This window comes from Dendrobates tinctorius, unplaced genomic scaffold, assembly GCF_039654945.1.
Source record: "Dendrobates tinctorius isolate UK_male_01 unplaced genomic scaffold, ASM3965494v1 ptg000093l, whole genome shotgun sequence".
NCBI classification, from domain to species: Eukaryota; Metazoa; Chordata; class Amphibia; order Anura; family Dendrobatidae; genus Dendrobates; species Dendrobates tinctorius.
In genome coordinates, this window is record NW_027361761.1 from 3568806 (window position 1) to 3712984 (window position 144179).

General features: G+C 47.8%; 2 protein-coding genes and 1 long non-coding RNA gene across 5 annotated transcripts; 2 read left to right on the forward strand and 1 right to left on the reverse strand.

The window, feature by feature from the left end:
- Positions 1-34386: 34386 nt before the first annotated feature.
- MTMR9 (myotubularin related protein 9) lies at positions 34387-77041 on the forward strand. Of its 2 annotated transcripts, XM_073586375.1 has the most exons (10): positions 34387-34753; positions 38556-38664; positions 38913-39038; positions 43908-44081; positions 57958-58175; positions 61387-61548; positions 71233-71374; positions 72686-72906; positions 73135-73286; positions 75854-77041. In XM_073586375.1, the coding sequence occupies exons 1-10, from the start codon at positions 34572-34574 to the stop codon at positions 76015-76017; spliced, it is 1650 nt and encodes a 549-aa protein (XP_073442476.1). In that variant the 5' UTR covers positions 34387-34571; the 3' UTR covers positions 76018-77041. The 2 variants fall into 2 exon arrangements, with proteins under 2 accessions (XP_073442476.1, XP_073442477.1); XM_073586376.1 differs by lacking the exon at positions 38913-39038.
- A 7182-nt stretch (positions 77042-84223) lies between these two features.
- On the reverse strand, positions 84224-86107 carry LOC141098517 (uncharacterized). Its single transcript, XR_012234269.1, has 3 exons — positions 85900-86107; positions 84954-85172; positions 84224-84839 (listed from the first exon to the last, which is right to left on the reverse strand). It is a non-coding gene; the product is annotated as an uncharacterized lncRNA (long non-coding RNA).
- Positions 86108-86229: 122 nt separating this feature from the next.
- LOC141098518 (L-threonine 3-dehydrogenase, mitochondrial-like) lies at positions 86230-105336 on the forward strand. 2 transcript variants are annotated; one of them, XM_073586380.1, is made up of 9 exons: positions 86230-86385; positions 98473-98655; positions 99834-99876; positions 100139-100209; positions 100865-101014; positions 101103-101275; positions 102393-102483; positions 103104-103373; positions 103534-105336. In XM_073586380.1, exons 2-9 carry the CDS (start codon positions 98475-98477, stop codon positions 103671-103673), a joined length of 1119 nt encoding a protein of 372 aa, XP_073442481.1. In that variant the 5' UTR covers positions 86230-86385; positions 98473-98474; the 3' UTR covers positions 103674-105336. The 2 variants fall into 2 exon arrangements, with proteins under 2 accessions (XP_073442481.1, XP_073442480.1); XM_073586379.1 differs by lacking the exon at positions 86230-86385 and adding an exon at positions 86478-86889.
- Positions 105337-144179: the final 38843 nt, after the last annotated feature.

Consider the following 144179-nt stretch of genomic DNA (forward strand, 5'->3'; position numbering starts at 1 on the left):
TAGACCGGCTGGCGGGGCAACGTATTTGACCACCATCGATCTATGCAAAGGCTACTGGCAGATTCCCCTTAGTCCTGATGCTATTCCCAAGTCGGCATTTGTCACCCCGTTTGGCTTATTCCAGTTTCGAGTTATGCCATTCCGGATGAAGAATGCCCCGGCGACCTTCCAAAGGCTGGCTGACCGGCTTCTGGATGGTCTCCAGGACTATGCTTGTGCCTACCTGGACGACATCGCCATCTACAGTGCGACATGGGAAGAGCATCTAAATCACCTAGAGACAGTATAGGACAGGATCCACCAGGCCAGAATCACCCTGAACCCAAACAAGTGTCACGTGGGCAAAGCAGAGCTTCAGTATTTAGAGCATTGGGTGGGAAGTGGGAAACAGCGACCAGAACCAGCCAAGATTGAGGCCATAGCCAAGTGGCCCATCCCACGCACTAAAACCAAGGTCATGGCGTTTCTAGGGACAGCGGGGTATTACAGGAAATTCGTTCCCAATTACAGCAGCGTAGCCAAGCCCCTCACTGATCTGACCCGTAAGAACCAACCCCGCCAGGTAACCTGGACCTCAGAGTGTGAGGAAGCCTTCCGCCAACTAAAGGATGCCCTCACCAATACCCCTGTATTGGCTGCACCCAATCCAACTAAACGTTTCCTGGTTCACACAGACGCTTCTATGTTTGGATTGGGGGCAGTACTGAGCCAAGTCGGGCCGGACGGCCAAGAACACCCGGTAGCTTACCTGAGTCGGAAACTACTGCCCCGTGAAGTAAGCTATGCGGCCATCGAAAAGGAGTGTCTGGCGGTAGTATGGGCACTCAAGAAGTTGCAACCATATTTGTATGGACGACAGTTTTCCCTCCTAACGGACCATAATCCCCTAGTCTGGCTTAATCGGGTCTCCGGAGACAACGCCAGATTGCTGCGGTGGAGTTTAGCCCTACAACCTCTGGACTTCACCATCCACCACAGACCCGGCAAACAAAACGGTAACGCCGATGGACTAAGTCGACAAACGGAACTTGTACCAACCCCATAAACTTCGGTCATCCCCAAACCGATCCGTTGAGGATCAGACTGTGTATGCCGATCGCGTCGCTGAAAAGGGGAGCCGTGTTACGTGTTACAGAACCACTCAGCACCCATAATATGTTGTGCAGTTATATGTATCTATAATAGGTTCCATGTGAGATGCATGTCCCTAATGCATCAGCCCACAGGCTGCGCCCCTGGGCAGAGGGGACACGATATTCTCCTTTTGTCCGCCCTCCCCCCCACCTTTGTAATTCCCACAGTAAACATCGGCAGGCTCCGGCCACCTGCGGCTTTTGTAATGTATGTCTGGCCTGCCGCTTTTCTATTGGCCGGCCCTCTGTATCTGTGTGATATATTCTGTGTCCTGTGAGTAAAGTATTGTCAGACTGGAAATACGTGGAGAAGCAGTGATCTTTTATATGCGCCCATGTAACCAAGGAATTCCAGCCAGCGTCATTCATTCAGACTCCAGCCAACGCAGAGCGGACCTCCGAAAACACGGGGTGGTACTGAAAGAGGTACCGCAGCTTGGTAGACCCCGTTACACTCGTCCTCTCACCGGATCTCTCGTCCCATAGAAAGAGTGTCCGCTTGGTGTTACAGCGTCTTCGGGAGAACCGCCTGTATGCGAAGATAGAGAAATGTCTCTTCGAACAGGCCTCTCTGCCGTTTCTGGGATACATTATCTCCGACGCGGGACTGAGGATGGACCCCGAGAAGATGTCTGCCATTCTCAAATGGCCTCGCCCCGTCGGAGTAAGGGCGATACGATTTCTCGGATTTGCCAATTATTACCGGCAATTCATCTCTCACTTTTCCGCAATCACAAGACCTATTTCTGCTCTCACCCATAAAGGGACTACTCCCAAGTATTGGCCTCCGGAGGCTGAAGAGGCCTTTCTGACCCTAAAACGGGCTTTCTCCACGACTCTGGTCCTGCATCACCCGGAGAGCAACCGACCTTTTGTACTCGAGGTGGATGCTTCCTCGACAGGTGCCGGGGCAGTATTGTCCCAGAGATCTGCCTCCGGTCATCTGCACCCTTGTGGCTGTCAGGAACACCGCACTGCACTTGCTCACTGAGCCAGTGCACGTGTCCTGAGTACAAAAACAGTGCTCAAAGATACCTGTGGAGCGGGCAGCAGCGGTGATGATGCATGCTCCAGGACCTGAAGCACGTGACTGCTGGGGGCGTGGCCTAAGCTCCACAGAGCTAGGAGCTGCAGAGAAACTCCTAGAAAGGTAACTACAGGACAATGTTACCAAGGGGCATAGACAGAGACAGAAACCAGATCAAGCCGGGTCAAAGCACGAGATAGCAGGACAGTACCAAAGGGTTAGACAGAGCGAATAGTCAGGACGTAGCAATAGATCAGAAAACCAGAACGGGCAATGGACGGTGCAATAGGGACAAACTGCAACGGAGTAACAATAGCCAAGCCAGGAGGTCAGAACCGGAGAAGACAATAGTACCAAAACGAGAGACGGAGTACAGAGTGAGGGAACAGGCCGGGTCATACACGGGAATCAAACAAGCAATGCAGTATACACGCACACCAGGGGGGGTCGGTCAGACACACAGCCAGAAAGACAGTATAGCTGACAGAGAATGCTAGTCTGGAGTGAGTATAAATACCCCTCCCAGATCCAAAGAGAGGCCGACAAAAGTTAACCCTGTGAGAACAGGACATTAACCATGTCCTAACCATGACAGTACCCCCCTTTTTAATGTGGGGCCACTGGACCCCCAGGTTTCTCAGGGTATCTGGCATGAAAAGCCCGCACCAGTCGATCAGCGTGCACCGAACTGGCCGGAACCCATGACCGATCCTCCACGGAATATCCCTTCCAATGAATAAGGTACTGAAGTCTCCGGCGCACCCACCGTGAATCAATGATGCGCCCTACCTCGTACTCCAGTTGACCCTCTACCAACACTGGTGGAGCCACAGATGAGGGATCTTCTCTAACTGTTCCCACAGGTTTTAATAGGGACCTGTGGAAGACGTTAGATATTTTGAAGGAGGTGGGCAACTGTAATTTGTATGCCACCGGGTAGATCACCTCTACAATCTTGTATGGGCCAATAAATTTTGGGCCCAATTTCGTAGAGGGTATTTTAAGTTTGATGTTACGGGTGGACAACTAGACTTTTTCCCCCACTGTTAATGCAGGACCCAACCCCCTCCTCCTGTCCGCAAAATGTTTATACTTCTTCTGGGCTTTGGAGATGTTCCCCTGCACCTCCCTCCAGAGGGTTTTTAACTGTTGTACCATCCCCTCGGCACCAGGGCAATCCGAATCCATACGGGAAAATTCCCCAAACTGCGGAACGAACCCATAATTGACCTGAAAGGGAGACTTTCCGGTAGACTGATTAATACGACAGTTGAATGCAAATTCTGCCATGGGCAATACCTCACACCAGTCTTCCGGTCTGGAGGAGGCCAGGCAACTCAGAATCTACTCCAACGACTGGTTGGTGCGTTCAGTCTGTCCATTGGATTCCGGGTGATAGGCAGAGGAGAATGACAAGGTGACCCCCAACTTCATACAAAACGCTCTCCAAAACCTGGCCACAAACTGCACACCCCAGTCCGACACCATGTTCACGGGCACTCCATGCAATCGAACAATGTGCTGTATAAACAAGCGGGCCAAGGTTTCATCAGATAGTAACGCAGGTAATGGCACAAAGTGAGCTTGCTTAGAAAATATATCAACCACTATCCATACCACTGAGTTGCCCTTGGAAGATGGAAGATTAGTGATAAAGTCCATGGACAGGTGTGTCCATGGTTTATCCGGAATTGGCAAAGGCACCAATTCCCCGGCCGGCCGGACCTGGGAGCTTTTAGAGCACGCGCACACCCCATAAGAATTTACAAACCTTTTTATATCAGTACCCATAGAGGGCCACCAAAAACCCCTAGCTACTGCCCCCCGGGTAGCTGCAATACCAGGGTGTGCATTTAACACAGAATCATGAAATTCTTGAAGGAGTGTGAGACGGAATTGTTCGGGTACAAACAATTTACCTGGGGGTTTATTCCTGGGAGCTTGTGCTTGTGCTTCCAGAATCTCTCTCTGTAACTCAGGAGATTTCGGCTACAACCACTCCCGGTTGAAGAATGGAGGAAGGAGGTTCTGGAGGGGACACAGAATCAAAACTTCGGGATAAGGCATCTGCCTTTACATTTTTAGACCCTGGTCGGAACGTGATGGTAAAATGAAATCGAGAAAAAAAAAGTGCCCACCGAGCCTGTCTGGGGGTCAATCTCTTAGCAGACTCGATATAGGCCAGGTTTCTATGATCAGTGATGACCGTAATGGGATGAGCGGCCCCCTCCAAAAAATGCCTCCATTCTTCGAAGGCCAATTTAACCGCTAACAATTCCCTGTTACCGACATCATAGTTTCTCTTGGCCGAAGAGAACTTCTTAGAGAAAAAGGCACAGCTTTTGAGGTTAGTCAGGGTAGAGGGGCCCTGTGACAATATTGCCCCCACCTCCGAAGCGTCGACCTCGACAATAAAAGGTCTTGATTAATCGGGTTATACCAACACAGGGGCTGTGGTAAAACAATTCTTTAGTGTAAGGAAGGAATTTTTTGCGGCCACAGACCCATTTTTTACATCTGCCCCTTTAAGAGCGAGGTCCGTCAAGGGTTTCACCACCCGTGAAAACCCTTTAATGAACTTCCTATAATAATTAGCGAAGCCCAGAAATCGCTGCAACCCCTTCAGGTCATGAGGCTGCACCCAATCGGTAATGACCTGAACCTTCCCTGGATCCATGCGGAATCCCTCCCCGAATACAATTACACCCAGAAAAGACAGTTCTTGCATAAAAAATGAGCACTTCTCCAGCTTAGCATACAAATGGTTCTCCCAGAGTCTCATAAGAACCGTACGTAAATGGTGTGTGACTGACTGTCCTCAGAGTATATCAAGATGTCATCCAAGTAGATGACTACATAACGCCCAATCAAGTCAGTAAAAATAACATTAAAGAAGTTCTGAAAAACCGCAGGAGCGTTAGTGAGGCCGAAGGGCATAACCAGGTTTTCAAACAGCCCCTCAGTTGTCAGGAACGCAGTTTTCCATTCGTCCCCCTCCCCGGATCATTATAAGGTTATAAGCCCCTCGTAGATCGAGCTTAGAAAACCATTTGGCCCCCGTGAGTTGGTTGCATAGATCAGGAATCAATGGGAGAGGGTACGTGTTCTTAACAGTAATTTTGTTCAGTTCCCGAAAGTCGTGGCACGGTCGCAACCCACCATCTTTTGTCTTTACAAAGAAAAACCCCGCTGCCACGGGTGAGACCGAGGGCCGAATATGCCCCTTGCGAAGGCTCTCTTTGATGTACTCTTTTATAGCTTGGCGCTCAGGCCCGGACAAATTAAACAAACTAGCCTTGAGTAATTTGGCTCCAGGTACTAAATCGATAGCACAATCAAATGGTCTATGTGGTGGGAGCGTCTCAGCCTCGCTTTCGGAAAATACGTCTTCAAAGTCTCTCAGGTACTCCGGAATACCCTACAGACCGACAGACGACACAGATACAGATCTTATCAGATTGACAAAAGGAACCGGGTTACAACACAGACCATTATCATTACATTCCCATCGGATGATCTCCCCCATCACCCAATCAATGAGAGGATTGTGGCGTTGTAACCAGGGCATCCTCAATACCAGTCCTGCAGGCAGATTATTCATAATAAAACAACTTAACTTCTCCACATGAGTGGAATCCATTTTCATTGAAAAAACTTCAGACATAAAGCAAATTCCATCCCGGGTAAGGGGATGAATCAACAGCCACAATTTTAACAGGGTCTTGGTCTTTTAACCTGACTGTCCCTATCTTATTAAGAGTTACAACTTGGGCATCAATGAGATTAATGGAGGAACCACAGTCAACAAAGGCGGTAGTCATAACAGGACCGCCAGCAAGTTCCAATTCAACCTGGAGCACCATCTTTGTACATGAGAAAAAATGTACCTGGGAGTCTGGACCACCTCCTCGATTGTTGCCCAGACTCAGTCGTTTCTCTGATGGTTTCTCTGAAGAAGGGCAGGAGGGGCAATTCCTTTTCCAATGTCCAGAGGCTCCACAGTAAAAGCATAGTAGGTTGTCTCTACGGTGCCTTCTCTCTTTCTCCTTAACGGAGACTGACCCAACCTCCATGGGCTCAGATACAGGTGCAATGTCGCACAATTTAGGGTACAAGGGAGACTCTTGTTGCATCATTCCTCTAGCACGGAGTCTCCGGTCCATACGGATTGCCTGCATCATGGCATCCTCCAGGGTATCAGGGGGAGGATGTAATGCCAGAGCGTCCTGCAGACGGCAAGACAGACCCCTGCCGAACAACCCCCTCAGGGCGGCGTCATTCCAGGATACTTCGGCGGTCCAACGTCTAATCTCTGAGCAGACAATATAGAGTTACTGCACATGCTGGTTATGCTTAATGTGAAATAAATTTATTGCTTGACGGTGAGGAAGCGACATCTATTGATGTTTCGGCCACATCGGCCTTTATCACAAAAGTCGCTGTAATAAAATACATAAAAATATCAAAAAATGTACACTTTATAAAATATATACATACAGTATCGAGAGAGAATGGAATACATGCATTAGAATCACTTAGGAGGATATAGAGACATTAAAAACTTAAGAGTGAGAGATAATGCGGTAGATAAGACAATGTATGAAACAACATGGAGGAACGCGGTCATACCCCTTTGAATTGAATGTAGGGTCTGTTTTCACCAAATCGATAATGTCACTGCTAGGCATAAATGAATTGATAGCATATTCTGTAAGTAAGGATAAACGGACATATCGTTAGGGTGACATATAATAAACAGAGTACTGAACTGGGTGTCTGGAGGCACAATGAATAGATCAGATTTACCAGCGTAAGTGATGTAGCCATAGAGCTAGTTATGCACACAAAGGACTACAAAGGTCTGCCTAGGCATATAGCCGGGGTATGTCCAGGAAAATGGTATAATGTATATTGGGGAAAAAAAAGGGGGGAAAAAAGTATATACCAAAGTTGCCGATAATCCTGATTCTTGAGGAGGTGGTGGACTGGTAAATATGCCAGAGCTAACTGGAGAAGAAGGGGTACATTAGGTATATAACAGGGTTGGTAGTATAGCGGTGGTCCTGAATTGGGACCATATTCAAGTTGGTGGTACAGCGGTGGTCCCTATATGGGACGGTACTTACAGTTATTGGTGGCGCAGTGGGTGAAGTACGCACAGTGGTGCCAAAGCAGTGAGTGGATGCTGAGTAACAAGTCGCGCTATTTACTCTGTCCGGTGATATTTTTATGTATGTATTTTATTACAGCGACTTTTGTGATAAAGGCCGATGTGGCCGAATCGTCGATAGATTTCGCTTCCTCACCGTCAAGCAATAAATTTATTTCACATTAAGCATAACCAGCGTGTGCAGTGACTCTATATTGTCTATGCAATTTGGGGACTATCCGTTCCTTTTCACTGGCACCGTGAACTCAAACCCTTAGGCCGAGTGCTAACCATCTACATTATCCAGTCTAATCTCTGAGCAGAACCATTCAGCAGAGTGCCTCCTCTGTGTCACACTCATCACCAATTCCTCAACCAGACGCACTCTATCAGGCTAATCATAAATGTGCCCCAGAGCCTCTGAGAACAAATTCACAGACATACGTTCAGGAGCAGAGGAAGAGAGAGAGAAAGCCCATGCCTGTGGAGCCCCCCGAAGTAGAGAAATGATGACCCCCACCCTCTGGAACTCATCCCCGGAGGAGCGGGGCCTCAGAGAAAAAAAAGCTTGCATCCTTCTCTGAACGACCTGAACTCCCTTTTATCCCCTGAGAAAGGGTCTGGCAATTTGACCGGAGATTCGGGGGACGCTAATGACACATCTCTATCCCCAGCACTAGAAGCCCCTGCAGTGACAGCCCCCTGCACAGTATCCACCAATTGTTGCTGGGTATGAACCATCGTGCGCTGTTCCACATTAAGTTTGTGGAACATTTGGGTCAGGTGCTTGACTTGATCAGCCAAAGCTTGTATGGGATCCATGAGGATAACACACTTTTTTTTTTCTCTTCAGAGAAAAAAAAAACTGAAATGGTCAGCTATAATGTCAGGAACAACACACTGCACTTGCTCACTGAGCCAGTGTGCATGTCCTGAGTACAAAAACAGTGCTCAAAGATACCTGTGGAGTGGGCAGCAGTGGTGACAATGCATGCTCCGGGACCTGAAGCACGTGACTGCTGGGGGCATGGCCTAAGCTCCATAGAGCTAGCAGCTGCAGGGAAACTCCTAGAAGGGTAAATACGGGACAATGTTACCAAGGGGCATAGACAGAAACAGAAACCAGATCAAGCCAGGTCAAAGCACGAGATAGCAGGACAGTACCAAAGGGTTAGACAGAGCTAATAGTCAGGATGTAGCAATAGATCAGAAAACCAGAACGGGCAATGGACGGTACAATAGGGACGAACTGCAACGGAGTAACAATAGCCAAGCCAGGAGGTCAGAACCGGAGAAGACAATAGTACCAAAACGAGAGACGGAGTACAGAGTGAGGGAACAGGCCGGGTCATACACGGGAATCAAACAAGCAATGCAGTATACACGCACACCAGGGGGGTCGGTCAGACACACAGCCAGAAAAACAGTATAACTGACAGAGAATGCTAGTCTGGAGTGAGTATAAATACCCCTCCCAGATCCAAAGAGAGGCCGGCAAAAGTTAACCCTGTGAGAACAGGACATTAACCATGTCCTAACCATGACAGTGGCTTCTTCTCAAAGGCCTTTTCTCCATCCGAGTGTAACTACTTGATCGGCGACCGGGAACTTCTGGCCATCAAGTTGGCCTTGGAGGAGTGGCATCACCTCCTGGAAGGAGCTGTCATCCCTTTGTCATCTTCTCGGATCACAAGAATCTGGCCTATCTCCAGTCTGCCCAGAGACTCAACCCTCGTCAGGCCAGATGGTCCTTGTTTTTCGCCCGATTTGACTTCGAGCTCTGTTTCCGTCCCGGCAACATAAATACCAAAGCCAATGCTCTGTCCAGGGTCTTCCAGCCACACGAAGCCATGGAGGAACCCTCGCATATCATTGACCCCACTAGAATCATCACAGTGGCTCCTGTTGTGAGTTCATTTTCCCCTTCGTCACTGGGGTCTGGTGAACTCCCTATTCTGGTAAAGGAAGGTAATGAGCCTGATTATCAGGCACCTGAGTCTAATGAGGATGACTGGCTGAGTGGAGTCACGGACTGGATATAAGGCTGCCGACGCCCTTCTGCCCTGCGGGTGATTTCTCTGTGGACTTCTAGGACACCAGTCTGATTCCTGCTCCTCTAAAGCTAAGTTTTCTGCTTTGCCTGTTAGCTTTTTGTTTTGTTTTTTGTTTTCCTTGCTTTTCAGTATTCTGCCATTCCTGCTGGGGTGAGCTGAATCTCCTTTTGCCTGTATCTCTGTCTTCAGTATATTCCTGAGTACTGACATAGCTTTTTTGAAGCCTAGCGTCTTCAGGGCCTTTTTCACTGTCTGTCTGTTGGCTCTTATTTTCATAGGGTTTTTCACGGATTGCAGACAGCAGCCTTCCTGTCCTTTTCTATCTAGTTAGCTTGGGCTCCTCTTTGCTCAGTCTATCTTTCTGTCTGTGTTAGTATTTTCATCTTGCTTCACCGTCATTATATGTTGGGGGCTGCCTATTGCTTTGGGGTCTGCTCTGGGGCAGTTTAGATTTCCCCTTTCTTTCTTTAGGCCTATTTAATTCTCCGGCTGTGATCGAGGGGTCTAGGGCAAGGAACCCCCCACGGCTACTGCTAGTTGTGTTGATAGGTTCAGGGGTCTGCAATCCGATAGCTGCCAACTTCTCTGGTTTTCTGGACTTAGCTAGCATTTCTGTTTTTGCCTCCTATGGTGACTCAATCATAACAGAATTACCCGCCATACCGCAGATCCTAGGGTACTCAATTGCAGGAAAGAATTGTGTTAAAAAAAAAAAAAAAAAAAGTGTGTGTATATTCTTTCCTCTATATCTCTGAGGCCGTAGGGGGAATTTTTTTTTTTTTCTCAATGGAGATAAAGCAATTGTCTGATCGTGTGGAGCAGCTCGCTGCGGAAGTGCGGGGAATTTCCGCCTACCTTGCTCGTTCGCATGCTGTTGAACCAAAGATCCCTACACCTGATGTATTTTTTGGGGATCGATCTAAATTTTTCAATTTCAAAAATAATTGTAAATTATTTTTTGCCTTGAAGCCTAACTCGTCAGGGAGCTCCGCGCAGCAGGTTAAAATTGTCATCTCTTTGCTGCGTGGCGATCCCCAGGATTGGGCGTTTTCTTTGAAACCAGATGATCCTATTCTGACTAATGTGAACGCATTCTTTCAAGCTTTGGGGTTGTTGTATGACGAACCTAATGCTATTGATCAGGCTGAAAAGACCCTGTTGGCATTGAACCAGGGTCGAGATTCTGCAGAGTTGTACTGTCAAAAGTTCCGAAAGTGGGCGGTCCTTACTACCTGGAATGATAATGCCTTGGCTGCTCTCTTTCGGAAGGGTTTGTCAGAAGCCGTAAAAGATAATATGGTGGGATTTCCTGTTCCCTCTGGTCTGGACGATTCTATGTCATTAGCCATTCAGGTTGATCGGCGTTTACGTGAACGCAGGACTGCACGAGAGGTGTTGCCACCGGTTGAACAGACGTCTGAACCTATGCAATTTGATAGAGTTTTGTCTAAGGCGCAACGTCAGGAGTTCAGAAGGCGTAATAAGCTGTGTTTTTTCTGTGGAGATGCCTCGCATATTATTTCTGTTTGCCCTAAACGAGAGAAACGCTTTGCACACACGTTTTCTGTTGGTGGTGTTCAACCTAAGTTTCTTCTGGCAATTACTCTGATCTGCTCCCTGTCCACATTTTCCACCAAGGCTTTTGTGGATTCGGGAGCAGCGATAAACCTAATGGACTTGGATTTTGCTAAACGTTGTGGATTTCCTATGACACCTCTGCAGACACCTATCCCTTTGAGGGGGATTGATGCTACTCCTTTGGCTAAAAATAAACCTCAGTTTTGGACCCAGGTGGTCATGCGGGTCGCCCCAGACCATCAAGAAAATTGCAGATTTTTGGTATTGCATGGTCTGCATGATGCCGTTGTTCTGGGGTTTCCCTGGTTGCAAATTCATAATCCAGGTTTGGATTGGAAATCTGTGTCTGTGGTGAGTTGGGGTTGTCGGTGTGCCTTTAGTGAGGCTCCGGTTTTTTCCACCTCTCCTCAGTCGCATGATGTTCCTGACTATTTGGCGGACTTTTATGATGTATTTAGTGAGAATGAGTCTGCGTCCTTGCCTCCTCATAGGAGTTATGACTGTGCAATTGAACTAAGCCCGGGGTGTAAATTTCCCAAGGGTCGGCTCTTCAATTTATCTGTACCCGAGCACGAGGCTATGCGGTCCTATATTAAGGAGGCGTTGGAGAAGGGTCATATTAGACCATCCTCTTCACCCTTAGGTGCCGTTTTTTTTTTGTGGCCAAAAAGGATGGTTCTTTAAGGCCTTGTATTGATTATCGTGCCCTCAATAAAATTACTATTAAATATCAGTATCCGTTACCCCTGATTTCGGATCTATTCTCTAGAGTTAGAGGTGCTTGCTGGTTTACCAAGCTTGACCTCAGGGGGGCGTATAATCTTATCCGCATTAAGCAGGGGGATGAATGGAAGACGGCGTTTAATACTCCGGAGGGACATTTTGAGTACCTGGTGATGCCTTTTGGGCTCACTAATGCCCCTTCTGTCTTCCAGTGCTTCATGAACGATATTTTCCGAGACTTTGTTGATAAATTTTTGATTATCTATCTGGATGATATTTTGATCTTCTCCAAGGATTGGGATTCTCATGTGGAACATATTCGGACTGTGTTCCGGATCTTGAGGGAGAATTCCCTGTATGTCAAAGGATCGAAATGCCTTTTTGGAGTACAGAGGATTTCATTTTTGGGATTTATTTTGTCTCCGTCAACTATTGAAATGGACCTGGCCAAGGTACAGGCCATTTATGATTGGGTTCAGCCCACTTCTTTGAAGGCCCTCCAGAAGTTTTTGGGTTTTGCTAATTTTTATCGGAAATTTATAGCAAAATTTTCTAGTATTGCCAAGCCATTGACTGATCTGACTAAGAAGGGTGCTGATGTGTTGAATTGGTCTCCTGAGGCTGTTGCTTCCTTTCAGGAGCTGAAGCGAAGATTTACCGCCGCCCCGGTTTTGCGGCAACCTGATGTCTCACTCCCGTTCCAGGTAGAGGTGGATGCTTCTGAGATTGGTGCAGGAGCTGTTTTGTCCCAAAAGGATCCTGTAACATCTAAAATGAATCCCTGTGCTTTCTTTTCCCGAAAGTTCTCTCCATCTGAACGTAACTATGATGTGGGGAATCGGGAACTGTTGGCCATGAAATGGGCATTTGAGGAGTGGAGACATTGGTTGGAGGGAGCTAAACATCAAGTTGTGGTCCTCACTGACCACAAGAATTTGATTTACAGAGAGTCGGCTAAACGTTTGAACCCTAGACAGGCTAGGTGGGCCTTGTTTTTTACACGTTTTGATTTTGTGGTCTCTTTTCTTCCTGGAACTAAGAATGTCAAGGCAGACGCCCTCTCTAGGAGTTTCTTTGCTGATTCTCCTGTGGTGACCAAGCCTGCTACCATCTTAGGCGAAGGGGTAGTTCTTTCTGCCATCTCGCCCGATTTGAGACTTGCTCTGCAAGAGTTCCAGGAGGACAAACCTGAGCGTTGTCCCAGTGGAAAGTTGTATGTTCCTGACCAGTGGAAGAAGAGAGTGATGTCTGAAGTTCATTGCTCTGCATTGGCTGGTCATCCAGGTATTTTTGGTACTAGAGATCTGGTGAGTCGCTCTTTTTGGTGGCCCACCTTGTCTCATGATGTCAGGAATTTTGTGCAGTCCTGTGGGACTTGCTCCCGGTCTAAATCTTGTTCTCGCTCTAGTGGGTTGTTGATGCCTTTGCCGGTCCCCAGGAGGCCTTGGACCCATATTTCAATGGATTTCATCTCTGATATGCCGGTCTCTCAAAGAATGACTGTTATTTGGGTGATTTGTGATAGGTTCTCTAGGATGGTTCATCTTGTGCCACTCCCTAAGTTGCCATCTTCCTCTGAGTTGGTGCCCCTGTTTTTGCAACAGGTGGTTCGCTTACACGGGATTCCTGAGAACATTGTATCTGACAGAGGAGTTCAGTTTGTGTCTAGATTTTGGAGGACTTTCTGTTCCAAGCTGGGAATTCAGTTGTCCTTCTCCTCTGCTTTTCACCCTCAGACTAATGGGCAGACAGAGAGAACAAACCAGACCTTGGAGTCGTATTTGAGATGTTTTATTTCCGCTGATCAGGATGATTGGGCTTCATTTTTGCCCTTGGCCGAATTTGCTTTAAATAACAGAGCTAGTTCTGCCACTTTGATGTCACCTTTTTTTTGTAACTTTGGGTTTCATCCTCGATTTTCTTCAGGGCAGGTGGAGCCTTCTGCCTGCCCAGGTGTTGACACTGTGGTGGAGAGAATGCACCAGATCTGGGACCAAGTGGTGGATAAGTTATCTCTCTCCCAGGAAAAGGCCCAGCGGTTTTCCAATCGACATAGGACCATTGGTCCCCAGTTTAAGATTGGTGATATGGTGTGGTTATCATCAAAAAATATTGCTATGAAGGTGGCTTCTCCTAAGTTTAAGCCTAGATTTATTGGACCTTACAAGATTTTGGAGATTATTAATCCGGTCTCTTTTCGTTTGGCTCTTCCTGTCACATTTAAAATCCATAATGTGTTCCATAAGTCCTTGTTGAAGAGGTTTGTTGAACCAGTTGTTCCTGGGGTGGCACCTCCAGACCCTGTATTGGTTGAAGGTAACATGGAATATGAGGTAGAGAAAATACTGGATTCCCATCTGGCTAGACGGAGACTCCAGTATTTGGTTAAGTGGAAGGGTTATGGTCAGGAGGATAATTCCTGGGTCTCTGCCTCTGATATTCATGCCAAAAGATTGGTGCGTGCATTTCATCGGGCTCACCCTGTTCACCCTGGTGGCGTGGTTGAGGGTTCGGTGACCCCTCCTCAAGGGGGAGGTACTGTTGTGAGTTCATTTTCCCCTTTGTCACTGGGGTCTGGTGAACTCCCTATTCTGGTAAAGGAAGGTAATGAGCCTGATTATCAGGCACCTGAGTCTAATGAGGATGACTGGCTGAGTGGAGTCACGGACTGGATATAAGGCTACCGACGCCCTTCTGCCCTGCGGGTGATTTCTCTGTGGACTTCTAGGACACCAGTCTGATTCCTGCTCCTCTAAAGCTGTTTTCTGTTTTGCCTGTTAGCTTTTTGTCTTGTTTTTTGTTTTCCTTGCTTTTCAGTATTCTGCCATTCCCTGCTGGGGTGAGCTGAATCTCCTTTTGCCTGTATCTCTGTCTTCAGTATATTCCTGAGTACTGACATAGCTTTTTTGAAGCCTAGCGTCTTCAGTGCCTTTTTCACTGTCAGTCTGTTGGCTCTTATTTTCATAGGGTTTTACACGGATTGCAGACAGCAGCCTTCCTGTCCTTTTCTATCTAGTTAGCTTGGGCCCCTCTTTGCTCAGTCTATCTTTCTGTCTGTGTTAGTATTTTCATCTTGCTTCACCGTCATTATATGTTGGGGGCTGCCTATTGCTTTGGGGTCTGCTCTGGGGCAGTTTAGATTTCCCCTTTCTTTCTTTAGGCCTATTTAATTCTCCGGCTGTGATCGAGGGGTCTAGGGCATCGTAGGAACCCCCCACGGCTACTGCTAATTGTGTTGATAGGTTCAGGGGTCTGCAATCCGATAGCTGCCAACTTCTCTGGTTTTCTGGACTTAGCTAGCATTTCTGTTTTTGCCTCCTACGGTGACTCAATCATAACAGGCTCCAGTGAACTGGCTTGCTCCTCCTCCTGGCAAAACGCTTGTGCCTGAGAACCTCAAGCGAAAAGTCCTCCTATGGGGGCACTCCTCCAAACTGGCCGGCCATGCTGGGACTAAGAAGATCCTGGATCTTATCGCGCGTCACTACTGGTGGCCCACGCTTCGCCAAGATGTACTCGATTTTGTGGCTTCTTGTCCATCCTGTGCAAAAAACAAAGTGCCACGAAGACCTACGTCTGGCTTGTTGCTGCCGTTGCCCGTCCCTGTGGTTCCTTGGGAAAACATCGCCATGGATTTCATCACCGACCTACCCTGTTCTTCTGGCTGCACAGGCAACTTGGTAGTGGTGGATCATTTTTCCAAGATGGCCCACTTCGTCCCTCTGCCCGGTCTCCCCTCGGCTCCGAAGCTGGCCAAAGTCTTCATCCACCAAATCTTCAGACTCCATGGACTACCTCAACGCATTGTGTCGGACCGAAGGGTTCAGTTCACCTCCAAGTTCTGGCGATCACTTTGTAAGCTCATGAACGTTTCCCTTGACTTCTCCTCGGCCTACCATCCACAGTCCAATGGGCAGGTGGAGCGTATCAACCAGACGTTGACTGGGTACCTACGTCATTTCTCCAACGCCCACCAGAACGATTGGGTTGTCTTACTTCCCTGGGCAGAGGTCGCTTACAGCAATCATGCTGGCGAGTCCTCGGCCAAGTCTCCGTTTTTCATTGTGTTCGGCAGACATCCTGGGGTTCCCCTTCCGATAACCCCTGCCTCCGAGGTACCTGCGGCCAACGCTTTGTCCTCCGAATTTTCCAAGATTTGGGCCGAGACCAACCCGTCTCTCAAGAAGTCCGCTGATCGGATGAAGAATTTTGCCGACAAGAAGAGATTGGATCCTCCACACTATCGTGTTGGGGACAAGGTCTGGCTCTCATCCAAATTCATCCGGTTGAAACTGCCCTCCTACAAGTTGGGACCATGCTACATCGGTCCGTTTGAAATTCATGGACGTATCAACGAAGTCACCTACAAATTGAGGTTGCCTGCTTCGCTCCGGGTCCCGAACACCTTCCATGTCTCTCTCCTGAAACCAGTGGTGCTGAATCGCTTCCATTCCTTGCCTGATTCCGGTCCTCAGCCGGTGGGTGCAGATGATGTCTTTGAAGTGGAGGACATTATCACCATGAAGAAGGTTAGAGGTAGGACATTTTTCCTTGTTGACTGGAAGGGCTTTGGTCCTGAGGAGAGATCCTGGGAGCCTCGGGAGAATATCAATGCTCCCCGTATCCTCAAGAGATTTCTTGCTAATCTCAAGGGAGGGTGGCTTAGGGGAGGGGGTACTGTTATGCCGTTTCTGTATACTCACCCGCCCACCGCTCCCACGCCGCAGCCTCCCGCCGCCCGACATCCACGGAGGTCGCCTCTGGCAGGTGCGCGGCCGGCGGCGTCCCTGCATGCAATGCGCATGCGCCATAGGCCGGGCCTCCCTCCTGCTTCTTGTGCTCCGGCTATGCCTTGACCCGGAAGCACCTCCCTGACCAATGGCAGACCAGACAGGAGCATATCAGGCCGCTTCCCCCTGAGGGAGGTGCCTGATTGTTGTGTTTCCTAGCACACTGGGCCTCACTTCATCGTGTGCTCTCTGCTCCTGCAGTTCCGTTCTCGTCTGCTCCCCACAGCAGCCTCTGAGTCCTGCTACCTCTGTTCCTGCCGTCCTACTCCAGTCCTGCCTCAAGTTTTCCTGTTCCATCCTGCTCCAGTCCTGCCATCTTCCTCCAGTCCTGCCTCCAGTGTTCCTGTTCCATCCTACTCCAGTCCTGCCGTCCTACTCCAGTCCTGCCTCCGGTGTTCCTGTTCCATTGTGCTCCAGTCCTTCCGTCCTACTCCAGTCCTGCCTCCGGTGTTCCAGTTCCATCCAGCTTTTGGGAGAACCGCCTGTATACGAAGATTGAGAAATGTCTCTTTGAACAGACCTCCCTGCCGTTTCTGGGATACATTATCTCTGACGCTGGACTGAGGATGGATCCCGAGAAGCTTTCTGCCATTCTCAAATGGCCTCGCCCCGTTGGAGTAAGGGCGATTCAACCATTTCTCGGATTCGCCAATTATTACCGGCAATTCATCTCTCACTTTTCCGCCATCACAAGACCTATTTCTGCTCTCACCTGTAAAGGGGCTACTCCCAAGGATTGGCCTCCGGAGGCTGAAGAGGCCTTTCTGACCCTAAAATGGGCCTTCTCCACAGCTCCGGTTCTGCATCGCCCCGAGAGCAACCAACCTTTTGTACTCGAGGTGGACGCTTCCTCGACATGTGCCGGGGCAGTATTGTCCCAGAGATCCGCCTTCGGTCGTCTGCACCTTTGTGGCTTCTTCTCGAAGACCTTTTCTCCATCTGAGTGTAACTACTCGATCGGCGACCGGGAACTCCTGGCCATCAAGTTGGCCCTGGAGGAATGGCGTCATCTCCTGGAAGGAGCTGTCCATCCCTTTGTCATCTTCTCGGAACACAAGAATCTGGCCTATCTCCAGTCTGCCCAGAGACTTAACCCTCATCAGGCCAGATGGTCCTTGTTTTTCGCCCGATTTGACTTCGAGCTCCGTTTCTGTCCCGGCAACAAAATTACCAAAGCCGACGCTCTGTCCAGGGTCTTTTAGCCACACGAAACCACGGAGGAACCCTCGCATATCATTGACCCCACTAGAATCATCACAGTGGCTCCAGTGAACTGGCTTGCTCCTCCTCCTGGCAAAACGCTTGTGCCTGAGAACCTCAAGAGAAAAGTCCTCCTATGGGGGCACTCCTCCAAACTGGCCGGCCATGCCGGGATCAAGAAAACCCTGGATCTTATCTCGCGTCACTATTGGTGGCCCACGCTTCGCCAAGATGTACTCGATTTTGTGGCCTCTTGTCCATCCTGTGCAAAAAACAAAGTGCCACGAAGACCTCCGTCCGGCTTGTTGCTGCCGTTGCCCGTTCCTGCGGTCCCTTGGGAAAACATCGCCATGGATTTCATCACCGACCTGCCCTGTTCTTCTGGCTGCACAGTCATCTTGGTGGTGGTAGATTGTTTTTCCAAGATGGCCCACTTCGTCCCTCTGCCTGGTCTCCCCTCAGCTCCGGAGCTGGCCAAAGTCTTTGTCCTCTGAGTTTTCCAAGATCTGGGCCGAGACCAACACTTCACTCAAGAGGTCCGCTGATCGGATGAAGAATTTTGCCGACAAGAAGAGATTGGATCCTCCACCCTATCATGTCAGGGACAAGGTCTGGCTCTCATCCAAATTCATCCGGTTGAATCTGCCCTCCTACAAGTTGGGGCCACGCTACATCGGTCCGTTTGAAATTCTTGGACGTATCAACAAAGTCGCCTACAAATTGAGGTTGCCTGCTTCGCTCCGGGTCCCGAACACCTTCCATGTCTCTCTCCTGAAACCTGTGGTGCTGAATCGCTTTCATTCCTTGCCTGATTCCGGTCCTCAGCTGGTGGGTGCCGATGATGTCTTTGACATTATCGCCATGAAGAAGGTTAGAGGTAGGACATTTTTCCTTGTTGACTGGAAGGGCTTTGGTCCTGAGGAGAAATCCTGGGAGCCTCGGGAGAATATCAATGCTCCCCGTATCCTCAAAAGATTTGCTAATCTCCGGGGAGGGCGGCTTAGGGGAGGGGGTACTGTTACGTCGTCTCTGTGTACTCACCCGGCCACCGCTCCCATGCCGCAACCTCCCGCCGCCCGACATCCACGGAGGTCGCCTCTGGCAGGTGCGCGGCTGGCGGCGTCCCTGCATGCACTGCGCATGCGCCATAGGCCGCGGCTGCGCCTCCCTCCTGCTTCTTGTGCTCCGGCTATGCCCTGACCCGGAAGCACCTCCCTGACCAATGGCAGACCAGACAGGAGCATATCAGGCCGCTTCCCCCTGAGGGAGGTGCCTGATTGTTGTGTTTCCTAGCACACTGGGCCTCGCTTCATCGTGTGCTCTCTGCTCCTGCGGTTCCGTTCTCATCTGCTTCCCACAGCAGCCTCTCAGTCCTGCTACCCGTGTTCCTGCCGTCCTACTCCAGTCCTGCCTCCAATGTTCCTGTTCCATCCTGCTCCAGTCCTGCCGTCCTACTCCAGTCCTGCCTCCGGTGTTCCTGTTCCATCCTGCTCCAGTCCTTCCGTCCTACTCCAGTCCTGCCTCCGGTGTTCCAGTTCCATCCAGCTTCAGTCCCGTCCTCCTCTAATCCTTTCTCCTGTGTTCCTACTCCTGTCATCCCTCCTCGTCCCAGTCTACTGTCTTACTCCATTCCTGCCTCCTGGTTCCAGCTCTGTTCTGTCATCTATACTTCAGTCCCACAGTCCTACTCCGGTCCATCCTGAGCCGCCGCTCTTGGTACCGGCTACGGTGGTACTCGAACCCCTGAACCTGCTCCTAACGGTCCCTGTATAGGGGTCGGTTTCACCTGGCAGCTCACCCGGGGCCCCTTGGTGCCACGGTCCAGAGGGTCCACTCCTGGAGTTTCCGGCTCCAGACTACCCACGCTAACACTTGGTTTTAATGTAACTTTATTCTTTCATGAGTTATTTACAAGTTTCTCTTTGTTTACAGCCATTGACATGTCGCGAGGTTATCACGTGAGGAGCGGATAGAAATTGTGTTGATGTCTGGTGAACGCAGTACCTGGGTACTGGGTAACTGTCACCATTCCCATTTTATTTAGGTGTATCCATATAAATGGCCCACCCTGTATATTGCCTCCTTTGTGCGTTTTAAATGGTAAAATTGCCCCCTAGACTATATTAATGCCCTGTGCGAATGCCCTAGATAACGGTGTCCACGTTTTGCCCCTAGAAAGTAATATTGCCCCCTGTGCACCATTGATGGTCACCTCTGAGCGCTCCTATAACAATAATGCTTCGTAACCCCTTAATGACCGCCAATACGCCTTTTAACGTGGTCATTAAGGGGCTTTATTCCTCAGCGCCACTCTTTAACGGCGCTAAGGAATAAATGAATAGCGCTGCCCGGCCGGCGTAATTCCCGCGCGTGATAGCTTTATATGATACTGTACCTGCGGTATCGGCCCCGGACAGTTTTGAGGCCAATTAATCACTTAAATACTGTCAATCCTGACAGCAACTCCTAAGTGGTTAAAAGGGAGTTAAAAGACCCCCCATTGGCTGAAACGTCCCCTCCACAATCGTGATCCCTGTTGTCAATCATTGCCATAGTACCATTTACCACTAAAATTTCCACGCCTCAATGTTATTAAATTCAGTGATGCACTTTTGGGTTCAAAATACTCACTACACCCCTTAAGCAGAGACGTTTTCAATATGGGGTCACCTAGGGGGGTTGGCAGTTCTGGCACCTCAGGGGCTCAGCTAATGGCACCGACAATCTATTGAAAAGCCAAGTAGCGCTCCTTCCCATCCGATACCTGCCGTGTATACTCAAACAGTAGCTTACAACCACATATGGGGTACTGTCACTTCGATAAAAATTGCAGAACAAATTTTGGGGTCCATTTTTACCTATTACCACTCATGTTAATTATAAATTTGGTGCTAAAACCGTGTTTCAGTGGAAAAAATGTAACGTTTGGTTTTCACATCTACGAGTAAATATTATAAAGTTTCCTGAATCACCTGTAGTTTAAAAATACTCAGCATACCCCTAAATAAATTCCTTGAGCGGTCTTGTGTCCAAAGTGGGGCCACTGGTCTAGGGTTCCTGCTGATTTTGGCATATCAGGGACTCTACTGACATGCGGCACACTTTGGGGTATGCCTCAGTTCACACTGCCCGCGTTCCCCAACCATATATAGGGCAGCAGGGTTGTGCAATGTGACAAAGAGGCAGTGATCCTAGGAAAGTTCACAGCAACATGTGTTTAATGTCCAAACTCACACAGTGCTCAGCACGTGGTATCCTTCGGATCGCAGGAAGGAAAACAAGGACAGTCTGTGAGAAGTTACCGTGGGCAACTGCACCGCCATGTACGCTGAGGGTGCCAGACCTTTTGGCTCCGCTTGGCCCTGTGTTGCCTCACACAGGTTGATGTTATGAATGGGTCACCGAGGAGGAAAACAAAAACAAGCTAAGCCACAGAAAAACCAGAAAGGTTGGTAACTATGCGGATTGCAGACCCCTGATCCTAACCACACAACTAACAGCCACCGTGGAGCATACCTACGATGAATCTAGACGCCTCGTCACAGCCGGAGGACTAAATGAGCCTAAAGCAAGAAAAGGGGAAAACTAAACTGCCCCAGAGCAGACCCCAAAGGAAAAGATAGCCCCCACACATGTATTGACGGTGAAACAAGATGAAAACACAGACACAGGCAGGAAAATGGGCTGAGCAAACGATGGGGCCCACACTAACTAGAAAGGACAGGAAAGGAAAGATACTGTCTGCAATCACGCCAAAAAAACCTGCAAATAATGTCCAACACTACTGATTAGAGTTGAGCGATACCGTCCGATACTTCAAAGTATCGTATCGGATGGTATCGGCCGATCTTTAAAAAAAGTATCGGTATCGCCGATTCCGATACCGGAAGTCCCATTCAAGTCTATGGGACTTCCGGTATCGGAATAAGAAAAACCCTTTCCTGCCCTTGTACAGCCTCTCTGGGGTCTGTACGGGCCTTTCGGGGGGCTGTGCCGGCCTGCCAGGGGGTCTGTGCAGGCTCCGGTGGTCTGTGCCGGCCTGCCGGTGGTCTGTGCAGGCTCCGGGGGGCTGTGCCGGCCTGCCGGGGGGCTGTGCCGGCCTGCCGGGGGGCTGTGCAGGCTCCGGGGGGCTGTGCCGGCCTGCCGGGGGGCTGTGCCGGCCTGCCGGTGGTCTGTGCAGGCTCCGGGGGTCTGTACAGGCATCGTCCGATGGGACTACAAGTCCCATCGGGCGATGCCTGCTACCATGACAGTGATTGACACATTAGCCAATGATGGGACAGTAGTAGTCCCATCATCCGGCTAATGTGTTAAATGTAAAAAAAAAAAAAAAAAAAAAAAAAATACTACATACATACTACATGCATGCTACATACATACTACATGCATGCTACATACATACTACATGCTACATACATACTACATATATACTACATACATACTGCATACTACATACATACTACATACATACTACATACATACTACATACATACTACATGCATGCTACATACATACTACATGCATGCTACATACATACTACATGCATGCTACATGCATGCTACATACATACTACATGCTACATACATACCACATACATACTACATACTACATACTACATATATACTACATGCATGCTACATACATACTACATGCTACATACATACCACATACATACTACATACATACTACATGCTACATACATACTACATATATACTACATGCATGCTACATACATACTACATGCTACATACATACCACATACATACTACATACATGCTACATATATACTACATGCATGCTACATACATACTACATATATACTACATGCATGCTACATACATACTACATGCTACATGCATGCTACATACATACTACATACATACTACATGCTACATACATACCACATATATACTACATACATACAATACATTCATACAATACATACATAGACATACAGTACATATAACATAGAGTAACATACTTACCAATACTTGTCACATTGTTCCCCGAAGCCATTGTCTTTTCCGGAATAAATATTAACATAACAAACCACAAAAATACTCACCCACGATCCGAAGCAGTCCACAAGTGTGTCCCACGACGATCTTGGGTAGAGAACGACAGCATCAGATGATGCTGCCGTTCTCTACGGGCTGCAGGAATCCAATGACGGAAGGTAGGTATCCTTCCGCACTGTATTCCTCCGCCACTTAAAAAAAAAAAAGTCCCTAGTCTCACTTTATGCCATTGCTGTGTGGGAAATTCCCACGCAGCAATGGCATAAAGTGAGACTAGGGACTTTTTTTTTTTAAGTGGCGGAGGAATACAGTGCGGAAGGATACCTACCTTCCATCATTGGATTCCTGCAGCCCGTAGAGAACGGCAGCATCATCTGATGCTGCAGTTCTCTACCCAAGATTGTCGTGGGACACACTCGTGGACTGCTTCGGATCGTGGGTGAGTATTTTTGTGGTTTGTTATGTTAATATTTATTCCGGAAAAGACAATGGCTTCGGGGAACAATGTGACAAGTATTGGTAAGTATGTTACTCTATGTTATATGTACTGTATGTCTATGTATGTATTGTATGAATGTATTGTATGTATGTAGTATATATGTGGTATGTATGTAGCATGTAGTATGTATGTAGTATGTATGTAGCATGCATGTAGCATGTAGTATGTATGTAGCATGCATGTAGTATATATGTAGTATGTATGTAGCATGCATGTAGTATATATGTAGCATGTATGTAGTATGTATGTGGTATGTATGTAGCATGTAGTATGTATGTAGCATGCATGTAGTATATATGTAGTATGTATGTAGCATGTAGTATGTATGTAGTATGTATGTGGTATGTATGTAGCATGTAGTATGTATGTAGCATGCATGTAGTATATATGTAGTATGTAGTATGTATGTGGTATGTACAGTATGTAGCATGTAGTATGTATGTAGCATGCATGTAGTATATATGTAGTATGTGGTATGTATGTAGCATGTAGTATGTATGTAGCATGCATGTAGCATGCATGTAGTATGTATGTAGCATGCATGTAGTATGTATGTAGTATGTATGTAGTATGTATGTAGTATGCAGTATGTATGTAGCATGTATGTAGTATGTATGTAGTATATATGTAGTATGTATGTAGCATGTAGTATGTATGTAGCATGCATGTAGTATGTATGTAGCATGCATGTAGTATGTATGTAGCATGTATGTAGTATGTATGTAGTATATATGTAGTATGTATGTAGCATGTAGTATGTATGTAGCATGCATGTAGTATGTATGTAGCATGCATGTAGTATGTATGTAGTATTTTTTTTTTTTTTTTTTAACATTTAACACATTAGCCGGATGATGGGACTACTACTGTCCCATCATTGGCTAATGTGTCAATCACTGTCATGGTAGCAGGCATCGCCCGATGGGACTTGTAGTCCCATCGGACGATGCTTGCACAGACCCCCGGACATCAGCACAGCCCCCCGGCAGGCCGGCACAGCCCCCCGGCAGGCCGGTACAGACCCCCACAGGGTGCACAGCCCCCTGGCAGGCCGGCACAGCCCCCCGGCAGGCCGGTACAGACCCCCACAGGGTGCACAGACCACCGGCAGGCCGGCACAGCCCCCCGGCAGGCCGGTACAGACCCCGGGCAGTCCACACAGCCCCCCGGCAGGCCGGCACAGCCCCCCGGCAGGAAGGCCCGAAATGACGGCGCATCATGATGCGCACACACCGCGCATCATGATGACGTCAAGCCGTCAATCAACTTTGAACTTCCGATTCCGATGCCGAATTCCGATATTGAAAAAATATCGGAAGTCGGTATCGGAATTCCGATACAGCAAGTATCGGCCGATACCCGATACTTGCGGTATCGGAATGCTCAACACTACTACTGATAGCAAAAAAACCCTGAAGTCACTAGACTTCACCCACTATATCAGTACTCTGGCATATTCTGAAAACAGAGCAAAAAAGAGGCAAATCTAATAAGGGACAAAAGCAAACTGGCACATACAGTAACATAAGAGTGGAAATTCACCACACAGAAACTGAAAAGACAAAACCAAATCAAATGTGGACATTAGCAGACAAAACTTAGCTTGAGATAACAGGAACTGAGCTGGAAACCAAGACCTCAAGAGGCAGAAAAAATCACCAGCGTGGGAATAGGGTGTCGGCTGTGTGAGAATCATGTGGGAATAGTGGATGAGGGCAGGTATATCTCGCCCAGATTCCTTTCCTATGTGGCCTAGTCTGGTCAGTATCGCACCTGCTTGCTAATGAATAATGGGAGGTGGATATAAAAGGATGCAAGGTGGTTGTGTGAGTGTCTCAGCCTGGGAACACAGAGAGCCTGTCTGTGTGAGAGACACACACGTTAGTGGAAGCAGTGCCCACTGCAACTGTGGTTTGGCTGGACGGGAGAAGCCCGCCAGTTGGTAGTTAGGTTGTGCATTGTTTAGTTAGTGCCGGACAGGCAAGGATTTGTTTTATATTTTATTTCCTTTTGCATTGCTTTCACCGTTAATAAACCTGACCCAGGGTCAGTTATACACGAATCCCAGCTCTGCGCCTGAGTTTCATGCTGAATGCACGTGACCTTTGACCCCAGCAAAGGCGATCCCGGAGTGTTTTATCACATTGTGGTGGAGAACGCGGGCATCACGTTGCAAGCATGAGCATGGAGGACGTGGTGAAAGCGCTGGTACAGTCCACCGCCGTCCAGCAAGAAGCTAATCGGGTGATGATGGCCCAGATGAAGGAGTTGGTGAACATGACAGTTACCGATCGTTCGCTTCTCCAGCAGGTGGCGCAGCGCTTGGCAAGCTTACCTGAGCTTAACCTGGAAGCCGAGTCGAGAGTGATTCACGTGAGTCGGTACTGGCAGAAAATGACGACCGAAGATGACGTCGAGGCATACCTGACCACGTTTGAACGGACGGCGGTGCGAGAAAAATGGCCGAAGGCACGATGGGCCGGCCTGATTGCCCCGTTTCTTTCCGGTGAGGCCCAAAAGGTGTATTATGACTTGGAACCTGAAGCTGCGCAGGACTTTGACAAATTGAAAGCCGAGATCTTGGCCTGGCTGGGAGTGACGACCGCTGTCCGTGCACAGAGAGTGCATCAATGGACTTATCAGCCGGATAAACCACCGCGGTCCCAGATGTTCGACCTGATCCACGTGACGAAGAAGTGGCTACAACCCGAGGTGTTGACCACGCCAGAGATAATCCAGAGAGTCGTCATGGACAAGTACCTGAGAGCTCTACCGCCAGCCCTGAGGAAGTGGGTAAGCCATGGAAATCCTACGACGGCAGATCAACTGGTGGATCTGGTTGAACGTTACTCCGTGGCGGAAGGACTCCGAGACGACGCTACCCCACCTCGTTCTTCATCATCTCCACGTGGAACCGGTAAGACTGTTCCAGGGAATAGGGGAGATGGAAAAATCCCTAAGACAGTGGGGGAGGAAAACGGGACTGCCCGCACTGCGAGGCCGAGAGTAACGAACTATGGTCTAAGCAAGGGGCCCGTTAGGTGTTTCCGCTGCCAAGAGATGGGACATATTGCTGCGAACTGTCCGGTCACTACTGAACCCATGCAGTGCGACGTCACAGACTCTAAAAACCACATGTCTATGGTTGCACGGGTAGTGAGTGTGAATGCCGGTCAAAAGGATGTGGAAAAACACTTGTGTGATTTAACTGTTGATGGCAAAAATGTGGTGGCATTGTTAGACTCGGGAAGTGTGGTGACTCTGGTGAAGGCCAGTCTGGTGTCAGCCCCGACTGGACCATCAGACAAATTTTCTGTAACGTGTGTGCATGGAGACACCTGTTTGTACCTCACCACGGTCATATGCATTACTACTTCCTATGGGTCTGTGAAACATAAAGTGGGACTCGTCCCGGCGTTATTGCATGATGTTATCCTGGGCCGGGATTTTCCCCACTTCTGGCAATTGTGGGAGAATCAGTTGATGCCCTCGGGTAATAGTGTACATGATTCTTCTCCCAGGGAGCGTGTGGGTCCCGAACCCCTGGAAGAGGTCTCCCCGGAAGACTCTGGGGAAGAGTCTGCGGGAAATGACCTGCAGTTCCCGTTTTCAGTCATGGCGGGTGATAATGAGGAGACCGGGGAAGAGGAGGAGGCCGACAGCCATCCACCTCCCCGTTTGCCGGATTTAGAAGTTCAGAAAGATGACTTCCAAAGCGAGCAAATAAAGGATCCTACCCTTTCTCAGGCTAGGACAAATGTAAAAGTGATAAATGGGGTACCCGTAGAACCTGGCTCTAGGCTGGCATATCCTTACATGGTTCTGGAGAATGATTTACTCTATCAGATAGAGAAAAAGGGGGAAGATACGGTGCAACTATTAGTCGTGCCAAAACCCTACCGGCGGCAGGTGCTGGACCTGGCCCACGGACATGTGATGGGAGGTCACCTGGTAGTCCAGAAAACCACCGAAAGGATATTACACTGTTTTGTTTGGCCAGGCATGCATCACGATATTCGTGTATATTGCGAGTCTTGTCCTGACTGCCAAGCCTCTGCACCTAAGCCCCGGTTCTGTAGCCCTTTGGTACCCCTACCTATTATTGAAGTCCCGTTTGAGAGGATTGGGATGGATTTAGTTGGGCCCCTTCCACGGTCTGCACGTGGACACCAACATATCCTGGTCATCTTGGATTATGCCACTCGTTACCCGGAGGCCATCCCTTTGCGTAACACGGCCACCAAGACGATTGCCAAGGAACTGGTGCATGTGTTTAGTCGGGTCGGTATACCAAAACAGATACTCACCGACCAGGGGACCCCCTTTATGTCCAGGGTAATGAAGGAGCTCTGCCGATTGTTACAAATCGAACCGTTACGCACATCCGTGTATCACCCTCAAACAGACGGGTTGGTCGAACGGTTCAATAAAACTCTGAAGCAGATGCTGAGAAAGGTGATAGACAAGGATGGGAAGAATTGGGACTATTTACTTCCGTATTTGCTTTTTGCCATCAGGGAAGTACCCCAGTCTTCCACGGGATTCTCGCCTTTCGAGTTATTGAACGCCCGTCGTCCTCGCGGACTGTTAGACGTTGCAAAAGAAACCTGGGAGGGTCAGGTCACTCCGTTTAAAACAGTGATAGATCACGTATCCCAAATGCAGGACCGTATTGCGGCTGTTATGCCTATCGTCAAAGAACACATGATACAGGCTCAAGGAGCCCAAAAAAGAATCTATGATAGGGGCGCCAAGATCCGTACGTTTGCACCCGGAGATAGGGTGTTGATCCTGGTCCCCACGGTGGACAGTAAGTTCCTGGCAAAGTGGCAGGGCCCCTTTGAGATCAAGGAAAGAGTTGGTGAAGTAAACTACAAAGTATACCAGGCAGGTAAACGGAAACCTGAACAGATTTATCATGTAAATCTGATAAAACCCTGGAAAGATCGGTCTGCCTTGTCAGCGGAGCTGGCCCGTCCTGTCTGCTCGCATACCGTACCGGAGGTACGGGTTGCAGAGACTCTCTCGGAGCGGCAAAAGACTGAGGTCAGGCAGTTTCTACTTCACAACCAAAAGTTTTTCTCAGAAAAACCCGGGCAGACTATGCTAATGAAACATGACATCGTAACGGAACCTGGTGTCACAGTTCACGTAAAGCCCTACCGAATCCCGGAAGCGCGCCGTGAAGCCGTTTCCCGAGAAATGAAGGCAATGTTAGAGTTAGGAGTCATTGAGGAATCGCACAGTGCGTGGTCCAGCCCGATTGTGCTAATTCCTAAACCGGACGGCACCATCCGGTTCTGCAATGACTTCAGGAAACTGAATGCGGTCTCAAAATTTGATGCCTATCCTATGCCCCGGGTCGACGAGTTAATAGATCGGTTAGGAAAAGCCCGGTATATTACGACCCTAGATCTAACCAAGGGGTATTGGCAGATCCCTCTGGCTGAGGCTGCCAGAGAAAAGACGGCATTTGCTACGCCGGAAGGTTTATTTCAGTATGTGTATATGCCGTTTGGACTGCACGGGGCACCGGCGACCTTCCAGAGACTGATGGATCGAGTCCTGAGGCCACATAGGCAGTACGCTTCGGCCTATTTGAATGACATTGTCATTTACAGCTTGGACTGGGAGACTCATCTCCAGAAAGTACAAGCTGTGACTGACGACCTGTGGGAGGCAGGTCTAACCGCGAACCCCAAGAAATGTCACATCGGGCTAGAAGAAGCCAGGTATTTGGGGTATGTAATTGGGAGGGGTGTTGTTAAACCCCAGGTTGATAAGATTCAGGCGGTTCAGGACTGGCCACAACCTGTCAACAAGAAGCAGGTGCAAGCCTTCCTGGGGATCGCCGGCTATTATCGCCGGTTCATACCCAATTTTGCAGCCATCGATACCCCCCTGACGGATCTTACAAAAGGGAAAGACTCCGTCATGATTAAATGGAATTTAGCGGCTGAAGAAGCCTTCCATAGCCTAAAACGGGCACTTTGCTCTCAGCCCGTACTGGTGACTCCGGACTTCCGCAGCGAGTTTGTGGTACAAACGGATGCCTCTGATACCGGTATCGGGGCCGTACTCTCACAAGTGAGGGACGGAGTGGAACACCCAGTCCTCTATCTCAGCAGGAAGCTGAATAAACACGAGCAAAGGTATGCAGTCTTAGAAAAAGAGTGCCTCGCCATTAAGTGGGCTCTAGAGGCCCTCAAATATTACCTGGTGGGCCGAAAGTTCAGGCTGATCACTGACCATGCCCCTCTCAAGTGGATGCACTTGAACAAGGAACGGAATAGCCGGGTGACCCGGTGGTTCCTTGCCCTGCAGGCCTACACTTTTACGGTGGAGCACCACCCAGGGGTACAGATGGGGAATGCAGATGCCCTGTCCCGAGTGCACTGTTTGGCGGGTGTCATTGCTCGACCAGAGTGGTCTGAGCAGAGGGGGGGAATATGTGAGAATCATGTGGGAATAGTGGATGAGGGCAGGTATATCTCGCCCAGATTCCTTGCCTATGTGGCCTAGTTTGGTCAGTATCGCACCTGCTTGCTAATGAATAATGGGAGGTGGATATAAAAGGATGCAATGTGGTTGTGTGAGTGTCTTAGCCTGGGAACACAGAGAGCCTGTCTGTGTGAGAGACACACGTGAGTGGAAGCAGTGCCCACTGCAACTGTGGTTTGGCTGGACGGGAGAAGCCCGCCAGTTGGTAGTTAGGTTGTCCATTGTTTAGTTAGTGCCGGACAGGCAAGGATTTGTTTTATATTTTATTTCCTTTTGCATTGCTTTCACCGTTAATAAACCTGACCCAGGGTCAGTTATACACGAATCCCAGCTCTGCGCCTGAGTTTCATGCTGAATGCACGTGACCTTTGACCCCAGCAAAGGCGATCCCGAAGTGTTTTATCACAGCTGTCTTAAATCCAGTCTGAGACTCCAGATGTCCAATCCTTGTCCTCATTATCAGGTGTCAGGTCTCTGCTAATTAAATCAGCTTCACTACCTCCTGCCACCACCAGAGGGAGCCCGGAAAGAGAACTCATGACTGGCAGACCAGAAAATGAATTCACAACAGGTTGAGCTCTGTAAGCCTACTGCTCTGCCTGCTTGCAAGATCAAAACTGACACACCCCACCCCTTTACTGCAGGGTTTTTACAACAGAACCTGTGGCCATAGACCACATGTAAAACCTAGGGCTGGGGAAGGAAATGGACCACCCCACTACCTTACTGTAGTCCATTTGAAAAATACAAGCCCATGGCAGGTTTTCTTAAATCTGCCTTGGACAAATAGCTTGCACAAGATCAACACTTACTTCTATTCTGCCTTGGAACCACAACTATGCCTGTGACTGCAACGCACTGCCCCGGCCTCCATATGCTGTGTGCATAGAGAAGTGAGTATTCATTGCTCTTCAGTAGCAAGCAGTGTCAGCCACTGGCTTCCTGCTGCTGCTGGCGGTCACGTGTGCCGCTACTTAAGAGAAATGAATATTCATGAATACCAGGACTGGAGGGATGGGGTGTACCAGAATAGGGATGGGGAAATGAATACTAGGATGAGATGGGGGCCCTGCATACCAGGATAGGGATGAGGGGACCATACATACCAGGATGGGGGATCTTAAGTACAGAATTGACCACATTTTTTGCTTCAAATTTTTTTCCTAATTTCCTCCTCTAAAACCTAGGTGCGTCTTATAGTCTGAAAAATACAGTAATTTTTATTTTCTTTCTCTGCTCCCACAACGTGCGAAATCCTCTTCTATAGCCAGCAGCTGACTTCGGCATGCCAGCCATGGGTGTCTGTTGTGAATTCTCTTACTTCTGAGTCAGGGCTCCCTCTGGTGGTTACTGTGGGTTGTGGAGCTGGCCGGATTGACATTGGTCTGCCACCTGATGATGATGACTGGAGATCTGGGGTTAATGATTGGAGTATTTAAGTCAGCAGGCTTCCTTCAATCCCTGCTGGTGATTAGTTCTTCCTGTGAAACTTGAGGTCTGCTGTCTCCTGCCTGATCCTGCATTTTTCAGTTAAGTTGTCTATTTGCTAATTCTTTGCATCTGATCTGTTTTTTCCTCTTTCTGCTTTGCTGTGAGGGTTCAGCGTGCTCCCTGCTGGGGCTGTGCTGGACCCCGCTCCATATGTTACAGCTTGTGTCAGTTTGTTCAGTCCCCTGTTATGTTAGTCTCTTTTGCTTTGCTGCCAGTTCATACCAGAATGCTGATATAGTGGGGGAGAGGTCGTGTGACTTCAGTGTTTTTTTGTACATCAGACGTGTTGGACTTTTTAGGTTTTTTTGCATGATTGCAGTGTCTTTCCTTTCCTATCTAGACAGTTTGGGCCCCATCATTTGCTCAATCTATTTTCTGCCTGCGTTTGTGTTTCATCTTGTCTCACCGACAATATATGTTTGGGGGCTGTCTATTTCTTTGGGGTTCTACTCCGGGGCAGTTTAGATTTCACCTTTCTTGCTTTAGGCCTAGTCAGTTCTCCGGCTGTGCCGAGGCGTCTAGGGCATCGTAGGCACGCTCCATGGCTACTGCTAGTTGTGTTGTTAGGATTAGGGGTCTGCAATCCGCTAAGTGACCAACCTTTCTGGTTTCCTGGTGGCCTAGCTTATTCCTGCCATCCTCCTCGGTGACCTGTTCATAACAGTCGTCACTGCCATGCTGCTTGTGGTGGGCACGCAGACTTCAGCCGTGGGACTCTGATTGGCCGGTGGTAAGTATTGCAGTGCAGGGAGCAGGTGGGTCTCTGCGTTGCAATACACTTACTGCACCCAGTAAACCAAGTGACACATCAATCACTGGAATCAGGGTCTCTTTTCCTACATTATGCTTCTCCCAGATTATTATTATTTATTTATATAGCGCTATTGATTCCGTGGTGCTGTACATAAGAAGGGGTTGCATACAAATTACAGATATCACTTACAATAGACAAACTATCAATCACAGACTGATACAGAGGGGAGAGTACCCTGCCCTTTCGGGCTTACGTTCTACAGGATGGAGGGGAAGGAGACAGTAGGTTGGTGGGTTGCGGCAGCTCCAGTGATGGTGAGGCGCTAGCTCCAGTAGGGGTGAGGAGGCAGCAGGGATCATTACAGTACCATTTAAGGCAATCCAAAATGAAAACCGCAGTGCCCACGGTGCGGAATTTTCTGTGCGGATGTGTTGAGGTTTTAAATCCGCAGCATGCCACTTCTTTGTGCGGATTCCGCAGCTACTCCATGACAGGTGTCAAACCTCAGGGGAAAACCACAGGCTAATCCGCACACTATACTCCCTGTGTTCAATGTAATCCCATTAAGGCCAGGGTCAGACTTGCGAGAAACTTGCATGAGTCTCGCATCTCAGTACCCGGCACTCGAACTGGAGCACTCAGCTGCATAGAAATACATGCAGCCGCACACTCCGGTCCGAGTGCCGGCGGCAGTGCCGGGTACTGAGATGCGAGACTCATGCAAGTTTCTCGCAAGTATGACCCCGGCCTAATAACGATTGTCCCACGACGATCTCTCGTGGAGAGCTGATGCGACCGCTCTCCAGGGGCTCTGGTGATACAATGACAGAGATAATCCTCCACATTGTATCACTCTGCCGCCGACAGATCACCTGAGTTCACCTGTCACTTTGTGGCACTACAGCATGAGAATTTTCTCACGCTGTAGTGCCGTAAAGCGAGAGGCTTTTCTCCGATGACACACTGCGGGAGGGTTATCTCCGGTCAGTGTGTCATCGGAGACCTATAGAGCGATCACATCTGCTGAAGTGACCGCTCTATAGGGGAGATTGTCATGGGACAATCGTTTTTAAAGATGGACTGTGTCGGAACAGGGAGTATTTGTGTTGTTTTTTTTTTTTTTTTACAGGAGACGATGGCTTAGCTTGGCTTTAGGCTTTTAATAAAAAGAATGAAAAAATGTGTCGTGTTTTATGTCATTAAAATACTTTATTCTTATGTATGTGGTTATTTTTAACCCTTTATTACACCTCTCCATTACTAACCGGGCTTAATGTCACCTTACAATAGCAAGGTGACATTAACCCCTTATTACCCCATATCCCACTGCTACACGGGAGTGGGAAGAGAGGGGCTAAGTGCCAGAGTTATAGATGCGCCATTTCTGGGGTGGCTGGGAGCTGGTATTTGTAGCTTGGGGGGGCAATATCCATGGCCCCTTCCTAGGCTATGAATATCAGCCCACAGCTGTCTGCGTAGCCTTTCTGGCTATAAAATATAAGGGGACCCCACGTCATTTTTTGGGGGGTCCCGCTATTTTAATAGCCAGTAAAGGCTACGCAGACAGCTGTGGGCTGATATTCATAGCCTGGGAAGCTCCATGGGTATTACCCCCTTCCCAGGCTACAAATATTGGCCCCCGGCCGTCAGCTTTCCCCCTCTGGCGCAGAAAATTGCGCGGATTTTTAAATGCGTTTTCTGCCAAGAGGTGGAGATTCTCTGCAGAAAATTCTGCAGGAAAATCTGCAATGTGTGCACATACCCTTAGCATTTAGTGAACATGCTAAAAAAAAGAAACGCAAAAAAAACAACACTAGGATCGCACTTTTTTTTTTGCAATTTCACCGCACCTGGAATTTTTTTCCCCATTTTCAGGTAAACAATACAGTAAAACCAATGGTGTCAATCAAAAGTACAACTGGTCCCGCAAAAAACAAACTCTCACATGGCCATATTGACGGAAAAATAATAATAAAAAAACAACTTATGGCTCTGGGAAGAAGGGGAGCGAAAAACGGAAATGCAAAACCCAAAAATACTTCTGGTTATTAAGGGGTTAATTAGTCCGGCGGCAGCAGCAGCAGAGATGAGGACTGACTGGAGAGAGTGTCAGCAGGGAGGCCACAGAGGAGGATGTTGCAGTAGTCTAGGCGAGAGATGATTAGGGCACTCACAAGCATTTTGGAGAAGTGAGGGTTGAAAAAAGTTATGGCTTGGCTCTTGGAAGGAAAAAAATGAAAGCGAAAAGAAAAAAAACACAGAAAGTAGCCCGGTCATGAAGGGGTTAAAAATCCGAGTGTGACCTGTAACTTACAAGAGCAGTCCCCATACTCAGGACACAGCGCTGCTGCCTACACTGCTCACTAACCAGCGCCACCTGCTGGCGGCAGACGGGCTATAACGATAATACATAAGGAACTTGATAGAGTGTATTCGTCATACGCATGCGCAGTGTGGCTTCTTGACGTCCATGCGCACGCGCAGTGCAGCGTGATACGATGGCTCCACTGCTGAGAAGTGTGCGCAGGCGCAGTTAGGGCGGGGAAGGAGAGGAGGAGAGCGGAGCTGACAGTGACAGCGGCTGTGGCCTGGTGCTGCCCCCGGGGATGAAGACCACTGCCCGTGTGTGAGGAGGGAGCCGCTCTGCCGTCAGCATGGAGTTCGCGGAGCTGATCAAGACGCCCAGGGTGGACAAGGTGCAGCTCCACAGACCCTTCCACCCGACAGTGGGCGGCACCCTGTGTCTGACGGGTCACCACCTGATCCTGAGCTCCCGGCAGGACAACAGTGAGGAGCTGTGGCTGCTGCACTCCAACATCGACTCCATAGAGAAAAGGTCCGTCTATCCGTCCTTCTTTCCGTCCGTCGGTCCGTCCTTCTTTCGGTCCGTCCTTCTTTCGGTCCGTCCTTCTTTCGGTCCGTCGGTCCGTCCTTCTTTCCGTCCGTCGGTCCGTCCTTCTTTCCGTCCGTCGGTCCGTCCTTCTTTCCGTCCGTCCTTCTGTCCGTCCTTCTTTCCGTCCGTCCTTCTTTCGGTCCGTCGGTCCGTCCTTCTTTCGGTCCGTCGGTCCGTCCTTCTTTCGGTCCGTCGGTCCGTCCTTCTTTCGGTCCGTCGGTCCGTCCTTCTTTCCGTCCGTCGGTCCGTCCTTCTTTCCGTCCGTCGGTCCGTCCTTCTTTCCGTCCGTCGGTCCGTCCTTCTTTCCGTCCGTCGGTCCGTCCTTCTTTCCGTCCGTCGGTCCGTCCTTCTTTCCGTCCGTCCGTCGGTCCGTCCTTCTTTCCGTCCGTCGGTCCGTCCTTCTTTCCGTCCGTCCTTCCTTCGGTCCGTCCGTCGGTCCGTCCTTCTTTCCGTCCGTCGGTCCGTCCTTCTTTCCGTCCGTCGGTCCGTCCTTCTTTCCGTCCGTCTGTCCGTCCTTCTTTCCGTCCGTCGGTCCGTCCTTCTTTCCGTCCGTCGGTCCGTCCTTCTTTCCGTCCGTCGGTCCGTCCTTCTTTCGGTCCGTCCTTCTTTCGGTCCGTCCTTCTTTCGGTCCGTCCTTCTTTCGGTCCGTCCTTCTTTCGGTCCGTCCTTCTTTCGGTCCGTCCTTCTTTCGGTCCGTCCTTCTTTCGGTCCGTCGGTCCGTCCTTCTTTCGGTCCGTCGGTCCGTCCTTCTTTCGGTCCGTCGGTCCGTCCTTCTTTCGGTCCGTCGGTCCGTCCTTCTTTCGGTCCGTCGGTCCGTCCTTCTTTCGGTCCGTCGGTCCGTCCTTCTTTCGGTCCGTCGGTCCGTCCTTCTTTCGGTCCGTCGGTCCGTCCTTCTTTCGGTCCGTCGGTCCGTCCTTCTTTCGGTCCGTCGGTCCGTCCTTCTTTCGGTCCGTCGGTCCGTCCTTCTTTCGGTCCGTCCTTCTTTCGGTCCGTCCTTCTTTCGGTCCGTCCTTCTTTCGGTCCGTCGGTCCGTCCTTCTTTCGGTCCGTCCTTCTTTCGGTCCGTCCTTCTTTCGGTCCGTCCTTCTTTCGGTCCGTCCTTCTTTCGGTCTTTCGGTCCGTCCTTCTTTCGGTCTTTCGGTCCGTCCTTCTTTCGGTACGTCGGTCCGTCCTTCTTTCGGTCCGTCGGTCCGTCCTTCTTTCCGTCCGTCGGTCCGTCCTTCTTTCCGTCCGTCGGTCCGTCCTTCTTTCCGTCCGTCGGTCCGTCCTTCTTTCCGTCCGTCGGTCCGTCCTTCTTTCCGTCCGTCGGTCCGTCCTTCTTTCCGTCCGTCGGTCCGTCCTTCTTTCCGTCCGTCCTTCTTTCCGTCCGTCGGTCCGTCCTTTCCATCCGTCGGTCCGTCCTTCTTTCCGTCCTTCTTTCCATCCGTCGGTCCGTCCTTCTTTCCGTCCGTCCTTCTTTCCGTCCGTCGGTCCGTCCTTCTTTCCGTCCGTCGGTCCGTCCTTCTTTCCGTCCGTCGGTCCGTCCTTCTTTCCGTCCGTCGGTCCGTCCTTCTTTCCGTCCGTCGGTCCGTCCTTCTTTCCGTCCGTCGGTCCGTCCTTCTTTCCGTCCGTCGGTCCGTCCTTCTTTCCGTCCGTCCTTCCTTCGGTCCGTCCGTCGGTCCGTCCGTCGGTCCGTCCTTCTTTCCGTCCGTCGGTCCGTCCTTCTTTCCGTCCGTCGGTCCGTCCTTCTTTCCGTCCGTCGGTCCGTCCTTCTTTCCGTCCGTCTGTCCGTCCTTCTTTCCGTCCGTCGGTCCGTCCTTCTTTCCGTCCGTCGGTCCGTCCTTCTTTCCGTCCGTCGGTCCGTCCTTCTTTCGGTCCGTCCTTCTTTCGGTCCGTCCTTCTTTCGGTCCGTCCTTCTTTCGGTCCGTCCTTCTTTCGGTCCGTCCTTCTTTCGGTCCGTCCTTCTTTCGGTCCGTCCTTCTTTCGGTCCGTCCTTCTTTCGGTCCGTCGGTCCGTCCTTCTTTCGGTCCGTCGGTCCGTCCTTCTTTCCGTCCGTCGGTCCGTCCTTCTTTCCGTCCGTCGGTCCGTCCTTCTTTCCGTCCGTCCTTCTTTCCGTCCGTCGGTCCGTCCTTCTTTCCGTCCGTCGGTCCGTCCTTCTTTCCGTCCGTCCTTCTGTCCGTCCTTCTTTCCGTCCGTCCTTCTTTCGGTCCGTCGGTCCGTCCTTCTTTCGGTCCGTCGGTCCGTCCTTCTTTCGGTCCGTCGGTCCGTCCTTCTTTCGGTCCGTCGGTCCGTCCTTCTTTCGGTCCGTCGGTCCGTCCTTCTTTCGGTCCGTCGGTCCGTCCTTCTTTCGGTCCGTCGGTCCGTCCTTCTTTCGGTCCGTCGGTCCGTCCTTCTTTCGGTCCGTCGGTCCGTCCTTCTTTCGGTCCGTCGGTCCGTCCTTCTTTCGGTCCGTCGGTCCGTCCTTCTTTCGGTCCGTCGGTCCGTCCTTCTTTCGGTCCGTCGGTCCGTCCTTCTTTCGGTCCGTCGGTCCGTCCTTCTTTCGGTCCGTCGGTCCGTCCTTCTTTCGGTCCGTCGGTCCGTCCTTCTTTCGGTCCGTCCGTCGGTCCGTACGTCGGTCCGTCCTTCTTTCCGTCCGTCGGTCCGTCCTTCTTTCCGTCCGTCGGTCCGTCCTTCTTTCCGTCCGTCGGTCCGTCCTTCTTTCGGTCCGTCGGTCCGTCCTTCTTTCGGTCCGTCGGTCCGTCCTTCTTTCGGTCCGTCGGTCCGTCCTTCTTTCGGTCCGTCGGTCCGTCCTTCTTTCGGTCCGTCGGTCCGTCCTTCTTTCGGTCCGTCGGTCCGTCCTTCTTTCGGTCCGTCGGTCCGTCCTTCTTTCGGTCCGTCGGTCCGTCCTTCTTTCGGTCCGTCCTTCTTTCGGTCCGTCCTTCTTTCGGTCTTTCGGTCCGTCCTTCTTTCGGTCCGTCGGTCCGTCCTTCTTTCGGTCCGTCGGTCCGTCCTTCTTTCGGTCCGTCGGTCCGTCCTTCCTTCGGTCCGTCCGTCGGTCCGTCCGTCGGTCCGTCCTTCTTTCCGTCCGTCGGTCCGTCCTTCTTTCCGTCCGTCGGTCCGTCCTTCTTTCCGTCCGTCTGTCCGTCCTTCTTTCCGTCCGTCTGTCCGTCCTTCTTTCCGTCCGTCTGTCCGTCCTTCTTTCCGTCCGTCGGTCCGTCCTTCTTTCCGTCCGTCGGTCCGTCCTTCTTTCCGTCCGTCGGTCCGTCCTTCTTTCCGTCCGTCGGTCCGTCCTTCTTTCCGTCCGTCGGTCCGTCCTTCTTTCCGTCCGTCGGTCCGTCCTTCTTTCCGTCCGTCGGTCCGTCCTTCTTTCCGTCCGTCCTTCTTTCCGTCCGTCGGTCCGTCCGTCCGTCCGTCCCAGTCTTTCCGTCTTTCTTTTCTTACTTTTCTTCCGTCCGTCTGTCTTTCCTTCCGTCATTCTTTCCGTCGCTCTGCTTATCATTCTTTCTGTCCTGTCCAGTCTCTAGTACATACATCTTATATATTTGGCTCCGTGGGTAGAGACACTGCCGCCTTATCCTCCGGTCATACAGGAGGCTCCCGAGCAGGTGACTCCGCCCTCACACCCTCCGGCTCCTGATGAATTGTGAATGCTCTTCAGGCTGAGTATGGTCGGATCGTCCGTGCACCCATGTTGGACATTTGGGGCTGGTGCTACATACTTTATCCACTCCCATCATTTTGGATCCACTGTATAGTATAGTTAATCGTTTTTTTCCCCCCGTTTTCAGGTTTATTGGGTCTTCCGGAACCATAACTATAAAGTGTAAGGACCTGCGTGTAATCCAGCTGGAGATCACGGGCATGGACGAGAGCCTGAACGTGGCCAGCTCCATAGAGGTGAGTCCTCCATCCTCCCTCGTTATTGTGTCACTCATCGTTTTAATGGGTGATGACTAGTGATCAGCGAACATGCTCGGGTGAGGTGTTATCTGAGCATGCTCGGGTGCTAACCAAATGCTCGAACAGTGTTGTTTTCGTCCGCGCGGCTGTTCGACAGCCCTCACTGCTCCCTCCCCGCTGCCGCCCCTCCATCACGTATATTGTGGTGGCTGAATCATGGGGTCCCGTCGCTCCTCTGTCCTCAGGCCTTATCCACGCTGGACTCCATCACGCTGATGTATCCCTTCTTCTACCGTCCGATGTTCGAGGTGACCGAGGATGGCTGGAGCGCTTTCCGTCCTGAACAGGTGTTCGAGCTCCTCGCTTTAGAGGTGAGCTTCCTCCTGAATGTGTCGCTGGCGTTTCTTACATTGTATCGTCCTGGAATCCTCACGTTTAGACTGGATACAATGGGACGAACCCTCTGCTGTGAGAAGTATTGGGTCTGGACGGGGTTTCCAGCTTCTAGGTGTAAATGATTTGTCCCCATTCAGTGACTGCTAACAGATATATTGAAAATGGCGAGACCTGGAAAATTCACTAACGCTCTAATTTGACTTTTTTCAAAGATGCAACAATTAGGGGATATAAAAGAAAAAAATGGTTGTGATTTGCCATCGGTACAAGATCGTTCTGTTTCTGACACCAGGGACCCCCGTCGGTCAGCTCGTAGCAGCTTCCACAGCAGCAGGATGTGAGCAGTGTTTGGAGCCAGCACAGCGCCGCATAGTGGTTGTGATCGGGTACTGCAGCTCAGCTCCTATTGAAGTGAATGGGAGCTGAGCTGCGGTGACTGAGAACGGCCGCTGTCCAGTGTACGGAAATGCAATGTTCTGGCTCGTACATCTGGTCTCCAGGAGTCCATATTCTTCGGGTTCCGGCTGTGTTATACAGCCAGCACCTGCCTCTAACTGCAGCTATCGCAACAATTTAATCACCTAAATGCTGCTATCAATCCCAGACAGCGGCGCACTCCGGCCCCCCCGTAGCTTTTGTCCCGCTTTCTAAGTTATCAAAGGGTGCCAATAGCTTACAACGGTAGTTGGGGCTTCCTTGTCCCCATTGCTGCCATCTTGGTACTCCCATGAAGCTGGGCTTCATAGCACATCATCATTTCTGTTTCTGGACACTGCAATACTGAAGGCGAGACACGCCCCCCCCCCCACACACACAAAAAAAAAACGCACTAAAAAGTTATAAAAATGTAACCAATATGTACCGATAAAAAAAAAAAGTCAAAACAATTCCACCCCCAGGTCTGTCGATGGAAAAATAAAGCTACTGATATAATAAAGTGGTGACACAATCCACTTTCTTTTTTTTTTTTTCTTACGAAGTTAATAATTTTTTTTTTTTTTTTTTGTAAGCACTGCCTTACGGAAGGTTAAAAAGGAATGCATGGTGCCTCCATCACTTCTCCTCCTCACTTGTGCTCAGGTTATGGAGGATCTCGGCAGGAGGCTGTTCCAAACATCTTGGAGCCCTGACCCCAGATCTCCTGTGTATGAGGCTTGTGCGGATCCTTCTGTCTGTTCATGTGATCCCAGACAGACTGGATGATGTGAGATCAGGGCTCTGTGGGGGTCAGATCATCACCCCCAGGGCTCCTCGTTCTTTACCATCACCCATCTCCTGATCCCCCGCCACTCGTGTTAGACTCTTCGGTCCTGTCACGTTGCGCTGGACTTCCATGTGTCGTAGCACAATGCAAGAAGACCAAAGATTCCGACGCGAGCACTAGTGGATCAGAAGATGCGGTGATCACCGGATGGGTGGTGCTGACTTGCAAAGGGACTAGGGTGAGGATAGTGTTGTGTTTTTTTTCTTTTTGCGTATTACATTTATTATCCTTTGGGGTCTGGAGAGTCCGCAGTGCATAATTAGGGACATTAAATGTAGACATCAAATTTCCCAGTTAAAAAATGTGGCAACAGTATAATTGGAATTCTGCCTGATCAGCTCGTTTCTAATCACAATTCTTGCATTTAGATGACTTTTCTGAACAGTAGATGGGTGTAGCTGGTTCCATTGATTGCTGCCAGTCCTGAACTGATGGCACTGCTGGACATCTTCTGATTTTAGAAGGGAAGTAACATGATGTGTCTGTCATCTGCTGCACTAAGTTTACTTAGCCTACCACTTAATCTATGATCCTCGACTTCCTTGATGTCCTCAATGCTGAGACATCCCAGCAGATACTTATCCATCAGTGAAGAACAAGGAGTTCTGGAAGTGATTATCCGGCCCCACAAAGCCCTGATCTCCCATCATTTAGTCTGTCTGGGGTCACATGAAGGGACAGGAGATCTGGGGTCAGGGCTCCAAGATGTTTGGAACAACCTCCTGCCAAGATCCTCCATAACCTGAGTACAAGTGACGAGGAGAAGTGATGAAGGTGACAAGAGGGCACACGCTATTCTGCTGGGGTTCTGGTATCTCTTATGCTCTACTCAGGAGATTAGAGGCATAAAGGAAATGAAGGAAGGAAGCGAAGAAACTGCAGTGGTCGGCGATATACAGGCTGACGCCACATGAGTGACGGTCCTGACTATAGAAGCATACAGTCTATATGGTATAAGGGGACCTACAGAGAATAAATAGCCACTCACATACATATATATATATATATATATATATGTGTGTGTGTGTATATATAATATATATATTTTTTTTTTTTCCACTATAATTCAGTTTATTCAGTACATGCGAAAAATGACATAAAAAGGGGGAGAATCAGACAGAGGAACATGGTGAGAAACATATAATATACAGGAGCTTCTCACAAAATTAGAATATCATCAATAAGTGAATTTATTTCAGTTTTTCAATACAAGGAGTGACTCTCCTATATTCTATAGAGTCATTACACACAGAGGGATCTATGTCACGGGTTTATTTATGTTAATGTTGATGATTATGGCTTACAGCCAATGAAAGCCCAAAAGTCATTATCTCAGTAAATTAGAATACTTTATAACACCAGCTTGAAAAATGATTGTAAAATCTGAAATGTTGTCCTCCTGAAATGTATGAGCAGTAAATGCACTCAATACTTGGTCGGGGCTCCTTTGGCATCAATTACTGCATCAATGCAGCGTGGCACTGCTGAGGGGTTATGGAAGCCCAGGTTGCTCTGATAGCAGCCTTCAGCTCGTCTTTTTGGAGATGGAAATGTCATTCTCCAGCAGGACTTAGCCCCTGTCCACACTGCCAAAAGTACCAATACCTGGTTTACACACAACAGTATCACTGTGCTTGATTGGCAGCAAACTCGCCTGACCTTAACCCCATAGATAACACAGGTCAACGAAAAAAATTTTTTTTTCTGGTGTCCAAAATATTTTAATGAATTTGGGGTATTTTTGGGGTGCTGATTCTGAATATGTCATCAGTTTTGCCAGATTGGCTCAAGTTTTTGAGATTTTTGGTATCTTATTTATAGCACTTGTTGGTAAATGCGACGCATCATCTCATTAATTTCTTTGGATTAGTACTTGAACTGAGCAGTTCTCAATATAGTTTTGTGTTAATTAGTGTTCTAAAAGTTTGTTCATAGCTTGATTTTTGCACTAACTTTATGTTGTTGTCTGTTTTCCAGTGAAAAGCATGAACTCATCATGAAGAAGTTGTCTTAACGATCCAGACTCATTCTGTTACATTTGTGGTGAATATACACTGCCAAAACATAGAAGAAACATAACACACTTCGTAAAAAAAGTGTATTTTGCCTATTTTGGGGTTATGCTTGGGGACCAAGACAAGTTTTGGGCACCACACATAGTGTGCAAAGCATGTATCGAATTATTACGAAAATGGAGCAAAGGACAAAGAAAAAGCTTCAAATTTGGTGTTCCAATGGTGTGGAGAGAGCCAAAAAATCATCATGATGACTGTTATTTCTGTGCAGTGCAAGTGCAAGGATTCAATAAGCATAAGAAACGAAAATGGGAGTAACATGGAATCTGCAAGAAGGCCTGTCCCTCATTGTGAAGATGTGCCTGTACCTGTGTTTACCATAAATAACAGTCATCATGATGATTTTTTGGCTCTCTCCACACCATTGGAACACCAAATTTGAAGCTTTTTCTTTGTCCTTTGCTCCATTTTCGTAATAATTCGATACATGCTTTGCACACTATGTGTGGTGCCCAAAACTTGTCTTGGTCCCCAAGCATAACCCCAAAATAGGCAAAATACACTTTTTTTACGAAGTGTGTTATGTTTCTTCTATGTTTTGGCAGTGTGTATTCACCACAAATGTAACAGAATGAGTCTGGATCGTTAAGACAACTTCTTCTTGATGAGTTCATGCTTTTCACTGGAAAACAGACAACAACATAAAGTTAGTGCAAAAATCAAGCTATGAACAAACTTTTAGAACACTAATTAACACAAAACTATATTGAGAACTGCTCAGTTCAAGTACTAATCCAAAGAAATTAATGAGATGATGCGTCGCATTTACCAACAAGTGCTATAAATAAGATACCAAAAATCTCAAAAACTTGAGCCAATCTGGCAAAACTGATGACATATTCAGAATCAGCACCCCAAAAATACCCTAAATTCGATGAAATATCTTTGGCACCAAAAATGCTGTTGACCAGTGTAATCTATGGAGTATTGTCAAGAGGAAGATGAGAGACCCCAGACCCAACAATGCAGATGAGCTGAAGGCTGCTATCAAAGCAACCTGGGCTTCCATAACCCCTCAGCAGTGCCACAGGCATGTATTTTATACCCATATATATGTTTTTTTTCACCATTTTCCTCTTTATGATTCTCCCCATTCTTAATATTGCTTTTTTAAATGTTCTGAATAAATTGAATTATAGTAAAAAAAAAATTCTGAGCGTCTATTTTTTCTTTGTAGGTTCCTTTTTAATTGATTGATCTAGTGTCTTGTAGGTGTGGTATAAAGGGAACGGATTACAGCCCTGTCTGTATATTGGCAATTGTTTTACAGCGCAGTTACATTATGGGGAGCACTTGGTATCCAGGATTCCTGGGAAGATGAGCCACTGTATATTTCTAAAAAAACAATATAACTGAGAAATTCCTAGAACCTTAACCAATCTGATGGAGGCTGACGCCCTATTTATTAATTGTGGGATGTTCTTTGTATGTAGGACTATGAGGGCGTCTACTGTTACTTTACCGTGTTTCTTTCCCCCCTCTCTCATGTCATATTCATCCATCAGACTGAAGATTGGAGACTGAGTGAAGTGAACCAAGACTTTTCCGTCTGTCCGTCCTACCCCTCAGTTGTCATTGTACCGAAGTCCATTGACGATGAGTCTCTTCATAAGGTGGCGGCATTCCGTCAGGGCGGGAGATTCCCAGTGCTGAGCTATTATCACCGAAAGAATGGGATGGTGAGCACCTCAGTCTACATTACCCCTACTGGTAGTGATATGTCCAGAGGATAAACTAACACTCCATGTATGTAACTGCCGAAATATTTCTTGCTCCATTCAAGGCTTTTAATGTATCAGTTACTATTGACAAATTATAATTGTCATTAACCCAAGAGTTACCGATCCTCTACAGATCCTGAGTTACCTCCTGTATTATACTCCAGAGCTGCACTCACTATTCTGCTGGTGCAGTCACTGTGTACATACAATACATTACTGATCCTGAGTTACATCCTGTATTATACCCCAGAGCTGCACTCACTATTCTGCTGGTGCAGTCACTGTGTACATACATTACATTACTGATCCTGAGTTACATCCTGTATTATACCTCAGAGCTGCACTCACTATTCTCCTGGTGCAGTCACTGTGTACATACATTACATTACTGATCCTGAGTTACATCCTGTATTATACTCCAGAGCTGCACTCACTATTCTGCTGGTGCAATCACTGTGTACATACATTATATTACTGATCCTGAGTTACCTCCTGTATTATACCCCAGAGCTGCACTCACTATTCTGCTGGTGCAGTCACTGTGTACATACATTACATTACTGATCCTGAGTTACATCCTGTATTATACCCCAGAGCTGCACTCACTATTCTGCTGGTGCAGTCAATGTGTGCATACATTACATTACTGATCCTGAGTTACATCCTGTATTATACTCCAGAGCTGCACTCACTATTAGGCTGGTGCAGTCACTGTGTATATACATTACATTACTGATCCTGAGTTACATCCTGTATTATACCCCAGAGCTGCACTCACTATTCTGCTGGTGCAGTCACTGTGTGCATACATTACATTACTGATCCTGAGTTACATCCTGTATTATACTCCAGAGCTGCACTCACTATTCTGCTGGTGGAGTCACCGTGTGCATACATTACATTACTGATCCTGAGTTACATCCTGTATTATACCCCAGAGCTGCACTCACTATTCTGCTGGTGCAGTCACTGTGTGCATACATTACATTACTGATCCTGAGTTACATCCTGTATTATACTCCAGAGCTGCACTCACTATTTTGCTGGTGCAGTCACTGTGTACATACATTACATTACTGATCCTGAGGTACATCCTGTAGCTCTTTTTTATTATAAAAGTATCAAAACACAATACATAACAGACTACATAATACAAAACACAATACATAGCAGACAAACAATGCTCCCGACATAAATATTTGTGCAAACCTCGCAATTTTACCTGATCCCCCAGGCTTTCCAGCCTAGAGGGCCCCAGCAGGATCCCTCCACCCCTATACAACTTGAAATAAAGAAACCCCTATGTAACACATTCATCCCCTACGCACACCCTTTCACACTCCATTCGCGCTTTGCACCCATACCTATATACAAGTAATAAAGAAAAAAAAACATTCCGGCCCTTCTGCCTTAAAAAAAAACCATAGCCACTTATACTGGCAAAACCCCAGCACCAGCCTAACACCTCTACGAAAATTTTTTTTTTTTTTAAATTTTAATAATTTTTTTTTCCTTTTTTTTTTTAAATTTTAATAATTTTTTTTTCCTTTTTTTTTTTAAATTTTAATAATTTTTTTTTTCCTTTTTTTTTTTAAATTTTAATAATTTTTTTTTTCCTTTTTTTTTTTAAATTTTAATAATTTTTTTTTTCCTTTTTTTTTTTTTTTTTTTTTTTTTTATTTTTTATTTATCATCCCCCCACCACACCCAAGGTCCAAAAGTCCATGGCCCATTACACGAAACACACAAGGTCCATCAATGTTCATGGCCTATCACATCTATCTCTTGGCAAAAACAGTTTATGCTCCAAGAGGAAAACCCTCACCCGGCTCCACCCAAAACCTATGCTATTTACCACGTGGTCCATTCTTCTTTTCCTTTCCACGATTTGTCCATCCACTTTCCCTTCAGATAAAGGTCCTCTTTTCCCATTCTCACCCCCCATTCACCCCCCTCCCAACCTCACTACACCCTCCCATGCACTCCTAACTAAAACAAAAGAAAGTATGTATAATACACAAAAATACAAATATACAATATATATCTACATATACACCACATAACATTATTACCATATTTGTTTTGGCTTGCCACCACACACTTTCCTTTGCAGACCCAAGATCAGTGCCTGCAAGCCCAATATCCATTAATGCTCTATGTTTCCAAAACAAAAGTCTAGAGTGGCATGCTTTAGCCCACCACCAGGAAAAGGAGTTCTCGAGGCCCCGTCCCTCACTAACTCATTCACCCTGTCCCTCAACAACTAAGACTGTCCCTGCTTCTGTCCCTAAAGAAACTGTCCCTATCTGTCCCTTCCTGTCCCTACTCCACCTAACTTAATATAACTAACTTTCTATCTGTCCCTCAGTGCCTGTCCCTCCCTGTCCCTATCTGCCCCTACTTCTGTCCCTAGCACACCCAGTGAAACTTATGCTATCCCTACCCTCATTCACACGGAGCTAGCTCTCCCTTGAGTGCGTTTTTAAAAGGAGAGGCCTCTCCAAAGCCAAGAGGCCTTCCTCACACCCAACCTTTCGAACTCCAAAGAACGGACCTTCACCAGGTCACCCAAGATGTTTCCTACCACCTCATCCCTTGGGAGGGTTTTTTTCCGCGTCGAAACTAGGCACCGTGCATTCCAAGTGTAGAACCTAACCACTACACTGACTAGAAATAAAGTGCACGGGTCCCGGCCACCCAGGGATCTGAACGCTCCATAAACCCACTCAGCGTAGGAGAGGGACGCCAGCCGCGGCCAACGTATGGAAGCACCCACCCTGTTGTACACCTCTGCATTAAAGGGACACTGAAGCAGGAAGTGCTCCATGCTTTCCAGCACGTCGCCACACTCCTCACGGGGACAACCCCGATCATCGGATTTCCTGCACTTCAGGTTATCCTTTACATACAGCCTCCCGTGGAAGCAACGCCAGGTCAAGTCCCAAAACTTCATGGGGATCCGCTTAGAATTTAAAAGCCCCAGCCTGACCTCCAGATCCCGGCCTGGGCAATCCTTAAGGGCCAGGGGCTTCTGGAAGTGGGTCAACAGGACCCTCCTGTCAAGGCATTGCCTCGACATGGTCCTGATTTCCCACATTCCCAGACCCCACCGGCGGATCACCTTCAGAACCGGGGTAGCGTAAGCCGGGAGATGCCCATGAGGTGTGCGTAGGTCCTTCACCTGCCCTCCTGTCTCCCATTCCTGGAAGAAAGGCCAAAGCCAACCCTTGCAGGAGACTACCCACGGAGGAGCCCTCTCTAGCCAGAGGTTGGAGATGTTAGTCTTAAGAAAGGTGTTTACTAGAAACACCACCGGGTTGACCATACCCAACCCGCCTAGTCTCCTCGTACGGTATGTAACCTCCCTCTTGATTAGGTTAAGCCTATTCCCCCATAACAATTGGAAGAACAGGCTATAGACCCGTGTCCAGAGAGGTTCCGGCAAGATGCACACACTGCCCAGGTATATTAATAAAGGTAGCAGAAAGCCTTTAGCCAGGGCAACCCTTTCCCTCAGGGTTAAAGACCAACCCTTCCATTGGTCCACCTTTTGGGCAGCGATCTTAAGTCTGCCCTCCCAATTTTGCTGGGGGTAATCCCCGGGGCCAAATTCGATGCCTAGAATTTTGGCGGTGGCCTGGGGCCCTGGAAGGGTGTCCGGGAGATCAAACCTGGGATCTCCCCCTCCCAGCCAGAGACTTTCACACTTATCCCGGTTGATCATGGACCCGGATGCCTCCGAGTAGCGCACTACCTCCGACATGACCCAATCCGCCTCCCTTCTCGAGGACACGAAAAGGGAAACATCATCGGCATACGCCACCACCCTCAGAGAGGACCCAGAGCCCGCCTGGTCCATCCCGACTCCCGCCAACGGTCCACGATCTACCCTCCTTAGGAAGGGATCGATCGCGAACACGTATAAAAGCGGGCTCAGCGGACAGCCCTGACGGACCCCAGAACCCACCTCAAAAGGGCGACCTGACCAACCGTTCACCAGCGGAAAAGTCTCAGCCCCTTGGTACAAGATCTCTAACCATTTTACAAACCTCCCAGGCAGACCATACCTCAAAAGGACGGACCAGAGGTACTCGTGGTTGACCCGGTCAAAGGCTTTCGCTTGATCTAATGACAGCAAGTACCCCCTCCAGTGACCTGCCCTACCCTGCTCCACTGCCTCTCGGACACCGAGCACAGCACTAAAAGTACTGCGGCCCGGAACAGAGCAATGCTGGGCCCCTGAAAGGAGCCGGGGTGCAAACTTCACCAGCCGATTAAACAGCACCTTGGCCAGAACCTTCCGGTCCGTATCGAGAAGCGCTATGGGACGCCAATTCTCGATACGGGACGGATCCTTACCCTTTGATAGAATAATGAGGGCTGACTTCCTCATTGAGTCGGGAAGAGTGCCCGAGGAGAGACACTCATTAAATACCCCTGTCAAGAGGGGGACCAAGGAGTCCCTAAAAGTCTTATAGAACTCGGATGTTAAGCCATCCGGACCTGGCGATTTCTTGGGCCGAAGCCCATCAATGGCCAGTCTCACTTCCTCTTCCCTGATTTCCTCTGCCAAAACACCAAGAGAGGGATCACCCCCTGGCTCAGGGACGGTTTCAGCCAGGAAAGCCGACATCCTGTCCCGATCCAGATCCTTCTTTTCCAAGAGGTGTGAGTAGAAGGATCTGACCACCTCCAGGATCCCTGATTTGGATCTGTTCAGGGACCCCGTACTGTCGATCAGTCCTGTCACCATCTTACAATTCACTGACATCTTACAGTTTCTGTAAGGGTTGGGTGAGCGGTACTTCCCGAAGTCCCTCTCAAAAACTAAAGATGTGTGTCTATCATACTGACACCTCTTGAGCAAAGATTTCACTCTGGAGATTTCCTCACGGTCACCTCCAGTCGAGACAAGCTGCTCGAGTTTCCTCCCCAGGGCCTGGTACAAGCGGTGCCTGTTCAGACTCCTGAGGCTCGAGAGCTGACGGAAGAACCCCGCCACCCGCTTTTTGAAGATCTCTCACCACTCTGACTTACTACTACAGAGATCCAACAGCGGTACCTGGCTCTGAAGAAAGTCCTCGAAGGATTGTCTCACCTCCGCTTCTTCCAGCAGGGACGAATTGAGCTTCCACAGCCCTCTTCCCATCCGATGAGTCTCTGCAACATTCAGAGAAAAGAAAATTAGACAGTGATCGGAGAACTCCACCTCAACGGCGGACACAGCAGAAAAGATGGCGTCCTCCTTCAAAAAAAACCTGTCTATTCTAGACCTACAGCTACCCCTATGGTAGGTGAAACCTCCGTGACCTGGGGTGTGCCGGATGTGGACATCCACCAGGCGAGCTTCGCTGGCTATGCTATTCAACGCGACGCTATCATAAGCCAGGCGATCTCCAGGACCCCCCCGGTCACGGGACCTCGTAATGGTGTTGAAGTCCCCACCGAAGACCACCTGCCGGCTCGTAAAAAGAAAGGGCTTGATCCTCAGGAAGAGACATTTGCGGTCCCACTTGGACTGCGGGCCGTAGATGTTGATGAGCCGGAGCTCTTGTCCCCTCATGAAGACATCTAGGATCAGGCACCTCCCCATTTCCAACTCAGTAACCCGTCGGCATTCAACAGCTGCAGTCTTAAAAAGGACTGCCACCCCGCTATACGGCTCGGCCGCAAGAGACCAGTATGAGGGCCCGCACCTCCACTCCCTCCGTGCTTTATAGATGGCCCCCATGTCTGTTAGTCTGGTCTCTTGCAAGAATAAAATTTCTGCCTCAATCCGGGAGAAAAAAATCAAAGGCCGTGAAGCGAGCCGCATCTGACTTTATGCTGGCAACATTAATAGATGCCAGCGTCAACGGGGCGAGTTCCGCCATCATGGGTGATCAAGTTGGATGGCCAACTTCTTACCACTGCTATCACCTCCACCTGGGGAGGGGTCGGACACCTTCCTTTTCAGGGAAGCTCCCGTTGTGTCCATCCCACCCCCCCCCGGTGTCCTCGCCCCCGGGTTCCAGGTCTGTCCCCCCCCCAGGAGGAACACTGCCCCCTGAGGGACGGACTCCACCATCCCCCAAAGGACCCTCCGGTGGTACCCCCGGCCCAGCATCCTCGTCTTGCGGCCCATCATCCGAGCCTCCGAGGACGCTGAACCGGTTGGAGAGATCAATCAGAGGGGGGTCAGCGGGCCCTTCCGTGCGCACCCTGGTGGGCGGGGGAGATTTTGAAGGCTTGCCAGCCTTCTTCCCCCCCGATTTGTTACGATTGGCACGTTTACTTTTGCCACCCGCTGCTGTAGGCTGCTCCTGGACCTCCTTATCAACACTTTCATACTGTGAGGACCCGTCCGAGTCAGCCGCTTTATCCTCCCTCTCCATCCTCCTGATCTCCTCTCTCACCACACTCTCCCTCAGGACCTCAGAGGCTTTTGCCACGGGCCTGGAGGGAGGAGCAGGCATCGACCCGGTTGCCCGAGACTTCACCTGCCCCCCACCCCCATGGCGTTTTTCTTGCCTTCGCACATACGCGGGGCCCCTCACCTTGGCATTGCCCTTCCTCACCGGTCCCTCAGCCCCTTCCCCTCCGCCACCACCTGCCACAGCTGCAGGAGCGCCGCCAGAGGTTTCTCCCTCACGGACTCCTCCCGCCGGGCCTGCAGCGGCATTAGAAAAGGAGCGAGGGCAGCGGCTGAGAGTGTGACCTAGGTCACCACACAAGTGACACCGAATGTCCTTACACGAGGCGGCCAGATGACCTACCCCACCACACAAGGCACATTTCTGTACCTTGCAGCTAGCGCTGAAGTGAGTGGGGTCGCCGCACTTGTGGCAGACCTTCGGTTGCCCCTGGTAGAAGACCAGGATCCTGTCCCTTCCCAGGAACGCCGAGGAAGGGATGTGGGTGACCGTGCCGCCGGAAACCTTCAGTTTAACCATGAAGGTCCAGCCCCCCGACCAGATGCCGAATTCGTCCCTGTTCTTTTTGGGGACCTCGGTGACTTCCCCGTAACGGGAAAGCCACGTCATAATGTCCACGCCGGCAAGTGACTCGTTACAAGTGACCACGGTCACTCGGTTGACGGAATTTTGGCGAGACACCGCTTGCGCAACGAAGTCTCGCCATCCGGGCTCTTCCCGCACCAGCTCATAGTTAGACCAGAAGAGCTCAAGCCCCTCTGGCCGCACAAAGCTGACGTCGAAGAAGCGGGACGCCGAAGGATGTATCAGGGCAAAGATGTCATTCGCCCCGAAGCCCATCTTAAGGAGGAGCTCCACCACCTTGCTCCTAGGTGGACAAGCTTCACTGCCCCCCCACCTAAGACGGACCACATTCCTCCTTTGCGGCCCCTGCCCGGCTGTGGGGAGAGACCAAACAGTCCCTCCCTCCCTTTGGTTTTGGAAGGCAGCAAGGCCGTGTCTCTCTATCCAGAAAGACAAGTCCACTGTCCTCCCCTCTACCACTATCGACCTTTCTCCTTTTTTGAGGGCCTCCAGGAAACGGTGGTGCAAAGCGCCGTCCCTGGAGCCCGGAGGCGCGGAGACCCCCCCAGGACCACCCCGAGGACCACCCCGACCCCCAGCCGCGGCCCCCGCATAACTATGTTGGGGTCTTGCGGCCAGGGGGGCAGACGGGCCAGCCCTCCCACCACTACCACCACTTGTGCCAGCACCCTCATTCGTCCTCCCACTCACTCTCCCATTCACTCTTTTATTATTTGCATTCACCCCAGCATTCACTCCAGCACACTCACCCACATTCACAGTAGCACTCACTCCTTCATCCATGTCACTCATATCACCATTCACTTCAGCAAACATCTCCTCAAATATGTCCACTCCACTTTCGTACTCACTCTCACTCGCACAATTGGTGAACATAGCAACATTATTTACATTATTTACATTTCCCGAACCAGTGCAGTTCCTCTCTTTGCCTGCTGGGGGCCCTGAGCTCTCTTGCTGGGAGCTACTCCAGCTCCTGTCCAGGAGCGCTGCTGCCCCTTTAAATGCCTCAGTGCAGATGACATCATGCACTCTGCCCTGGCTGGGCCTAGGAGCAACAGCAGCTCCTGGTTTCAGCTCCATTTTTTTTCCTTTTTCTAAGGTTTCCTTGCTCTGGGCAGGGACGGCCACTGGCACCGCTCCCTGCCCTGCACTTTTCTTCACCCCCGCCGCCGGCTTGCCAGGGAGCGCCAGAGTCCCCGCACCCCCAGATGAAGGTAGGTGGGCCGGGGACCCCGACAACTCTCTGCCAGCTTTTGGGGGCAGCACAGCATTACTTAGAAGGGTGGGTGGGACAGAGGGCAGCGGGCCCGCAGCGGCCACGCCCCCCCCGCCGGTCGCAGCCACCCCAGGCAGAGCCGCGGCCCCCTGCGAGGCCACGGCCCCCCCGGGTGACGCGAGCACAGCGGGCGGAGCCGCGACCGCTGAGGCCACGCCCCCCCGCCAGTCACAGCCACCACGGGCAGAGCAGCGACCCCTTGCGAGGCCACGCCCCCCCCGGGCGACGCAGACGCAGCGGGTGGGACGACGGCCGAGGAGGACATGCCCCCCCCCGCACGCCGCAGCCTTTGCAGGCCGGGCAACACTCGGGGAGGCCACGCCCCCCTCACGGACCACCGCCGCCACCCTATGCCCACCACTTGAGACGGGCAAGGCCGGCCACTCCCCCTCATCGCCCAGCGGCGGCGGAGCCCCCTGCACGGACCCCTTTTTGGGTCGACGTGCCGGAGACCCCGCTCTCACCACAGGCGCCGACATGGGAGCGACCAGCACTTTGCACCGCCTCAGCTGCTGCTTGATGTTCTGTTCGCCCTTCCTAGGCTTCTGGACCCCCACTAGCGATCCAGACTTAGCGGATCCATACGTGGGGGGTCCAGAAGCCCCAGCACTCGCCGCCGGAGGTGCGGCCCTGGCTTTACCAACTTTGCCTGGTGCCAGGCCAGCCCCCCCTGCCACCGAGGGCTGAGCCTGGACACCACCACCAACACCACAACCAGCACCGACCTCCATGTCGCTGCCCTGGTCTGAACTGTCACCAGATGCGACAGTCAGGTCACAACAGTCATCTCTCTCCCCGCTCCCTTGCTGCGGACCCACCACAGGGCCCGAGCCGGGGTGGGTAGCGGGTTCCACACAGCGGGACAGAGGGGCCCCGGGAAGAGGAGCAAAAACCAGTTGTTCCTCCACGCCTTCAGAGGCCTTACGCCTGCGCCTCCTGTTTCTCCTCTTCCCGGTTGCCTCATCCTCCGGGCAGACCTCATACCCAAACAACAGCTTGCCAAACCGTGCTGGGGATTCAGTCTGCCGTACTTGTTTAAGGATGAGGCAGCCCCCCTCAGAACTACTCCCGCTCCCTCCATCCTCCCCCTCGCTCCCGCTTTCCTCCGCGTTACTGGAGTCCAGCGGGAGGGCCACCTGCTCAGGGGCTATCTCGCTGCATGTTACCTGGCTCTCGCTGGTGTCCGCCAGGTCTTCAGGTGGAGGCGGCCCGGGTGTGGTGTGGGCGCCATCTTGCTCTTCCTCCTCCTCGCTTTCCTCCACCTGGATGGGGACTCCTGACCCCCCAGGAGACCCACCGGCCATGGCCCTGAACCGGTCCTCGTTCTGCAGCTTTTCCTGGAAGGGGCCGCTGCCGGCCATGATGGAACTTCGCCTGTCCTCCAGGGCCCGAATCTCCCCTTTCAGCCGCTTGACCGTGGCGGTGACCTCCGCTCTCTTTGAGGCAGGGAGCCTGTTTTTACTGATGACCCGGGCTCCCTCCAACTCCCCCCGGAGTCTCCTGAGCTGCTTGCCGGCCTCCTCGTACTCGGAGAGGTGGGCATGAATGCGGGAGGCGTAGGTGGTAGCTGGCTCTCCCGCAACCTTGGAGCCCCAGATGTTAAGGGGGGGCCCCGCCTCACCTCTGCCGGCTGCTGCACCTCCGGGGGAAGGGCCCGCCACAGCCTTCACTTCAGGGGTCCCAGACCCTGGAGCCTTGCGGCCCCCTGGGGTCCGCTTTTTCCCCATCCCTGGGACTGGCTGACTGTGCCTTGGGCCTCCTGGTGGTGGATGAGGCCCCCCACCCCCAGCTGGCTTGCCGGAGGGTGGGAGCCAGGGGCACAGCCCCGGCGCTCAGTCCCAGGGAGAGTCCTCTTTCCTGGGAAGGGGGCAGATGGAAAGTCCTTGCAGGAAAAACCTCCCTTCCCAGGAGCTTAGCAAAAGCCTAGCCTGCAGAGCTCAGCCCAGACGCTCCTCCTCTTCCAGGGTGTGTCCAGAGCTGCACTCAGTATGCTGCTGGTGCAGTCACTGTGTACATACATTACATTACTGATCCTGAGTTACATCCTGTATTATACTCCAGAGCTGCACTCACTCTTCTGCTGGTGCAGTCACTGTGTACATACATTACATTACTGATCCTGAGTTACATCCTGTATTATACTCCAGAGCTGCACTCACTCTTCTGCTGGTGCAGTCACTGTGTACATACATTACATTACTGATCCTGAGTTACCTCCTGTATTATACTCCAGAGCTGCACTCACTCTTCTGCTGGTGCAGTCACTGTGTACATACATTACATTACTGATCCTGAGTTACATCCTGTATTATACCCCAGAGCTGCACTCACTATTCTGCTGGTGCAGTCACTGTGTACATACATTACATTACTGATCCTGAGTTACATCCTGTATTATACTCCAGAGCTGCACTCACTATTCTGCTGGTGCAGTCACTGTGTACATACATTACATTACTGATACTGAGTTACATTCTGTATTATACCCCAGAGCTGCACTCACTATTCTGCTGGTGCAGTCACTGTGTACATACATTACTGATCCTGAGTTACATCCTGTATTATACTCCAGAGCTGCACTCACTATTCTGCTGGTGCAGTCACTGTGTACATACATTACTGATCCTGAGTTACATCCTGTATTATATCTCAGAGCTGCACTCACTATTCTGCTGGTGCAGTCACTGTGTACATACATTACATTACTGATCCTGAGTTACATCCTGTATTATACTCCAGAGCTGCACTCACTATTCTGCTGGTGCAGTCACTGTGTACATACATTACATTACTGATCCTGAGTTACCTCCTGTATTATACTCCAGAGCTGCACTCACTCTTCTGCTGGTGCAGTCACTGTGTACATACATTACATTACTGATCCTGAGTTACATCCTGTATTATACTCCAGAGCTGCACTCACTATTCTGCTGGTGCAGTCACTGTGTACATACATTACATTACTGATCCTGAGTTACATTCTGTATTATCCTTCAGAGCTGCACTCACTATTCTGCTGGTGCAGTCACTGTGTACATACATTACATTACTGATCCTGAGTTCCATCCTGTATTATACCTCAGAGCTGCACTCACTATTCTGCTGGTGCAGTCACTGTGTACATTAGGGTGACCGCAAAAAATCGATGTCGGAATTTTGTCCGTCTGGACCCCACAAAACGATTCCCCTTTCCAGATATTGAGAGAGCCAAAATTTGAGCTCGATCAAACGACGTTAACCCGTGCCGCTCGTCGCTCAAAGTTTGAAAAAAATCCAAACTGAGGTATTTTAAGATTTAGGTATTTTGCATAGTCTGTTAGACTATAAAGAATGTGACAACAACATTGCAGAAATAGCCCTGAGCAAATTTTCGAACCATTTGTGGTATTTGAATGCAGAGTTGGTGGGATTATCGTTTTTTGATCCCACCATTACAGACAATGAAAAGTTGTTAATGGCTAATAAATTGCTCAGTAGCACAGATGAACCATCAGCGCACACTAGGGTTGTAAAGCCAAAAGTTAGGAAAGAAAAATTAAAAGAGGTAGGAAGTAACCGACTTTAACGGCCTTCTGACAAAAGATGAAGAACAAAAGCAATATGTCCTGCAAGTTGTAAGCAAATGCCGAGCATTATATTCTGACGTTTCAAAAACTACTTTAACAAAAGCTCTAGAATAGATTAGATAACTATGTAAAATTATCAACTCATGTAGGTTAGCGTGCTCTGATGGTTCATCTGTGCTACTGAGCAATTTATTAGCCATTAACAACTTTTCATTGTCTGTAATGGTGGGATACATTACATTACTGATCCTGAGTTACATCCTGTATTACACTCCAGAGCTGCACTCACTATTCTGCTGGTGCAGTCACTGTGTACATACATTACATTACTGATCCTGAGTTACATCCTGTATTATACTCCAGAGCTGCACTCACTATTCTGCTGGTGTGGTCACTATCAGTTATGAGGGACACAGGGGGTCTCTCTCTGTGGTGGGCTCCTGTATATATAATGTGCCTGCTTTCTGACATTATGAGCAGATATTTTCAAGTTGCTGCCATGCATCAAGCACCTGTCAATCAGTGACCTCTTGTACTTGTGCCGTCCAGTGAGGAGACCCAGGAGCACGAGTCGCCTCATCAGTGCGTCAGGATGAAAGTTACATAGTGGAAGGAGCAGGGTCCCCTTCAGCACGGAGCATTTCAGGATAGGTGCTGTAACGCTAATCTTTAAATCTATATACCGGCACGTGTCGGTATATATGTGACCCCCCCCCCCCCTGTTTTCTAGGTGGATTGAGTTTTCCCTTTTTTTTTTTTTTTTTTTTTTTACCAATTTATTGCAAAATTGTATCCTTTCCTGGTAAATTTTGGGGCCACAGCCATCTGCTCCCACGCCCCTCTGCTGTTCTGGGAACAGAGATCTCTAAAAAAACAGGCTGAATGATGCTTATACTCTAGTCACATCCAGAGCTGCATTTCACACCCCTCTGCTTCTATACTCTAGTCACATCCAGAGCTGCATTTCACACCCCTCTGCTTCTATACTCTAGTCACATCCAGAGCTGCACTTCACACCCCTCTGCTGTTATAGCAGGAGTTATACATAGAGAATAATGCAGCACCGTTAACCCCTTCCCGCTGTGGCAAATTTTGACTTTTGCGTTTTCCTCTGAAAGACGGGACGAAATTTTCAAGAGGGATCAAATGTCGAACAAAGGAGTTCCTTTGGGTTTAGGTTTTGCGACTTTCATTGTGCAGTAAAAGTGATCGGGTGACTTTATTTATTTTTTTTCTTTATTGTATTTTGAGAGCCATAACTTTTTTTTTTCTTTAAGTTTGTAGGTGCCCTGGCTGCCATGAGAACCTTTTGCAAAGGGGGGATGTGGGGTGACAGCTTTTGGAAGCGACTGCCCCCCCCCCCTTAAATTCTTAAACAGAATCCGTCCGCAGGTTTTTGCTATGTGATCTGAGAGCGATGTATCACTTATTTGGCTGATTGATGTAGTTTTGATGAAATCCCTGCTTATCTGCTGCAGATCTAGCAGTGCTCAAATGCAGAGCTGTGTATCACCCCGCCCACAGCACTGATTGGCAGCTACAAGCCTAGTGTATACAGAGAGCTGCCAATCAGTGCTGGGGGCGTGGTTGGACAATGAGGCAGGAGACATCTAGTCCTGCAGTGATAATCTCTTGATGATAATACACTGATTGTATCAAAACTACAGCAAGCAGCATAGTAAGTGATACATCGCTGGAATCAAGGTGTATGTTTTTCCATTATGCTGCTCTCACATTAGGTGGCAAAAAACCGATGGCAGATTCCTTTTAAATGCCCGTGTCCCATTTACCAGCGGCATCTAAGAGGATCACCTTTAGAGACTGCTCCTGGCTCTGATCGCAGCAGTTGCTCTTCGGTGACTGCTGTACTTAGTATGTGCACACTTCACCATCCATACGCAGCACTTGGGTGTTAATATATGGAGACGGGTGCATTAATGCAGCTTTGGATGTGATTGGAGTAGTGTCCCAGTCGATGTCCTGTGTTGCAGGTGATGATGCGCAGCAGTCAGCCGCTCACCAGCACCAATGGCCGACGCTGTAAGGAGGACGAGAAGCTCATCAACGCCACGTTACGACCCGGAAAGCGAGGATACATCATAGACACCCGCTCTCTGAACGTGGCCCAGCAGGCGAGGGCCAGGGGAGGCGGCTTTGAGCCGGAGGCGTACTACCCGCAGTGGAGGAGGATCCACAAGACCATCGAACGGTAACGAGATGGGATCTGATACTGGGGTAATAATAATAGCACATTATAGGAGAAGTTTGGTAACCCGGAGGTGCTCGTAGCGCACTACACAAGCTGCGCCAGGGCAGGAGCCACAGCTGTGTATGTGACACGGAGGAGTTGTCATGGGGGCACTCATCACATTGAAGAATGCTATCATCAGCTTGAATGGCCGATAACAGGGAACAACAAACTGAAACATTCGATTTTGACCCCCTGAAGGCCTTACGATGCCCTCCTCTTCTTCCCGTCCTGTCGTGGCGCAGGCGCACTGCTCTGCCCTGTTGAGGGCAGAGAAGAGTCCTGCAGTGCGCAGGTGCCGGGAGAGGTCAGGCACCTGTGCCCTGCAGTATATATACAGTGGGGCAAAAAAGTATTTAGTCAGTCAGCAATAGTGCAAGTTCCACCACTTAAAAAGATGAGAGGCATCTGTAATTTACATCATAGGTAGACCTCAACTATGGGAGACAAACTGAGAAAAAAAAATCCAGAAAATCACATTGTCTGTTTTTTTTTCATTTTATTTGCATATTATGGTGGAAAATAAGTATTTGGTCCGAAACAAGCAATCAAGATTTCTGGCTCTCACAGACCTGTAACTTCTTCTTTAAGAGTCTCCTCTTTCCTCCACTCATTACCTGTAGTAATGGCACCTGTTTAAACTTGTTATCAGTATAAAAAGACACCTGTGCACACCCTCAAACAGTCTGACTCCAAACTCCACTATGGTGAAGACCAAAGAGCTGTCAAAGGACACCAGAAACAAAATTGTAGCCCTGCACCAGGCTGGGAAGACTGAATCTGCAATAGCCAACCAGCTTGGAGTGAAGAAATCAACTGTGGGAGCAATAATTAGTAAATGGAAGACATACAAGACCACTGATAATCTCCCTTGATCTGGTGCTCCACGCAAAATCCCACCCCGTGGGGTCAGAATGATCACAAGAACGGTGAGCAAAAATCCCAGAACCACGCGGGGGGACCTAGTGAATGAACTGCAGAGAGCTGGGACCAATGTAACAAGGCCTACCATAAGTAACACACTACGCCACCATGGACTCAGATCCTGCAGTGCCAGACGTGTCCCACTGCTTAAGCTTGTACATGTCCGGGCCCGTCTGAAGTTTGCTAGAGAGCATTTGGATGATCCAGAGGAGTTTTGGGAGAATGTCCTATGGTCTGATGAAACCAAACTGGAACTGTTTGGTAGAAACACAACTTGTCGTGTTTGGAGGAAAAAGAATACTGAGTTGCATCCATCAAACACCATACCTACTGTAAAGCATGGTGGTGGAAACATCATGCTTTGGGGATGTTTCTCTGCAAAGGGGCCAGGACGACTGATCCGGGTACATGAAAGAATGAATGGGGCCATGTATCGTGAGATTTTGAGTGCAAACCTCCTTCCATCAGCAAGGGCATTGAAGATGAAACGTGGCTGGGTCTTTCAACATGACAATGATCCAAAGCACACCGCCAGGGCAACGAAGGAGTGGCTTCGTAAGAAGCATTTCAAGGTCCTGGAGTGGCCTAGCCACTCTCCAGATCTCAACCCTATAGAAAACCTTTGGAGGGAGTTGAAAGTCCGTGTTGCCAAGCGAAAAGCCAAAAACATCACTGCTCTAGAGGAGATCTGCATGGAGGAATGGGCCAACATACCAACAACAGTGTGTGGCAACCTTGTGAAGACTTACAGAAAACGTTTGACCTCTGTCATTGCCAACAAAGGATATATCACAAAGTATTGAGATGAAATTTTGTTTCTGACCAAATACTTATTTTCCACCATAATATGCAAATAAAATGAAAAAAAAACAGACAATGTGATTTTCTGGATTTTTTTTTCTCAGTTTGTCTCCCATAGTTGAGGTCTACCTATGATGTAAATTACAGACGCCTCTCATCTTTTTAAGTGGTGGAACTTGCACTATTGCTGACTGACTAAATACTTTTTTGCCTCACTGTATATATTAAAATATCCCGACTATAAACTGTGTAATAAAAATGCAAGCCTTGCTGCATGATGATGTTTGATCAGTACGATCCCCCACCTCTTCTCTTTTTTTTTTTTTTTTTGGGGGACTTTCCTCGATGAGCTGCATTGTTGGAGTGGATGGGTTTCTCTTGGTCTTTCTACTATATGGACAGCCATTCAGCTATTTTGGCCGTGTTTTTTTTTCCTATCCGAAATCGCCAGGATCAACCAAAGATGGCGCTGTTTTTTGGCCCAGTAAAGGGGGTTTTCACTGATTAAAGCTTTGCCTCCAACCCCTTCACGACATGCGCCATACATGTACTACGCAGGTTGTGTCTTTCCCTTTTATGTGGGCTTCGGCGCTGAGCCCACATCTTTCCTGGGACATGTCAGCTGTTTTGAACAGCTGACATGTACCCCTAACAGCCACAGGTGGAATTGCGTTCCACCCGCGGCTGTTAACCTGTTTAATGCCTCTGTTAATCTAACAGTGGCATTTAATGTGACCTCGTTTGTTTTTAAAAAAATATAAAAGTTCAAATCGACCCCCATTCGCCCATTCAAAATAAAGCAATTAAAAAAAAAATTAAAAAATACACATTATGTGGTATTGCCCGATCTATCAATATAAAAAAAGAATTAATGTTACCGGTAAACGGCTCGGCGAGAAAAAAAAAGTCAAAATGCCAGAATTACTTTTTTCAGTCCGCGAAATGGTAAAACCAATGGTGTCGTTCAAAGGTACAACTTGTTCCGCAAAAAACAAGCCCTCACATGGCCATATTGATGGAAAAATAAAAAAAAGTGATAGCTCTGGGAAGAAGGGGAGCGAAAAACAGAACTGAAAAAAGATGGCTGCGGCGTGAAGGGGTTAAAGAGGACCTTTCACTGGAATTTTTAATTTATAAAAAAAAAAGAGTAGATCCTCCGGGTGTCGTTGGCGCCCCTCCACTGATTCTCAAACAATTTTTTATATTCCTCTACTTAGTTCCTTTCCAGTGTTATACCCCATAGAAATAAAAATGTAAACCTCCCCTACAACTACCCTAGAAGTAGCAGTAGACAGGGGATGGCGAGAAACTGAAGCGAAGGGGTTAAAGCAATAATAAATATCCTCATCTATATTTGCCTCCAGACTGGGGATGGGGACCTGGATCCACACTCATCTTGCCCCCGCAAAAATCAAATATTTTTTTTTGTTTTTTTCTGGACTTGTAGGTTTAACATTCTGCAGGAGAGTCTGATAAAACTGGTGGAGGCTTGTAACGATCAGTCCCACAACATGGACCGCTGGCTCAGCAAACTGGAGGCCTCCAACTGGCTGAGCCACATCAAGGAGATCCTGACCACCGCCTGCCTCGCAGCCCAGTGCATCGACCGGTGAGCACCGTGTAGGGTCTACCCCCGGCTGACTGTCCCACCACATCAGCGTCACCAGTTTATCTAGTGGCCGCGTATCCCCTTCCATAGAGAGTAAGCCCTGGAAGAGTCATCAACTTAAAGGCGTTCCTATGGCTTTATGCAAGAAAATGTAATAACTGTGCAATAATATTACTAATAATGATAAAAAGAATCTTTATATAGCGCCAACATATTCCGCAGCACTTTACAGTTTAACAGTTTCAAAACACAAGTCATAAGTAACAACGTTAACAATACAATAATTAAAGCAAAATAAGCCGCCCCTGCTGGTGAGAGCTTACAATCTACAATGAGGTGAGGGAGATACAGAGTACAGGGGTGAATTTACAATGAGGGTCCAGCCATCTTGAGGGAGTGAGGAATGGATGGAGATAGTGAATGGGCTACACACGCACACTTACACATAGAATGATTTTGATTAGTGAATGTGATAGGCCGCTCTGAACAAATGTGTTTTGAGGGAGCGCCTAAAACTATGCAAATTGTGGATAGTCCTAATATCTTGGGGTAGAGCGTTCCAGAAGATTGGCGCAGCGCGGGAGAAGTCTTTGAGTCGGGAGTGGGAGGTACGGATTGGTGCAGAGGTTAGTCGAAAGTCGTTTGCAGAGCGCAGCGATCGGCTAGGCCGATAGACAGAAATGAGGAAGGAGATGTAGGGGGTGCTGCACTGTGGAGAGCTTTTTGGGTGAGAACAAGTACTTTGAATTGGATCCTGTAATGAATGGGCAGCCAATGTAAGGACTGGCGAAGAGCGGATGTGTCCGAGTACCGATTAGCCAGAGAGATGACCTTGGCTGCTGCATTAAGTATGGACTGGAGAGGGGATAGTCGAGTAATGGGGAGGCCAATTAATAGAGCGTTGCAGTAATCCAGGCGGGAGTGGATCAATGCTACAGTGAGGATTTTTGTTCTTTCCATGGTGAGAAAAGGTCGGATTCTAGAGATGTTCTTTTAGTTGTAAGCGGCAAGAGCGGTCAAGAGATTGTGTATGGGATGTGAAGGAGAGATTGGTGTCAAACATAACACCCAGACAGCGCGCCTGCTGCCGGGGTGTTATTGTGGTGCTACCCACGGAGAGGGAGATGTCAGATTTAGGGAGGTGTTGTGAGTTCATTTTCCCCTTCACCATTGAGGTCTGATGAACTCCCTCTTCTGGTGAAGGAAGGTAGTGAGGCTGATTACCAAGCACCTGGGCAGGATGATGATGACTGGGTGATGGGAATTACTGACTGGATATAAGGCAGCCGATGCCCTTCTGCCTTGCTGGTGATCTCTCTGAGGGATTCTAGGAGACCAGTCTGTTTCCTGCTCCTCAAAAGCTAAGTTTTCTGTACTACTTTTTGCATTTGTGTTTTGGTTTTGTTTTGCATTGTTTTCCTTGATTTCTGCCATTCCCTGCTGGGGTGAGCTGAATTCCTTTTTGCTCCGTCTTCAGAAAATACCTGAGTACTGATATAGTCTTTTTGAAGCCTAGCGTCTTCAGGGCTTTTTTCCCTATCAGCTGTTGGCTCTTGTTTTGATAGGGTTTTGGCGGATTACAGACAGCAGCTTTTCTATCCTGTCCTATCTAGTTAGCTTGGGCCCCATCATTTGCTCAGCCTATCTTTCTATCTGTGTGAGTGTTTTTACATCTTGCTTCACCGTCATTATATGTTGGGGGCTGCCTATTGCTTTGGGGTCTGCTGTGGGGCAGTTTAGATTTCCCTTTCTGTCTTTAGGCTATGTAGTTCTCCGGCTGTGATCGAGGGGTCCGCTGCGGAAGTGCGGGGAATTTCCGCCTACCTTGCTCATTCACATGCTGCTGAACCAATGATTCCTACTCCTGATGTGTTTTTTGGGGATCGGTCTAAATTTTTGAATTTCAAAAATAATTGTAAATTATTTTTTGCCTTGAAGCCTAACTCGTCAGGGAGCTCCGCGCATCAGGTTAAAATTGTCATCTCTTTGCTGCGTGGCAATCCCCAGGAATGGGCGTTTTCTTTGAAACCAGATGATCCTATTCTGACTAATGTGAATGCATTTTTTCAGGCCTTGGGGTTGTTGTATGACGAACCTAATGCTATTGATCAGGCTGAAAAGACCCTGTTGGCATTGAGCCAGGGTCGAGATTCTGCAGAATTATACTGTCAAAAATTCCGAAAGTGGGCGGTCCTTACTACCTGGAATGATAATGCCTTGGCAGCTCTCTTTCGGAAGGGTTTGTCAGAAGCCATAAAAGATACTATGGTGGGATTTCCTGTTCCCTCTGGTCTTGACGATTCTATGTCATTAGCCATTCAGGTTGATCGACGTTTATGTGAACGAAGGACTGCACGAGAGGTGTTGCCACCTGTTGAACAAATGTCTGAACCTATGCAATGTGATAGAGTTTTGTCCAGGGAGCAACGTCAGGAGTTCAGAAAGCGTAATAAGCTGTGTTTTTTTTTTTTGTGGAGATGCCTCGCATATTATTTCTGTCTGTCCTAAGTGAGAGAAACGTTTTGCACACACGTTTTCTGTGGGTGGTGTTCAACCTAAGTTTCTTCTGGCAATTACTCTGATCTGCTCCCTGTCCACATTTTCCGCCAAGGCTTTTGTGGATTCGGGAGCAGCCCTGAACCTAATGGACTTGGATTTTGCTAAACGTTGTGGATTTCCTATGACACCTCTGCAGACGCCTATCCCTTTGAGGGGGATTGATGCTACTCCTTTGGCGAAAAATAAACCTCAGTTTTGGACCCAGGTGGTTATGCGGGTCGCCCCAGACCATCAAGAAAATTGCAGATTTTTGGTGTTGCATAATTTGCATGATACCATTGTTCTGGGGTTTCCCTGGTTGCAAATTCATAATCCAGTTTTGGATTGGAAATCTGTGTCTGTGGTGAGTTGGGGTTGTCTGTGTGCCCTTAGTGAGGCTCCGGTTTTTTCCACCTCTCCTCAGTCGCATGATGTTCCTGACTATTTGGCGGATTTTTATGATGTATTTAGTGAGAATGAGTCTGCGTCTTTGCCTCCTCATAGGAGTTATGACTGTGCAGTTGAACTGAGCCCGGGGTGTAAATTTACCAAGGGTCGGCTCTTCAATTTATCTGTACCCGAGCACGAGGCTATGCGATCCTATATTAAGGAGGCGTTGGAGAAGGGTCATATTAGACCATCCTCTTCACCCTTAGGTGCTGGGTTTTTTTTCGTGGCCAAAAAGGATGGTTCATTAAGGCCTTGTATTGATTATCGTGCCCTCAACAAAATAACTATTAAATATCAGTATCCGTTACCCCTGATTTCAGATCTATTCTCCAGAGTTAAAGGTGCTTGCTGGTTTACCAAGCTTGACCTCAGGGGGGCGTATAATCTTATCCGCATTAAGCATGGGGATGAATGGAAGACGGCGTTTAATACTCCGGAGGGACATTTTGAGTACCTGGTGATGCCTTTTGGGCTCGCTAATGCCCCTTCTGTCTTCCAGTGCTTCATGAACGATATTTTCCGAGACTTTGTGGATACATTTTTGATTATCTATCTGGATGATATTTTGATCTTCTCCAAGGATTGGGATTCTCATGTGGAACATGTTCGGACTGTGTTCCGGATCTTGAGGGAGAATTCCCTATATGTCAAAGGATCGAATTGCCTTTTTGGGGTACAGAGGATTTCTTTTTTGGGATTTATTTTGTCTCCGTCAACTATTGAAATGGACCCGGCCAAGGTACAGGCCATTTATGATTGGGTTCAGCCCACTTCTTTGAAGGCCCTCCAGAAGTTTTTGGGTTTTGCTCATTTTTATCGGAAATTTATAGCAAAATTTTCTAGTATTGCCAAGCCATTGACTGATCTGACTAAGAAGGGTGCTGATGTGTTGAATTGGTCTCCGGAGGCTGTTTCTTCCTTTCAGGAGCTGAAGCGAAGATTCACTTCTGCCCCGGTTTTGCGGCAACCTGATGTCTCACTTCCATTCCAGGGAGAGGTGGATGCTTCTGAGATTGGTGCAGGAGCTGTTTTGTCCCAAAAGGATCCTGTAACATCTAAAATGAATCCCTGTGCTTTCTTTTCCCGAAAGTTCTCTCCATCTAACTATGATGTGGGAAATCGGGAACTGTTGGCCATGAAATGGGCATTTGAGGAGTGGAGACATTGGTTGGAGGGAGCTAAACATCAAGTCGTGGTCCTCACTGACCACAAGAATTTGATTTACCTGGAGTCGGCCAAACGCTTGAACCCTAGACAGGCTAGGTGGGCCTTGTTTTTTACATGTTTTGATTTTGTGGTCTCTTTTCTTCCTGGCACTAAAAATGTCAAGGCTGACGCTCTCTCTAGGAGCTTCTTTGCTGATTCTCCTGTGGTGACCAAGCCTGCTACCATCTTAGGCGAGGGGGTAGTTCTTTCTGCCATCTCGCCCGATTTGAGACGTGCTCTGGAAGAGTTCCAGGAGGACAAACCTGAGCGTTGTCCCAGTGGAAAGTTGTATGTTCCTGACCAGTGGAAGAAGAGAGTGATGTCTGAAGTTCATTGCTCTGCATTGGCGGGTCATCCAGGTATTTTTGGTACTAGAGATCTGGTGAGTCGGTCTTTTTGGTGGCCCGCCTTGTCTCGTGATGTCAGGAATTTTGTGCAGTCCTGTGGGACTTGCTCCCGGTCTAAACCTTGTTCTCGCTCTAGTGGGTTGTTGATGCCTTTGCCTGTTCCCAGGAGGCCATGGACCCATATTTCAATGGATTTCATCTCTGATATGCCTGTCTCTCAGAGAATGACTGTTATTTGGGTGATTTGTGATAGGTTCTCTAAGAGAGTTCATCTTGTACCACTCCCTAAGTTGCCATCTTCCTCTGAGTTGGTGCCCCTGTTTTTGCAACAGGTGGTTCGCTTGCACGGGATTCCTGAGAACATTGTATCTGACAGAGGAGTTCAGTTTGTGTCTAGATTTTGGAGGACTTTCTGTTCCAAGCTGGGAATTCAGTTGTCCTTCTCCTCTGCTTTTCACCCTCAGACCAATGGGCAGACGGAGAGAACAAACCAGACCTTGGAGTCGTATTTGAGATGTTTTATTTCCGCTGATCAGGATGATTGGGTTTCATTTTTGCCCTTGGCCGAATTTGCTTTAAATAATAGAGCTAGTTCTGCCACTTTGATGTCACCTTTTTTTTGTAACTTTGGGTTTCATCCTCGATTTTCTTCAGGGCAGGTGGAGCCTTCTGCCTGCCCAGGTGTTGACACTGTGGTGGAGAGAATGCACCAGATCTGGGATAAGTTCTCTCTCCCAGGAAAAGGCCCAGCCGTTTTCCAACCGACATAGGACCATTGGTCCCCAGTTTAAGGTTGGTGATATGGTTTGGTTATCATCAAAAAATATCGCTATGAAGGTGGCTTCTCCTAAGTTTAAGCCTAGATTTATTGGACCTTACAAGATTTTGGAGATTATTAATCCGGTCTCTTTTCGTTTGGCTCTTCCTGTTACATTTAAAATCCATAATGTGTTTCATAAGTCCTTGTTGAAGAGGTTTGTTGAACCAGTAGTTCCTGGGGTGGCTCCTCCGGACCCTGTATTGGTTGAAGGTAACATGGAATATGAGGTAGAGAAGATACTGGATTCCCGTCTGGCTAGACGGAGACTCCAGTATTTGGTTAAGTGGAAGGGTTATGGTCAGGAGGATAATTCCTGGGTCTCTGCCTCTGATATTCATGCCAAAAGATTGATGCGTGCCTTTCATCGGGCTCACCCTGATCGCCCTGGTGTCGTGGATGAGGGTTCGGTGACCCCTCCTCAAGGGGGAGGTACTGTTGTGAGTTCATTTTCCCCTTCACCATTGAGGTCTGATGAACTCCCTCTTCTGGTGAAGGAAGGTAGTGAGGCTGATTACCAAGCACCTGGGCAGGATGTTGATGACTGGGTGACGGGAATTACTGACTGGATATAAGGCAGCCGACGCCCTTCTGCCTTGCTGGTGATCTCTCTGAGGGATTCTAGGAGACCAGTCTGTTTCCTGCTCCTCAAAAGCTAAGTTTTCTGTTCTACTTTTTGCATTTGTGTTTTGGTTTTGTTTTGCATTGTTTTCCTTGATTTCTGCCATTCCCTGCTGGGGTGAGCTGAATTCCTTTTTGCTCTGTCTTCAGAAAATACCTGAGTACTGATATAGTCTTTTTGAAGCCTAGCGTCTTCAGGGCTTTTTCCCTATCAGCTGTTGGCTCTTGTTTTGATAGGGTTTTGGCGGATTACAGACAGCAGCTTTTCTATCCTGTCCTATCTAGTTAGCTTGGGCCCCATCATTTGCTCAGCCTATCTTTCTATCTGTGTGAGTGTTTTTTCATCTTGCTTCACCGTCATTATATGTTGGGGGCTGCCTATTGCTTTGGGGTCTGCTCTGGGGCAGTTTAGATTTCCCTTTCTGTCTTTAGGCTATGTAGTTCTCCGGCTGTGATCGAGGGGTCTAGGGCACTGTAGGAACCCCCCACGGCTACTGCTAGTTGTTGTTGATAGGTTCAGGGGTCTGCAATCCGATAGCTACCAACTTCTCTGGTTTTCTGGACTTGGCTAGTATTTCTGGTTTTGCCTCCTACGGTGACTCATTCATAACAGGGAGGTTAGTAGATGGCGGGAGCAGAAGAAGTTCAACTTTGGAGAGGTTGAGTTTCAAATAGAGAGCGGACATGATGTTGGAGGCTGCGGACAGACGGTCACTGGCTTTCTGTAGTACAGCGGGGGTAAGGTCGGGGATTGACGTATATAGTTGTGTGTCATCAGCATAAAGATGGTACTGAAAGCCAAATCTGCTGATGGTCTGTCCAATTGGGGCTGTGCAGAGAGAGAAGAGAAGGGGGCCAAGGACTGAGCCCTCAGGTACCCCGACAGCGAGAGGAAGAGGAGATGACGTGGAGCCAGAGAACAAAACACTGAAGGAGCGGTCAGAGAGATAGGAAGAGAACCAGGAGAGAGCAGTGTCCTTAATGCCTAGTGACTGGAGCCTAGAGAGTAGGAGATGGTGGTCAACACTGTCGAAAGCTGCAGATAGGTCGAGAAGAATGAGCAGAGATTGGTCACCGTTACGTTTTGCTGTCAGAAGGTCATTGGTCACTTTGAGTGCAGTTTCTGTCGAATGTAGGGGGCGGAAGCCGGACTGTGAAGGGTCTAGAAGGGAGTGAGTGGAGAGGTAACTGGTAAGGCGGGAGTAAACTAGGCGCTCCAAAAGTTTAGAGATGAAGGGGAGATTGGAGACTGGTCTGTAGTTGTTTGTGCAGGATGGGTCGAGAGCGGATTTCTTTAGTAATGGAGTAATGATAGAGTGTTTGAATGAGGATGGGAAATGCCAGAGGAGAGGGAGAGATTAAAGATTGTAGTTAGGTGAGTTGTGACGACTGGAGAGAGAGACTGGAGGAGATGTGAGGGAATGGGGTCGGTAGTGCATGTAGTCAGACGAGAAGAGAGAAGTCTGGAGACTTCTTCTTCTGTGATGGGATCAAATGTGGAAAGTGAGCCAGGGGAAATGCAGGGAGGGATGGGAGTCACAGTGCTTGGTGGTTGGGAGCGGATTTCCTGGCGGATATTATTTATTTTCTCTATAAAGTGGGAGGCCAGGTCATCAGCACAAATGTCTGTGATAGGGGCTTGTGCTTTTGGCCTGAGGAGTGAGTGAAAGGTGTCAAAAAGTTTCTTGGGGTTGTTGGCTAGTGAGGAGATTAGGGTGGTGAAGTAGGTCTGTTTGGCGAGGTGAAGGGCAGCGTTATAGGTTTTTTACATAAATTTGATGTGGATGAAGTCTTCTGGTGTGCGGGTTTTTCTCCATAGGCGTTCAGCACTCCTAGAGCATCGCTGGAGCAATTGAGTTTCCGATGTGAGCCAGGGCTGTTTTACTCTGTGCTTGGAGGTTCTGAGGGTGAGGGGAGGTACCTGGTCAAGGGTGCTTCTAAGAGTGTCATTGTAGTGATGAACAGCCAGGTTAGGACAGGAAAAAGAGGAGACTGGGGACAGTGATGAGTGTAGGGAATCTGAAAGTGTCTGAGGGTTAATGGCTTGTAGATTTCTGACTGTGTGGTAGGTAGGAGTGAGCTGGGGTGGGCGAGGATTTGTGAGCGTGAAGGAGAGAATGTTGTGGTCAGAGAGTGGAAGCGGTGAGTTATTTAGGTGGGAGATTGAGCAGAGTCGGGCGAAAACCAGATCAAGGGTGTTACCGTCCTTGTGTGTCTCAGAGGTTGAAAGCTGTGAGAGGCCTAGAGAGGTGGTTAGTGATAGAAGCTGGGATGCAGATGTGGAAGTAGGGCTGTTAATGGGGATGTGGAAGTCTCTTCCAGGATAAGAGTTGGTAGTTCTGAGGACATGAAGTGCTGCAGCCAGGCTGAGAAGTGGGTCAAGGAAGTGGGTGGGTGAGCCTGGGGGCCGGTATATGACCGCTACACTGAGGGGGAGGGGATGGAAGAGCCTGATGGTGTGGACCCCAAGAGAAGGGAATGAGAGTGATGGCAATGGGGGGATGATCTGGAAAGTGCATTGTGGGGACAGGAGTATGCCGACTCCACCACCATGTCTGTTTGTGGGTCTCGGGGAATGAGAGAATTGTAAGCCACCATGGGAAATGGCAGCAGGAGAGACAGTGTCAGAATCCTGAATCCAGGTTTCAGTGAGGGCCAACAGATTGAGTTGTTCAGAAAATAGTTGTGCTGGAAAGGAAGCTTGTTACATAGAGACCGTGGATTCCAGAGGGCACAATTAAATGAAGGAGATGAGGAAGGGCAAGTAATAAGATTATTATGGTTTTGATATGGGGTAGGGTAGGGGTTGAAGTTGGGGGATGGTGGACCAGGGTTGGGGGAGATGTCCCCTGAAATCAGTAGGAGTAGGAAGATAAAGAGTAAGTAGTTCTTTGAAATGTAAGAAGTTTTTTTGTGCGATGTGTTTGGGCAAGATGGGCTGAGGTTTCTCAGGAAGGTGAGGAGTGAATGGGAACTTCAGGTCTCTACCAGGTTGAAAAATCTCTGCTTGATTTCAGTTTTATAGCCGGTATAGAGAGAAAAAGTCTCACTGCTCAGCATATGGTGCAGTTGTATTCGTGGAGCGAGGGACGTTCCATGTACCCCCATATTGCATTTAAACTGTGTGCGTAAAGATTAAAGGGGTTGTCCACTTTCATGAAAATGGCCCCAAATCTGTAAAATACCTAAAATTCTTCCTGGGCCCTGCGCCGCCTCCTCACCGGTCACCGGTCTATCCATTGGCGGAGCTCAGCAGCTGGGCCAAGGTTGATGGCACGCATTGGTGATAGGGACGCTGTTATGTGGTGTCTCCACTGCATCCAAAACAGTGAGACCGGGGAGCCGGCGCTGGACCCAGGATGAGTTTGTGGACGACCCCTTTAAGCTTTTCTCGTCTGAGCTGAAACAGTCTGGACCCCATTTACCCGCACTGCACATTGCAGCAAAGTATCATGATACAAGAACTACTAGATTTCAGCTGTGAGAAGTATTAGGTCTTTGAGTTTTCAACTTCTGGACGTATGCAAGAATCATCCGCAGCAAGCAGAGACTTTGAAAATGGTGAGGAAATGAAAGTTGCAGAGTTTAGGCGGAGGGGCACTGATGGCATTTTCCTTGTTGACAAGAAGGGGGCGGTAGAGAGTCCATTCTATGCTGAGTGGTAGAATGCACTATAAGGGGTTAATGCGTACTCCTCTCACATAGGGAGGGGGCGTCCGTCTTGGTGCACGGATCGGAGGGCATGGATTCCACATTACAAGTGACCTCGCTGGCGCAAATCATTCTGGAGCCCAAGTGCAGAAGCATCCGGGGGTTTGAGGCTCTGGTGGAGAAGGAATGGCTACAAGTGAGTACATGTCCCGCCGCCATCGCCATGAAGCCTGGCCATGTGCTGGACTTCACCGATGGTGACTACCGCTATACACTTGGGGTACAATGACCGTCATAAGTTCTAGGCACCTGAGAGGACTAAAAAAAAAATTGGAGAATCTTACAAAAATATAACATTTTGACAAATAATAATTAAAATTTTTTAACCTATTTAACTCCGATGGTAAAAATCAAAACGCTATCATTCTTTTTTTTTTTTTGCAGTCGCCGACCCTGCCGCAAAAAATGTAATAAAAAAGTGATTGAAATGTCTGCGCACCCCAAATGGTTAATAAGAAAACAGATCGCCAGCAAACTGCTCTCAAAAAGAGCACTACGCCTCCAAATTTTACAAATGTGTAATTTTGTATTTATTTTTTTACCCACTAAAAAAATATAACCCATAGAAGTTTTATATCACCATAATCGTACAGAGAATCCTGTTACAATGAACGCAGTGAAAACAAAATGCAAATTCCGGCGTTAAACTTCTTTTGAAAGTTTTCAAAACTTTTGAGCAATTTGAAATTGCAGCTAAAGAAATTTTGCAACTTTCCGACAACTTTTTGAATTGTGGAGGGAGCTGGGATAAGACCAGACCAAGCCCGCCCTATAAAATAATCATTATTTACACCACATATAAGAGACGTACACTGACGAGGGGGGGGGTAACATCTTAATGAATCAGGGGCCAAAATGTTGTTTGTGTGGTTTTGTGTTTTTTTTTTTACGACTTCACCCCCTTAGTATAGTTTTCCCTATTTATTTGTACATTCTACGTTAAAATGACAAGTGTCATTCAAAACTCAAACTCGTCCCACAAAAAAGCAAGACTTAATACGGCTCTGTCGATGGGAAAAATATTGACCGAACGGGAGGAAAGCAAAAATAAGCGTACTAACAAAAATTGGTTGTGTGAAGGGGTTAATATGATAAAAAATGAATAGAGAAAGCCCCCTCTCAATTATTGATCTGTGACAAATTCAAATGATTTGACTGTTCAGACTGCAGACAGATTTAATATTGAGTTCAATGGGCGCTGTGTACTTTCCCAAGCTGTGAGCTCCCCCTAGTGGTGGCCGCAGGCGTCCAGACATGTATCCTATGTATCTATGGCTGTGTGCAGAGGATCTTGAGCTTTGAGTCCAAAGAATAGATCTGTATTGAGGCTTTTTAGAGAATTTAGGACCTGTTCAGACTACTGGTAGACTGTTAAGTTGCTGCTCCGGGATTCCTGCAGCATTGGGTATGTTTGGCCAATACAGACTGATATCTGTTCTGTTCCCAGGCCGGTCATCCATTTCAGCACCGCTGCGCTCAGTCCGCTTACTCCAACAGCAAGCAGAGATGGGAGGCCCCGACGTTCCTGCTGTTCCTGGACTGCGTGTGGCAGATCCTGCGCCAGTTCCCCTGCTCCTTTGAGTTTAATGAACGCTTCCTGGTCACGCTGTTCGAGCACGCCTACGCCTCTCAATTCGGCACCTTCCTGGGCAACAATGACTTTGAGAGGTTAGTGAGGTGCCAGCCTGTGGGTATAGTGGGCACCACCCTGCTAGAGGGTCCCTGGTGGTAATCGTTGATCTCGGACGCTTTTCTGACCATTACCTCCCGTTATTTGTAGCTGCCGTATAGCATAGACCGTACGGTAGGAAAGTGAGCGTCTCCAATATGGCCGTCCCCTGGGGGAAATGATTGTAAAGGTGAATGTACGTGTCACTGGCTGTATCATCTCTGTAGGAATAAGCTGAAGCTGAGGCAGAAGACGCTGTCCCTCTGGTCCTGGGTGAACCAACCCAACGAGCTCCACAAATTCACCAACCCTTTATATGAAGCCAACGGACTGGTCATCTGGCCCTCCGTGGCCCCCCAGAGTCTGCTGCTGTGGGAAGGTGAGTCCGTCATCTGCTCCTGTACTCTGCTTGTATGGCCATAATGTACAGCTCTCCATCCTCCATGTACCTGTCATCTACTGTCTGCTCTCCATCCTCCATGTACCTGTCATCTACTGTCTGCTCTCCATCCTCCATGTACCTGTCATCTACTGTCTGCTCTCCATCCTCCATACACCCGTCATCTGCTGTCCTCTCTGTATCCTCCATCTGCTGTCCGCTCTCTATCCTCCGTATACCAGTCATCTACTGTCCGCTCTCCGTCCTCCATATACCCGTCATCTACTGTCCGCTCTCTATCCTTCATATACCCGTCATCTACAGTCATGGCCAAAAGTTTTGAGAATGACACAAAGATTATATTTTCACATGATCTGCTGCCCTCTGGTTTTTATGTGTGTTTGTCAGAAGTTTTTATCACATACAGAAATATAATTGCAATCATATTATGAGTAACAAAAGGTTATATTGACAGTTAGAATGAGTTAATGCAGCAAGTCAATATTTGCAGTGTTGACCCTTCTTCTTCAGGACCTCAGCAATTCTCCCTGGCATGCTCTCAATCAACTTCTGGATCAAATCCTGACTGATAGCAGTCCATTCTTGCAAAATCAATGCTTTTATTTTGTCTGAATTTGAAGGTTTTTGTTTGTCCACCCGTCTCTTGATGATTGACCACAAGTTCTTAATGGGATTAAGATCTGGGGAGTTTCCAGGCCATGGTCCCAAAATCTCTGTTTTGTTCCCTGAGCCATTTAGTTATCACCTTTGCTTCATGGCAAGGTGCTCCATCATGTTGAAAAAGGCATTGTTGATCGCCAAACTGCTCTTGGACGGTTGGGAGAAGTTGCTCTTGGAGGACATTCTGGTACCATTCTTTATTCATGGCTGTGTTTTTAGGCAAGACTGAGAGAGAGCCCATTCCCTTGGCTGAGAAGCAACCCCACACATGAATGGTTTCAGGATGCTTGACAGTTGGCATGAGACAAGACTGATGGTAGCGCTCACCTGGTCTTCTCCGAATAAGCCGTTTTCCAGATGTCCCAAACAATCGAAAAGGGGATTCATCAGAGAAAATGACTTTACCCCAGTCCTCAGCAGTCCACTCCCTGTACCTCTTGCAGAATATCAGTCTGTCCATGATGTTTTTCCTGGAGAGAAGTGGCTTCTTTGCTGCCCTCCTTGAGACCAGGCCTTGCTCCAAGAGTCTCCGCCTCACAGTGCGTGCAGATGCACTCACACCTGCCTGCTGCCATTCCTGAGCAAGCTCTGCACTGCTGGTAGCCCGATCCCGCAGCTGAAACACTTTTAAGAGACGGTCCTGGCGCTTGCTGGTCTTTCTTGGGCACCCTGGAGCCTTTTTGGCAACAAGGGAACCTCTCTCCTTGAAGTTCTTGATGATGCGATAGATTGTTGACTGAAGTGCAATCTTTCTAGCTGCGATACTCTTCCCTGTTAGGCCATTTTTGTGCAGTGCAATGATGACTGCACGTGTTTCTTTAGAGATAACCATGGTTAACAGAAGAGAAACAATGATGCCAAGCACCAGCCTCCTTTTAAAGTGTCCAGTGGTGTCATTCTTACTTTATCATGACAGATTGATTTCCAGCCCTGTCCTCATCAACACCCACACCTGTGTTAATGGAGCAATCACTGAAACGATGTTAGCTGGTCCTTTTTAAGGCAGGGCTGCAATGATGTTGAAATGTGTTTTGGGGGATAAAGTTCATTTTCTAGGCAAATATTGACTTTGCAAGTAATTGCTGTTAAGCTGATCACTCTTTATAACATTCTGGAGTATATGCAAATTGCCATTAGAAAAAATGAAGCAGTAGACTTTGTAAAAATTAATATTTGTGTCATTCTCAAAACTTTTGGCCATGACTGTACTGTCCGCTCTCTGTCCTCCATATACCCGTCATCTACTGTCCACTCTCCGTCCTCCATATACCCGTCATCTACTGTCCACTCTCCGTCCTCCATATACCCGTCATCTACTGACCGCTCTCCGTCCTCCATATACCCGTCATCTACTGACCGCTCTCCGTCCTCCATCTACTGTCTGCTCTCTATCCTCCATATACCCGTCATCTGTCTGCTCTCTATCCTCCATATACCTGTCATCTACTGTCCGCTCTATATCCTCCATATACCTGTCATCTGCTGTCCTCTCTGTATCCTACTGTGTGCTCTCCGTCCTCCATATACCCGTCATCTACTGTCCGCTCTCCCTCCCCCATATACCAGTCATCTGCTGTCCGCTCTCTATCCTTCATATACCCGTAATCTGCTGTCTGCTCTCCGTCCTCCATATACCCATCATCTACTGTCCGCTCTCTATCCTCCATGTAGCCGTCATCCACTGTCCTCTCTGTATCCTCCATCTACTGTCTGCTCTCTATCCTCCATATACCCGTCATCTACTGTCTGCTCTCCATTCTTCATATACCCGTCATCTGCTGTCCGCTCTCTATCCTTCATCTACTGTCTGCTCTCTATCCTCCATATACCCATCATCCACTGTCTGCTCTCCGTTCTTCACGTTTTGACACTGCTCTAATTCTCAGGGGTCTTCCTGCGCTGGAACAGATCTTCCAAGTACCTGGAGGACGCCTACGAGGAGATGATCCACATCATAGAATACAACAAGGACTTACAGGTCCGAGTCAATGCATTAAGGCGGCAGCTGGCTGAGCTGGAGACAGAAGACGGGATGCTAGAGACCCCTTAATGTGAACATTCCCTGACCACCCCGCTGCCCCCCACAACTGTGCATCGTTCACCTCCCCTGCCCCAGGCTGGGCTACATGTTTACACTATCTGTTGTGCATGCACTACAATTTTCTCTGGTGCAATCCGTATATAACTCTTGACTGGGGACCAAGGAGCGTGCAACATGGGAGCCAAGCTTAACCCTTCATGGGGACTCCTGGGCTAAACACTCTGTGTCATGGCTAGTGCATCCCAGTGAGATCCATAAAATTCTGCCTCCGGCCACACGTGTATGGCTGCCTGGCGTTCGTTAGGTGGTATGGGACCGCTGCTGCCATACCAGACCCTCCTGTATGTATTAGGATCTGTACTCTAAAGGGATGATCTGGCTTCATGCAAATTCATGTAAACTTCTGACAACACTCCTATTGTTCTCAAAATCTCTGCTTGCTGTCACTTAGTGGATGCATTTACATGCCAAGGAGGATAATCCTCCCTGGCTGAAGTGTGGCATTAGGAATGGTGTATCATGGCTGCAGCCTTACATACACTGTGAGTATGGCTGCAGATGTCAATGAGAATGCTCCCATTCACTGACAGCAACTAGAGATCTACCTTGCGCTGAACATCGTCAAGTTTTCAGGCAGTAGATATTAAAAGCTATTTCCGTTCACTGACAACAATTACAGATTTTGAAAATGGTAAGGAAATTAAAAAGCAGTGTGTTAGAAAGTTCTAACCAAACTTTTTTTTCTTGCTTGGCAGTGCATCTACCACCAGGTGGCGCTAGGAGATCACTCAATCACTGTTAGTCGCTGCCCCCAATCCTAACCTAAAATTGTGAATTTTTGCACTAAAGTTTGAGCTCGTCCGCTCCCTGGTTCTCACTTTTTCTGTACGTGTGAAGTGCACGGTGGTCCGCACACAGGTAGCGACTGTACTGTATCCTTTAAGCGGTCGGCTCCTACGGCGGGTGCTTCTTCTGTGTAAAGTGAGATTGAAATTTTATGTGATCTGGCATTAAAAGAAGACTACATTCCTGATTGGATGTGTTTTTTTTTTTTAGGTGTAGCTCCTGGGTAGTACATGAAGGGGGCGCTGCGGAGTATGCTATGAATGTTAGCCAGCAGATACGGTGCGGCTGTCGCATGGCGGGATGAGAAACTGCTGCGTCAGCGCTGACACCACCGGATCCGCTGTGCGGTAATGTTTTTGGGCAATGCAAAGTGCAGACGGCATGTAAAAAAAACAAAACAGAAGACTAAAGGCCAGTGGCTAACTTGTGTATGGTCAGCTTGTCCATAGGATAGGTGATCACTTAATTTCACTGTATAAACCCCTTTAAGGCCAGTTTCACGCGTCCGAGTACACACTGCAATATTTTGAACCGGACGCCAAGTCTCCAGAAAAGACTGCAGTAGGATCCTGTCCCATAAATCAATGACAATGAACATGGCCCTCGAGAGAGAGAGAGAGGAATTGGTGAAATTTCTTAGAGGATACAAAATTTGAAAATGTTTGTCCAGACGCTGACCCTTCATCAGTATCGGGATCGCCCGGGAAGAACTGCATGAGCCATAGCGGAGGCGTGAGCGAGCGGTGGGAAGAACTGCGTGAACCATAGCGGAGGAGTGAGCTAGCGGTGGGAAGAACTGCATGAACCATAGCGAAGGAGTAAGCGAGCGGTGGGAAGAACTGCGTGAACCATAGCGAAGGAGTGAGCGAGCGGTGGGAAGAACTGCGTGAACCATAGCGGGAGGAGTGACCGAGCGGTGGGAAGAACTGCATGAACCATACTGGAGGAGTGAGCGAGCGGTGGGAAGAACTGCATGAACCATACTGGAGGAGTGAGCGAGCGGTGGGAAGAACTGCGTGAACCATAGCGGAGGAGTGAGCTAGCGGTGGGAAGAACTGCGTGAACCATAGCGGAGGAGTGAGCTAGCGGTGGGAAGAACTGCGTGAACCATAGCGGAGGAGTGAGCGAGCGGTGGGAAGAACTGCGTGAACCATAGCGAAGGAGTGAGCGAGCGGTGGGAAGAACTGCATGAACCATAGCGAAGGAGTGAGCGAGCGGTGGGAAGAACTGCGTGAACCATACTGGAGGAGTGAGCGAGCGGTGTGAAGAACTGCGTGAACCATAGCGGAGGAGTGAGCTAGCGGTGGGAAGAACTGCGTGAACCATAGCGGAGGAGTGAGCGAGCGGTGGGAAGAACTGCGTGAACCATAACGAAGGAGTGAGCGAGCGGTGGAAAGAACTGCGTGAACCATAGCGGAGGAGTGAGCGAGCGGTGGGAAGAACTGCGTGAACCATAGCGGAGGAGTGAGCGAGCGGTGGGAAGAACTGCGTGAACCATAACGGAGTGAGCGAGCGGTGGAAAGAACTGCGTGAACCATAGCGGAGGAGTGAGCGAGCGGTGGGAAGAACTGCATGAACCATAAGCGGAGGAGTGAGCGAGCGGTGGGAAGAACTGCGTGAACCATAGCGGAGGAGTGAGCGAGCGGTGGGAAGAACTGCGTGAACCATAGCGGAGGAGTGAGCGAGCGGTGGGAAGAACTGCGTGAACCATAAGCGGAGGAGTGAGCGAGCGGTATCCACCGCAATGACCGATAATGAGGTCACATTTTGATTTTCAGTCCTGAGGATTTTTTTTTTATTATTGCTAACGGGAATTTCTGTAGAATATTGAGTAATGTTTCTTCATCATTTTGCAATCGACGTGGCATGACAACTATTGCTCGTCGATGTCCTCCAGTTCTACAAGGTCAGGATGGGGCAAGACTTCCTAATATTTGGTTTCTGAAATCTAGATGTTCACACAGAATAACATGATTTTCCTGAACCCCTCCGCAATGCAAACTGCTCCCCACACATACAATATATGGAGACAAGTAAGTACCTCCTGGAGCTTCTCGGCCCCCCCATTCTATACCTATAGTCATTAATATGGGGTTGCTCCATGGAAAGCTATAGCTGCTCCCACTCCACAAGATTTGGGGGTGTCTATGGGAATTTTTGCCCCTTCATCCAGAAGAGCATTTGTGAGGTCAGACCCTGCTGTTGAGGGGGAGGCCGGACTCAAAATGTCCATTATAGGTGTCGAATGTGCGTCTGGTCATGTTCTCTCCCCCTCCATATCTTTATGGACCTTGTTCTCTGTGCACAGTCATGGGGAATAGAAAAGAGTCTTCCCCAAACTGTTCCCACAAAGCAGAAGCTGCAATTGGCCACAACGTCTTGTGCCGAAGAACTCAGATTTCCATTACTGAAACTGAGGGCCCAATGCTGACCCCCTGATAACAGTCCATAGCATTATCCTCCTCCACCATCTGTACAGCGGCACAATGCAGTCGGGGGTAACGTTCTCCCGGAATCACCAAATCCAGACTCCTCCATCAGACGCAGATGGAGAAGTGCGATCCACTGGCTTTACACCACTCCATCTGACGCTCAGCATTGTGCTTGGTGATGTATGGCTGCATGCAGCTGCTCGGCCGTGAAGCTCCTGGCAGGGGTGCAGTGTTTGTACTGAAAGCAGAGGAGGTCTGGACTCTGCAGTTATGGGGTCAGCAGAGTGGTGGTGACTTTTCTGCATTCTGCTCCTCAGCACTCTGCCCCCCCCTGCACCACCGGCTGATCTGTCACATGATAGCAAAGGCAGACAGAATGGTGGGGCGAAGAAATAAAAACACCCTGGGTGAGGGGCTGGATGTTATGCACATGGGGGGCCAATGGGACCAGATGTTATACACTGGGGGGGTGAAGGGCCAGATGTTATACACTGGGGGTGAAGGGCCGAATGTTATACAGTGGGGGTGAAGAGCTGGAGGTTATACACTGGGAGGTGAGGGTCTGGATGTTATACAGTGGGGGTGAGGGGCTGGATGCTATACACTGGGAGGTGAGGGGCTGGATGTTATGCAGTGGGGGTGAGGAGCTGGAGGTTATACATTGGGAGGTGAGGGAGCCGGATGTTATACAGTGGGGGGTGAGGGACCGGAGGTTATACACTGGGAGGTGAGGGGCTGGATGCTATACACTGGGAGGTGAGGGGCTGGATGTTATGCAGTGGGGGTGAGGAGCTGGAGGTTATACATTGGGAGGTGAGGGAGCCGGATGTTATACAGTGGGGGGTGAGGGGCCGGAGGTTATACACTGGGAGGTGTGGGAGCCCGGATGTTATACAGTGGGGGTGAGGGAGCCACATGTTATACAGTGGGGGTGAGGGGCCGAATGTTATACAGTGGGGGTGAGGGGCCAGAGGTTATACACTGGGAGGAGAGGGAGCAGGCTTTTATACACTGGGAGGTGAGGGAGCCGGAGGTTATACACTGGGAGGTGAGGGAGCCGGAGGTTATACAGTGGGGGGTGAGGGGCCGGAGGTTATACACTGGGAGGTGAGGGATCCAGATGTTATACAGTGGGGGTGAGGGGCCAGAGGTTATACACTGGGAGGTGAGGGAGCAGGATTTTATACACTGGGAGGTGAGGGAGCCAGAGGTTATACACTGGGAGGTGAGGGAGCCAGAGGTTATACACTGGGAGGTGAGGGAGCCAGAGGTTATACACTGGGAGGTGAGGGAGCCAGAGGTTATACACTGGGAGGTGAGGGAGCCAGAGGTTATACACTGGGAGGTGAGGGAGTCATGTTATACGCTGGGAGGTGAGGGAGCAGGATTTTATACGCTGGGAGGTGAGGGAGCAGGATGTTATACATTAGGAGGTGAGGGAGCAGGATGTTATACAGTGGGGGTGAGGGAGCCGGATGTTATACAGTGGGGGTGAGGGAGCCGGATGTTATACGCTGGGAGGTGAGGGGCCGGAGGTTATACAGTGGGGGTGAGGGAGCAGGATGTTATACACTGGGAGGTGAGGGAGCCGGAGGTTATATACTGGGTCCAAGATAAAAACTGGGAGGTAAAAAAAATAAAAAATTATTAACTGATTTAAAAAAAAAATGCCAGTGACCCAAATTTGCAACATAATTGAAAAAAATGCGTCAAAAGCATCGGGATGTAATGATCAAAATGGTCTTACAATAAAATTGCTCATAGCAACCAATCACAGCTCAGCTTTCTTTTTATCAGAACAACCAATCAGATAATCAATACTAATACCAGACGCGCGCCTGGTAAAATGAAAGCTGCGCTGTGATTGGTTGCTATGGGCTACACACGTTTTCTTTTAGACCGTCTAGCTAAATGTGCCCCTTCTATAGTGTGTTCAATATATCTTTGTTTTGGGGGGTTTTTTTCATGTGTTTTCCCATAATCATCTTCATATACAGTCATATGTTTAAGTTTGGGCACCCCTATTAATGTTAACCTTTTTTCTTTATAACAATTTTGGTTTTTGCAACAGGTATTTCAGTTTCATATATCTAATAACTGATGGACTCAGTTATATTTCTGAATTCAAATGAGGTTTATTGTACTAACAGAAAATGTGCAATCTGCATTTAAACAAAATTTCACCGGTGCAAAAGTATGGGCACCTCAACATAAAAGTGTCATTAATATTTCGTAGATCCTCCTTTTGCAAAAATAAGTCTCTAGTCGCTTCCTGTAGCTATTAATGAGTTCCTGGATCCTGGATGAAGGTATTTGTGACCATTCCTGTTTACAAAACAATTCCAGTTCAGTTAAGTTTGATGGTCGCCGAGCATGGACAGCCCGCTTCAAATCATCCCACAGATGTTCAATGATATTCAGGTCTGGGGACTGGGATGGCCATTCCAGAACATTGTAATTGTTCCTCTGCATGAATGCCTGAGTAGATTTGGAGCGGTGTTTTGGATCATTGTCTTGCTGAAATATCCATCCCCTGCGTAACTTCAACTTCGTCACTGATTCTTGCACATTATTGTCAAGAATCTGCTGATACTGAGTTGAATCCATGCGACCCTCAACTTTAACAAGATTCCCGGTGCCGGCATTGGCCACACAGCCCCAAAGCATGATGGAACCTCGACTAAATTTTACTGTGGGTAGCAAGTGTTTTTCTTGGAATGCTGTGTTTTTTAGCCTCCATACATAACGCCTTTTTGTATGACCAAACAACTCAATCTTTGCTTCATCAGTCCACAGGACCTTCTTCCAAAATGTAACTGGCTTGTCCAAATGTGCTTTTGCATACCTCAGGCGACTCTGTTTGTGGCGTGCTTGCAGAAACGGCTTCTTTCGCATCACTCTCCCATACAGCTTCTCCTTGTGCAAAGTGCGCTGTATTGTTGACCGATGCACAGTGACACCATCTGCAGCAAGATGATGCTGCAGGTCTTTGGAGGTGGTCTGTGGATTGTCCTTGACTGTTCTCACCATTCTTCTTCACTGCCTTTCCGATATTTTTCTTGGCCTGCCACTTCTGGGCTTAACAAGAACTGTACCTGTGTTCTTCCATTTCCTTACTATGTTCCTCACAGTGGAAACTGACAGGTTAAATCTCTGAGACAACTTTTTGTATCCTTCCCCTGAAAAGCTATGTTGAATAATCTTTGTTTTCAGATTATTTGAGAGTTGTTTTGAGGATCCCATGATGCCACTCTTCATAGGAGAATCAAATAGAACTACTTGCAAGTGGCCACCTTAAATACCTTTTCTCATGATTTGATACACCTGGCTATGAAGTTCAAAGCTCAATGAGGTTACAAAACCAATTTAGTGCTTCAGGAAGTCAGTAAAAAGTAGTTAGGAGTGTTCAAATCAAGAAAATGATAAGGGTGCTCATACTTTTACATATGACTGTAGCAGGAAAAAAATCTAAGTCTACCAGGATTTGTGACTTAGAAATCATTAATAAATTACCGTCATGGTGTCTTGACAAGGCCCCTCAAAAAAAGCTGAAAACAAATGTGTGATGGAAGCCTTAGGCTGCGTTCACACTATTGGGTGCAGTTTTTTTTTTAGATCGTGTTTTGTCTTTTTGGTGCATCATGTTTTAAATAAAGCTGCTTTGTTTTTGATACTTCCTGGTACTTGGCTTTGACAAAGCTTTATTGATACAGCGGCGTGCGGCTTAAATGCGTTTTTTTGTGTGTGTGTTTCCGAAGCAGAATCGCACTATTAACAAATATATTAATTTTTTACCTGCAAATTTTCTGCATTTAATGTGATTCTATGCGGAAAATCTGCACATAAAACTCATCATACCCGCAGAGAAACTTGGCATGTTGTGGTACACGCACCGCAGGTCAGTTTAAGGGATAAGTTGGCAGCCACGCACTGTGAACTATGGGGTTTCGCCTGCTTCTGAGCCAGGACCAGCAGGAATGTATGTATAAGGCCGGGGTCAGACTTGCAAGAAACTCGCACGAGTCTCGCACCTCAATACCCGGCACTGCCGCCGTCACTCGGGACTGGAGTGTGCGGCTCCATAGAAATACATGCAGCCGCAGCTCCGGTCCCGAGTGCCAGTGGCAGTGCTGGGTATTGAGGTGCGAGTTTCTCGCAAGTCTGAACCCGGCCTTATACATACTCCCGGCAACAGCTCGACTAGCAGCCTCAATCCATAAACTAAGCGAGGCCGTGCCCCGTCCAGTGGGTGCGGCTTCACTCTATACAAGTGTATGGAGCGAGGCTGCGCCTACTAGTCGAGCTGTGGCCGGAAGTATGTATAATGCATACATACCCGCTAGTCCCGGCTCAGAAACCAGCAAATCCCCGCAGCTCACAGTGCGTGTGCTTGGGGGGGATTCATAAGTCGGTAGTCACACACAGTGGCTGCAGACTTATCGATTAGCACCAGACAACCCCTTTAAGCTGAGTAAACAAACACAGTATGACATGAAATTCCTATCAATCCTGTCCACTTAGCTGGAACTGGAACTTTTAAGACGCTGCAGGTTTTTTTTTGCACAGCATCAAAACTCATCGTGTGAACTTAACCTAAGAGCACGTTTCCGTCATAGCCGCTGTGGATTTCATTGCCCAAAAGATGCAGATTTGGCGCAGAATTCACCCTCTGATGAATGGAAGGATAACATCTGTGGGGGCAATGATGACTTAAAGTGACTCTCCGGATTTTAAGTCGACAACGCTGGGCAATTTTAGAGACGAGCTTATCGGTCAAGTTTTCTGCGCCGCACCTCTCCGCGCTGACTGAGCCTCATAGGAACATATTGGATATGTCACACGTCATTGACGCCCATGATGTGAGTTTTACCCCCTGTGACCGCAGTAGGCCTAGTCAGTGCCGGATGTTCCGAAGACTGATTCAAAGACTTAAAGGAGTCAACGTAGGATCAGTCGAGGAGCTGCGACAGCTGCATAGGTGTGGGGAAGGTGAGTAGGAACTTTCATTATTTTTAACCCCTTTCCTCCCATCTGTTTCCAAATCTTTATGGGTCTGGAGAAACCTCAGAGTGTAAGAAAATGTCTTTCCAAAGCAGATTCAATCAAATTTCCGAAGATCTGCTCATGTCTGGTCACTTTACGCTGCAGATTATTCTTCTTGTGTATGAGATTTCTTGTAATACGGAGCGTGTACAGAAAATCCGATGCGTACGTACCATTAATAATGACTATCTGCTGTAGATTTGGGGGATCTTTTGCTCCTTTTAGAGTTACTAACCAGTCCACACCAGATCTGAGAACGCTGCCAGCAGCTCTGAGAATCAGCTGGTGGTTTCTTAGAAATGCTGGAAGGTGACGTGTAGGGGATTAATGTACCGCTCCTATAGGCAGAGCCGACACAGGCCACGTGAGGCCACATGTGCAGGCTTGCTGCCCACTCTGGGCTGGGGGGGGGGTCTCTGGTGCATGTGCAGACTGGCGCTTTCGGTGCAGGACTGATCCAAGAAATCTGGGAGCCAGTGCCGGAAATATCAGTAGTGCAACCTGTGCATTCTGCATGTGGAGAAAAAGGGACCAAAAATGCACAAAAAAGTGATTAATAAAGTTACAAAAAAAAAATATGCACGGCCTGTGCTGTACAAATCAGGCAAACAGCAGAGGACATACCATTGGTGCAGCTGCGCAAGGGCCCAAGAGTTCAGGGGGCCACGATCACCTCCAAAGCAGGTGCAATTGTGCAGTATGAGGAGCTATTGGATGGCAAAGGGCCTTGATACTCTCCTTGTACAGGGGCCTCTTCTGCCTGTGACCACCACTGCAGGCGAATGTATGGCCACATCATCATCATCCTCACACATGAAAAGAAGGTCAACTGTATAAGAATATCTAAATAATGAAAAAGCAAACAGATCAAAACCCACAAAAAAGTTGAAAAAAAGAAGATAATCTGGACCCTGGTAGGTAGTCAGCAGTACCCCCCCCGACTCATCTGATCAGTACGTCCCCCGCAATGTGGTGTGTGTGGCGGGGCGCACAGCAATGACATTACAACAAGCCTAATATTCAGAAGTCCTGGCGGGCAGCCGCAGGTAGGAGATTGGCAGGGCTCTAGTCTAGGGGCCACAAATTACCAAAGTGGCACTAGGACTGGAATTGGGGACTTATGAGTCAACCAAGACCTCTTAGCTGCGATGGGAATGACCCCCTACAGAATTTAGGAAAAGCAACCCCCACCCAGGGGCACCACTGTAAGAGGTGCAGGTTCTGCAATGCACTGGGCCCTAGAGACTGGGGGGCCCCAAGGAAGAGACGATTACTATTAAAGCCCAGGGATAGCCGGGCCCTGATGGGGGTTTACAGTGGGGCCACAAGGCTGGACAGATCAGGGCATAAACACGATAGGGGCCCTTTGCAGCCCAGTGGCCCCTCATACTGCACGATCCTACCAGCTTTGGGGGTGGATGTGGCCCCCTGACCTCTAGGGCCAATGTGCATCTTCGCCCCTGACACCCCCCCCCAAAAGCCCAAATCATTATCTTACTGTCGTCTCCCCACTCCCTAAATGAATCTGAGATTCTCAATGTCACATGTACCAAAATATATATATACACACCAGGTCCTGCAAAAAAACAAAAAACATGTCTCTTGTATTGAGAGGAGCTGATTTAAAAAAACGACTCTCGTGCTTCTTCCCCGTAAGGTTCGTTCTGCGTCATTTGTAGCTCACGCCCTGCGCCAAAATCCAGGCGACGATGAATCGCACGGTCACACTAAGCACCGCCCCTATCTCTCCTATTGGCCAACCCCGACACACCTCTGACGCTCCCTCCTCAGGCGTCCTCCCTTCATTCGTCGCATTCCATTTATACGTCACGGCGGTGGGCGTGTTCTCCGCGGCGTTCTACTGTCTCCAGGATACAAGGGAAACGCCTCCGCCTCCCAGCCAATCAGCAGCGCCGAGTAGTGCTGGGCTGAGGTACACGTGGTACGGTGCCGGCATATAGGGGATGCGCTGTGTGAGGTGATAGTGGAGGGGCTTCTCAGCGCTGGGGTCGTATAGATAGGGGGGAAGTAACCGGATTGTTACTGCATCGCAGAGGTAAGATGGTCAGTGGCTGCCACAGGTGATCGTGCTGTGATGTGGCACTACAGGAACAAGTAGGGTCTGGAGGGGTTAAATGTGACATTTGCCGCAGCCGGATAAGTAACGGTGCACACCATGCGGTAGTGAGCGTGAAACATGTGGGCAGTGCCTGTATGGTGAGGGCTGATGGAGGAGGTGGATCCCTAGATGATGGCTGGGCTGTGATATCAGCAGGAGGAAACTCTCTGATCCAGCAGTGATGGATGGGATCTGGAAGGTGCAGAGAAATATACCGCATGGGTGTAGAGAAAAACGCAGAAAGGGCCTAGCACATCCAGAAGTAATAGTGCTGGGTTGTTACAGTGTGTCGGTGCAGGCCTGATCTGCAGCCAGGGGCCATGATCAGTGCTGAGACTGGAGGCTAGCATCAGGTTTAATGGGATCCGGAATCTCCCAGTCACTGACAGCAAGCAGAGGTCTTACAAATGGTGGGGATGGGACTGCCCAAATATTTTCAAGGTAATTTTTGCTTTTTATCGCATTGTGTCCTGGGAATATTGGTGGGAATATCGTATATGGGCTGATGCTGTGCGGAGATGTGGCAGAGCCGGGTTTGTCGTAGTGACTTCAGTTTCCAGCTTCAGGCTGCAGAGTCATCCCGCTGCACTAAAGAAGCCGGCGAATGACAAACCTGGCCCTGTCTCTCTGCGCTCCATTCATTTACATTGTTTTGTTTTGTTTTTTTTTGGCTGCCATTATGTACAAGTTTTTCTTGATCCTTATGTTTGGGTGTTTTTTTTTTTTTTTTTTTTTCTTTTTTCCAATAATTTGTGACTTTTTAAAAGTTGCACTTAAAAGGATGCAGAAAAAGAAAAATGTCCTCAAAAAGTTTGAGTTTGTTAAATTTTCATTTTTGATATATACCAAAAAATGAATTTGAATTGTGTGATATTATTTATAATAATAAATATTATTTACATTTATCCACAAAGGCATTTCACGAATGAGAAAATATATATAATGTACTCTCTACATGGTGACGTAGTCTCAGTGGGCCTGAGTCATCATTACTATTAAGTCCTTCTCTTTTTTTTTTTTTTTTTTTTTTTTTGCGCCTTTTTAGAATAAAAAGTTTCCTGTTCTACAAAAAAGGCTCAAAGTAAACAAAAGTGCTAAAATAATTCCTGGTGTAGGAATGAGATGAATATTTTTTTTTTTTTTTTTTGAAAAGTTTAAAATTAACGAATCAGTCTAAACTATGTAGAAACCCTAAACTCTGCCCATGATGGTGAACATTAGAAGAAAAAAAAAAAACCCGCAGGCGCAAATGCAATACTGCTGAGCCTTGCGTAAAGGTGTGTGGAGGGCTGCACCTGCTTCGGGGCAGAGGGTGGCCTGTTTATCCTATTTATGGTTTCAGCAGGTGGCGGTCGGTCTTAGCTGGTTGTCCTGTCACCGGTTTGTGGCGGCTGCTCGCTTATCCTATGTGATCGCTGACAGTATGTACAAACTGTGTAGTCTGATCCAGCATCTCGCTGGTTAATCTGGTCCACGACTGAATAGAGTAAATGGTTTGAAAAAAAAAGAAAAAAAATACCAAATCTAGATTCTGTCTGGTTCTCCAGCGGTTAGTCTTGGCATTACCATGAAAACCGACTGGTCTGCACTGTGCTACATAATCAGTAACTGTACATTCTTGTAGCTTTGTAATATCTATATTTACATAGGTTTAGCTGTAAGTGGAAACAGTCAACAAGCAGGCTAGCTAATAAATAAAGACCTCTATTGCTGGTGCCTGATGGACTCTAATGCTATTATGTTTATAGAGGGCAGGGAGGAGGTTAATGAAAATGACACCATAAAGACAAGAACTGGTATAACAAGGTGTTAGTAACCTAGTCTGACACATAAGGAAAAAAGATCAGTCAGCAGCAGCCCGATCAAGAATACAAGGGACGGAAGGGCACCATCAAATTTAAATAAACAATGGGATACAAACCTGGAGTACATCAAAAATATGTGTCAGAGCGAGAGAGAAGAGAGACCTACTACACACCAGGGATCACCCAAAAAAAAAAAAATATTACAAAATCTGAAATACTTTATTCAATTGGTCATAGAAAAACACACACCAAAAAATGGAATTGAAAACTAGGACCCTGAGCCCTCAATGATGTAATGTGCCCCCTGCACCACAAACCGGTCACAAGTAAGATGACCCAATTATAATCACAGATGTACAAAAGTGGTCACATAAATCAAGAAGAAAATTGATATATGAAGGCAGAAAAAATGCTAATAAATAACCGTCATATCCTTTTCCTGGATCCCCCCCCCCCAAGACCTGCTGGAAAAATGCAAACTGAAGAAATAACATTTATATCCTACTAGTGGATCCCCCCCCAAAGGCTTGAGGAGCAGTACAATAGCCAATATTTCACATGTGCATATAGTCCTGGAAATGAATGTACTCACATGGACCAGAAATAAATATTTAGAAATGGGCAAATGCTGGAATCCCCAAAGACGCCATGAGAACGATACACTAAGCATTATTGACGCAAATGTGCGATCCAAGAGACAATATAGCGGAGTTCTAAGTTCAGTGGGATATAATAAAAAGCCACTAAATAGCTCCTATAAATGTAGCATAAAGGTGGGGCCACGATGGGCAGCAAAATCGCAAAAAAAAAAAAAGGCTGCACATATAAGCCAGACCAAGGAGGGTTAAACCATCAAGAGATGGCTAATACAAGAAAGCCAGGAGTGGCACCTATTAACAAAGTCGATGGATGGGTTCCCTTTTTTATGGACTTAAAAGAACCGATGAAGTCTGTGCACACAGTGAGATAATAAAAAAAAAAACCAAACTGGACACATGCATATTAAGATCTGACAACAGCAGCCTGATGAAGGCATCCAGTAAGTAGAAGGATGGGTGCACTTCTTCCTTATTTATTTATTTTTTTTTTTTTCTTTTATGGCCATAAAAGAACTGATAAACTGTGCACTTATGAGAGAATGCACAAATTGGAGACATATAGTGATGTTAAGGTCAGACAACAGCAGCCTGGTGATGGTTATTGGAAGGAGCAGAAGGCTTGGTGTACTACTGTAGTAATCCATAAAGGAACTGATGAAGACCATGCACTCTGGATAGGAGGGATAATATATCATGCTATAAGCAGACATGTACAAATAAGACCAGTTGGCAGCAGCCTGATGATGGTTTCCTGGAAGGAAGCAGGGTTCATAGTTTTTAAAATCATAAAAGTCCTAACATAGATCATGTATGGTGCAGGACCGTTGGTGGGTAACATGCTAATCTGGGGCACAGAGTAATATTATAAGATCAGTCAACAGCTGCTTGATGGTGGTCTTCAGGAATCAGAAAAAGGCTGGATTCACTTTTTTCAGGGATCATGACTGAATTCGTGAAGACCATGCACGCTTCAGAAATGGGACCTGTCAGAATGAAGCGCTGAGCACCAAGGCAATGCAGATGCCAAGCATGGTGGTGGTGACTGCTCGCACCTGTCCAGTTATTTGCCCCCTAGTCCTGCCTAATGGTGGGCAGTAGTGTGTCATGACATCATGGATCAGTCAATAGCAGCTTGACAAAGGTTTCCAAAAAGTTGAAGTCTGGGGTCACAGACAGATGAGTAGGTGAGATAATATTCCACTTTGTTTTTTCAATTTTCCTTTTTGCCTTTTGATTTTCCCATATAGTATGGTTCCCCCCCCCCCAAATGTCATCAATCTGGTGCACACTGTTCATAAACTTTGCACCAAGCCCATTATTATCTGTGTGTATATATACAGATAATAATGGGCTTGGTGCAAAGTTTATGAACAGTGTGCACCAGATTGATGACATTGGGGGGGGGGAATATATATATAATATATATAATTTCTTTTTTTTTTTTTTCTTTTTTTTTCTTTTCTTTTCGTTTTTTTTTTTTTTTCTTTCAAGTTTTTAACTGGTTTTGCAACTTTTCAACTTCAAAAGTCACCTGGTTCACGAAATGTTGCAAAATAACTAAAGTAAATTCCCTGCAGTGGTGGTGCGAGTCTGGAGTAGAGATGCGCCACATTTTGAGACTTTAAAAAAAAAAAAAAAATCTATTTTCATGAATCTGTCGGAAACATCTGGAAAAGGCACAGTGACTTGAAAATCAAAGACAACTTGGCGGAGAAAAAGGTGTAAATTGTTATAATATGCAACAAATCGTCACTAATTGAGAAGTATTCACACCGACAAACTGGCGGAAATACAATGATGAATCAGGCACATTATATTAAGCTCAGTCAACAGCAGCCTGATGATTTCCTAGAAGTTGGCAGGAGTCTGGGTTCACTTTTTTAACTAATCCATTAAATTACCGGTGAAGCCCGTGTGTTCTGCAGATGTAGGTGGGACAATAACATATAACAATAGGTCCGTCAACAGCAGCCTGATGAAGGTTTCTGGTAAGGAAGAACCGAGAGAGCGGCCTGCCAGATGAGTAGGTGGAATAATGATACCCATAATATTATAAGATCAGTCAACAGCCGGCTGATCCTGGTTTGCAGGAGGGTAGATCACCTGCACTCTTCAGGAATGAGAATTGTGGCCACCAGTGCAGTGTAGGTGCCAAGCATGGTGGGTGATGGCTGGCACCGGTCTAGTGCCTAATGATGGGCTGCGGGTAGTGTCAGCCCTCTTCCGCTTGATGGGTGCCATGGGCTTCACATTATAATGCCCAGTAACTTCAGGTAAGGCTGTGTTCACATTTGCTTTGGGTTTTTTTTGCTATAATTTTATTGTCTCCTTGTGTTTATAAAGTTTAGTGGCTCCCAAAAAAAGCCTGATTTATCTACCTGAGGTTTTTGCACCAATAACACAGCAAAAATTGATAACTGAGTGAGTGTTTTTTCTGCGTTTTTTTGCACTTATTTTTTTTTATCCCTACGGGTGGAAAAACGCCGAAACAAGTGACATGTTGCACTTTGCAAAAACGCAGCAGTTTTCCAAGTCAGTCAGGAAAAAAAAAAAACGCGTGTGCATGAGATTTCTGAAACTTCATAGACTTTGCTGGCACTGTAAAAGGCAGCTTAAAATTTGCCTTGGGGGAAAAAAACCCGCAACGTGTGAACGTAGCCTAATACTCTTCCTTTGCACCTTCCTGTTGCTCTGGTTGTCTCTTCTGTCTTTGCCTCGAAACTTATAATCTGCCAGGTTATTACAGGTTAATCATATTCAAGTTTCTGGAATACAGACTGTTCTAGGAGTGGTGGGAAAGTGCTTTCCTTATGGAGCTCAAGTGCTAAACTTTCTAAAATATATATATATATATATATATATATATATATATATATATATATATATATATATATAATAATTTTTTTTTTTTTTTATGAATCTGTGTATCAGATCGATCAGTGCACATAGGTTACCATTGTTCTTGGTAATCTGAGTCCTGTTTACACAGGATGATGCGCTGCTGAGAGCCATAATTTTTTTTTTGGGCAGCAGAAACATTTTTCACCCAACGAAGATGCGTTTTTTTTTTTTGCTCGTTATCAATTTTGACGAAGAACACAATGATCTTTCAGTGAAAATGCTCTTTGTATTCAGTCTTATCAGGGAAATATCCTTTCTCCACTTTTGAGCCACTTCTTTTCTCCCTGAACTCACCATTTGCTCTATAAAAATGAATAAATGGGCTGCCAGCTCAAGGAGGGATCAGATTATAGATGCTATTGAGCTCTATTAAGGGGAGAGGAACAGTGAGTTAGAGAAATGTGCTAGAACTTTCTAGTAAGGGTTATTTCACCCCAGGTCTGGATGCACAGGAACACTGCTCAGTCGTCCTGTATAATGTCATCCTTGCTGCTTCTGAACATGAGTTACAAACAGTCAGGAGAGCAGAAATCCCCCACATATTTCTGTACTGTGTATGAGACCTCATAGTAGCTGGACTCCACCCCACTAGCTCAGAGAAAATTGAAAATTATAGCTACAACCTGCAGAGGGGAGAACTGGTGAAAAATGCAGAACAAAAATCATATAATGGTCGCAAATGGCAGACGGTATCTTCTGAGAAGTTGTTTGTAATCAAATGTTCTGTGTAGCATATTCTGATTCCTACTGTTCTCCAGGGCTGTATTCAGACATGGTCATTCTGCAGATTACAGCTACTGTCAAATCTTACGAAAATCTAGAACATTTGCTGTGATTTAAAAAAAAAAAAAAAAAAATATATATATATATATATTAATAATGCTGAGTCATATGACTATACTTCCAATATTTATTATACAGCGTGGAACTTTCTATTTTGAAGGCAACTTGCATGTTTGCAGATCGGTGGGGTCTGGTTACTGAAACCTCCACTATGCCTTAGCTTGTGCGTTCGCATACAGTTGAGTAGTACAGATGCAGTAGAATGCATATGGCATCCATACTCCACACTGTGTGCACGCTCGGGCAGTGTTATACGCTCCTGCCTTCCATGCTGCACACTTCTCTGCCCTCTTGAGCAATTGGTGGGGGTCTCCGAATCTGCAGCTAAGTAAAGTGCCTGCAAAATAGTAAAAAAAATGCATAAAACTCTAGTTACTCTACACTTTGTCACACCTTTTATTGGGTGAATAGGACTTCATTCTTTATAAATTCCCCACCCTCCCCCCGCCTTGTATCTAAATCTACTGGCTCCCAATCAGCCAGTGGAGTAATTATAGGATTTGCACTAAGCTTTGTAGTTGATGGGATACACCCCCGAGTACTGCAGGAATTAAGCACAGTCATAGAGCATTATTTTAATCTTTAAAGATTCCATAATAACAGGGTCTGTTCCACAGGACTGGCGTACAGCAAATGTGGTGCCAATATTCAAAAAGGGGACAAAAACTGATCTCAGAAATTTATAGGCCAGTAAGTTTAACCTCAACTGTGGGTAAAATCCTGGAGGGTTTTCTTAGATACTATACTGGAGTATCTGGAGAAGAATAACCTCATGACCCAATATCACCATGGGTTTACAAGGGACCGTTCCTGTCAGACTAATCTGATAAGCTTTTATGAAGAGGTAAGTTCTGGACTGGACCAAGGGGAATGCAGTGGACGTGGTGTATATGGACTTTTCAAAACCTTTTGATACGGTGCCACACAAAAGGTTGATACATAAAATGAGAACAATGGGGATAGGGGAAAATCTGTGTAGGTGGGTTAAGAGCTGGCTCAGGGATAGGAAACAAAGGGTGGTTATTAATGGAACACACTCGGACAGGGTCACGGTTAGCAGTGGGGTACCACAGGGGTCAGTTTTGGGCCCGCTTCTTTTTAACATATTTATTAATGACCTTGTAGGGGGCATAGAGAGTAGAATTTCAATATTTGCAGATGACACTAAACTCTGTAGGGTAATCAATACAGATGAGGACAATTTTATATTACAGGAGGATTTATGTAAACTAGAAGCTTGAGCTGATAAATGGCAAGTGAGCTTTAATGGGGATAAATGTAAGGTCATGCACTTGGGTAGAACGAACAAGATGTATAATTATGTGCTTAATTGTAAAACACTGGGCAAAACTGTCACTGAAAAAGACCTGGGTGTATGGGTGGACGACAAACTCACATTTAGCGGCCAGTGTCAGGCAGCTGCTGCAAAGGCAAATATAATAATGGGATGCATTAAAAGAGGCATAGATGCTCATGTGGAGAACATAATTTTACCTCTATATAAGTCACTAGTGCGACCACACTTAGAATACTGTGTCCAGTTCTGGTCTCCGGTGTATAAGAAAGACATAGCTGAACTGGAGCGGGTGCAGAGAAGAGCGACCAAGGTTATTAGGGAACTAGGGGGTCTGCAATACCAAGACAGGTTATTACACTTGGGGTTATTTAGTTTGGAGAATCGAAGGCTTAGGGGTGATCTTATTACAATGTATAAATATATGCGGGGACAATACAAAGACCTTTCTAATGATCTTTTTACTCTTAGACCTGTGACGGGGACAAGGGGGCATCCTCTGCGTCTGGCGGAAAGAAGGTTTAAGCATACTCACAGACGCGGATTCTTTACTGTAAGAGCAGTGAGACTATGGAACTCTCTCCCATATGATGTTGTAATGAGTGATTCCCTACTAAAATTTAAGAAGGGACTGGATGCCTTTCTTGAAAAGTATAATATTATAGGGTATATACACTAGTTTCCTTAATATTGCGTTGATCCAGGGAGCAAGTCTGATTGCCGTATGTGGAGTCGGGAAGGAATTTTTTTCCCCAATGTGAAGCTTACTGTTCACCACATGGGGTTTTTTTTGCCTTCCTCTGGATCAACATGTTAGGACAGGATATGGGTTGAACTAGATGGACTTAGTCTCCCTTCAACCTTAATAACTATGTTACTATGTAAGCTGGTGTAACATGCAGGTACTTGTAGTTCCATAGTTAAAGGGGTTGTCTGGGATCAATACTGATGGCCTACGGCCAGCACAAGGACAAATGCAACGCCTAATAGTGTCAGACTATGGCCTCTGTGGTCCATTTAGTCTGGGGGACCGACATGGATGCAAATATAGTTGTAAGCAGTCAGCTCCCCGTTCCATCGATCTCCCTGGGCATTTCTGCTCTGATGTCACAGCACAGGGGACTGTGGGGTCATCTTACTGTACATGTGTGGGTATCATACTGTGCATGGGGGACTGTGGGGTCATCTTGCTGTGGGGGGGTATCATACTGTGGGGTAATCTCTCTGTATGTGTGGGGGTATCATACTGTGCATGGGGGACTGTGGGGTCATCTTGCTGTGGGGGGGTATCATACTGTGCATGGGGGACTGTGGGGTCATCTCTCTGTATGTGTCGGGGTATCATACTGTGCATGGGGGACTGTGGGGTCATCTTGCTGTGTGGGGGTATCATACTGTGCATGAGGGACTGTGGGGTCATCTTGCTGTGGGGGGGTATCATACTATGCATGGGGGACTGTGGGGTCATCTTGCTGTGGGGGGGTATCATACTGTGGGGGACTGTGGGGTCATCTTGCTGTGTGGGGGTATCATACTGTGCTTGGGGGACTGTGGGGGTCATCTTGCGGTATGTGTGGAGGTATCCTACTGTGCTTGGGGGACTGTGGGGTCATCTTACTGTACGTGTGGGGGTATTATGCTGTGCATGGGCGACTGAGGTCATCTTGCTGTACGTGTGGGGGTATCATAATGTGCATGGGGGTCTGTGGGGTCATCTTACTGTACGTGTGGGGGATATTATGCTGTGTTTGGGGGCATTTTTGTTGGCATCATACTTCACGGGGGCTATGAAAAGGGTATTGAGGTTGAAACCACTGGGGGGGCGGGTTTAATATGGCCAAAATCACTTAGTGGCACAATATGTCCCTTTCCCTGTGGCTTTAAAAGTTAGGTAATATGCCTCTGAGACCCCAATGTGTAAATTATTTATTTCTATAGCACCATTGGTTCCATGGTGCTGTACATGAGAAGGGGTTACATACAAATTACAGTAAACTAACGACAGACTGATACAGAGGGGAGAAGACCCTGCCCTTTCGGGCTTACATTCTGTAGGATGGTGGGGAAGGAGACAGCAGGTTGGGGGGTTGCAGCAGCTCCAGTGTTGGTGAGGCGGTAGCTCCAGTAGTGTTGAGGTGGCAGCGGGGTCATTGCAGGCTGTAGGCTTTCCTGAAGAGATGGGTTTTCAGGTTCCGTCTGAAGCATCCGAGTGTGGTTGACAGTCGGACGTGTTGGGGCAGGGAATTCCAGAGGATGGGGGATATGTATTTATTTACTTTTGTTATGTGGTCCCATGAGTTTTCTGTCCGCCCCTGGTTCCCAGAAACTGATTCCCGCAGCAGATGATTCAGGGTGTCACAAGGGTCACCACCTCATGGGATGCAGCTCTGCAGCTGATGAGACGTGTGTGGTTGTAATGTGCGGCTTCTCTCCTCTCCACCCTGCTCTTGTGACGTAGGGGACAACTCCCACCCCCTCTCCTCTCCCCATTGGTCACATTTAGAGGATGTGTCCTATAAAAGGCAGACATACTCCTCTGGGCAGGGAGCAGACACCAGTGAGGTAAGAGGGGACGATGCTGCAGCCTCTGCTTCTTGCACGTCACTATATATATATATATATATATATATATATATATATATATATATAATTTTTTTTTTTTTTTTTTGTCTTTTATCGTATGACTATGCAGTGTATCTAATGCCTGATCGGATACTCGGGGTATAGTGAACTGTCCCCTTAATTACTGCCGCAATTTAACTCTTTGTGGCTTCACAGAACCTCAAACTAAAATGATCTGCAGTCATGGTCCCGGTTTTGACTTTATGACTTGAAGCGACTGGCTCCAATGGGAGTAGCTGATTGTTGCTTTTGGGTATGGACATGTGCTAGTCCCATTGATGTGACTCGTACAGGGCAGTTGGAGTTGCCCTTTAACATCGCTCCTCCTATAGGTTTTCCTGTACACAAATAGCTGGGACATGTTCCTCTTATAGACCCTGCTGTCATGTAGACCATTCATGGTATATTCCTAGAAAGCGTACCCAGCCCTATGGAGTCAGGGGGGTCTTCTTAGAATTTGTTTTCTAGATCTGAGATGGTTGACATGGGGCTTTCCTGTCACCGGAAGGGATCTATACATTTTACTAGCACTTGCCCAATCGGCCGAGCCTTGGAAACTCCTAGTAATTACATACAGGATGTGTTGCTGTATAATTGTATGATTGTCGACAGGGACGAGTCGTCTAATTCTAGGGGTTTCCTGTCTTGTGCAAATAAAATGGAAAGAAGAAATTCTTAAACTCTTAGATTCTCTTCTTCCTTATTGTCAATATCTCTGCTTGATGTCAGTGAATGGGAACCTTCCTATTTACACGCAGTCTGGACCCTCTTGAGACTTTTTAGCTGCACTGATACATTGAAGCAAACTAATGCTGTAGGTCGAATACATATTCTTCTCACAGGTGAGTGTTTGGTAAAATTGCATCCAGTCTGGACCCTCTTGAGACTTTTTAGTTGCACTGATTGATACATTGTAACAAACTAACATGGCAGGCGAGTACCGTACTTCGTATTCCTTGTAGCCAGCTCTTGGGTCTGTCCAATCTGCGAATGTAAAAACAATATTGTTGCTAGTCGCTGACGACAAGCCGGGCTTTATAAAATGATTACAAAAAAAAAAAAAATCAAACACCAAGTATGATGGAAAGTTGTAGAATTTTTCACTTTTGTTTATTACTATTTGTAAACATTTTCAATGTATCTTCTGCATAAATCTCCAGCGCGTGACTCTCCTGCTCCGAGTCCCAGGTTTGCTCAGTAAATAGAATAAGTGCTCCTAGCATAGTGGCTGGATGCCTTCATAGCCCATAGCTTGTTGGTCATGCTGGCACCTGTAGTTGTAGAACAGCTGAGAACCCAAACCAGCCCTGTGCACTCCAGCAGTGCCAGCGGTCCAGAAGTTCCCAATGGGCACTTCTATGATGGATATATAATCTGCTGTAGACATGTATCACTTAATGATTTTTCATGGTTTATTTATTTTTTTTTCTTTTATTATAAGAAGTTTAGATAAGAAAAGTCAATTTGGTGATGTATAAACTCCTGGTACCGGTGTGAGCTGATGGTGCAAGGACACGGTGAAATGGCTCTTTGTGAGCTGCTTGGGGATTAGGTGATTTCCCCCTACGTGTCCACTTTCCAATTGCCACGCTAGCAAGTTGAGACCAAGAGAGCGGCTTCCTAATTTGGACATTAACTATTCGGCTGCCAGATGCATTCACTCCGCACGTACCATGTATGCTCCCATCCTGCAAATATACAAATATAACATGCACCGTCTCCACTACTAAATGAAGTGGGGGGCGGCAGAGACTTTTGTAATGTTTTGCAGTCTTGACATTGTCTGGGAGTGTCTACTTTTATATAATTATTATTATTATTTTTTTTTTTTTTTAATCATTTTTCTGGTTTGTCATTTATGTTACAATTTGTAACTGTCAGATCCTAAACACTTGTTTTAAACATAAAACCGTTCCCCGTGTCATTAACCCCTTGGGTCTGTCTCTTTCCTCTGTTTCAGAGATGCCTGTCGTGCGGACGTTAACGAGGACGGTGAAACAGGTGCTGCGGAGCCCTGTGTGCGGATGTCAGACTGTCACCTCTGTCCGCTTCATTGGCTTCTCTCCCCGTCAGGTGACATCCGATGCCAGCTTCCACTCTGTGTCCTTCTCGGAGGCTGACCACCCTCGGGTGCTGATCACTGGTAAGATGCCTCAACCTCATCGCTTCTCCTGTCCTTCTCTTTATCTGCATGTTTCACTTGTCAGTCTTCTACACAACAGCAAAACTTCACGATTGTCCTCCCCTGCCTGTCTCCTTATTGTCCTCCCCTGCCTGTCTCCTTATTGTCCTCCCCTGCCTGTCTCCTTATTGTCCTCCCCTGCCTGTCTCCTTATTGTCCTCCCCTGCCTGTCTCCTTATTGTCCTCCCCTGCCTGTCTCCTTATTGTCCTCCCTTGCCTGTCTCCTTATTGTCCTCCCCTGCCTGTCTCCTTATTGTCCTCCCCTGCCTGTCTCCTTATTGTCCTCCCTTGCCTGTCTCCTTATTGTCCTCCCTTGCCTGTCTCCTTATTGTCCTCCCTTGCCTGTCTCCTTATTGTCCTCCCTTGCCTGTCTCCTTATTGTCCTCCCCTGCCTTTCCCCTGCATATTGTTCAGTTTTTCACCTTTTTGGGACGGGGGAAAAAAAAAAAAAAAAAAAAAATGTTGACCTCTTGATTTTTGGCTTTGAATCACTCCTGTTTTTTACACATCGCCCTCTTTGCCTCCCCCCCCCCCCCCCCCCATATCTTAAGTTTAATCTGCAGGTAAATAACATTAAAATTCTTCCTGGCTCCCTATACTATGAGCATGGATGTAGTCAGCCCCTCACAGTTTAACAGCTTGTTCTGCATACACTCTGAACAGCTGATCGTCGATGTACCTGCCAGGGATTGACTACAGCCGCCACTCACTGTACAATTTGTGCCTTGATGACTGGAGTGACCAGCTGCAGGGAAAATCCAAGTTTATTTTCTCCCTGTAGGCACTGCTCCAGTAAAGCAACAAGATTTTAATGTTATTTATCTGCAGACTAAAGCAAATCTGACTGTAGCATGATGTATGGGCAGACTCCCTGATTCCAGTGATGTGTCACTTAGTTTACTGAGTGCAGCAGTAGTTATAGAATTAGTTTTTTTTTTTTTTTTTGTTTTTTTTTCTGCTGTAAATGTAGCAGAGCTCGGAATACTGAGCTGTGTATAACCTCACTCACACCACTCATTGGTTGTTTTCTGTGTACAATATTAGGGGTGGGGTTGGACCAGGAGCCACGAGCCCCCTAGTCCTGTAGTGAGGGTGGGGAGGTTCACATATTTAATGCTTGTGCTTTTGTTCTTTTACAGGAGGATTAGGTCAACTGGGAGTTGGACTTGCTAAATTACTGAGGTACGATCATTGCACTCCAGCTTTTTTTTTTCTAAGAGACAGCGCCACACCTGTCATCAGGTTAAACGTGGTATTGCAGCTGAAGTTAATAGGGCTGAGCTGCAATACCGGACATAACCTGCTGACAGCGTTGGCACACGTTTTTAATCTTTTGCAATCCTCTTTCAAGTCTCTGTAATTAGACTTAAAAGTACCATAGTCGGTGTGGCATTTCTTGTATTGCAGTCTGTCAGTAGTTGAGTTTTTCCTTCTTTGGTCACAGGAAACGTTTTGGCAACAGCAACGTGATCCTCTCCGACATCCGAAAACCTCCGGACAATGTGTTTTATAGTGGTAAGTGTCAATTATTTGTGTAAGGATATAATAAAGCTGTACAATACAGCACCGTGTGGAACTCAAATAGATCATGGGTCGGGATTAAAGAGGTGGTCGGCTTTGGATAATCCCCTTTTTGTTAGGAGGGTTTCTGAAAAAAAATAAAAACTGGAAGATTGAAAAATTGGAAAAGGAGTGTATTTTTATTCGGTGGTTATATGAGAGCGGAAACATAAGGAATGAATGACAGCGGTTTCGCATAACCTAGGCTTCTTCTGGCTCTTCTTCCAGAAGAAGCATAGTTTACGCGAAACGGCTGTCGTTTATTCATTCCTTATGGAACGATGGAATAAAGCGTGGCTCCTTTTCCAAATTTTCTATCTTAACGCTTTTACTTCTCTGCCTTCCCCTTTGGGCTGAGCATTACCAGATTTGATTGCCCGCTTATTCTTTTTTGCCACATGTTGCTTCTGGATTAAATGCCACACAGTTTGCAGTTGCTCTGGGTAATTTAAAGGACACCTAAATTAAGAGAGCGCCCCCTCTGTTACAGTGCCGACTGATCATCTGACATACAACCTTAGATATGTTTTCCGGAAGCAAATGAAGATCGGTGCTAAATTAAGTTTTTGTAACTTTTTTTTTCATTTTTTTTTTTGTTTCTTTTTTTAAGGACCCTTTATTTATTCCGATATATTGGACTACAAAAATCTCCGTGAGATTGTGGTGAACAATCGGATCACCTGGTTAATACACTACAGCGCCCTGCTCAGTGCAGTCGGCGAAGCAAACGTTCCTTTGGCCAGAGCGGTCAATATAACTGGTGAGATGGGTGCAGCCGTTGGTGCCCGGATTTAGGGATTTGGCCTCCCTGTATTAGTGGGACTAATGTAAAGTCGTCTTGTCCTCAGGTCTGCACAATATCCTGGACATAGCTGCGGAGCATGGGCTACGTCTGTTTGTGCCCAGCACCATTGGGGCATTTGGACCAACCTCTCCAAGAAACCCGACTCCTGACCTTTGTATTCAGAGGCCGAGGACCATCTATGGGGTCTCAAAAGTCCATGCGGAGTTAATGGGAGAGGTAAAAATGTGTGTTTGTGTTTTTTTTTGTTTTTTTTTTTTTTTCTTGTTGTATTTTTTTTAAAGGGGTAAATGGTTTTTTTGCCCATGTTGCTTTATTTCAAGTACCTTGTCCTATCCTAAACATCAATGCAAAAAAGGAATCTATCATGGAGGTCTCCTCTTTTTGTGGCGGTAATGGTTTGAAATAAATTTTTAGAGTCTTGGAGACCTTGCCAGAGCAAGCCAAATCCCTACCGTATGGCAAAACAGACTCCGGTCAGTATGAGTGCCCCTAAGAGATATCCACAATGTTGGATCTATGGCTGGTGAATGGGCACCTATGTTTGACATATGCTCTCTCCGAGCCAACTGTGTGTCCACGGAAAGTTGAGGTTATGAAACTCTTGGTAAAGAAGCTTAATGGGGGACTTTCCTCCCATCACGTGCCTGTCCATGGGACTCCCAACTGGCTCTATGGCCCACTTAGTTTCCTTCGCATACAGCGCAACTCTTGGCCAAGAGGCTGTGCTAAGCCTGAGAACACGTTGATAGCATTGTTAATCAGCACGTCAGTAGTGGGGAGGACCACCTTAAACCTGGGGGTGATTCCAAAATGAAACAAACCTTCAGCACTGGATAGTTCACTGAAAAGTCACTAAGGCGATGGATGCTTGAACTTGCCGCCTGAGGCCATGGCCCTGATAATGTCTTTCCCAAATAGGTCATCCCTTATTGCACAGATACGTTGTCACCAGTGTCGTCAAACTGTTGATTACTCATTAACGTTCATGAAGGTCATGCCGGTACGATGCCTTCCCACTGGTTGTACGGGCTTCAATTCATATCTGGCCAGCATTTCCATCTTGTGAAATCTGTCTGGTGATGCTCAGATGGAACTGGCAGCACATTTTCTGGCCATAGAATGGTCTATTTATACCTCCCTCCCTGTCGACCATCTTTCTTCTGATTTTTCAGATTACTAATGTTAGCATAGATCTGTTAATCCAGGGAAGAACCCGTCCCAAAAAAAAAAATAAAAAATCAGTCTGAGGGCAAATACTGTGAATCAGGCTGAGAAGAGGTTATTGTAGTCCGTACTAGACGGGGATGACTGTTTTCTTTTTTTTATCCAACAGTACTATCACTACCGGTATGGCCTTGACTTCCGATGTCTCCGCTATCCTGGCATAATTTCTGCTGATTCCCAACCTGGAGGAGGAACGACTGGTAATGATCAATCTCAGAATAGTCAATGCTGTAGTGCAATCCAGAGGGCGTTTGACATGTTATATAGACATGTCGGCAGGCTTTGATTGGTGGAGGTCACTGATCGCTGAATAGGTGTAGAAGGGTTCAGTCAAAATGCTAGCTCTTTCCAATCGTAGACTGGTTCAGTGTAAAGCCTATAAGCTCATCATCTGCTATCCATGCCTTCCCGAAAAGAGCAGATACTGACTGTGTGATCCAGATCTTTCCTTTCAGCTATCTGTTGTGGTCTCTGTTCTCCCCAACCTTCAAAACTTGAGTTGTAAGTTTTCTGAAAGTGTCTTTACACTTTAAGTATAGACCATCTTGACTTATGATCTTTGCATGCATCATGTGGCGTTGGGGACAACCCTTTTAAGAAGAGCAGTTCTGCTTCACATTCTTCCGATTTTGTCTCAAAGTCAATCTTTGTACTGGAGATGACGAGTGTTTTCTGCTCAATTTTTCCTCACCAGAGGACCCTCAGGTCATTTAAACAGAGTTGATGACTACGGAAGATTGGAGAACTTGGAGATGTTCTTCTCAATCCAGTAACTGGACCTCATCCATATGTGGTTTTTTTTTTTTTCTTCTCCATGTAGACTATGCAGTACAGATATTCCACGATGCTATGAAAACCGGTCGATTTGTCTGTAACTTGAAACCGAACACTCGTCTGCCAATGATGTACATTGATGACTGTCTGAGGGCAACGATGGAGGTGCTGGAGGCACCAGCAGAATCCCTCACCATGAGGACGTACAACATCAATGCCATGAGCTTCAGCCCCGAAGAGCTGGCCCAAGAAGTGCGGAAACACCTGCCTGAGCTGGAGGTTGTGTACAATATGGATGCGGTCCGACAAGCCATTGGTGAGTACATGGTCTATACCACTGGTCTCCAACTTTTTGTGACCTAATGAGGGTGGTTGTTGTAGAAGGGTTTAACTCAAAAACTGACAGCCTTGTACCTAGTCCTAGAAGTCATAACCTGGTGGATCTCCAGCTCTAATATTTCCTCCTTGTCTCTCAGCTGATAGTTGGCCGATGAACTTTGACGACAGCAACGCTCGCAATGATTGGGGCTGGAAACACGAATATGACCTGCCAGAACTGGTCACCACCATGCTGGGCTACTTGAACCCCGAATGTCTTGCTGCCCAGGCCAGCTGATTTCACCTTGGGGAAACCTTATTTCTCAATGCATCATTGTGGTGTCTGTCATACCATCTGGTATACGATGCTGATACAAGTGTTTATGACTAGTCATCCATTTCATGGAGGAAAGCTTTAATATTCTTCATCATTGTAAGTCTCCCCATGAGGCCAGTGTGTGGAACAATGTTTTATTACTTGAAGATGTGTGTTTTTGGGGTCAGTGTAGGGTTATCGGACTTGCACCTCCTTCAGTTATCACATTCTAAATTCTACACCTTGGTAGACTTCTTGTACAACTGTTGGGTGGCTGCAGGTTACATTCTGCTAAGCTGCGGAAACCAGGTGCTAAAATATAACCTGACTAAGTATATAGTTTGATGCTAGCCAAAACAATGGGGGGGGGGGGGGAAATAAACATGTCATTGGCCAAAATGACCCCAACAATGGAGTTGACCAACCATCTCCATTAAAATCCATGTTGGGGTCCCATTGGCTGTGATTCCAGCCCTGCCCAAAAATTTTAAATGTTTTTTTCTTTAGGTTGCATTATTATATTCTTCTTTTTTTTTTTTTTTTTATGAACAATTCAACTACTTCAAGAACTTACATTACATTTACTTGTCCATTCAAAGTGGATGAACCAGTATTGAAAATCTTTTTATTGATCCAATGTTCTTTACAGCGATCACAGCACCAGACCTAGAACTAAATTATAGAATCTAAATTGCTTGCAGTCACCACTAGAGGGAGCTGAGGATCTCACTGCAGACTGGTACAATTAAAAAATGAAACTTTTTTTTTTTAATCTATTTTAAATAAAAGGGCTTTTTTTTTTCCCTGTAAAGCATGAGCAGTATGGATGTTCTACATTTTCTTTGGAAATGTAACTTTTATCTTAAGTGTACTAATATTACATTTTAAAATTGCAAGTATAAAATTTGATGGCAAATTTTTCATCTCTGAAATTGATTTTCTTATCCTGTTATTATACTTTACCAATCATGAAAAATCAGTTTCTTTTAAGTTATTCATTTCTTTTTTTTTTTTTTTTCCATGAACAATCTCTATAACTTAGGGTTGCATATGTTACTTGATTTATTAATACTTGAATATGTTACAAATAATTCCAATCATTTCCGGAAGATACTGAATCGCGTCTGCGTGCCCCGGCGTCTGCTCTGAGCGTCTGTGCACCCCGGCATCTACTCTGAGCGCCCCTAAACTGAAGTCGTTCCACTTTTTATTAATAAAAATAGACCTGGATGTTTCAAAGTTAAATTTGTAAAAAAAAAAAAAAAAAAAAAATTTTTTTTTTCTCCTACACATACGCCTCACTTTATTTTTGATATTTGATTAATTATGAACCAACAATGAAGTATATGTGTAGGGGGAAAAATGTACAAATCTAGTGAACATATTGTATTGGGCATTTGCTTTGCATTTTATCTCCATAAGTTCATGTTCGCCGAAAGTTAGTGATGTTGTAAATATTAAAATATGCCGAGAGCTTGTGCTGAGCCGTCTCTGGGGTTCAGGAGTTCTATCCCTACAGCAACAATGACCAATGGGTGCGACGATGATCACTAATTTTGTAAATGGGGACATGGATGTATTTTTTGCATTGTTTGGTTGTAATAGAGCAAGGATGTGTTTAATAAAAATGTAAATGTTCACGGTATAGGTTTGTATTAATAAAAATGATATGGGTGGGGGGTGGGAGTTCTCAAACTTTTAAAAATGCCTGTAGCGCGAAAACCTGACCATTTTCTGGTAGGTGGGATCAGTCGAGGTCTGTTTCCGCACCTCACCCCACCGCACGTAACAGAAGGCTTACACCAAGGATCAGTCTTCTGTGTATTTTTGGCTGCAGCAGCAGCGGATATTATTTCTAGAGGAACACTTTGCTATTGACGAGGCGTTATGTGAGGCGCACAGTATGTGCACAGCGCGTTTCACATGTTTGGCTTACCACTGTGTCCCGATGTGACCTTCTCGCGGAAGTAGACGCCACGCTGTACTGAGGAATGGAGATGAAGGAGGTTCATTTTAGGTTTCATTTTTGTCACCTAACAATCTGGATACTCTTTAGTTTTGCTCTAAAAGATTTTTATTTAGCAAAATATGAACTAGACATAAGCCAGCTCAGCTGTCTTCTTTGATTCGTCATCCGTAAGAATATATATATATATTTTTTTTTTCTGGACAATATTGATATGAAACGATAAAACAATAACAAGATCTCCACATACTGTAGATTGTAGGGGACGATCTGCAAAGAAAGCAACAAATGTGTATTAAAAAGAAATTGCAATCTACTCAAGTAACTGGTCTAAAATCAAGAAAAGAAAAGTGAAACAATTACAATGTTACTTTCCAGAGATGAGGAAAATCGACTCTATACAAATTAATTTCACAATGTTTGCAAAAAGTTTGCAAATCTATGAATTTTTGCTGGCTTTATTTTGGCCGGGGGGGGGGGTTCCCCAGTACACCCACACTGCTCCAGTCACTCCTTCCCTGATGCTTCTGGGTCCAGCTAGGACTCCATGCCCGTTCTGGCATTATTGTAAAGTGCCCAAGCGAGGTAGTCGTGGTAGACGAGTTGCTGCACCTGTGGCGCCCCTGAGGCTCAGTCGCCACAGAGGTACTGCACCTTCTCCTAAGGTGTGGTGCCCCACCAACTAGGTAAGTTGGGAACTCCTTTCCACACTCCAACACCTGCACCCCCACACAGGATAGTTCAGCAATGGACCAGATTGCGGCTCCATGCTTAGAGGATAGCAGAGCACCTTTCGTGGGTCCTTGCTTCGCAACACGAGATGTGCTGGGAGGTGGGTGGCGTTGAGATATATAAAAGGTTGGGAAGGTTTAGCATTAGAGGTCAGTTCAGTCTGGAAGTCAGTCAGTCAGTCAGTAGAGTCTGACGACGAATCCCTGGAGGAGGGATGGAGGAAGGAGTGCTGCAGCTGCCTCCGTCACCTGAGCCAGCTGGCACAGGAAAGGAACAGAAGGAGAAAGACGTAGAACTGCAACCTAAGCTTCCATAAGAGAGAGAAGGAACAGCGCGGAACGAAGGAGTAGGAGAACAGAGAGGAGTTGTGGGTTGGAAGAGGAACCCTGCCTATAGGTTCTCAGCGAAAGGCCAGGGCCCGGTCCCCGAGGTTGTATGGACACTTATGGTTCTGCAGCAGTGGAATAATTGGCTGTAAATGCACTACTCCCATCCAAGACTTGGGGCACAACAGCAACTGAATAGAGAGCCAGGACTCTGGAGAAAGGAGTCCCCGATAGAGGCTACAGCAGTCTGCCATACAAGTAGAGTTGTTAGGAACATCTGACAGGAGAAACTTCAGAGTACCACGGTACTGGAGCTCTTCACACTAAAGGCGCGATAGAGGAGTCGTTCAGGAAAGGTACATGTTGGAGAGGAGAAGCCTGACTTTCCCGGGAGGCTGATTGAGTCTCTGCCCTGGAGGACACGGCATGGAAGCGGGCACCAGAGGTTACCAAGAACTGTGAGTAAAGCGTTGAAACTGCAAGCCCTAGTGTCCTCCATTCCTTCTTGCGTCCGCCAGCACTGCTACATCCCCTGCGCCGGACACTACACAATCAAAGTATCCCCACATCTACACTGCCTTGTGACAACAGCCCTGCTTGTGGAGGGCTATACCACCATTGCTGCATCCCACCATCTGTCCCCGTGGATCTGTCTGCAGCGTCGGCTTAACATCTCCCTTGCTGAACATCACAGGTGGCGTCACGAACTATCACATAAACTATATCACAAGCCACCATTGATTTGGGCGCCCAGGGCCACGGACCGGGTCACCGCCGCTGTGACACATCCCACTGACACCGGCCCGGTACCGAGTACCCCACAGCCCTGGGACAGGAGCGACCCACACCCACTAGCTCTGGCACTCTACAGCCAATACGTGTCTCTGGCCCGGTGTGTGGGGTGCATCACTTACTTCTGGCCTGCAGGCCTCCATTGGCTCTAGGTTTTCTTCTTCTGGAACTTTGGCAGCGATCAATCCAGGGGAAACAGGTTTTATAAAAACAAAACTTTTACTCGACATTTGGCAGTCTTTACAAACCGGCATATAGGATAAGGCCCAATCGGTTGTCTTTCCCTCAGGTACTGGACACAAGTTTTTCCCTGGTTCTCGGTATGGGTGGGTTGTCCCTCTTCCTATCTTCTCTAGCACTAGGAATTCTTCTCTTCCACTAGCAGTGCACCTAGCTTGCATAACCTTCTGCCCCATCTAGTCAAAGTCCATCTTTCCCTGTATCTTCACAGACTGAGTGCACCCAAAGGCCCCGACGACCATCTCTAGGTTCCCCCAGGCCGGTAGACAAAATCGCATGGAAGGGTATTTTAGGCAATCCACTTCCCCAAGCATTAGGCCCACGCTGTCCCTAGCAGCCCAATGTGTGAGACTGCTGCCACTTCACTACTGCTGCCCCTCAATGAACTGTCATTTCCTGAACCTGACACTAACTTAGTTCCTCCTCCCCAAACTGGGAAGGCTATTACTTTTAACCCTTTGTAGGGTACAGCAGGTTCTCAGGATGCAGTGACGAGACACGAGACTGAGTGTGGTTTGTAAAATTAACTTTTAAAAATTGTAGCCGCCGGGCTATATTGAGCAAACAAAAGGGGTAAACAACAACCGGTCCACGCAGGGACCCAACAATATTAACAGCACTTTCCTATTATAAATGCAACTAACCCGGTTTGTCCGGGTGATATAGGCCACGTATGGCCAAACTATGGGTCCTTATTTCCTATAGTAAATTTATCCTTCCAGGGGTCTTTCAGGAACACAAACGTGGCCGCGTAGAGGTCGCTGATGCGGCTGCCTGAAGGATCGTTGCCGTTGGGGCACAACAGGCCCTGAAGGATCTGTGCTGTTGGGGCGCAACAGGCCCTGAAGGATCTGTGCTGTTGGGGCACAACAGGCCCTGGAGGATCTGTGCTGTTGGGGCGCAACAGGCCCTGAAGAATCTGTGCTGTTGGGGCGCCACAGGCCTTGAAGAATCTGTGCCGTTGTGGCTTAACAGGCCCTGAAGGATCTGTGCTGATGGGGCGCAACAGGCCCTGAAGGAATCGGAGTCGGCTCTCGACCCCAGTGCGCAGGAATGTCGCATTCGCTCAGGTAACCGTTGACCAGCCTTTGTTCAGGGTCCCTTTGTGGACGGGGCGTGGGCCTCTGCTGTCGCCAACGGTGAGAAGGTGTCCACTGAGGCCAGTGATAGAAGGGCCACAGCCGTGGGCGGAGACAGGGAGGTAGTGTCCAGACCGCCGGCGCCTGTCGGTGCGCAGTTACAGCAGCCGCTGGGGGTCGCGGACCAGCCGCGACGTGGCGAGGGAGAGCGAGCCCGGCTGTTTCTGAACGTGAAAGGCGGGTGGCTCCCGGTGGGGGTCGGGCACAAGTAACTTGACGGTCAGTCAGTCGCTTACCCTTCACAGACCCCTGCTGGCCTCTCAACACCACTACACCCGTTACACTGTTTTCCACGGAGTCACAGCTCTTGTCAGCCTCTCTGCCAACTGCCCCCTGAGCGCGTACCCTGCTACTTTTATTCCTGCCCCGCCCTCAGTCGCCCGGCAACCTTCAGTCGTCTCTCTCCCTTTGTTGCCCCCCCCGATGTCGTTTTTTCAGGAACCCTGATGACGGTCCCCTTAATTCCGGCCCAGTCACCCTATGGGAGTCCTCCTCCCCACATTAGTGTAGGGAGGAGGACTCCCACAGAGTGACTGAGCCGGAACCAGGGGGACCGCCATCAGGGTTCCTGAGGGAACAACACTGGGGGGACAACGAAGGGAGAGACACGACTGAGGCTGTCAGGGCAACAGGGGGCGGGGCGAGGATAAGAGGAGAAGGGGGCACACTCAGGAGTCAGTTGGCAGGGAGACTGACAATGGACAAGAACCCGTGTGATATAGAGAGAGACGAGGTAACGGACGCGGTGAAGTTGAGAGACGGTCAGGGATCTGTGAGGGGTTAGCGACTGACTCACGGACTATTCACGGGTGCTCGATCCCGACCGGGGGCAGCCCGCCATCCACGTTCAGCCACAGCCGTGCCGGCTGTTCCTCGCTCCTTAGCGGCTGGTCTGCGACCCCCTGCCGCAGCTGTGATTGTGGATCCACACGCTGCAGCGGCCTGGACACTGCCTCCCTGCCTCCGCCCGCAGCTACGGCCCGTCCATCACCGACCCCAGTGGACGCCTTCTCGCCGTAGGCGGCAGTAGAGGCCTACGTCCCATCTACAAAGGGACCCTGAGCAGAGGCCGGCCAACAGTCACCTTAGAAACTGCGTCACACCTGCGCTCTGGGAGCGAGAGCCAATACAGATCTTCCAGGGCCTGTTGTGCCCCAACAGCACAGATCCTCCAGGGCCTGTTGTGCCCCAACAGCACAGATCCTCCAGGGTCTGTTGTGCCCGAACAGCACAGATCCTCCCGGGTCTGTTGTGCCCCAACAGCACAGATCCTCCAGGGCCTGTTGTGCCCCAACAGCACAGATCTTCCAGGGCCTGTTGCGCCTCAACAGCACAGATTGTTCAGGGCCTGTTGAGCCCCAACGGCAACGATCCTTCAGGGCCAATCGAGCCTAACCATCCTTGGATATCGGGGCGCCAGGGCAGCCGCATCAGCGACCTCTACGCGGCCACGCTTGTGATCCTGACAGACCCCTGGAAGGATAAGTGTATCATAGGAAATAAGGACCCATAGTTTGGCCATACGTGGCCTATAACACCCGGGCAAACCGGGTTAGTCACAACTAGGGGTGGTGGAAGTCCCGAAGATTTGGTAGCAAAATGTCCGGTGGTTTGGGCAGAAGTGGAGGGCCGGGCCGTCCGGTGCCTGGTGGACACGGGGTCACAAGTAACCACTATGCCTGCAATGTATTTTCAACAGAACTTCCCGGAGGCAGCAAGGCCTCAGTGGGAGCCCATGATCAGACTAGTAGCTGCCAATTAACTGCCGGTCCCGGTTGCCGGGGTGGTGTGGGTGCAAGTGACGCTATGCGGTAAATCCCTTGGTCACAGAGGGGTGGTACTGACTCAAGGAGAAACTGATAAGCAACACCCCATCACCCTAGACATGAATGTTTTACGAGAGTTCGGCAACCTACTGCTTAATGATCCTATACAGAAGATTCTGAAGCAGTGGGGTTCTTGCACAGCCCAGGGACAGGTATTCCAGCAGCTGGTGCGGGGAGCGCGGGTACATCAGGACCGTCAGGAAGGCGAGGCTCTGGGTAAAGTCATCATGCCAGCGACTCCACTGCTTGTGCTACCTCCTGGACAGACTGTGGTGGCCCTGCCCATTCGAACCCCGATACCCTTGGAGGGCGTGGAGATGCAGATGGAGCCGTGTCACTCGGAGCGCTAACGTCCTGGCATACTGGTGGCCCGTTCCCTGGCTACCATGCAAAAAGGAACCATCCTGGTGCGCTGCGTTAACCTTGAAGACCGAGACACCGTTTTGAAAGCATGGACTGAACTGGCCAACCTAGTAACACCTTTAGAGGAGGTGCCACCAGCTCCTGCAGTTCAATTGCGAGTGCACCCCGAGGATCCTTGGGAAGTAACGATTCGAACCCTACAGGTCACCGAAGTCTGGGCTCAGGAGATGGGTCGAAACATTCTGGAGCAGATGCGGGCCGAGCTTTCCGGGTTAACTGCAGCCCAACTCTCACAGATAAAACATTGCTTGGACAGTACCATAAAGTATTTGCTAGTCACGAAGAAGATTTTGGGTGTACCACCGCCATCACTTATGAAATCCCCACAGCAGGAGCGGCCCCTATCCGGGAACGATATCGACAGATCCCTCCTCAACTCTACCAAGAGGTAAAAACTTTGCTGGCCCAGATGCTGCGAAAAGGGGTAATTCGGGAAAGCCAAAGCCCCTGGGCGGCTCCAATCGTGTTGGTCCGGAAGAAAGATGGTACACTACGATTCTGTGTGGGATTATCGGAAACTGAATGCTCGCACTATTAAAGACTCATACCCACTGCCCCGTATAGAAGAATCCTTGTCCGCCCTGGGGAAAGCAACATATTTTTCAACTCTGGACTTGGCCAGTGGGTACTGGCTGGTGCCCATGTCGGAAGAAGATAGAGCTAAGACGGCGTTCATATTGCCCATGGGACTATTTGAGTTTAATCGAATGCCGTTTGGACTGGCCAACGCCCCCCGGGACCTTTCAGCGGTTGATGGAGCGGTGTCTGGGAGATCTCAATTTTGAGGCCACGTTGATCTACCGGGACGATATCATCGTCTATGCCGCCACATTTGAGGACCACATAAAGCGGTTGGGACAGGTACTCAGCCGGTTGCAAAAGTACGGGTTGAAGGTAAAGCCTCAGAAATGCCACCTATTTCGCCCACAGATTGAGTATCTGGGTCATGTCGTTTCGGCAGAGGGTGTAAGGCCATCCCGGGAGAAAGTGGCTGCTATCCAGGAATGGCCTACCCCCGAGACGGTGAAAGATGTGCGGGCTATTCTGGGGTTAGCCAGATATTACCGTCGTTTCGTAAAGAATTTTGCATGTCGGGCTCGAGCCCTGCAAGACCTGCTAAAGGGGGCTCCCGCCGGGGCAAATAGATGAAGAATCCAGTGGCAACACCCTCAGGAAGAGGCCTTCCGAGACCTCAAGGCTGCGCTCTCGGATGGCCCCGTGTTGGCTTATGCGGACTTCTCACAACCGTTCATCTTGCACACTGATGGGAGTCTTCATGGGCTGGGGGCTGTGTTGTCACAAGTTCAAGACGGCCGGGAGAGGGTGATCGCATATGGAAGCCGCTCACTCCATGACTCCGAGCGCAACCCTGACAATTACAGCTCCTTCAAGCTCGAGCTCCTCGCAGTGGTGTGGGCCATGACGGAGAGATTCGCAGAGTACCTAGCGGGTTCTGAGGTGGTGGTGCGAATTGACAACAACCCGCTGGCTCATTTGGAAAACGCCAAGTTGGGGGCTTTGGAACAGCAATGGGTGGCCCGGATGGCAAAGTTCAATTATAAAATTATTTACAAAAGAGGGGCCAAGAATGTCCATGCTGACGCTCTCTCCAGGATTCGACATACAACTCCGGAGCGGAATCAAGTCGAAGAATTAGAAGGAGAGGAAATACCGTTCGCCCTCACGGCGGGCGTGCCCACAACTGCCAATCAAAAAGTACCTTTCCCTGAGATCCCAAGGAGCATATTTGAACAATCCTGGGATAAGTGGATACAACAACAACAAGAAGACGAAGTTGGCCTTCTCCGGACATGGGTCGCCACTGGTCAATTACCCACTGATTCTCAACGACAATCTTTGACTCAAGACCTGTCGCTGATGCTGCGACGATGGGAGAGGCTGGTTATCCGAAAGGGACTATTGTACCATAAAATAACATCGCAAACAACCTCAATGATGGTTTGGCAGGTGGTTACGACTGTTTTTTGGGAAAAGTTATGGAGGAGCTACATCATCTCTATTGGAATAACAAATTTCGGACCACGCTATATCACCCGCAAGGAAATGGGGCTTGTGAGCGATTTAATTGAACATTGATTCAGATGTTGTGTACTTTGGAGAGTGAGAAGAAGGTTCGTTGGCCCGAATATGTTTCTGAATTGGTATGGGTCTATAACAACCGGGTGCATTGAGTTACTGGCTATACCCCTTATTCCCTGCTGTTTGGACGAGAGGGCAAAGGGATCACGGAGGTGTAGTTGGACTCCGAAGAGCCTCAGCCCTGGACTGGAGTGTCGTCCTGGGTCCGAAATCATCGCCACAGGCTGCAAACCCTTCACCGAATCGTACACACAAAGCTCCGAGACTGGGAACACCCAGGGAAGAATACAACTCCACCTCCTCATCTCCAACGCAGGGACCGTGTGCTTGTACTAGATCAACGACCCCAGAATAAACTGGAGCCGCATTGGGAAGAGAGTCCTTATCGGGTTCTACGCCGTATCCACCCGGAAGGACCTGTGTACGAAATACGACCTGAGGAGGATGAAACACTGCCCACCCACATTGTGCATCGTAATATGTTACGCCCATGTATTTCCACCGACCCGAAGCAACCGGAGTCCATGTGTTGGGACCCGGACAACGACGAAGATTTTCCTCCAGAATCCTGAGGCCCTTCACTCAATGATCTGCCCACCAATGTCCACCACCCCAGAAAACTCCACCCCAGTCGAACTAAGACGCTCCGAGCGGTCAACAGCCGGTAAACCCCCCGAACGATATGGACAAGACCAGTTCGTATGGCAACGAACATTGATACCCCTACAGACCAATCTCAAAAGACTATGGCCCTCGCCCGAGGACTGGCGAGCTTACAGGGTGGAGGAGTGTAGGGAGGAGGACTCCCACAGAGTGACTGAGCCGGAACCAGGGGGACCGCCATCAGGGTTCCTGAGGGAACAACATCGGGGGGACAATGAAGGGAGAGACACGACTGAGGCTGTCAGGGCAACAGGGGGCGGGGCGAGGATAAGAGGAGCAGGGGGCGCGCTCAGGAGTCAGTTCGCAGGGAGACTGACAAGGGACAAGAGCCCGTGTGATATAGAGAGAGACGATCAGGGGTCTGTGAGGGGTAAGCGACTGACTCACGGACTATTCACGGGTGCTCGATCCTGACCGGGGGCAGCCCGCCATCCACATTCAGCCACAGCCGTGCCGACTGTTCTTCACTCCTTAGTGGCTGGTCCTCGACCCCCTGCCGCTGCTGTGATTGCGGATCCATACGCTGCAGTGGCCTGGACACTGCCTCCGCCCACGGCTACGGCCCATCCATCACCGACCCCAGTGGATGCCTTCTCGCCATAGGCGGCAGTAGAGGCCTACGTCCTGTCTACAAAGGGACCCTGAGCAGAGGCCGGCCAACCGTCACCTTAGAAACTGCGTCACACCTGCGCTCTGGGAGCGAGAGCCAATACAGATCTTCCAGGGCCTGTTGTGCCCCAGCAGCAAAGATCCTCCAGGGCCTGTTGTGCCCCAACAGCACAGATCCTCCAGGGCCTGTTGTGCCCCAACAGCATAGATCCTCCAGGGCCTGTTGTGCCCCAACAGCACAGATCCTCCAGGGCCTGTTGTGTCACAACAGCACAGATCCTCCAGGGCCTGTTGTGCCCCAACAGCACAGATTCTTCAGGGCCTGTTGAGCCCCAATGGCAACGATCATTCAGGGCCAGTCGAGCCTAATCATCCTTGGATATCGGGGCGCCAGGGCAGCAGCATCAGCGACCTCTACGCGGCCACGCTTGTGATCCTGACAGACCCCTGGAAGGATAAGTGTACCATAGGAAATAAGGACCCATAGTTTGGCCATACGTGGCCTATAACACCTGGGCCACAATTATATTAAGAAAGTGTTATCAATAGTGTTGAGTCCCTGTGTGGACCGGTTGTTGTTGTTGTTATCTCCTTTTGTTTGCTCAGCATAGCCCTAGCGGCTACAATTTATAAAAGTTGATTGACTGCAGCCCCAGTGAATGTTACGCTGCTGACAACATGTACAAATATGAAATTCATTCACCCCTCTAGAGCATCAAGGAGCAAACCATCAGCTCCACCACTCCTACACTAGTCCTCCACTGGCTTTCTAATATTCCCACTCCGCTCTTCACTATTTGCTGCCAGTTGTCAGTCCTCTAGCATCCTAAAGCTCCCTCTCCTCTGTTGCACTGGTATCCTCTTCACTCTTGGCCAACACTTCTGGTGATGGCAAGGCTTTCATCCATATTCCAGCGGCAGTCCTCTGCTGTCTCCCTAAGGCATCCACTCCGGTCTGGGTCCGCTCTCCTCTACACTCTTTGACACTATGCTGGCATCCGCTTGCTTGTAGTGATGCTTTTTTTTTTCTACACCGATGATCCGGCATTGGGTAGGACTCGAAGCATATTTTGATGTTAGGAAGCAGTGGCATAAGTAGAGTCTGATGGGGACCCAGTGCAAAATTTGGACCTGGGCCAACAGGTTGGTCAGATGTATTAGCCCGGCTAGCTTTCTAAATCCTACAGAGAGATAAGTTTGTCCACCCCTCCGACACACAACAGTCCACCACCAAAAATGCAATAGTGTCAACTATCCTGGGTCCCTTCCTGGTATAACGTCCTCCATTCTGGCTCTTTCCAGTAATGTCACCCTTCCTGGTATAATGTCCCAGCTCCTGGGCCCATCCTGTAATGATGCTCCCCATTTTGCCGCTGTTCTCTAACATGTAAAAGAAAAATTATTCTTCTCACCTTTCCCCGCTCCCATGACGAGTGGCGCTCTCTTCTTATAGCAGCTGACTTTGGCGTGCCTGCTGTGGGCGATGCATGACGTCACTACTATATGCCACCTGTGAATGGGATGCCAACGTCCGCTGCTGGACTTTGATCAACAGACGGTGTGTATTGCGCATGGTCACAGTCGTACTCTCTGTGACTGTCATTGTTATGCCCCTGTCAGGAAGCTATAGAGGACTGCAGGTATTGGTGAGGGGCCAGGTGAGTATGAGGTTTTTTTGTTGTTTTTTTTAATGGCAATTGGGGCTCTTTCAATGTGCATCAAATAAATTAGATCTAGAAATAATTTAATGGCCGAATTTGAAGAAATCTGCAGGCTTCTAATTTTACCAAATTGGCTCATCTCTTTTACGTACAAAGAACAAAGATTACATTAATTAACACATCTACTGTCATTGCAATATTATCCAAGTTACCAAACAGGAATCCTTCACATATCCAGGTCCATATCTCCAGTTATCTGTTCTTCCCTACCCGGAGACAAACAGTCTGACTGTCCTGAGCTAAGAAGGTTTGGTTTTCATGTTGGTCTTCTCAGCTCATACAATAGGCAGCGGCACCACAATTTTCTTTGCCTGTCAACCAGCTGTTATACTCTGTTTGCAGGGTAGAGACTTATTGTTCTCACTTCTACTTGGACTTCACATCCTTATATCAAAAATTATTTTCATGTGCAAGTACTGAGCAATACAGATAAAGTGCCTTCCATTCACTGGTGTAACCAAACCCAGGACTCCAACCACTTTCAAGTTCTTTAACACAAAAACAGTCTTAGTAATTTCCAAGTGACCTTCTAAATATAAATATATATACGTATATAATGTGTAAACAAATGGTAGTAGCCAGCAACTCGTTTAATAACTGTGCACTCACAGACTTTTGCTGCTTTGTAAAATTAAAAGAAGGTCCAAAAATTATCCCCTTTTTTCTTTTGTGATTAGGTAGACAGTTTTGTTGCTCCTTATATGTCCAGGAGAATTCATCTGCTAAGAACTCCCTTCTTTCCGTGTAAATACAGCTTTATTTGCAGAGAGATGATTGGAGTAATACTTTTGTTTGCAAAAGAAACTCCCTTATTATGTAAAGCACCATCCTTTACTGTGTATATAGTCTTCCTTTGCTATGCTTAGTGCTGTAAATATTTTTTTCCCTTCTTCCATAGCATCACCTCTTGAGATAGAGAAAGATATATGTATATATATATACTTGCTCAAAAAAATAAAGGGAACACTAAAATACCACATCCTAGATATCTCTGAATGAAATATTCCAGTTGCACATTTTTATTCATTGCATAGTGGAATGTGTTGAGAACAATAAAACATAACAATTATCAATGTAAATCAAAATGAATATCCCATGGAGGCCTGGATTTGGAATGATACTCATAATCAAAGTGGAAAATCAAATTACAGGCTGATCCAACTTCAGTGGAAATGCCTCATGACAAGGAAAAGATGCTCAGTAGTGTGTGTGGCCTCCAACATGCCTGTATGACCTCCATACAATGCCTGGGCATGCTCCTGATGAGGCGGCGGATGGTCTCCTGAGTGATCTCCTCCCAGACCTGTACTAAAGCATCCGCCATCTCCTGGACAGTCTGTGGTGCAACGTGACGTTGGTGGACGGAGCGAGACGTGATGTCCCAGATGTGTTCAATCGGATTCAGAACTGGGGAACGGGCGGGCCAGTCCATAGCTTCAATGCCTTCATCTTGCAGGAACTGCTGACACACTCCAGCCACATGAGGTCTGGCATTGTCCTGCATTAGGAGGAACCCAGGGCCAACCGCACCAGCATATGGTTTCATAAGGGGTCTGAGGATCTCCTCTCGGTACCTAATGGCAGTCAGGCTACCTCTGGCGAGCACATGGAGGGCTGTGCGGCCCTCCAAAGAAATGCCACCCCACACCATTACTGACCCACTGCCAAACCGAAGTATGTTGCAGGCAGCAGATCGCTCTCCACAGCGTCTCCAAACTCTGTCACGTCTGTCACGTGCTCAGTGTGAACCTGCTTTCATCTGTGAAGAGCACAGGGTGCCAGTGGCAAATTTGCCAATTCTGGTGTTCTGTGGCAAATGCCAAGCGTCCTGCACGGTGTTGGGCTGTGAGCACAACCCCATTCTGTGGACGTCGAGCCCTCAGACCATCCTCATGGAGTCGGTTTCTAACCGTTTGTGCAGACACATGCACATTTGTGGCCTGCTGGAGGTCATTTTGCAGGGCTCTGGCAGTGCTCCTCCTGTTCCTCCTTGCCCAAAGGCGGTGGTAGCGATCCTGTTGCTGGGTTGTTGTCCTACTACGGCCCCCTCCACATCTCCTGGTGTACTGGCCTGTCTCCTGGTAGCACCTCCTGCCTCTGGACACTACGCTAACAGACACAGCAAACCTTCTTTCCACAGCTTGCATTGATGTACCATCCTGAATGAGCTGCACTACCTGAGCCACTTGTGTGGGTTGTAGAGTCTGTCTCATGCTACCATGAGTGTGAAAGCGCAACCAACATTCAAAAGTGACCAAAATATCAGCCAGAAAGCATTGGTACTGAGATGTGGTCTGTGGTCCCCACCTGCAGAACCACTCCTTTATTGAGGGTGATAATTGCCAATAATTTCCATCTGTTGTCAATTCCATTTGCACAACAGCATGTGAAATTGATTGTCAATCAGTGTTGCTTCCTAAGTGGACAGTTTGATTTCACAGAAGTTTGATTTACTTGGAGTTATATTCTGTTGTTTAAGTGTTCCCTTTATTTTTTTGAGCAGTGTATATATAGCCTCGTCCCTTATTACATAACATTCCCTCTTGTTATGTATAGTCCTGTCCCTTATTACATACTGTAGCTTCCCCTCTTGTTATGTAATGCCCCGTCTTTTATTACATGGTATCCTTTATTTTAAAATTTATGCTGTAGGTAATGGGAAAAATTTGGCGCCTACAGATGTGCACCAGAGCATGACCTCTCAAAAATATCATGTGACATTTCACGTGATACATCAGGTGCTGGTGGCCTATGCACCCTAAGAGACTCAATCGTCCTGCACTGCCACCCGGCCACTATTGGGCCCATAAGAGGGGGAGGGGGGCCTGGTGCCAACACCCGCCCACCATCCATTATCGCAAGTTCCACTGTATCCGCTCGATGCCAATACAGTTAGAAGCAATGAGACTGAGCATCATGCTCCCTCTCCCAACATTCTCCATCTGCGTCTCATGTCTATGACACAGACACTCACGTCGGGCACCAAGTAATGACATCATCACGCTGTCAGTGTGTGTCCTGAGATGTGCGGGTACTCTGTGCAGTGGGAAGACTAGGAGGTGAAGTGAGTATTGTATTTACTTTTTACTTTTTTTATGGGGGTCCATTACACTGTATGGAGGCCCATGGGGAGTGCATTATACTGTATTGAGTGTCATGGGGAGTACATTATATTGCAAGGATGGCTATGGGGATTGCATTTACTATAGATGCCTATGGGGGTGCATTATCCTATATAGAGTCTGCCTATGGGGGGTGGATTACATTATATAGGCTTCCTATGGGGTGCATAATACTATATAGAGTCTGCCTATGAGGAGTACATTATACTATTGAGTCTGCCTATGAGGAGAGTATGCCTATGAGGAATACATTATACTATAGAGTCTGCCTATGGGGGGTGCATGATACTATATAGAGTCTGTCTATGGGGAGTGCATTATACTATATAGAGTCTGTCTATGGACAGTGCATTATACTATATAGAGTCTGCCCATTATCTAGAGCACACAGAACCACAGAGTAGGTTCAGTAATAGAGACACATATGGCAGCATCTCAGCATTGGGGTATCAGCAGGACGAGGAGGTTGTGTAGGTTGGGAATAGATGGGAACCGGGCTGGAAAAGTGAGAGGTTACATGAGTCTTTATTGTGATCTCTACAGACGAGTCCTGGCTGGAGAAGTTGTCATGTTGGTCCGGGCCAGATGGAAAAGACGGGAAAAGTGAACAACTCCATCAGAAAGATCGTGAGCTTCAAGTTACCATCTATAACTGTGTTGTAATCTTTATCCGTTCTGCAGGACTGGTATCTACCACTATATGGTCACCATATGGCGATAATATCAGTGTTGGTCTTTGTATAGAGATTTTTATTAGTAACAGTCCAGTCATCTGCTGTGGTTCCCCTACAGCCACTGTGACGGTGTGTCACCATAGTTGAAATCAGGGTTACACGAATAGGGGCCCATTCAGAAGTTTTGCCCCCTCCCACCCATCACCACCCAAACCAAAACCCTATCTATGCCTCCCACGCCATTTTTTAAATTTAATTCTTATTTTTACACAGGATGTTTTCAGTGGGTGCTGAATACAACTCCCATCATTGTTGCTTAGTCGTGCTGATCACAAGGACACCAGGCGGCAATGATGAGAGCCGGCTCCTGGGATCAGCGCAAACTGTTCTGCTTTTCCCAGGTGCCGCTACGTAACGCACGGACGTCACATATGTACATATGGATGGCAGATGGTCACGGAACTCACCAGTACTGATTATTCCTGTACAGCAATCACCAGGACGTATGAAGGGGCCTTAATGTTGCAGGTAATGGCTCCAATTTTCTGCTAGTTGTACTTTCTCATGGATGTCCATGTCCTGCACTCTCCTGTCCCAGTCATGTGTTTTATGGACGCTTCTGCTTTTGAAACGTGATCCAGCGATGAAACTATTTTCCTCCTGAACATTCTGTGCGCGGCGTCTCACAGGTTGGTAATTGCCGAGAGAGAAGGAGCTATTATTGGACAGTCAACTGCTAGCAGTACGCCAAATTAGTATATGGGCATTTTATGATGAAAAAGCAATGCCAATTCTTAAAGGGAATGTAAAATTTAAGGTTAATTTTCTATTAGATTTTTGTGTTATATGTATATTTTTTTTATTTTGACAATGTACCGTAGTTTTTTGAGATTAGAATGTTTCTAAATAAAAAAAGAAAAACTCACAAAATTAGTCATCTCAAAATTTTCACGTTACCCTCCGGATTGTTTTTTTTTTTTTTTTACAAATACATCTTGTCTTCTCAGGATGAGTTTTCAGAAGTTTCTTTATTTTTATTATTATTTTATTTATTTATTTTTAGAGCACCATTGATTCCGCGGTGTTGCACTTGTGAGAAGGGGTTACATACATAATGCATATATCAATTACAACAAAGAAACTAACAATGACAGACCGGTACAGAGGAAGAGAGGGCCCTGCCGACGGTCTACCGTTGGTGGGGGGGTTGCGGCAGCTCTTGTGGTGGTGACGTGGCAGGAGCAGCTCTGCAGGTGGTGAGGTGGTAGGAGCAGCTCTGGTGGTGGTGAGGTGGTAGGAGCAGCTCTGGTCGTGGTGAGGTGGCAGGAGCAGCTCTGGTGGTGGTGAGGTGGCAGGAGCAGCTCTGGTGGTGGTGAGGTGGTAAGAGCAGCTATGGTGGTGGTGAGGTGGCAGGAGCAGCTCTGGTGGTGGTGAGGTGGCAGGAGCAGCTCTGGTGGTGGTGAGGTGGTAAGAGCAGCTCTGGTGGTGGTGAGGTGGCAGGAGCAGCTCTGGTGGTAGCAGAGGCGTATATAGGCTTCCTGGCACCCGGGGCAAGAATTTGGTTTGGCGCCCCCCCCAAGTACATATGCGACTTGCACTCTTAGCCATGTACCCACAAGCTGCTCTCCCTAATGCTCTCAATGTTTAGTAAAAAACTGTAAGCAGGAAGAGAAGCTCGTTGTCAAGTATGAAAATCGCATATGAGTGAAGTGTCCGTGTGATGACTACTGGAACCTGCAGAGCTGAATCCTGACATTGCAGCTTCTGAATTCTCACAACAAATGCACTGCACACTTTTAGGATTCTCCCTTGCCGATGTACAGTCATGTCAGCACAAGTATGTGATTTATATACTTCTGGCCACATTCCGACTAGACGTGCCCGACCTCGCTCTGTTCATTTTCATTGAGTGAGGCCACACACGTCTAGTCAGCATGTGACCGCATGTATGTAAATTACCAGCATGAGAGAATCCTGACAGCATTCAGTGAGCACTGTGAGAATTCAGAAGTCTGCAGTCACATAGAATGACTGCAGACTCATCACAAACCTGGACAACCCCTTTAATGTTCCTAACAAATAAAAACATGAGAATAAGTCAGTAGCACAAATAACATTTACATCCAAGTACCTTATAGATGACGTCGTCTCTGGAGATGTTCTCCTTTTCTTCTTCTTGTCCAGACCCCATAATGAGTTTTCTCATCCACAGCCGTCTCTGCAGACTTCCATCTTCTCCGGTCTTCTGCAGCAAATCTCCACACGATCCCCTTAAAGATAGAAGTGTCATTATAATGCTCCTGAATAAAAATGTCTGCAATATACTGTCGCCTCACACTATTCCCCTCCCTCCTCTAACATCCCTCCTGTTCACCATACTGTCTCATCATATATTTACCCCCTCACTCTCTATACTGTCTGCTCACACATACCCCTGACTTCCCATACTGTGTCCACATACATTAACCCGTTCGCTCCCCATACTGTCTGCACCCAACCCCCATACTGTTTCCTCATACATACTCTGTGTCCTCAAATCTCCCCACACACATTAAATCCCCCCATCCCCACTCCAAATCCCTCACACACATTAAATAACCCCCCATCCACACTCCAAATCCCCCACACATTAAATACCCCCCATCCACACTCCAAATCCCTCACACACATTAAAAAACCCCACTCCCAAATCCCCCCACACATTATGTACCTCCCACTCTAAATCCCCCACACATTAACCCCATCCCCACTCATTAACCCCCATCCCCACTCCAAATCCCCCACACATTAAATAACCCCCATCCCCACTCCCAAATCCCCCCCCACATTATGTACCCCCACTCCAAATCCCCCACATATTAACCCCATCCCTACTCATTAACCCCCCAAACAATAACCCCCCCACTCATTAATTCCATCCCCACTCATTAACCCCACCCCGTCCATACTCCCAAATCCCCCAACACATTATGTACCCCTCCACTCCAAATCCCCCACACATTAACCCCCATCCCCACTCATTATCCCCCCAGACATTAATTCCATCCCCACTCATTAACCCTCAACAAATTAATTCCATCCCCACTCAATAACCCCCATCCCCACTCATTAACCCCCCACTCAATAACCCCCATCCCCACACATTAACCCCCCACACATTAACCCCCATCCCCACTCATTAACCCCCATCCCCACTCATTAACCCCCCACACATTAACCCCATCCCCACTCTTTAACCCCCCCACACAGTAACCCCCATCCCCACTCATTAACCCCACTACACATTAACCCCATCACCACACATTAACACCCCCCATCTTCGGTGGTTTCTTCAGCTCCACGTCTATACAGACGCCAGTACAATTGTTCCCTGGGAGCCGGCACGCGCACCTTCTCTGCGCCAGCTGTCAGCTTGACAGCTGACACAGAGAACCGCCGACTCTCAGGCCAGGGGGGGCGGCAGAATGCAGTCGCCAGGGAGGACACTGCGGACCGCTGCATTGCTGCCCGAACTTCGCCCCCTGCCGGCTGCGCCCGGGGCAACTGCCCCGGCTGCCCCCCCCTAGATACGCCACTGGGTGGTGGTGAGGTGGCAGGAGCAGCTCAGGTGGTGGTGAGGTGGCAGGAGGTCAGTGCAGGCTGTAAGCTTTCCTTAAGAGATGAGTTGTCAGGTTCCGTCTGAAGGTTCCAAATGTTGGAGAAGACTTTTTAGGTGATAGGATGAGGAACATACAAGAGCAGAGTAGAGAAAGAGGTCTTCTGAGAATCAGAGATTACGTGTAGGAAGATTATTGGGACATTAGTTCTGAGATATATGGAGGAGACAGATTAACGGCTTTGTAGGTCAGTGTTAGTAGTTTAACCACTTATCACCGTAGCCTGAATTCACCTTCTATAAAAGGCCAAATTTTTCAATCACTTTATGATATAATAACTCTGGAACGCTTCAACATATCCCGGTGATTATGAGATTATTTTTAATAACTCATTATACTTCATGATAGTAGTTGATTTAGGTCAATATAATTTGCATTTTTTTAATGAAAATATAAAAAATTTTACAAAATTGAAAAATTTGTAATTTGTGAACTTTGAATTATTATGCCCTAAAAAACCCCAGTCCTTCCACACAAAATAATTAATAAATATATTTTATTACATGTTTACATTTTGCCATCATCATTTTTGAAACTTTTTCTTAGGAAATTAGAAGGGTTAAAAAATTGGCAGGAATTCTTCATTTTTCCTATGAAACTTACAAATCTTATCTACATGGGGACCATTTAGCTTTTAAAGTAACTTTGAGAATCCTATATGTCAGAAAACTCCCATGACATCCTCTTCCTTGCTTCCTGTCGCGCTCCTGCACAGGCGTAATTCTCTGCCCTGTTGAGGGCAGAGCACAGTACTGCAGTGTGCAGGGGCCGGAGAAAGGTCAGAGAGGTCCAGCGCCTGCGCACTGCAGTACTTTACTCTGACCCCAACAGGGCAGAGAATTATGCCTGAGCAGGAGCGCAACAGAAGAAAGGAAGAAGACGTCATCGCTTGAAGATGGGAGGCGCTAGACCCAGACCTGCGACCCCCACCCCCATCGGACCCGGACCACACCCCTGGTGAGTATAATATAACTCGTTTTTTGTTGTGAACACCTTTGACCTGGCTTCTGAGTGTGGGCTCCCTCTGGTGGTTGCTGCTGGTAATGGAGCTGGTCTGGCTGACAGAGGTCAATCACCTGAGGATGATGACTGGAAGTCAGGTGTTACAGTCTGGAGAGATTTAAGTGAGCAACCTTCTCTTAGTTATTGCCAGTGATTTGTTTTGCTTCCTGAGCATTTTGGAAGTCTGCTTGCCTCCTGCTCCATCCTGCATCTTTCAGATAAGTTATTTGTCTGCATGAATCTTTTTTGCATTTTGATTCATTTTTGCTGTTCTCCGATTTTTGCTCTGCTGATGTGAGTTCAGTCGGGTTCCCTGTTGGGACCTGTGCTGGACTCTGTTTCATATGCCACAGCTTGTGTCAGTCTTTTCTTTATCTCTAATCCCCTGTTATATCAGTATCTTTGTTTTGCATCCAGATCACACCAGAGTTCTGATTTAGTGGGGGAGAGGTCGTGTGGCCTCAGTATTTTTGCATATCAGACGCGTTGGATTTTTTAGGGTTTTTTGTGTGATTGCAGACAGTGTCCTTTTCTGTCCTGTTCTATCTAGACAGTTTGGGCCCCATCATTTTCTTACTCTATTTTCTGCCTGCGTTTGTGTTTCATCTTGTCTCACCGACAATATATATTCGGGGGCTATCTATTCCTTTGGGGTTCTACTCCGGGGCAGTTTAGCTTTCCCATTTCTCTCTTTAGGTTTAGTAAATTCTTTGGCTGTGCCGAGGCGTCTAGGGCATCGTAGGTACGTCCCACGGCTAATTGTATAGGGGTCTGCAATCCGCTAAGCTACCAACCTCTCTGGTTATCTGGTTACCTAGCCTATTCACCTGCTAACCTCCTCGGTTACCTAATCATAACAGTTTTTCTTATCATTCAGGTTACATCGGGGCTTATCTACAGCATTACAGACTGCTGTAGAGAAGCCCCTGATGGCAGTGGCCGCATCTCATAGGGCAAAAATGAGGTGACAGATTCCGTTTCAGCACAGTCTCTCCCTAAGTGCTGCCAACAGCATTATTACTATTGATTATCATTAGCCCTAAGAAGGGCTGTTGTTCTTAAAAGAAATATAAATGTGGTTGAATCCCTGGCTAATAAGCAGCTACAATTCTGTCCCTTTTTCACCAGCACATCTCCCTGCTCTACCTGTTTCTGGGGTACAGTGTGACGAACATGACATCACGGGGTTTATATAGACCTGATGATGCTATTCGGCCAGCCAATCACAGTAATGCCACAACCAAGATGGCTACAGCATTACAGTGACTGCCAGCCAATCCCTCTATGCTTATTGGCTGTCTAAAAAATGGCAAATATGCTGCGCGGTGGCTGGGCTCTGTCCTTCTCTGCCCTTATCCACATGCATGTCACTTGACTAACGGTAAGGTTTTAATATTACACTAGGACTGTCCCAACCTGGGTCACTGTGAAGTGGTGAGATGGCTTTTGCATTTTTTTTTAATCAAAATTATGTTAACTAAGTACTCTATATTATTTTCCTGCACTATGGCTGCTTATTTTCTCACTGCAGGGTATTTACTTATTATGTTTCTGTATTTGTTTTTTTCTATACCCTATACATTATCATTTCTGTGTTTGACTCCACCAAAACTCCCAAGCAGCATGCTCACCATCTCAGTGTTATATTTGACTCAGCTCTTTCTTTCACTCCTTATATCCAATCACTCGGCCATGTTACCTGCACCTCAAACACATTTCCACAATCTGACCTTTTCTTACCTTTGACTTTGCAAAAACTCACAGTTGCTGTTATTTATGCCCTCCTGGACTAACGCAACTCTATACGGATTGGTTTCTCTCTTACTAAATTCTCTTCTCTCCAATCCATCCTGAATGCAGTAGCCAGGGTTGTATATCTGTACAGCCACTACACCGATGCCTCCACCTTGTGACAGTCATTGCAGTGGTTGCCCATCCACTACATGTTATAATATAAACATCACTCTCACCCACAAAGCTTTCCACAGATCTGCATTAACTTACATCTTCCATCTCATCTCTATTTATTAACCTACCCATATTCTTCATTCCACTAATGATCTAAGACTAACATCCTCCATAATCCAAACCTCCCACTCCCATTCCCAAGATTTCTCACATGCTGCACCAGTTCTCTGCAAAGTACTACCCAGACAATCTGGTTAATTCCCAGTATCCATAGGATTAAGTGTTCCCTAAAAACGCATTTCTTTACACTGGCCTATCACCTCACCTTACTAATATAACTATTCCATGTTCTCCCTTCCTAACTTTTCCTCTTACAACATCTCCTATAAAAATTTGGCAATGGGGATATTCCCAAGAGACTTGGTTATTGGAAGATTACTGGTGTGTGAAACTCATTGGAAAATGAGTTTCCCTTTAAGGTCAAAGCTTTTTCTGAAGTTCCTTCATCAATATTTGTTTCTTCACATCAAGCATGAAACATCATGGAACATTGAGTTGGTATGAAATAATCTAACCTATATTTAGCACTGAACCTGTTAGGTGGGAGTGGGGTATTACTGGTGATTAGAGTTGAGCGAAACGGGTCGAAAAATTTCAAAAGTCGCCGACTTTTGGCAAAGTCGGGTTTCATGAAACGAAACCCGACCCTAGGATGAGGTCGGCCACGAGGTCGGCGACTTACGCGCCAAGTCGCGTTTCAAAAGTTTGTTTTGCGCTCTTTTTCAGCCAATCAGGATCCACGGACACTGTGGGCAACGTGATGACATAGGCAGGGGTCACCACCATCTTTCAGAAGGGCATGCAAGTGATTGGCTTGCTTTGGTGGGCGTCACAGGGGGTATAAAAGGGCGTGCACGCCGACCGCCATCTTACTTCTGCCGATCTCAGTATAGGGAGAGGTTGCTGCTGATTGTAGGGAGAGCGTTAGGCAGGGAAGAAGACAAAAAAACTGCTTCTGCTGCTAGCGATTTGGCCTGCACAACACACCAGTCACTGTGTGTGCAGTGCAAGGGGAGGCTATATAGTGGTGTTGGTTGTTGGGCTGCCTTCTAAGGCTTCCTGACATTCCTGCATTGCTGTTTACCCACTGCTCCGCAAACTGCTTTTTTAAAAGCAATCCCAATTTTTTTTTTTTGTCCTGCTGAGAAGAAAAGAAAACTGCTTCTGCTGCTAGCGATTTGGCCTGTACAACACACCAGTCACTGTGTGTGCAGTGCAAGGGGAGGCTATATAGTGGTGTATCAGTGGTGTTGGTTGTTGGGCTGCCTTCTAAGGCTTCCTGACATTCCTGCATTGCTGTTTACCCACAGCTCCGCAAACTGCTTTTTTAAAAGCAATCCCAATTTTTTTTTTTTTGTCCTGCTGAGAAGAAAAAAAACTGCTTCTGCTGCTAGCGATTTGGCCTGCACAACACACCAGTCACTGTGTGTGCAGTGCAAGGGGAGGCTATATTGTGGTGTATCAGTGGTGTTGGTTGTTGGGCTGCCTTTTAAGGCTTCCTGACAGGCTGGCATTGCTGTTTACCCACTGCTCTGCAAACTGCTTTTTTAAAAGCAATCCAATCTCCCTTATCCTCTAGTCACTTTTGTCACAGCTGTGCCATCGAGCCTGTGACATAGCGCTCAGATATCAGTGGGCCTCACACAATCCAAAAGTGTCCAGTGTCCACAAGTGTCTGCAGAAATTCAAAATCTCCCTTATCCTCTCGTCACTTTTGTCACAGCTGTGCCATCGAGCCTGTGACATAGCGCTCAGATATCAGTGGCCCTCACACAATCCAAAAGTGTCCAGTGTCCACAAGTGTCTGCAGAAATTCAAAATCTCCCTTATCCTCTAGTCACTTTGGTCACAGCTGTGCCATCGAGCCTGTCACATAGCGCTCAGATATTCATTGGGCCTCACACAATCCAAAAGTGTCCAGTGTCCACAAGTGTCTGCAGAAATTCAAAATCTCCCTTATCCTCTAGTCACTTTGGTCACAGCTGTGCCATCGAGCCTGTCACATAGCGCTCAGATATTCATTGGGTCTCACACAATCCAAAAGTGTCCAGTGTCCACAAGTGTGTGCAGAAATTCAAAATCTCCCTTATCCTCTAGTCACTTTGGTCACAGCTGTGCCATCGAGCCTGTCACATAGCGCTCAGATATTCATTGGGTCTCACACAATCCAAAAGTGTCCAGTGTCCACAAGTGTGTGCAGAAATTCAAAATCTCCCTTATCCTCTCATCACTTTTGTCACAGCTGTGCCATCGAGCCTGTGACATAGCGCTCAGATATCAGTGGGCCTCACACAATCCAAAAGTGTCCAGTGTCCACAAGTGTCTGCAGAAATTCAAAATCTCCCTTATCCTCTAGTCACTTTGGTCACAGCTGTGCCATCGAGCCTGTCACATAGCGCTCAGACATTCATTGGGCCTCACACAATCCAAAAGTGTCCAGTGTCCACAAGTGTGTGCAGAAATTCAAAATCTCCCTTATCCTCTAGTCACTTTGGTCACTGCTGTGCCATCGAGCCTGTCACATAGCGCTCAGATATTCATTGGGCCTCACACAATCCAAAAGTGTCCAGTGTCCACAAGTGTGTGCAGAAATTCAAAATCTCCCTTATCCTCTAGTCACTTTGGTCACAGCTGTGCCATCGAGCCTGTCACATAGCGCTCAGATATTCATTGGGTCTCACACAATCCAAAAGTGTCCAGTGTCCACAAGTGTGTGCAGAAATTCAAAATCTCCCTTATCCTCTCGTCACTTTTGTCACAGCTGTGCCATCGAGCCTGTGACATAGCGCTCAGATATCAGTGGCCCTCACACAATCCAAAAGTGTCCAGTGTCCACAAGTGTCTGCAGAAATTCAAAATCTCCCTTATCCTCTCGTCACTTTTGTCACAGCTGTGCCATCGAGCCTGTGACATAGCGCTCAGATATCAGTGGGCCTCACACAATCCAAAAGTGTCCAGTGTCCACAAGCGTCTGCAGAAATTCAAAATCTCCCTTATCCTCTCGTCACTTTTGTCACAGCTGTGCCATCGAGCCTGTGACATAGCGCTCAGATATCAGTGGCCCTCACACAATCCAAAAGTGTCCAGTGTCCACAAGTGTCTGCAGAAATTCAAAATCTCCCTTATCCTCTCGTCACTTTTGTAACAGCTGTGCCATCGAGCCTGTGACATAGCGCTCAGATATCAGTGGGCCTCACACAATTAAAAGTGTCCAGTGTCCACAAGTGTCTGCAGAAATTCAAAATCTCCCCTGTCCTATAGACACCTTGTACCTTGTTTTACATTACTATATAGTTTGTTGGATTTTGTCTACATTTCTACCAAAAATGAGGAAGGCTGGTGGAAGAGGCCGTGGAATTGGGCGGGGGTTGGCAGCTGGTAATGATGGTGTTGGTGGTGGATCTGATGGTAGTGGCAAGAGCAAAATAGGACCGAATGCAGGAGGTGTTGAGCCTGCGTCATCGTCTGGCTACATAAGGCCTCGAACGCTTAGTTTTCTAGGAGTTGGCAAACCGCTTTTAAAGCCAGAGCATCAGGAAAAAGTTTTGTCTTACATTGCTGACTCAGCCTCCAGCTCTATCGCCTCCTCTTCTTCAGTTGTAAAAAGTAAAAGCACTGAGTCGTCATTGGAGGCTCATGTTCATGAACCACACCTTTCCTTGTGTCCTTCACCCCAACCAAGATTGAAGGATGACGCAGGCCATACTACTGATTACTCCATGGAGCTGTTTTCACATACCATGCCTGGATTATCAAGTGAAATGGTGAATTACCCAGGCCAAGATGAATCTGACATGGAGTGCACTGATGCACAGCCGCTGATGGATGATTCTGCTGGTACATTCACTCAGAGCACTACATTGTCCTCGCAGTGTACAGAGCCAGATTCTGACCCTGATGAGACTCAGGTGCCCCTTCCCGCACACTATACCACCATACACGGTGACACAGAGGAAGGTGCACATGACATAGAAGAGGAGGTGATGGATGACCCAGATTGGCATCCATTGGGGGAAGAGGGTGCTGCTTCCAATAGCTCAGATGAGGAGCATCCACAGCAGACATCGACATCGCAACAGCTGTTATCTGGCAGGCCCGGAGCACTCCAAAGACAGGTTCCAAACATCAAAAGAGTTGCTGGACAGCTTGTCCAGAGGGTCAAAAGATCACAGCGTGCTAGGCCGCAAAATGTCTGCCAAAGTAGGAAGAGTGCAGTGTGGCACTTTTTTGACCAAAATCCTCATGATCAGGCCAAGGTTATCTGTAAGAAGTGTGCAAAGACCTTTAGCCGAGGGAAAAATCTGAAAAATTTGAATACCAGTTGCATGCTTAGACATTTAACCAGCATGCACTTGCAAGCGTGGACACAACACCAAACCTCAAGTGCCACATGTGCAACTGATCACAACGAAGGTAGTCAGCAACGCTACATTGTTTCCCCCACTGTAAGCCCACCGGTTAGCACAGCAGCAAATGTTGAGGTGCCGTTGCAAGGCCACAGCAGTCAGGGAATCCCACTGTTATATCAACGAAAGACTGATTCTAGGCCATCAGAAAGAACACCAACTCCATCACCATCATCAACCCTCTCTCAGTCCGCCCTGTCCACCGCTACTTCCACCATATGCAGCTCTCAAGTCCAGCTCACCCTCCCAGACACTATGAGTAGGTCAAGAAAGTACTCAGTCTCTCATCCGCGTACACTGGGTTTGAACGCCCACATTGCCAAACTAATCTCGTTTGAGATGATGCCCTTTCGGTTGGTGGAAAGCACAGCTTTCCGCGAACTCATGGCCTATGCAGTACCACGCTATGACCTACCCAGTCGCCACTTCTTCTCTCGCAAAGCCATCCCAGCCCTCCACCATCATGTGAAAGACCGCATTGTCCATGCACTCAAGCAGTCAGTGAGCGGAAAGGTGCACCTCACATCTGATGCATGGTCCAGTCGGCATGGCCAGGGCCGTTACGTGTCCATCACTGCGCACTGGGTTAATGTGGTGGATGCAGGGTCCACAGGGGACAGCGGTGGTGGGACAGTGCTGCCTAGCCCACGGTATAGGAAACAGTTGGCTGTAGGCGTTCGACCCTCCTCCTCCAGAAGCGAAAGCTCGTCCACAGAGCGCAGTCGTACGAGCACTCCATCTGCAGCTGCCACTGTTGCACACGATGTGTCCCCCTATTGAGCAGCTAGTGGAAAGCGTCAGCAGGCTGTGTTGCAGATGATGTGTTTGGGCAACAGACACACCGCCGAGGTGCTGGCCGAGTACTTGAAGGGACAAACTGAGTCATGGCTGGGCAGTGTACATCTTGAGGCAGGCAAGGTAGTTAGTGATAACGGCCGTAATTTTGTGGCAGCCATAGCCCTTTCAAAACTCAGCCATATACCTTCCTTGACTCACACCTTGAACCTGGTGGTGCAGTGCTTCCTCAAAAATTATCCGGAGTTAACAGCCCTGCTCCAGAAGGTGCGAAGACTGTGCGCGCACATCCGCCGGTCGCCTGTACACTCCGTTCGTATGCAGAAGCTGCAGCGATTGCTCCACCTTCCCAACCACCGCCTCATTATCGACATTGCAACAAGGTGGAACTCCACCCTGCACATGGTGGAGTGGCTGTGCGAGCAGAGGCAGGCCATAATGCATTTGTGGGAGGATACACGGCCAGGCACTTTGAGAGCAGACATGGAGTTGACAGGTGTGCAGTGGTCGAAGCTGAAAGACCTCTGTAAAGTCCTTCAGTGTTTTGAGGAATGCACACGGCTGGTAAGCGCAGACGACGCCATCCTAAGCATGAGCATCCCACTTATGTGTCTGCTCATGCAAACTTTGACGCACCTTAAGGAGCAGGCGTCTGCAGCCAATGTTGATGAGGAAGAGGAGGAGGGAATCCTTGATGACATTCAGCCATTGTCTGCTCAGGGACCTCTCCTGGACGAGGTGGAGGAAGAAGAGGAGGAGAAGGAGGATGATGGGGATGATTACTTAGGGGAGGAGGATGCATCTCGTGGGGCAAGTGAAAATGTTGGCGTGGCAAGGTCTGGTACAGGGTTTGTGCGTGACTGGAGGGATGTGGATTTGCCAGAAAGTGCTCCTCCAACCAGCACTCGCAGTGCATCGTTGACACCGGGAACATTGGCCCACATGTCAGATTATGCCTTGCAGATCCTAAAAAGGGACCCCCGCATTGCCAAAATGATGAACGATGACGACTACTGGTTGGCCAGCATCCTGGATCCACGCTATAAAGGCAAATTACAAAACATCATGTCACAGGAGAACCTTGACCTAATATTGGCTAATAAACAAGCAACTCTGGTAAATCGGTTGCTTGAGGCATTCCCAGCACACAGCAGCGGTGATGGTTCTCACACGAGCCGTACGGGCCGGAGGCAGCTTGGCAGAGGTGTTCGTGGTGCACACAGCAGAAGTGGCGTTGGAGACAGGGGTTTCATGACAATGTTGTGGACTGATTTTTCAAGTACCGCTCACACAACTGGTAATACTGCATCGATGGAAAGTGACAGGAGACAGCAGTTGTCAACTATGGTTACAAACTACTTTTCCTCCCATATCGATGTTCTCCCACACAGGTCATTCCCCTTTGACTATTGGGCCGCTAAACTGGACACCTGGCCTGAATTGGCACAATATGCCTTACAGGAGCTCGCTTGCCCAGCTGCAAGTGTGCTATCGGAAAGAGTCTTCAGTGCAGCTGGATCAATCCTGACAGAAAAAAGGACCCGTCTGTCAACCCAAAATGTGGATGATCTAACCTTCATTAAAATGAACCACGCATGGGTTTCCAAGGATTTTGTCCCACCTTCCCCTGATGACACATAGGGTGACAGAAAAATGGCTTGCTTTGGTCCACCTCTTCCTGGGACTTGACCTATTTCACCTTTTGCATCAGCTGAATGTCCAACATCAACATATGCCACTTTCTAAAACTCCCTAACTGTGCTGCCTCCCCCCCCATGGCCGGGGTCACCACCTAGCGCACGACACCGTGCGAGTGCCGTTGCCCTGGACAGGTGGGTAGGCCGACTCTTGGGCGCGGGCACTGGCACAGGGTCCTTCATAGTGCAATCAAGTGTCTCTGACGGTGGTGGTGCACACCCGCCATCAGACACACCGCCGTACTATGAGGGGCCCAGTGCCAGTACCGACGCCCACGAGTGGGCCCCCCTTGCTTGGGCAGGGCCCCAGCATTTGCAATCTTTACCTCTCCCTGCTCCTCCGCTGTGTAATCTGGGCCGTCAAATCCATACTGTGCCTGACACCGTCTGAGCCTGCCTCCTGATGTATAGACATATATTTTGAATGTGTACGCTATCCATACATGTTATCTGGGGATACGGTACCCTTTCTAACCTTTGTGCAATCACGTGCAATCCATACTGGGCCTAACACCGTCTGAGCCTGCCTCCTGATGTATAGACATATATTTTGAATGTGTACGCTATCCATACATGTTATCCGGGGAAACGGTACCCTTTCTAACCTTTGTGCAATCACGTGCAATCCATACTGGGCCTAACACCGTCTTCCTGCCTCCTGATGTATAGACATATATTTTGAATGTGTACGCTATCCATACATGTTATCTGGGGATACGGTACCCTTTCTAACCTTTGTGCAATCACGTGCAATCCATACTGGGCCTAACACCGTCTGAGCCTGCCTCCTGATGTATAGACATATATTTTGAATGTGTACGCTATCCATACATGTTATCCGGGGATACGGTACCCTTTCTAACCTTTGTGCAATCACGTGCAATCCATACTGGGCCTAACACCGTCTGAGCCTGCCTCCTGATGTATAGACATATATTTTGAATGTGTACGCTATCCATACATGTTATCCGGGGAAACGGTACCCTTTCTAACCTTTGTGCAATGACGTGCAATCCATACTGGGCCTAACACCGTCTTCCTGCCTCCTGATGTATAGACATATATTTTGAATGTGTACGCTATCCATACATGTTATCTGGGGATACGGTACCCTTTCTAACCTTTGTGCAATCACGTGCAATCCATACTGGGCCTAACACCGTCTGAGCCTGCCTCCTGATGTATAGACATATATTTTGAATGTGTACGCTATCCATACATGTTATCCGGGGAAACGGTACCCTTTCTAACCTTTGTGCAATCACGTACAATCCATACTGGGCCTAACACCGTCTGAGCCTGCCTCCTGATGTATAGACATATATTTTGAATGTGTACGCTATCCATACATGTTATCTGGGGATACGGTACCCTTTCTCACCCTTGTGCAATCACGTGTAATCCATACTGGGCGTGAGAATGGCTGGCGAGCTGTTAAGCAAGCTACAGCACCTGTGGTTTGCACACGTAAGTTTTTCATTTTTTCAGGAATGACGGTTAGGCCTAATTCCGGAACTGCGGTTGACCTGCACTTACTGGGAAATCATTGTTCGCGGGTAATAATTGTAATCAGTGATCCCCATCACTAACGTTGTTCAGCGGGTTATCTGCACCTGTAAGCGACAAACGCTGGCCTTTTCAGTGTAGCGCACATGCAGCCACGGACATGTAAGGGCATGACACACCAGTTATTGGCCAATCTCATGTGCCAGAGCCTCACGTGTCCCTCTAGTAAGCCGGACTCGGACCGCGGGGCATGACGGAGTCTCGTTCGTTAACGGAATTAAGCTTGCAATGTGTGCATCTGTTCTGTAGCTGGCATGGTTGAGGTTTCCCAGGTGGAGTCAAATTTAACCGTAGGCTCCACTCCTGGTGGTGCCCTTCTGGACATTCCTTTAAGGTTCAGCTTTGCAACCATACTGCCCACGTAAAACAAACACTTTGCCTTCATGAACGCTGTTTGGAGGGTCATGACTCGTGGGAATAACGCCGCCCAATCAGTTAACCTGCTAGAGAGATCGTTCGTTGCTCCCAAGCATGACATCACACTCCCTAGGAAGAAGGTAATGCCACTGTGGCGACCGTACTCCTGGGGGCAACACAAGTGCACTGATGCCCAGCCACTGCTCGATGAATCTGCTGGTACATTGACCCAGACCACTACATTCCCCTCGCACGCTACACGACCTGAATCTGACCCTGATGAAACTCAGGTTACCCTTCCCATATACAGTTCCATCTTACACGGTGACAAAGAGGAAGCTGCAGATGAAAGTGCAGGTTCGGCCCACCCGCCATCAGACACACCACCGTACTATCAGGGGCCCTGTGCCAGTGCCGTCGCCAACGAGTGGCCCCCCCCTGCTTGCTCAGGATCACAGCACTTGCAAAGTTGAAATACTGTGCAGTGAGATGGAAGATGGGGACGACGAGGAGTCCAGACTAGTACAGGGATTCCCTAGCGAGGAGACTTATTTGATTGTTTCCAATGTTGGGACAGCAATTTTTGGGGAGCACTATACTCTGGAGAATGATAGATGGGGCCCACCATACACTGGAACATTCCAAAGGTGGACATCAGACACTGGAGCAGCATTTACAGGGCCCATTATACACTAGAGCATTAGAAATGAGGCCCATTATGTTTGGAGCATTATTTGGGCCCATAAGACAGTGGAGCTTCATCCATGGGGACCAACATATACTGTAGCATTATGTGGAGCTCATCATATACTGTTTCAAACATTATATGTGACCAATGATTCTGTATGGAGAAATAGATGGGCCTCGTCATGAGATGTAAAAAGTGAGGTATTTTTCATTGTACTATACCGCTATTTCTCTGCCGTATCGGAGCATGATGACTTGTGGTATGTGTTAAAGGGGCGATCTTTCGCCCAGGGCACATGAAAACCTGCAGCCAGCCCTCCCCCCCCACATCTTTAGCCAAATAACCCCCATTTTTCAGTGCGTAACTTGTATTATGAAGTTAATTAAGGTTGACAAGCTTAAGTAAGAAGAATTGATGCTTTTGGCATTCAAATGGGCACTGTAGGTGTGTTTCCTGTCCTCCTCTCACTGCCGACTTTTATTCCCCATTGACTTACTTTGGGTTTCGTGTTTCGGGACGACCCCGACTTTTCCCTATAATCGGACGATCTTGCTCGACCCGACTTTTGGAAAAGTCGGGTTTCACGAAACGAAACGCGACCCTAAAAAAACAAAAGTCGCTCAACTCTACTGGTGATGTTATTTTTTCAGGTATTTGATATCAAGTAAATCGCAGCACTTCACACAAAAAAAATGTTTGTTGCAATCCAATACTTAAGCTTCATTTTCATCTTTATTTCCATGGTAAAAACTGAAATGTATAAAACGCCCCAACAATGAGACATATAGAGCATGGTCATGCAGGCCAAAGCATTTCAAAATGATCAGTAGCTGAAAAACATCAGTGCGAAGGTTAACCTCAATGGTAGACCTCAAGTTCACAAGGTTCAATGAGTGTCTACATTTCCCACAGATGACTTATCGGCATATTGTTGTAAAATATCATGAGATTCTACTGTAGGCGTATAATACATAAATGGTCAGACATTAACTCAGAGCTCAACAGAATTCTCTAGGTTGAGTATCTCTGCCCTGTGATTACCCAGCGTTACTCACCAGTTCAGCTCCATCGCGAGGCTCCCATCCTCCCCATAAGGTGGCAGTACCACCTCTCTGCTTTTGTGACTGTGGAATTACAATTGTAACCCAGAACACAACCCTGATGTCATGCTCCTAGTCCTTATAGGCCAGCTCATGCCGCAGTATGCAGCCTGAGAAACAGGTAGTGTGGCATTCATGTTCCTAGGACACCCTTGTCTCTGTATCTCTTTTCTATTGTACCTCTTGATATACCACTCTGCTATGCAACTGGGGACTGCAGCATAAGCTTCAGCTGAGACATATCCTGTGCTGCGGCACTGATGCTGGAATAATTCTTATTATATATACTACTAGCTGAAGAGCCCGGCGCTGCCCGGGCATAGTAACTAACTGTGGTTAGTTATAGCAAATTATAATTATCCTCCATCCCATAGTCCCATGCCCATATACCCATCATACATATCCTCCATCCCATAGTCCCGTGCCCATATACCCATCATACATATCCACCATCCCATAGTCCCGTGCCCATATACCCATCACACATATCCTCCGTCCCATAGTCCCGTGCCCATATACCCATCACACATATCCTCCGTCCCATAGTCCCATGCCCATATACCCATCATACATATCCTCCATCCCATAGTCCCGTGCCCATATACCCATCACACATCCTCCATCCCATAGTCCCGTGCCCATATACCCATCACACATCCTCCATCCCAAAGTCCCATGCCCATATACCCATCATACATATCCTCCATCCCATAGTCCCGTGCCCATATACCCATCATACATATCCTCCATCCCATAGTCCCGTGCCCATATACCCATCATACATATCCACCATCCCATAGTCCCGTGCCCATATACCCATCACACATATCCTCCGTCCCATAGTCCCGTGCCCATATACCCATCACACATATCCTCCGTCCCATAGTCCCATGCCCATATACCCATCATACATATCCTCCATCCCATAGTCCCGTGCCCATATACCCATCACACATCCTCCATCCCATAGTCCCGTGCCCATATACCCATCACACATCCTCCATCCCAAAGTCCCATGCCCATATACCCATCATACATATCCTCCATCCCATAGTCCCATGCCCATATACCCATCATACATATCCTCCATCCCATAGTCCCGTGCCCATATACCCATCATACACATCCTCCATCCCATAGTCCCGTGCCCATATACCCATCATACACATCCTCCATCCCATAGTCCCGTGCCCATATACCCATCATACATATCCTCCATCCCATAGTCCCGTGCCCATATACCCATCACACATCCTCCATCCCATAGTCCCGTGCCCATATACCCATCACACATCCTCCATCCCAAAGTCCCATGCCCATATACCCATCATACATATCCTCCATCCCATAGTCCCGTGCCCATATACCCATCATACACATCCTCCATCCCATAGTCCCGTGCCCATATACCCATCATACACATCCTCCATCCCATAGTCCCGTGCCCATATACCCATCATACATATCCTCCATCCCATAGTCCCGTGCCCATATACCCATCACACATCCTCCATCCCAAAGTCCCATGCCCATATACCCATCATACATATCCTCCATCCCAAAGTCCCATGCCCATATACCCATCATACATATCCTCCATCCCATAGTCCCGTGCCCATATACCCATCATACATATCCTCCATCCCATAGTCCTGTGCCCATATACCCATCATACATCCTCCATCCCATAGTCCCGTGCCCATATACCCATCATACATATCCTCCATCCCATAGTCCCGTGCCCATATACCCATCATACATATCCTCCATCCCATAGTCCTGTGCCCATATACCCATCATACATCCTCCATCCCATAGTCCCGTGCCCATATACCCATCATACATCCTCCATCCCAAAGTCCCGTGCCCATATACCCATCATACATATCCTCCATCCCATAGTCCTGTGCCCATATACCCATCATACATCCTCCATCCCATAGTCCCGTGCCCATATACCCATCATACATCCTCCATCCCATAGTCCCGTGCCCATATACCCATCATACATCCTCCATCCCAAAGTCCCGTGCCCATATACCCATCATACATATCCTCCATCCCATAGTCCCGTGCCCATATACCCATCATACATATCCTCCATCCCATAGTCCTGTGCCCATATACCCATCATACATCCTCCATCCCATAGTCCCGTGCCCATATACCCATCATACACATCCTCCATCCCATAGTCCCGTGCCCATATACCCATCATACATATCCACCATCCCATAGTCCCGTGCCCATATACCCATCATACATCATACATCAGCGCGCTGATGCAGGGAGCTGGTAACTTAGGTACACAGAGGGTTTCTAAGCACAGCGCCGTGCTTAGAAACCCTCCGTTTGCCTTAGTTACCAACTGATCGCTGGTCTCCCGCCTGTCACACGCAGCGATGCATGCTGGCCAGCGGGAGACCAGCGACCAAAAAAATGTCCAGGGGTTTCCAACAGCGATCAGCGAAACCGGCAGGGGGGCCGGTCGCTGATCGCTGTCACACACAGCGATCTCGCTGGTGAGATCGCTGTTACGTCACAAAACTTGTGACTCAGCAGCGATTTCGCTAGCGAGATCGCTATGTGTGACGGGGCCCTAAGCCGCAGTGGGGTATCAAAAGCAGAATCCGCTTTAACGACCCAAGATCTGTCCAAAAATAAAGGTCATTTGAAGGAAACAAGTGAGTATTTTATCTGCAAGAAATCAGGGCATCTAAAGACTTACTGCAGAATCTGGAAATCTAGAATGAACAAGCTGAAAAAAGCAAAATTATCATCAAAGGGTTAAAAGTGCCATTTCTGAAGAATATGACACTTCAGGTCCTGAAGCTGGTTTTACTGCTAATGCAAGAACATCAAAGCATATGTGGTGTATAGACTGTGTGGCAGCTAGTCATACGACTAATGACGGAAGCTTCTTCTCTAACCTAGACCAAAGTAAAGGTACTGTCACACGTAGCGATGCACCAGTGATCCCGACAACAATATGGATCGCTGGTGCATCGGTAAGTGGTCGCTAGTGAGCTGTCACACAGGCAGATCTCACCAGCGACATCGCAGGGGTCGGGGGTCGCTACTTACCTGTCAGACGAGGCGATCCTGTGTCCTCCCGCCCGCGTCCACGCTCGTCGCTCGTCTCCACAGCAGGAAGCGCCGCAGGAAGCTGATGACGAGAAACGTCCCAGGCCGTTCTCGCGAGATCAGCGGGAGCCGGTCGGAGTTAAGTATCAGACATAGCGATATCGCTAGCAATATCGCTGCTGCGTCACAAAACCAGTGACGTTATAGCGATATTGCTAGCGATATCGCTTAGTGTGACGGGGCCTTAAGTCAGAGAAAGTGATCTTGGCAAATGGTCAGTATATGAATTCAGTGAGAATAGGAGATGGTTACATTAATTAAGTTTCCACAACACAAGGCAGAAAAATCCCAGCAAAGAACAAGGTTTATGTCCCTAGTCTTGAAAGCAATCTGCTATCTGGGAATAAACTCACTCTCAGACAAGGTAATGGAGTTACATTTAAATGGGTTGTCCAGTCCAAATCAATTAGACTACAGTCACTCTGTGTGACTGCAGACTTATGAATCCCCCAAGGCAACGCACTGTGCACTGTGGGGATTCACTGGATTCTGATCTGGGACCAGAGGGTATGTATGAGTTATACATACTCCCAGCCAGTGGGCTACAAATACTCGCTGCGACTAGTGATGCACGTGACCAGTGGACGTGGCCGACTAGAGGGTGTGACTTCGCTCCAGTGTATGGAGAGTGAGGCCGTACCCACTGGTCAGGAGTATGTAAAACTCATATATACCCTCCAATCCCAGGTCAGAAACCGGCAAATCCCTGCAGCCACAGTGAGTGGGCTGGGTGATTCATAGGTCTGCAGTCACACAAATTGACTGTAGACTTATTGATTTGGACCAGACAATCCCTTTAAGGATGACAGCTGTATCATCTCAAAAGAAGGTCACACACTAGCAGAAGGAAAAATCAAAGATTAGTTGTACCAGCTAAAATTTAAGTAAAGTGTATACACTGCTAAACATAAACAGCACAAAAATTGGCCTCCGGCACATAGAGACTCAGAACCAGTAACAAAGTTAGTTCAAAAAGAACTTGATGATGGTATTACTGTCAATCTGTGTAATCTGACAATGAAATGTACTAGCTGTCTGAAAGGGAAAATGGCAACAAAATCCTTTCCTAAAAATCAAAAAAATCAAAACAGCTTCTGGACTTAATACACACAGATGTTTGTGGTTCCATGAATACTCAAACTCCTGGAAAGAAGAGATGTTTTCTCACATGAATTGCTGATTATTCAAAATATACAGTTGTCTATCTGCTTCACAGGAAAGATGAGGTTCCATAGAAGCTTGAAATATATCTCGCTGAAGTAAATAACAAATTTGAGAGAATGTCAAAAATTTCTGTGTGCAGATAATGTAACTGAATATACAAGTAATGAGATACGAAGCGTTTTAAGGAAAAATGGAATCCTATTTCAGACCACTGTACCGTACAATCCTGAGCAAAATGGTGTAGCGGAAAGAAGGAACAGGACAATTTGTGAAAGTGGAAGAAGTATGCTATTTGACACAGATTTGCCAAAAAACATATTGGGGTGAAGCAATCATGACAACTTGCTATCTCTAAAACAGACTACCAGGTAAACCTACTGAGAAAACTCCATTTCAGCAATAGAACAGCAAGAATCCTGAACTACAACACATAAGAATATTCAGGAGTAAAGTATTTGCATATTGTCCCAAAGAAAAACGTACCAAGTGGGAATCTCATGCAAAAGATGGTATCCTGGTGGGCTACAATGAAACCCAGAAAGGATATATAATCCTGCACTCAGAAACAAATAAAGCCACAATAAACAGAGCTGATAATGATTGATGAGAGCTTCATGTCGCTCAGGTTTCATACTAGTTGTCCAGCTGAAGAAACAACAATCTCAGTCACAGTCTCAAAATAACAAGGAAAAAGATGTCGGAGTTTGGTTAAGTTCTTCAACCACTGAAGAAGCAACAGAAAAATCAGGTAAACTTTAAGTCAGGAGATTGTCGAGATCAAACAAGGGTATACCAGCTAACCGTCTATCCTACTTTGTGAAAACACTACCTGAGCCAGTCATGGGATGAGATGCAACAATGTGTCCATGAAAAACTGAAGTGGATTAATGCTGCTAATGAGGAGATGAAGTCCCTTCATCAACTTCAAACTTGGAAACTCATCAAACTACCACAAGGCAAGAAAGCAATCAAATGTAATTGGGTTTATAAAACCAGGTATGACTCTGAAGGCAAGATTCACAGATTTAAAACAAGATTAGTGCAAAAGGATATTCTCAGAAATATGGTGAAGATTATGATGCCTCATTTTCTCCAGTTGCTAAGCAGACCACAGTCAGGATATAGCGGCTTTACAAAAGATGTCTGTCAGACATTTGGATATCTGTCTTTTTAAATGGTGACATTGAAGAGGACTTGTATATGACTCAACCTAAGGGTTATATCAAAGAGGGTGACGAGAATCTTGCTTGCAAACTACAAGAATCTCTCTATGGTCTTAAGCACTCTGCAAAAGCGTGGAACACCAATATGAACAAAGTCTTGTTGGAAGGATTTAAAAGAGGTCAAGCAGATCTGTGTTTATACACAAAATGTGCAGATGGAAAATGGATGTATATTCTCTTTGTCATGATTCCTCTGCTCAGAGTGTCTGAGATACAGTGATGGACTTCTCTGTCATCCTATCCTATGCTGGGGCGTGCTGAGCTGTCAGTGCTTTTATTGGCAGCTCGGTTAACCTATCTGACTGGGAGGTACTGAGATTTCCACAGGTGCTCCCTGTTCTTGGTAATTGCCCTGCTATTTAGGTGAGCTGTCAGGCCCAGATCACTGCCAGTCAAAGCTTGTTCTAAGCTCTGTTGCAAATTCTGAACGTCTGCTGCTGACCTTTGGACCGTGTTCTGACTACCAGTTTGTTATTGCCCCTTTGCTTTTCCGCTATTTGTCTGGTATTCTGACCCTGGCATGTGACCTGGCTTGCAACTTCGTATTTTCCCTTGGTTTACTATGTGCTATTTTGGTATTGACCCTGGGCCATTTGACTTCGCTGATTCACAACCTGTCCGTGGGTTGTGACTAGCAGCACATTTGGACTGGCCACAAAAGTACTTTTTTTCTCCACCAATGGATCCCATTCGTGCACTCTGTGATCAGGTGGCGAAACTGATCTAGTTGCAAATGTTGGCCTACTGAAATGTATGATCAGTAAATGCACTCAATACTTGGTCTGGGCTCCTTCTGCATCAATTACTGCATCAATGCGGCGTGGCATGAAGGCGATCAGCATGTGGCACTGCTGAGGTGTTATGGAAGCCCAGGTTGCTTTGATAGCAGCCTTCAGCTTAACTGCATTGTTGGGTCTGATGTCTCTCATCTTCCTTTTGACATTACTCCATAGATTCTCTATGGGGTTAAGGTCAGGTGAGTTTGCTGCCAATCAAGCGCAGTGATACTGTTGGTTGTAAACCAGGTATTGGTACTTTTGGCAGTTTGGACGGGTGCCAAGTCCTGCTGGAGAATGACATTTCCATCTCCAAAAAGCTTGTCGGCAGTGGGAAGCATGAAGTGCTCTAAAATTTCCTGGTAGACGGCTGCGCTGATTTTGGTCTTGATAAATCACAGTGGACCTACACCAGCAGATGACATGGCTCCCCAAACCATCACTGATTGTGGAATCTTCACACTAGACCTCCAACAGCTTGGATTGTGGCCTCTCCACTCTTCTTCCAGACTCTGGGACCGCGATTTCCAAATGAAATGCAAAATTTACTATCATCACTATACCTTGGACCACTGACAACAGTCCGGTTCTTTTTCTCCTTGGCCCAGGTAAG

Excerpts from the sequence above, each read along its gene's own strand:
- MTMR9 (XM_073586375.1), top strand. The coding sequence starts at position 34,572 with ATGGAGTTCGCGGAGCTGATCAAGACGCCCAGGGTGGACAAGGTGCAG. Across the intron at positions 34,754-38,555 it reads ATCGACTCCATAGAGAAAAG|GTTTATTGGGTCTTCCGGAA; the intron begins GTCCGTCTATCC and ends CCCCGTTTTCAG. Across the intron at positions 73,287-75,853 it reads GAGTCTGCTGCTGTGGGAAG|GGGTCTTCCTGCGCTGGAAC; the intron begins GTGAGTCCGTCA and ends TCTAATTCTCAG.
- LOC141098518 (XM_073586379.1), top strand. The coding sequence starts at position 86,856 with ATGGTGGGGATGGGACTGCCCAAATATTTTCAAG. Across the intron at positions 101,015-101,102 it reads CAGAGCGGTCAATATAACTG|GTCTGCACAATATCCTGGAC; the intron begins GTGAGATGGGTG and ends TCTTGTCCTCAG. Across the intron at positions 103,374-103,533 it reads TGCGGTCCGACAAGCCATTG|CTGATAGTTGGCCGATGAAC; the intron begins GTGAGTACATGG and ends CTTGTCTCTCAG.